Consider the following 144,179-nt stretch of genomic DNA (forward strand, 5'->3'; position numbering starts at 1 on the left):
AGAGTGAGAGAGAGAGGAGAGAGGGAGCGAGAGAGCGAGAGAGAGAGAGAGAGAGAGAGAGAGAAGAGAGAGAGAGAGAGAGAGAGAGAGAGAGAGAAAAAGAGAGAGAAGAAGGAGAGCTTAAGAGAGAGAGAGAAAAAGAGAGAGAGAGAGAGAGGGAACTTCTGGGAAAAGTGTAGAGGTTGGACCCTGTGCACCAGATGCACCTTGGCTGGCCATGTTCACATCACCAAGCCATGTGGAAGAGCAGTGTACAGCATGTGTGTGCCATGTGAGTTGAATCATCACCTACTGTAGTCCCTGTTAGCTGGTTCTTCTGTTTTAGTAAACTGACCATCATCAATTCACTGATACACTAGGCTACTATTATATAAGAGCTTTTCTTTAAAGACCAGAACCCATGAGTCCACTAGGCCTCTACCTTAAAGATGTTCACAGTTGAAGTCTTAAAGATAAATTGTGGGTGATATAACTGGTTTGGTGATGTCTACATGAAAACTATCTGCTCTTTTCAAAATGCATTTTTATAAATAAATAGTTGGTTTCCTGTGTGTTTGACTGCAGTAAAGAGAGCAGTAATGGTTCAGGTTGAGTTTGTGCTACACAATATTAGGCCAGGTCAGAATGTTCTGGTCAAACGAAGAGATATGTAAAAGCACAGGCTGCGTCAAATGGCACCCTATTCCATATGTAGTGCACTAGTTTTGAACAGAGCTCTATGGGTTTCCCAATAGGCCCTGGTCAAAAGTAGTGCACTAAATAGGGAAAAAGGGTGCCATTTGGGACACTAAACACAGTCTTTTACCCAGGTCTCTGTGACATGTGTAAAACATGGAAGTGAGATGGACTCCTACAGGAATAGTATATAGTATGGGAATGCCTCAAACCTTACATGACAAGAAGGGGTTGAGGGGTGACGTTTTCTTTTTCATAGAGAGACTATTAGTCCCAATACAAGAAAACACACATTGTTGAAGGATTTAATACTTTGTACTCATATCTAAATATACTGTAGCTTCATGCCATGTTTAATGGTATTTCACTGAAAATTGATACAGTCATTGATATACAGTTGAAGTCGGAAGTTTACATACACTTAGGTTGGAGTCATTAAAACTCGTTTTTCAACCACTCCACAAATTTCTTGTTAACAAACTATAGTTTTGGCAAGTCAGTTAGGACATCTACTTTGTGCATAACACAAGTAATTTTTCCAACAATTGTTTACAGACAGATTATTTCACTCATAATTGTGACGTGGTGAAATGAAAGGAGTCAAGCGCAGGAGGTAAAATACCGAAGTCTAGAGTTTAATGCGTTCACATATATCAAACGCCCCCAAGCGTCAAAAGGAACAAGCTCAAGGGAAAACATCCACCTTGGTATAAATACAATGTAGAGTAGCTCAACCGAGCTAACATGCTCTCACAATAAACAATCACTCACAAAGACAAGGGGAACAGAGGGAACACTTATACACATACTAATTAGGGGAATGAGCACCAGGTGTGTGTGATTGACAAGACATGACAAGTGGAGTGATGAGAATGAGATCGTCAGTAGCTAGTACTCCGGTGACGACGAACGCCGAAGCCTTCCCGAACAAGGAGGAGGGGCAGCCACGGGAGGACATCGTGACAATAATTCACTGTATCACAATTACAGTGGGTCAGAAGTTTACATACACTAAGTTGACTGTGCCTTTAAACAGCTTGGAAAATTCCAGAAAATGATGTCATGGCTTTAGACGCTTCTGATAGGCATCATTTGAGTCAATTGGAGGTGTACCTGTGGATGTATTTCAAGAACTACCTTCAAACTCAGTGCCTCTTTGCTTGACATCATGTGAAAATCAAAAGAAATCAGCCAAGACCTCAGAAAAAAATGGTAGACCTCCACAAGTCTGGTTCATCCTTGGGAGCAATTTCCAAACGCCTGAAGGTACCACGTTCATCTGTACAAACAATAGTACGCAAGTATAAACACCATGGGACCAGCAGCCGTCATACCACTCAGGAAGGAGATGCGTTCTGTCTCCTAGAGATGAACGATTGCTTTGGTGCGAAAAGTGCAAATCAATCCCAGAACAACAGCAAAGGACCTTGTGAAGATGCTGGAGGAAACAGGTACAAAAGTATCTATATCCACAGTAAAACGAGTCCTATATCGACATACCCTGAAAGGCCACTCAGCAAGGAAGAAGCCACTGCTCCAAAACTGCCATAAAAAAGCAGACTGCGGTTTGCAACTGCACATGGGGACAAAGATCGTACTTTTTGGAGAAATGTCCTCTGGTCTGATGAAACAAAAATAGAACTGTTTGGCCATAATGACCATCGTTATGTTTGGAGGAAAAGGGGGACGCTTGCAAGCCGAAGAACACCATCCCAACCGTGAAGCACAGGGGTGGCAGCATCATGCTGTGGGGGTGCTTTGCTGCAGGAGGGACTGGTGCACTTCACAAAATAGATGGCATCATGAGGAAGGAAAATGATGTGGATATATTGAAGCAACATCTCAAGACATCAGTCAGGAAGTTAAAGCTTGGTCTCAAATGGGTCTTCCAAATAGACAATGACCCCAAGCATACTTCAAAAGTTGTGGCAAATGGCTTAAGGACAACTAAGTCAAGGTATTGGAGTAGCCATCACAAAGCCCTGACCTCAATCCTATAGATAATGTGTTGGTAGAACTGAAAAATGTGTGAGCAAGGAGGCCTACAAACCAGACTCAGTTACACCAGCTTTGTCAGGAGGAATTCGCCAAAATTCACTCAACTTATTGTGTGAAGCTTGTGGAAGGCTACCCAAAACGTTTGACCCAAGTTAAACAATTTAAAGGCAATGCTACCAAATACTAATTGAGTGAATGTAAACTTCTGACCCACTGGGAATGTGATGAAAGAAATAAAAGCTGAAATAAATAATTCTCTCTACTATTATTCTGACACTTCAAATTCTTAAAATAAAGTGGTGATCCTAACTGACCTAAGACAGGGAAGTTTTACTAGGATTAAATGTCAGGAATTGTGAAAAACTGAGTTTAAATGTACAGTGGGGGAAAAAAAGTATTTAGTCAGCCACCAATTGTGCAAGTTCTTAAAAAGATGAGAGAGGCCTGTAATTTTCATCATAGGTACATGTCAACTATGACAGACAAAATTAGAAAAAATCCAGAAAATCACATTGTAGGATTTTTAATGAATTTATTTGCAAATTATGGAGGAAAATAAGTATTTGGTCAATAACAAAAGTTTCTCAATACTTTGTTATATACCCTTGTTGGCAATGACACAGGTCAAACGTTTTCTGTAAGTCTTCACAAGGTTTTCACACACTGTTGCTGGTATTTTGGCCCATTCCTCCATGCAGATCTCCTCTAGAGCAGTGATGTTTTGGGGCTGTTGCTGGGCAACACAGACTTTCAACTCCCTCCAAAGATTTTCTATGGGGTTGAGATCTGGAGACTGGCTAGGCCACTCCAGGACCTTGAAATGCTTCTTACGAAGCCACTCCTTCGTTGCCGGGCGGTGTGTTTGGGATCATTGTCATGCTGAAAGACCCAGCCACGTTTCATCTTCAATGCCCTTTGCTGATGGAAGGAGGTTTTCACTCAAAATCTCACGATACATGGCCCCATTCATTCTTTCCTTTACACGGATCAGTCGTCCTGGTCCCTTTGCAGAAAAAACAGCCCCAAAGCATGATGTTTCCACCCCCATGCTTCACAGTAGGTATGGTGTTATTTGGATGCAACTCAGCATTCTTTGTCCTCCAAACACGACGAGTTGAGTTTTTACCAAAAAGTTCTATTTTGGTTTCATCTGACCATATGACATTCTCCCAATCCTCTTCTGGATCATCCAAATGCACTCTAGCAAACTTCAGACGGGCCTGGACATGTACTGGCTTAAGCAGGGGACACGTCTGGCACTGCAGGATTTGAGTCCCTGGCGGCGTAGGTGTTACTGATGGTAGGCTTTGTTACTTTGGTCCCAGCTCTCTGCAGGTCATTCACTAGGTCCCCCCGTGTGGTTCTGGGATTTTTGCTCACCGTTCTTGTGATCATTTTGACCCCACGGGGTGAGATCTTGCGTGGAGCCCCAGATCGAGGGAGATTATCAGTGGTCTTGTATGTCTTCCATTTCCTAATAATTGCTCCCACAGTTGATTTCTTCAAACCAAGCTGCTTACCTATTGCAGATTCAGTCTTCCCAGCCTGGTGCAAGTCTACAATTTTGTTTCTGGTGTCCTTTGACAGCTCTTTGGTCTTGGCCATAGTCGAGTTTGGAGTGTGACTGTTTGAGGTTGTGGACAGGTGTCTTTTATACTGATAACAAGTTCAAACAGGTGCCATTAATACAGGTAACGAGTGGAGGACAGAGGAGCCTCTTAAAGAAGAAGTTACAGGTCTGTGAGAGCCAGAAATCTGGCTTGTTTGTAGGTGACCAAATACTTATTTTCCCACCATAATTTCGCAAATAAATTCATTAAAAATCCTACAATGTGATTTTCTGGATTATTTTTCTCAATTTATCTGTCATAGTTGACGTGTATCTATGATGAAAATTTCAGGCCTCTCTCATCTTTTTAAGTGGGAGAACTTGCACAATTGGTGGCTGACTAAATACTTTTTTCCCCACTGTATTTGGCTAAGGTGTATGTAAACGTCCGACTTCAACTGTAGTAGTAATTGTTTTACGTAATATCTGTCTTTCATAATAGGTAATGGGTTTCTCCTCAGTGAGTGGAATAGTGTTGCCATAACAGACAATTACTTCAGATGACAAATTGGAACCATGTATTTAACCGTGTTTTGTGCTCATACTGTATTTTGGTTTTTGCCTGGAACAAATACAAGGCCTGTAGATATGTGTTTTGGAAACCCTTCCCTGATCCACTTTCAGTGGGAAATTATTTTTATTCAAAAAATATGTCTCAGCTAAACTTGCCCAGATCGTCTTCCCTGGAGTCCTTTCTCTCTCGCCTCCTTTCTGTGACACTTCACGCTGTTCTGAGGAAGAGACATCAACACGAAGGCCGTTTTAAGAGTCATTAATACCGAACAAACCAGAAAATCTCAGCAACGGTAATAAACATGTACATAAGGCCTATTTAACTGTTAAATGCAATTAAAACCTTTAAAATCTGTATCGCATTTCTCTCATTTTTATTGATGTTCACAAATGTGAAATGAATGAATAAATGAATAAGTATAGCTGTTTTGCTACTTAATGACATCCCTAGATAGACACCAACAATAGGCTGCTTGAACAAATTAGCTTTCAGATTGCTCAAGGCAAATAAATACATAGCATATCATTGTTTTTCATGGCACTGGCAATCATGACATGTTTTGCATAAAGCCAAGGGTAAGTACATTAGCATTTCCATCAGCAGTGTGTGTGTGCCCAGGCCACAGCCATGTTTGTCCTGCTGCCTCAATGATCTGGACATCGATTCTACTGATCCAAACTAACACACTTAAAACAAACAAACTCTAGGGCCGGTTTGCCAGATACAAGTAAGCTTCTTGCTAGGCTTACTCTGGGTCTGAGAAACCGTTCCTAAAACAGTGAAAGGCAGGAACTCTGTGGATAAATGTTGCAAAGAAGCTGTCATCCACTGAGGGCCACTATGTAAGATCCAAAGCCTCTCAGTTTTGCCTTTTAGATCATAATGAATAAGAATATATTGACAGAGAAGAACTGATCCTAGATCAGCACACTGTTTTATGTATACAGGCTCAGGTGTTCTGCAAAGACTCCTCATGGAGGCGACAGAACCTGAGGCCTCCTGTGCATTCCACATTCCACACTCCACAGCCACCTGGGACAAGAGGTGATTTAGGGGCTTAGGTAAGAGCATTGCATGTTCTATTAGGTAATCACCAACTGAAGTGGAAGGCATAAAGGTATGGCACAAACATTACTTTTAGAGGCCGGTTTACACTTTAAACTACAGTAATGTTCGAAAAACGAAGTAGGAAACCATACAATATGAAACAAACCATCACAAATATGTAGATATGGGAGATAGATTGAGGGCTACCCTGTGACAACAGAAGTCATTGCTCCTAATGATTTTACAATGTATTCGGAGTCCAGTCAATCATCATAAACCCCATTTAGGAGGGGATTTTGAATCCACATGGTCAACAGTCCTCGTCATCTCATTCCCCTGATTAACAGAGTCCTTTATTGAGCATCCCAGGCCTTATTCCACAGTCCAACCATTGAAGGGGCCTCTCATTGACAAATTAGCTAGGCTAAAGACTTTCCTAATCACCCTCAGAATGGAGGAATTTCACACTCCTCCCCACTGTGTTATAGATCAGGATCAACATAATCTGACTGAAAGCCATTTTTACTGTAGACCAGACATGCAGAGAACTTCATTAATTCACCACACCAGATCCAGTATGTTACTGTAGTACTCCAGATTCAGTCAAATAGAGGGTGTGACTGGAGATGATTTGTGGTGATTATGGCCAAGTTGATCGGGCCTCCTGTAGCTCAGTTGAGCATGGGTAGAGCATGGCGCTTGCAACGCCAGGGTTGTGGGTTTGTTTCCCACGGGGGGCCAGTATGAAAAATGTATGCACTCACTAACTGTAAGTCGCTCTGGATAAGAGCGTCTGCTAAAATGACAAAAATCTAAATTGGGAAATGGTGAGTCAGTAGAGGTCATAGATGACCAGGATCCAACATGTACACTATAGTCAAGACATCATAGATGACCAGGATCCAACATGTACACTATAGTCAAGACATCATAGATGACCAGGATCCAACATGTACAACTATAGTCAAGACATCATAGATGACCAGGATCCAACATGTACACTATAGTCAAGACATCATAGATGACCAGGATCCAACATGTACACTATAGTCAAGACATCATAGATGAGGCTAAAGGGGGTCAGTGGTACAGTAAATGATGAGAGAGAATCCAGTAAGAAATACCTAACAGCGATAGTCAGAGGACTATTGACATTGACCTTTCTTCATGATTGTGATCGTGGTCTTTTGTTATGTTGGATCTCTACCAAACCTATTTCTATCTGAGTGTATCAATAAATGGTCTCTGTCTATCGTGCTCACTTGTGTGGCAGCTGCCATTTGTGATTTTGATCAAAGGTCTGGACTTTCCACTGATCAGTGGTGGGGCTGGGCAACCCCGATGGGCATAAAATCACTCCAAGTTCATGAGGCTCAGAGTTGTCTGGGCACCTCACTATCCTCATTCAAATACAACGATCACAGTAAGGTCAAGGAAGAGCCAAGGCCATAGTCAGGAGAAAAAATAACACAATTGAAAATCAAGCAATAGATTTGTCCTGTTGAGTAAACAGACCCCTGACATGCAGGGGTAGATACCAAACCGTTTCCAATGCCATTTAGCTCCTTACTGTATGTCTACCAGTGTGACCATTGACCTGTTGTGTTCCTGTTTATTTTAAAAGGAAAATTACATGAAAATTAATTATTACAGTAGCTTTAGCGACTTTCCTCCAGTAACTGTTTAAAAAAATGTATTTGCATAACATTATAATCCGAAAGAAACCTGTAACTGTTGAAGAATTTCTTGCTTTAAAGAATCCCCTTTAACTTATCTGGGCAGAGCGTAGTTAATAAATAATGATTTATTCATGAATTCATTCATATTTAACAGACACGTTAATATTCACATAGCAGCTCTGCATTTATATATTTATTAAGCCAAGTAGATACCCAAACTAAAGACTTAAGTAATTCCTGTTTCAATATAACTTAGACGGGTGTGCAGTAGGGTGTTCAATGCTCAACCCAAATGATACAGCTGTTGGAAGGTTTTCAAACATTATTGTGGAGATAGAATTGGGGTTCTATATTTTATGTAAATCATGCCTCCCACAAGTTGTTATAATTTCTGCACTATGCCGTTGGAAATGCTGCATTTCTTGGAGAAACTCAAACATCACAAATATTGTGAATCTATGTATGGTGGTAGATATAGTAGACACTGGTATGGTATACACTGGTACTGGTGACTGGTGGGAGGAGCTATAGGACGGGCTCATTGTAATGGCTGGAATGAAATCAGTGGAATGGAGTCAAACACACTGTTTTCTCCATTTCTTTGATGTGTTTTGGTACCATTCCATTGATTAACTGCAGGAAGGGGAAAAGTTTAATTGAGATAAGAATATTGCATACAAAAAAGTGAAGAGAGAGAATGGTTGTCATCTGCAGACTTCAGTTTCACAGCAGTTAATTGGCTGAAAAGATGATCAGAACACATTGAAATTAGTATATAAAAAAAAATTCAAATGTCATTGTTAACATGTGTTTAAATGAGTATGATTATGTTTATATTTCTGACTAGGCTGTTGGATGGTTCTGCATGACACTTACTTTACGTAGACTGTACAGGTGTGTGTGTGTGTGTGTGTGTGTGTGTGTGTGTGTGTGTGTGTGTGTGTGTGTGTGTGTGTGTGTGTGTGTGTGTGTGTGGCCCTAGATTAGAAGAATACATTTCAGTGATGTATTGTCACCTCTATGTTTTAAAATAATGTGTGCTTGGCAGTAGCTTTGGAGAATAAAGGGATAGTTAGGGATTTTGCCAATGAAGCCCTTTATCTACTTCTCAGAGTCAGATGAACTCGTGGATAACATTTTATGTCTCTGCGTCCAGTATGAAATAAGTTAGAGATAGTTTCACGAGCCATTGCCAATGTCCCGAACTATCCCTTAATGCTAGCTGTTCCCACAGACTTGGAGTAATTGCGCTAATGCTAGTTGGGAACTTCCTTTAAACTGCACACAGACACATAACAATGGTATCCACAAGTTCATCTGACTCTGGAGAAGTGATAAAGGGCTATGCTGCCAAAACTATCCCTTTAATGTTATATCACACTACCATTCAAAAGTTTGGGGTCACTTAGAAATGTCCTTGTTTTTGAAAAGAAAAGTACATTTTTTGTCCATTAAAATAACATCAAATTGATCAGAAATACAGTGTAGACATTATTAATGTTGTAAATGGCTATTGTAGCTGGAAACGGCTGATTTTTAATGGAATATCTACATAGGCATACAGAGGCCCATTATCAGCAACCATCAGTCCTGTGTTCCAGAATGGCACGTTGTGTTTGCTAATCAAAGTTTATCATTTTAAAAGGCTAATTGATCACTAGAAAACCCTTTTTGCAATTATGTTAGCACAGCTGAAAACTGTTGTGCTGATTAAAGAAGCAATAAAACTGGCATTCTTGAGACTAGTTGAGTATCTGGAGCATCAGCAATTGTGGGTTTGATTAAAGGCTCAAAATGGCCAGAAACAAATAACTTTCTTCTGAAACTTCGTCAGTCTATTCTTGTTCTGAAAATTAAGGCTATTCTATGCGAGAAAATACCAAGAAACTGAAGATCTCGTTACAACGCTGTGTACTACTCCCTTCACAGAACAGCGCAAACTAGCTCTAACCAGAATAGAAAGAGGAGTGGGAGGCCCAGGTGCACAACTGAGCAAGAGGACAAATACATTAGAGTGTCTAGTTTGAGAAACAGGCGCCTCTCACAGGTCCTCAACTGGCAGCTTCATTAAATAGTACTCGCAAAACACCTGTCTCAACGTCAACAGTGAAAAGGCGACTCCGGGATGCTGACCTTCTAGGCAGAGTTGCAAAGAAAAAGCCATATCGCAGACTGCCAATCTTAATCTTTTCTTTTTATTGGCCAGTCTGAGATATGGCTTTTTCTTTGCAACTCTGCCTAGAAGGTCAGCATCCCGGAGTCGCCACTTCACTGTTGACGTTGAGACTGGTGTTTTGTGGGTACTATTTAATGAAGCTGCCAAAGTAAGCTTGGCTATCCGAATTTACATTAGGCTGCCGGAGGTGACCACAATCATCCATGCTGGAAACAGAACTCAGAGGGAGACCTCCTGGTCCCTCTGATCATGTCTCATGTGGTCTGTCTATCTGCATGTGTGTGGTAATTCATACTTAACTTCTACATGTTTTCTATGCAATGCAGGATAAAATATGTAGCGTTGGGCCAGTAACTGTCGGAGTGCCCTTGAGCAAGGCACTTAACCCTAATTGCTCCTGTAAGTCGTTCGGATAAGAACATCTGCTAAATGACTAAAATGTAAATGTTTGTTTCCATATCATTGTTTCTTGCGTTTTGGCTCTGTTGGCTTCACTCTGCTTGTTGAAAATCCCAAAAACGTTTTCACTTTGTGTTATTATTCAGTTATTGATAGATATAGGGCACTGTGTCTCCGCCAGTTTAAGGGCAGATTACCTCCATTTAAGCTTCATTAAATATATATGAAAACACTAACAGTTCAAATGAGATATGTTAATGCTTGGCTGCTGGATCGACACTTTGCCTAAGCTGAATTCATGTTGCATATCAGTTGTAATGAATTGTCTCACTGTATAGCTGAATAGTTAGTTAATAGATATTTGATGCATGTTTCATTACAGGTACCACGTGGGTCGAACAGCCAGCCTGGTTGAATATGATCAGCAAAACAAAACTACAGTATGCCCTATTACACCTGCTACCCTCCTGTCCTTTCCTCTCGGATGCCAAAACTGGTCCATACTGGCAGCTGGTTAACAGTGATGGAGAGGATGCGGCAATCCATTGGCTACAGGCTTTGTACATTTCATTTAGTGTAGTCCAACAGCAACTGGAGCTAGAGAGAGAGAGAGAGAGAGAGAGAGAGAGAGAGAGAGAGAGAGAGAGAGAGAGAGAGAGAGAGAGAGAGAGAGAGAGAGAGAGAGAGAGAGAGAGAGAGGAGGGAGCGACTGAACAACCCTGTTCTTTCATCCTTAATCTCTCTAGTCTTTTGCTGTCTGCTCTCTCCGCGCTTTCTCTCTATTGACAGCTAATTAGATTCAGCACAATTTACCGTGCCGCTACATTGACTCACCGAAATTACCTTATAGGCTATGGGTTATTAACAACTGGAAAGCTCTATTTTTATTTTCCTCATAGGACCTGAAGCTGAGTTTGACTATCTTTATCTGGACCGCACTATCACGTTGGGATTTTCAGAGGAGCGCACACCGTGTGGAGTTTTTATATTTTCCTATGTGGTGGTGTATATTTTATTATCACATCCCTTGAAGTCAGGACTACGAGATAAATTCATACAGTGGGAATACCGCAAAAGGTAAGTCTTGTTATTATCCTATAAATAGTCAGTAAACACATTTCTCTTTTACAGAGTTTAGTTTTATTTAGACCACCTATAAATTGTTTGTTTTCTGGCTGTTTTCTGGGGGCTTTCCGTTTTCAGGGCTCGCGCTGCAGACATTTTGAGAAAAGCTTGACTACCACAGGGAATTCATTCTGTAATTTGCTTAAAGTGCGTGGCGCGCAACCTGTTTTTCAGAAATGTGTATGGTCATTATGCAATGTAATTATGAAAACAAACCAGGTGTTGAACGAAATCGCCTGGCATTGCAAAGACGATTGATCCATGCTCTACGCACTTTAAAGACGTGTTGAGGGGTTTCTTTGCCCAAAGCCAGAATGATCAAATTTGGGTTTATTCGCTTCGTATGTAAAGTGCCACAGCAACATGCGTTGGATTCGATAATGACAAATTGGCGTATGGAGAAAAAACGCAGAAGGGACATGCCATTCATAACCGCAAATGCCTGTTGGCCAAATTATTTCACACAAGCCCTAGGAAAAGGCTGTCTTTAAACAGAAAACACCACCCATGATGTCCAGTGCTATTTAATCCATGCAGATGACAAAGCGACTCTTGGCGCACTGCTATGGAGATGCCATAATTAATGCAATTTAAGGTATATGCTGGCTATGAGTGCACTCACCATCAGTGTTGAAGGTCCACTGTCTGTCTGTATGTACGGTATGTCTGTCTGTCATCTAGATTCCACGCAATAGCAGGCTTTTAGAAAGGAAGAGGAGCGTATAGCAGTGAATTTGTTTTTTGACCCACCATTCAGCATAATTTGAACACCTCCGTATACCTATTAAAAGGTGCGAGATGCGTAGATCTGCAGATTCCCCATCAAGGCTGAATCTGGTACCACATTACCAGAGTGAGTTCAGCGGAGAACCACAAGATGGTACCTGTGGATATCTGGTGGATATTTGGGGATGAGACGAATTGGATAAAATGCGTAGGCTACTGTCTTGAACATTCACCTTAACGAATCCTGCTATGTTCTGCTACCTTGCTTTTACGCACACTGGAAGACCTTTTTATCTTGGTTGCATTCTAGAGTGAGCCTTTAAGATTTTTAGTCGTTGCGAAAGCAAAGGGATCATATTCTCTTGTCTATGTCAATATAGGCAGTAACCTACAGTACGCAGGCGGGCAAGCATGAGAGAAGGCTGTCACTCTCCTATGAATGATTCTTCAAGCTGTCTTCAAGTCTATTCCACCAACCCCTTGCCTTCCTCCAGATTATAAATAGGCGTGGGCTATTCGAATTGACACTGGAGAATAATATTATAAACATTGTAAGAAATGTAACAGGTTTTAACAGTTTTATTTGTAATGAATGAATTGTCTAAATTCCAATATTACATCAATATAAAGACAATCACAACCAATACACTCAATAGGTTACATCTGGTCCCTAATAGGCCTACGTGCATTTTGATTAGATGTGATGGTAGGCCGAAAGCTTTGGAGAGGCATCAGGCCTCAGCTGGTAGAGCACGGCGCTTGTAACGCCAAGGTAGTGGGTTCGATCCCCGGGACCACCCATACACAAAAATGTATGACGCATGACTGTAAGTCGCTTTGGATAAAGCGTCTGCTAAATGGCATATTATTTATTATTATTTTATTGTAAATAATTGGTCTATATGGTCATAACACAATATAAGTGTATTAATGCATTACAAAATACGTTATAAAGCATAATAGGTATGTACTTTATAGAAAGTGTTACCAAATAGGCCTACTTTTGACATTATTTGAACATTAGGCATATTTCAAAGTACACTTTACATATTTGGAGTGACACACTGTTACCACTAGCTCTCCCAGTTGGTGTCATCATCTATAGGCCTATTTGAGTCAGTCAGTCAGGCTGCTCCCATCAGAAAATAAGACATTTAATTTCATAATGTGAGATATTTTACCTCACTAGTGCAATGTTCCTCAAGAATAGGTCTATGGGTGACAGGCCTATGGATGACATTCTGGGTATAATATGGCATACGTGTCAAAAACAGAACGTAGGCCTGCCTATCCAAATACTCTGTGCAGCATTTCAATTTGGAATCCAATAGTAGGCATAGCCATTCACTGTAAGACTGCTTCAAACCAACTGTACTATTAAATAGCCTATACAATTATATGTCATTTAGCAGAAAATATTTTTCTCAATGTGACTATTGTGACCGGCATACAATACCAGTCAAAAGTTTAGAACACCTACTCATTCAAGGGCCCCGTGTAGCTCAGTTGCGTAGAGTATGGCGCTGTTGAACGGAGGGTTGTGGGTTCGATTCCCCACATGGGGGGCCAGTATGAAAAAAAAAAATTATGCACTCACTAAACTGTAAGTTGCTCTGGATAAGAGCGTCTGCTAATATTAAAAGAGGTTTTCTTTTTTAAAAATTTTCTACATTTAGAATAATAGTGAAGACATCAAAACTATGAAATAACACATATAGAATCATGTAGTAACCAAAAAGTGTTAAACAAAGCAATATATATTTATATTTGAGATTCTTCAAATAGCCACCCCTTTGCCTTGATAACAGCTTTGCACACTCTTCGGCATTCTCTCAACCAGCTTCATGAGGTAGTCACCCGAATGCATTTCAATTAACAGGTGTGCCTTCTTAAAAAAAAGTTAATTTGTGAATTTCTTTCCTCCTGCAATGCGTATGAGCCAATCAGTTGTGTTGTGACAAGGTAGGTGGGGTATACAGAAGATAGGCCTATTTGGTAAAAAGACCAAGTCCATATTATGGCAAGAACAGCTCCGAAATAAAGAAAGATCAAAATCAGTCCATCATTACTTTAAGACACATGAAGGTCAGTCAATTATGGAAACATTTCAAGATCTTTGAAAAGTTTCTTTAAGTGCAGTCGCAAAAACCATCAAGTGCTATGATGAAACTTGGCTTCCGTGTGAGGACCGCCACAGGAATGGAATACCCACAGTTACCTCTGCTGCAGAGGATAAGTTCATTAGAGTTACCAGCCTCCAGAAATTGCAGCCCAAAAGTAAATTAGCTTCACAGAGTTCCAGTAACAGACACATCTCAACATCAATCTGTTGGGAGGAGACTGTGTGAATCAGGCCTTCATGGTCAAATTGCTGCAAAAGAAACCACTACTAAAGGACACCAATAAGAAGAAGAGACTTGCTTGGGTCAAGAAACTACCGAGCAATGGACATTAGACCGGTGGAAATCTGTCCTTTGATCTGGAGTCACGCCGTGTCTTTGTGAGACGAGGTGTGGGTGAAACGGATTATCTTCATATGGGGTATTTCCACCGTGTAAACGATGAGGGAGGAGGTGTTCCATGGTGTGGGGGTGCTTTTACTGGTGACACTGTCGTGTGATTTATTTAAATTCAAGGCACACTTAACCAGCATGGCTACACAGCATTCTGCAGACGATACGCCTCCCATCTGGTTTGGGCTTAGTGGGACTACATTTGTTTTTCAACAGGACAATGACCCAACTACACCTCCAGGCTATGTAAGGGCTATTTTACCAAGAAGGAGAGTGATGGAGTGCTGCATCAGATGATTATCACTGGCTCAATCCCCAACCTCAACCAAATTGAGATGGTTTGGGATGAGCTGTCGGACCGCGGAGTGAAGGAAAAGCAGCCAACAAATGCTCCAGCATATTGGGACCTCCCCCAAGACTTTTGGAAAAAGCATTCCAGGTGAAGCTGGTTGAGAGAATGCCAAGAGTGTGCAAAGCTGTCATCAAGGCAAAAGGAGGCTATTTTGACATCTCAAATTAGAAAATATATTTTGATTTGTTTAACACTTTTTGGTTTCTAATGATTCCATATGTGTTATTTTATAGTTCTGGAGGTCTTCACTATTATTCTATAATGCCAAAATTAGTAAAAAATAAAGAAAAACCCTTGAATGAGTAGTCTGTGTTCTAAAATGTTGACCCGGTGGTATATTTTCATACCGGTGGCCACAGTGGGAATCAAACCGACAACTCTGGCCTTGTAAGTGCCATGCTCTACCAACTGAGCCACACAGGACCTACAGTATTATTATTATTATTATTATTATTATTATTATTATTATTATTATTATTATTATTATTATTATTATATATTATTATTATTATTATTGAAGTTCAATGAAGTTCAACCACTTTGTTACATGTATCCGATATTATTTTGTAAATTCCAGATATTTGGATGTCCTGGAATACACATTTGACCCATGTCTGCTGGCATAGGTTATATAGAGAAGGTTATTACGGTATCACATCGCCATGAGCTATCTCTTATCAAATCGATCCTGTTAAAAAAAGAAAGTGTATCCAATACCGTCCAAGTTCAACAGGAATTGTCAACAGGAGTATCATTAACAAATGGCACACGCACACACACACACACACACACACACACACACACACACACACACACACACACACACACACACACACACACACACACACAACACACACACGCACACACACACTGTTTACTTTTTTCCAGTGTCTCAGTAGTTGACAATATCTTGTGTTCAGTAACTGTCAATTTTTGATAAATATCATTCCTTTATTGGTTGTCAAGGGACCTCTGTTGGTCTATCTCGTTTTTTAGTGAGGGAGGAAGTCGGCTTCCTTCCTATTGGTTTATCACCATCTTTAAGAGGATAAAGATGTCCTGATCTGTGCATCATGAGAAGGTCAAGTAAAGTTCATGTTGAATTTTGTTTGGTTCTGATGTTCTAAATGGCACCCTATTCCCAATGGGCCCTGGTTAAAAGTACTTTGCATATATACGGAACAGGGTGCCATTTTGGACGTTGTTTTATTTTTTGTCCGTTCAAGGACATTGGCACCTGAAGAGCGTTACAACATTTTCTATCTACGACCTTCTCCAGTGAAGAGATACAGCTAACTGAAACAGATGTTTTATAATATTCAAATTCAAATGATGGATTCAGCCTTTATTGAAATTCGTTAGACTTATCTCTTGTAATCATACAGACAGTGAGAATAGTATGCCCCATCTCTCCATCTCTTCATATTTGATTTTCTCACCTGTCTCCTTTTTCTCCTCAGTCCTCTCCTCTTTCTTGTGTGTTACTGGTAAGGAGGCAGACTGAATGTATTGCATTTATACAGGAACTTCTGAAATATATGAACATAGTCCATTCAACCTTATTATAGTCAATGCAAATCCATGCTGGTTAGGCTGTCCATGACAGCCAACAGAGCAGACAATTTAAGCAATTAGGCCTACATATTACTCCACAGACATAGCCATAAAATCTATTAAAAAAATTATACTTTTTGATTGATTTGACTGATTTCCTGAATCAACATTAAACTGGACCACATTATTGGATCACATTCCTTATCCTGTCTTTGTTTAGATCCTGCTTCTGTTTTCACATTAAACTTGTAATTATTTTTTGAATGATTCAATTTTTTTATCATACAGAATATATGAAGTCAACAATGGCAGTTAGGCATCATATGTAATCCCCCCGGCAGTGTGAGTATCATTGTCATAGTGTCGTTACAAGAGTGGGAAAGTAATTCATCAATGCCCTGATATGACTAGCAGACCAACATCGTCTCAGTCTCAACACCATCCGAGGGCATACTGCGGAATGAGGCGAGAGAGGAGAGTCTCTCTCCTCCAAAATTAAATTACCTGCTGCATTGCATAAGCCATCTGCTTCCGACACAAATGTCTGTGAGAGGCTTCTTAACAGGGCTAGCTCTCTATTCTTGCTTCATACATAAGCTCCTTGGTGGAGTAAAGTACCTAAGATAAATAATCTACTCTACGAGTATATTTCCCCCGCTTGGCTATGATACTACCAACATAATGTTGATAGGTTATATTGAAGTGTAGAAGTCTCAAAAACACTACAGTGAATACTGTAGTATTTACTGTAGTATTTACAGTTTACTATAGTATAAATATTGTAGTAAAAAAAGAGTAGCATGTACTATAGTAATTACTATAGTGTTTTTTGGAACCGTAATATTTACTGTAGGGTTTTGCGACATTACTGTAATATTTAGATTAGTGTTTTGTTTTATTATATTAACATAGTAGTGGGGGCTTTTTTCCTTGAGGAAACCTTCTGGAGAAAGGCTAAATGCTGTAAGAAAATGTTCCATAACCTGTAGGTAGGTAGAACTGGGTTCTGAACAGAGATTTCAGAGCTTCTTCTCTTTCTATAATCATCCGAGGGAACACAATATATGTAACCATATTTGGCATGTAGGTTTGTGTCACCTACAGGTGGCACAAATTGGGATATGGGGGAGGGGAATGGGTAGGTTAATACGTACAATTAAATACTATCGTATTTACTATAGTTTTTTTATAGTGTTTTTGCAGACTGTAGTGTTTTTAGACATTTCTGTAGTATTTACTACCATTTATTGTGTGTTTGGATAATGATCGTAAGTATTTCCTATAGTATTCGGAACAGTACACAAAAATACAAGTACTACACATGATCAAGAGATACTACAGTGTGTAGTATGGTATTCTACAGTATACTACAGCTTAACTACAGAATTCCTATAGCAAGTACGTAGTATTCCACAGTAAAACTGTGGATTTTAAAATTTGTGTTGGTCAAGTGTTAAGTGCCACCAACAACTGACTCTTGTAAAAAGTCATCCACAAAATTTTGGGCAGCATCCTTTTTCTCCCCCTTTTCCAGAAGTGTGTACTTGCACACTCCCTGTCTTGAATTTACAAGCATTGGATTGATGTAATCATTGGCTAGAGAGTTTCCCACCATTGTTAACGCCATAATGGCAAGAGTGCAAGGGTACACACTTTAGGGAAATGGTTGGAGAATGATCGGGATGCAGCCTTGGAGTTTTCATTTATTGAAACTGCTGCTATGAGCAAAATCATCCTGACCATAACAATGAAGTCACACAAGGAAATAAAGCAGTTTGCCAATGTAGTATCTCTGCTGTTGATTCCATTAGAAACCACACTTTTTACGTTGTTGTCTATTCCATGCTAATTGATTTGTTAGAGATATACAATTTCATGCCTTGCATCTCTCTGCACATTTTGATTATACATAACAAGTGGACAATATATTGGAAGGGGATTTGGACATCATACTGTATGTAGTCTTTGATGTGTCGAGGATTAATTTACATGTCCCATTCTGTCTTCCTTTCAGGGTAACCAAACCAAGCTGGAATTGGGTCAACAGGCAAAGACATCTGAGACAAATCACAGGCACTGCACCCGACCAACGATCTATACGTGAGACCCACTTCTCTTGGGATGGGGGGCACCGAGTTGCACAAAGCTGCTCTGATTGGCTGGAGCTCTGTCTGTCAGCTGTCAATCACAGCCTGAGGAGCAGGTTGGTCTGGGAGCTGTGGGGGGTGGGGAGAGGAGTTCCAGAACTTCCAGGACCACAATCTGCTTGGCTGACCTGCAGCAGGAGCATGTTGAGGGGAACCAGGCCAGGGGGAACCAGTACCTCTCCACGGAGCTCTCGAGGAGCCACTATAGATCCTGGAATGGGGATGGTCTACCTATCCAAGGTCTACCTTCTCTTATGGATGGGCTTCCTGTTAGTGTCTTGTGTCTGTCGGTCGTGGCTCAGACCCCGGTCCACCCTCTTGTCACCACGAATTACGGGAACTGAGGGGGTTAAAGACGACACTGCCCAATGAGATCCTAGGGCCCGTGGAGCAGTACTTGGGGATCCCGCACGCTGGCCCCTACAGGGGAGAGACGCTTCCAGCCCCGAGCCGCCCATGTCCTGGCCTGGGATCAGGAATGCTACCCAGTTCGCCCTGTGTGTCCACAGTACCTGGAGGAAAAGTTACTCAACGATATGCCTGTGTGGTTCACAGCCAACTTGGACTACAGTGGTAACCTATATGCAGGATCAAAACGAGGACGCTGTACCTAACGATTTACGTGCCAACTGAGGATGGTATGTCACACCCTGATTAACACAAATATCTTGTTATCCTCCCTCTGTTTGGCTTTGTGTTTGTATTGGCATTTCACTTTGCAGGTTCATTCGTCCTGAAGCAGTTCAGAGTGGCTGGAATAACTTCCTTGAACCAGAACGGTGGTGCACTTTTGATCCAAAGTGCGATACTTTCACCAAAGGGCACAACGCTTTTTGACTGAAGGTCAAGGCTTGGAAGTGAAAGTGGACAATGTGCTCCAATAATGACAGAATATAGAAATAGAAAATAGTATCATCCCACTGTCGAGGGCGCAGGATGTCCCACTCCTGCAGTAAAGTTATATTCTATTCACTGTAGCAGTTGAAGCCTTCTCTCCTGTCGATTAGGTGCAGGCAGAGGTCCCGTTTTGAGTGAGCACTTCTAATGCACTTACCCCCTTCAGGCCCCACCTATCAGACTCCTACAGCAAGATAAAAATAAAATAAAGAGTGTTTGATAAAAGCTTGGTCTCAGTGCAACTGGAACACAGATGTTCAAGGTCAAACTGAACTGTTGCTGGGCTGTCGCTGTCTCTTCTGAAGAGATAGACTCTTTCCGGTCTATGAAGGTCAATGGGAAGAGAATTCTCCAAGTATTCACACCCTGAACTCTACAGCTCTCAGCTGCATTTAGTCTGAGCTCTTGCCATATTAAATACCACAAGGAGGGGATAGATAATCCCGAAAATCCCAGTCCGGAAGCAAAAGCCTGTCGCTACGCTGACATACTTATTTCACAATCTCAGAGAGAACAAAGTTCTTATAATCACAGACATGAACTGAAATCTCTATACCCTGTGGGCTTTTTCATTTACATGTAGGCAATTGGAATCAAACATGTAGGATGTCCAAGTTAATCCATTATATTCAGTCATTCTCTGTTGTAGTGTGGCTTCGCCAACAATGTTGTAGAAGTGGAGTGGATGGATCAAGGGTTCGAATTCTTGTGGACAGACAGTGCTGCTGTCTATATATTGGTTAAGCAGAATCGTCTGAACTCCTTGGTCTGTGTATTGGCAATATAACTTGCCTCAGGTATCTTTCATTCTGATACATTATGCCCTTCTAACCTGAATTCATAGTATGTCAATTACCGAATGAAGGCAATTTCAGTATCAGAATATTAGGATATGTTTGTTGGCATTAAAATGTATGAATGCAGGTCATGGATGTTGATGTAATAAAAATCAACTGAACTAAAGCTACAGTTCTCCAGCTAAAGGTAATTGGCCTGAAGGAAAAACTCAACAGCAAAAAGAGCTGCAGGGATGGCTGGAGGAGTGTTCTGTCTCCTCTTTCAGGAGTCAAGAAGACAACTCTCTCCAGTCTGTTTGAGTGCATCCCAAATGGCACACTATTCCCTAATAGTGAACTACTTTTGACCAGGGGTCCTATTCACTACTACGTAGTGCACTACGTTGCATTTAGGGGACACAGACTGTCCTCCTCTTGAGGAGTCAGTCAGTGCTTCATGGAAGACAACACTCTCTCCCCGTTCTGTTCATCTTCTTCTTCTCCATACTGCCGGGGCTGCCCGCCATCCTTACAGATGCCTCAGAGTTGCCCTTTTCAAATCCTGTGTAATGTGGAGACATCCTGCCAGCCCAGGGATCACAAAAAGAGGATTCTAGATTTATAGTTCTCTCTTCAGAGTGGACTGACAGATTAAGAAAGGCCTTCCATTGTGTCGTCTGATTTAAGTACAAAAGACTACGCCATATATAGTTAAATATCCGATAACCTGCACAAGTTCTGTTCTTTGTATCCTTTTTGATTGTGCAGTGTGGGTGGTGAATGCCGTTTTGGCTAGCGGGGTTGGCTTGTGAGGTACATTTTGGGATTGTATTTTAATGCCAGAGCTCCTTTAATTTTAGGTGCTATGTTTGTCTGTGCTGAACAAAAAGCGCAGTGTGTGTTTGCTTGCTAGCTCCTGGAGCTGTTGCTAGAAGCTGGCTTTATCGTTCTGACAGTGGCTGCAGACTGGGTACTACAGCGGAGACCCGGGAGGTGATCCTGTTTTTATTGTGAATTAATCAGAGTGAATATGGAGCCTCTTGAGGGCTCTTCTGGGTGAGGAGACAAACCACAGCAGGGTTGTCCCAAATGGTACCCCTATTCTATGTAGCGACTACTTTTGACCAGGGCCCATAGGTAGTGCACTATGTAGAGAATATGGTGCAATTTGGGACACATCCCATCTCTCTCTCTCTCTCCATCTTTAATTGTGAACACCGTCCTACATTAGTTCTGTTTTGCTACTATTCAACACTGGAACAGAAATAGAAAGCAGCAATTACTATAAATCTACTGCTTGTTACCCTTCATGTGCGCTCCCAGAGATAATTGGCCTCTCTACATTTCAATGGTGAGCTGTAATTTATCAGATCTTTGTTGGTTATCATGGGCTGATGGCTGTGGCCCACACCTTGGTTACATCCAAAATGGCATCTGTTCCTGACATACGTACTTTTTGATTATGTCCATGAGGCTCTGGTCCAAAAGTAGTGCGCTCTGTAGGGACTAGGGTGACATTTCAGACTCACATCCATCAATGGGACAGTGCAGGCAGATAACCTGTATTATTGTATTTCATTATTAATCAAATTATCACTTCACATAGAAACACAGGAGGGAGAAAAGCTACATTACATTGAAGAAAGATAAAAAAGTACATTGACAGGGGCTTGAATGACAGCTCAATACAGTATTATAGTAGGTTTACCCCGACCTAACTGCTTCTTCTTCTGTGAGTGGCTTGTGTAAGAAAAAGCCGTGCTCTTTGGGTCCTTCTCAAGAGCATGTCTGGCAAAACCCAAATGGCACCCTATTCCCTAGTAGTGCTCTACTTTACCAGGGCCCATAGGGAATGTCCACTAAAAGGGAATGGGGGAGTCATTTGGGACGCAGCCCTTCTCTGAGCATAAGTAGCCTGCCAATGCCAGGTTCGGTTCACAGCGCTGGAGCTGAGTATTTAGCTGTCAGTCTGTCTGTGGTGAGTGTGTGATTCTGACAGTCAGTCATATGCATGGAGAGGCAGGCAAGGCCAGGCAGGGAGAGAGAGGACAATATCTCCAGGGTAGGTCATGTGGCAGCACAAATGGCACCCAGAGGGCTCTGGTCAAAGATAGTGCACTATAAGGAATAGGGTGCCTATTTAGGGAAGGGGGGACGAGGGCTCGGTCAAAGATAGTGCACTATAAGGAATAGGGTGCTATTTAGGGAAGGGGACGATGGCTCTGGTCAAAAAGTAGTGCACTATAAGGAATAGGGTGCCTATTCCAAGGGAAGAGGAAGAGGGGCTCTGGTCAAAGGTTAGTACACTATAGGGAATAGGGTGCCATTCGGATGCAGCCTTCAAAGACGTGCACCACGTTTAGACTTTTTCAAGGGCAACAAACAAACTGAAGACTCAGTCAAACACTGAGACTGGATTCTTCTTTCATCTGGTCTGACAGATGTTTGGGTGTCTGTCTGATGGTGCGTTACAGTGAGGTGTCTGCGAGTGATGCATTGTGTATGTGCGTGTACGTGCACGTGTGTGGGTGTGTGTATGGACATTCGTACTAGGACAGATGTGGGAGTTTATGCTTTTAGTGCGTTAAACTGACATGCCACTTGCCTTTGTTTGTACAGCTTGGAGATATTGTTAACTGTGAGATTACTTTTACAGGCCTGTTCAGCTGTGTGTGTGTGTGTGTGTGTGCTCAAGGCTTAGGCCTCATTATGTACCAACCACGCTAGAGATCTAGCGCCTCAGAGACACCAGACCAACAGAAGTGCAAAACAAACAGTTATCATAGCAATGTTTGTTGCTTTCTTTAAATTAGATTATACTTTAATTGGTACTAGGATGAATCCAAGGTAATCGATTCCTATATAGTTAACTACTTGTCACCACGGCTCATAGGGCTTTGGTCAAAAGTAGTGACTATAAGGGAATAGGAAAGATCACATGAATTTCACATGTGAACTCATGAAGTGTTCCAAAAACACATGTTTTCATGTGATCATGTGATCTTATGTGAAGTTAATGTGATAATGTGACAACATATAAAGCAACATGTGATATGTAAAACTACACAGATCATGTAAAACTACAGTGATCACATCCCACTGGGCACAGACGTCAATTTAACGTCTATTCCACATTGGTTGCACGTGGAAACAACATTGATTCAACCTGTGTGTGCCCAGTGGGATGGAAGTGTTCCAAAAAAAGTGATTTTCCACATGTGAAATCCAGCAAATTTCCACAGTGAAATCATGTGGTTTTTCTTGAAGGTTGGTGGGATGCAACCACTGTCTAAGTCCAGCTTACAGTGGCTTACAGAATGTGCTACAGAATGCCACTCTGATCCCATTATCGTCCACATTCTGTGTCCTGCCTCGTGTCTTAACCATAATGACCATTACTATTATTATACTAATGGGTCTGAGAATTAAGTCTATTTTATTAGCCAGGTATTACACCACAGCAGGCTAAAGGTCCAGTTGAAGATCAAGTTCTAGGCAATGGCTAATCATTTCCTCTAACAACACGCCCACTCTCAAATAGCATAAGACCCCCAATCCAACCCCAATGTAGAGAAGGGTTCAACACTACCCTGCTCAGTACAGTACAGAGACTATTACAACCTATACAACCTCTGTATTCATAAATCACACACTGTTCACCTCGGCTGGCAGGAAAATCACCTCAGTGTCTCCAGTTGCCTTGAGGTCATAACACTACTAATCAAATAGTATTCGGTCACATACGCGGAACAAACAGTGTAGTAGTACCTTACCAGTCTACCACTATATGAAGGAAGGGAAAACGATAGCTTAGGTGATTTACATATTTTAGTAGGGAATTTGACGGGTGTAGTATAGTGAGAGTTAGTGATAGAATGAATATATTTTACATTGATAATTTAGGATGAAGATTAGAGTGGACTTGTTGAGACTTGTTGTTTGTTTCTGCTGATTAGTGTTTGTGATTTATTTATGTTGGTGATTTTGCCCTAGTGGGAGGGGGGTAGCCTATACAGTGTCTAAGGGGGAATTATTTTAAAAGCTACTTGCATTAGGGGTTAATAGGAAGGAGTGTATTAGATAATTACCCGTATAAACATTGTGTTAGAACATTATCAGAATGCTGTGTTGGTGCTCCCTACATTGTGTGTCATGCTATCCAATTGGTTGAAGCACTTACTGTTAGAATGAATATGTTTTCCTACAAGATCTTTTTTTCTCTCAACACAAACCCCCCAAACTTTGAAAGTTTTCAATGTATTTTTATCATTCTTTTTTTGATAAGATTGTTTTTTATATATATATATATATTTTTTTAAAAATCTGTTCCTATCCCCTGTACCTCCCTCTGCTGTTGACTGTAGGAGCCAACTCAAACAGTAAGGGTGATTTCACCAATAATGATGGTGGATGAAGAGAAGGTATTTTTTGTTTTTTCTTTGACCCCCCAAAAATAAAAAGCGATATTGTGATGTACAAAACAATATAGATTATTTTTTGTGAAGTTATTTATTTTTCCCTTAACTTGAATATAATGACCTGATTTTTTAAACCTTTTGGAGATGAGATAAATAAGAATCAGAAGATCGGGTACTAAGGGTGAAAGGTCACCTCTAAATGGGAATGAGGGTAGAATAGTACCACAAACCTTCCTCACTCCCCTTTGCTGCAAAGTGAAAGATGTTAAATTGAAACTTGATGTATTGTCTTTGGCCTCCCTCGGAGGGGGAAGAATATGTTTCCTTTATTTTTTTTTTTTTCGTTGCTCGGTGAAGCATGAGCACTACACTAACCACATGGACAGTGGACACCTGTTATTTGTAACTGTAAAATTGTGAGTTTTGCGCTTTTGTGATGGTATATTAACCCAAAATGGTGGTTTGATTTTTGTCTGAGTTGCTAAAGATCTGGGGGATGGTAGGAGAGGAGTGGAAGCACTGGGGAAATGTAGTGATGATAAGGCACCGGGTTGTTTTTGGTTAAAATAAAGGGCAGAACAAGTCGGACAATTTTTAGATCACTGTGGTACGATCGGTTGGGCATTCTCTTGCTCAAAAAGCTGCAACACTAGAAAGTGGCATATATTCTCAGTAATACAGGTTTTATGATTTCACCCTCTGAATGACGACTGTAGAAAAATCAGATTGCCTTTATAGCGATTGATGATGTGAAAAGGTAATAGGCTTGGTAGGTAGGAGGAAAGCTGTGAATAAGGTTACCTTAAATCTTATTAGGAGATTACTAAAGCAATGTGTGTGTACCTATAACTACATAATCATTTTTTCTTAATTTTTTTAAATGGTGAAACGTTTTTCAGAAATATCTATTGTAACCTTTAGAATCAGTGATAATTGCCATGAATGCATTTATTACTATTTTTAAGTGTATTGGATCAGCGTGTAAGAATTATCTCTCTGGTGACTGTGTGAGATACAAATGTTAACTAAAAGTAGACGATTCGATTCTGACTCTTGAACAGTCGATTTTGAAATGCCTGGATAAACCCTTCATTTGAAGAACTACTGCCGTGTAGTCAAAACCCACGCCTGTGTTTTCAGGGAGCGCTATGGCGCAGTGCAGGCGGAGGATCGATGCACACTGACTGTTTGAACATCTGCACCGGCGAGAATTATCCCCAGTCCCTGAGGTTATAGCTCTGCTAATAGAGTAAGTGTGCTGTAGAGCAGAGACACCCAGCACACACATGCACGATATGCACTCACACAAACACACTGACGCACGGAAAGGACGAACACACATGCGCACAGAAAGACGAGGAAGGGAACACACACGCACCATAGACACACACCTCGCCCACACCACAGCAATGCAGCTCACTGAGTCCCCCCTTCCCCTAACTCCTACCTTCTCTGCCGGAGTTCCCCACTTAAAAGCCCTCACCTCAGGCTTAAATGACATAGAAGCGCATTCCTATTCTTTGGAATTTTTAAATGGCTGCATTTGAAAAACTTAGTTTTTCTTTTTTGCCCTCAAGGAATTTTTGAAATGTGCGATCAAATATATCCTTATTATTGAATTACTAGTTTGGAGTAAGAAAGAAAGGGTATTATTTGAAGTGTTCTGAATTGAGACCATGTCTAAGCGACATTAGGGGTGTGGAGTGTGTAGACGTACTTCAAAACTAATAGTGTGGTATAATATAATGCCTTTGAGACTTCTGACACTAAGCTCTGAGCACTTTTCTTAAAAAAATAATAATATGACATTTAGAGACGCTTTATCAAAGCGACTTACAGTCAAGTGGCATATATTTATTTACAAGGGGTGATCCGGGGATCGAACCCACTACTGGATCACAAGAGCCATGTGCTACCAATTGAGCTACAGAGGACCATCTTCTTGGAATTGTATTCTGTTTTTGACAGGCTTTGGCACACTAGAGACTGAGAGATGTGTTAAAGAAGATGTATCATTTGGCACCAAACTGGATATTTTTTTTATGAAACAGGGAGGGATTACCTTAACTGTCCAATAAGAAACACTAGTTTAGGTTGCGAAACATTTGCTACGATGTGCTCTAATGATTAGACCCAGGTCTATCAGAAAAGGAACAGGAAGTGTGACTAGCGAATTCTGTCTAACCGTGGGGTTGGAGAAGCTGATTGTTCCCCATGCATGGTCATTAACTGCCATCTTCCATCCCCTGCATCCCTCCCTCCATCATCCTTCATCCCTCTATCCCATTACTAACGCTTGGAAAATGCTGAAACCAATGGAAAATTTCTGATGACCCCCCCCCTATTACCCCTCTCCCCCCCCCCCCCCCCCCTCCCCCCCCCTTCTCCCCACCCCCCCCCCCCCCCCCCCGCTGGAGATAAGTGTGCGGCGCCGAAGCAGTGCCGGAGAGGAATATATTATCTCCCCCGGCACGGTGGGAGTGATGAATATCTAGGGTATGCTCGACTGCAGAGTACTCGAGCCAGGCAGCTGTTGATAGGCAGCTCATACAGCTCCTCACAGAGACAGAGCACAGAGAGAATAGAGAGAGAGAGAGGGGGGTAAGAGGAATGGGAGAGAGAAGAGAGATAGGTAGAGGGAAGAGAGAAGAAAAAGGATGGTCTTCCTCCTCTAGCCAATCCCTCTCTATTTCTTGTTTTAAGTGCTCTGGAGTGACCGGATGGGGACACGCTGGGACAAGGAGACGACCTACCCCCAAATTTTTTTAACATGTTCAAAAATTAAGGTCTTTAGAATGGATGAAAAGTTGCTATTGTTTAGTCTCTCAGTTCAACCTCCCAGAGCAGGTCAACATTAGAGATGTGAGAGTGACAGACAATTTGCTTCTATGTTTGATCAAAGGCCAGCCAAATATCACAGAAACATAGAACTCAGAGCCTAGCTTTTAAAGAAGAGCTGCATCAGATGAATATCTGTTTTTAGACAGGAGTCACTGACAACTTTATGTGGTGCCCCTCTTTTAATGTCATCTGGCATTTTCACTTGGTTTCAGCAGCTCCCATCCTACTAATAAATTAATGTAAGAACTTTTTAGCGGGGAATGGAGAAAGTGGTCATTAAATAAGACATGAGTTAGTTACCCTTCCTCCAACTTGTCCCATCGACCCAGTCTCTCGTGAAGTGCACTGTATTGGCTGCTGCCCAAGAGGAGCATGGCAGAGGTGAAGGAAGGTTCAAGACGCACAACAAGACTGCAGCTAAGACCGTATAGGCTAGGTTGGTGCTACCAGGTGAGGAGTTGTGAAAAGATACATTCACATTATGTAGCATAGGCGCCCACTCAGAACACAGAGGAAATTAATAACACTGTGGGTTGTTCCACCTCTTCTTTCTATATATTGGTGGTTTTTTTGGGAGGAGGGGAACGATATAACAACACGCACACACACACACAAGTGCACACACACACAGCTGAGCTCAATGCAAAGGAATCATCTGTGGCCATAGGGCCTGGAGATTACTAGGGTTAATGTGGAGGCAGAAGGAATGATTTAAACAGGACTGGCCCACCCCCTGCAGCAGCAGCCAACGGCGGATGAACAGAAACCAATAATCGGAGTGTACTGAAAGGTTGTGAATAAACACAAGTTTGGGAGGGGTAAACCGAGAAGACCGAGCCAGTTCCATGACCAACGCTTGCCGAGATAGACCAAGGGAATCTCATTTATTTGGAAATCATGATTTGAAATAGCATTGCAGAAACACACATTTACATTGCTGTACAGCTGACTAACATATCAGACATAAATGAGGCTACACATACAAAAATGCATTGGTGATAAACATAGCATACACACATTTTATCCAATCCTGTGGTGGGGCCGTGCATATGATTTTCCCTCGATGCTCTCATCCTGGTGAGATAGAGCCCTGATAATATGGTAAGATGATGTATGACCCCACTTGTTCAGCCAGTGTAGTAGATATTACGAGATACACTAATGACGAAAAATATGTGGAACCGAACATCATTCAAAATCATGGGCATTAATATGGAGTGGTCTCTATAACAGCCTCCACCGGAAGGTCACTAGATGTTTGGACATTGCAAAACACCCCAGACCAATTCCTCCCCCACCAAACTTAATAGACATGATTGGCAGGTAGCTGGCATCGACAAACTCAGATTTGTCGCTCGGACGTTGCCAGATGGTGACTGCCAGTCCAATGGCAGCGAAAGCTTTACACGACTCAAGCCAACGCCGGCATTGCACATGGTGATCTTAGGCTTGTGTGGGATGCTCGGATGGAAACCCATTTCATGAAGCTCCTGACAAACAGTTAGTGTGCTGGACGTTGCTTCCAGAGGCAGTTTGGAACTCGGTAGTGAGTGTTGCAACTGAGGACAGATGATTTTTACTCACTACGGCTCAGCACTCGCGGTCCTGTTCTGCTTGATCTTGGGTGGCTCACCACTTCACGGCTGAGCCATTGTTGCTTCTAGACGTATCCACTTCACAATAACAGCACTTACAGTTGACCAGGGCAGCTCTAGCAGGGCAGAAATTTGACAAACTGACTTGTTGGAAAGGTGGCATCCTATGACGGTGCCACGTTGAAAGTCACTGAGCTCTTCAGTAAGGCCATTCTGCTGCCAATGTTTGTTTATGGAGATTGCATGGCTGTGTGCTCGATTTTATATACCTGTCAACAAAAGGGTGTGGCTGATATAGCCGAATCCACTAATTTGAAGGGGTGTCCACATGCTTTTGTATATACATTTGCATTCGAAAAGTATTCAGACATCTTCCTTTTACACATTTTGTTACGTTACAGCCTTATTCTAAAATGGATTAAATAAATAAAAAATCCTCATCAATCTACACACAATACCCCGTAATGACAAAGCGAAAACAGGTTTTGCAAAATGTTGCAAATGTATTAAAAATTAAATTATACACTATACATTAGTATTCAGACCCTTTGCATGAGACCTCAAATTGAGCTCAGGTGCATCATGTTTCCATTGATCACCCTTGAGATGTTTCTACAACTTGATTGGAGTCCACCTGTGGTAAATTCAATTGATTTGACATGATTTGGAAAGGCACACACCTGTCTATATAAAGATCCCACAGTTGACAGTGCATGTCAGAGCAAAAACCAAGCCATGAGGTCGACGGAATTGTCCGTAGAGCTCCGAGACAGGGATTGTGTCTAGGCACAGATCTGGGGAACGGTACCAAAACATTTCTGCAGCATTGAAGGTCCCCAAGAACACAGTAGCCTCCATTATTCTTAAATGGAAGAAGTTTCAACCACCGAAGACTCTTCCCTAAGAGCTGGCCGCCTCGGCCAAACTGAGCAATCTTGGGGAGAAGGGGCCTTGGTCAGGGAGGTGACCAAGAACCTGATGGTCACTCTGACAGAGCTCCAGAGTTCCTCTGTGGATATGGGAGAACCTTCCAGAAGGACAACCATCTCTGCAGCACTCCACCAATCAGGCCTTTATGGTAGATTGGCCAGACGGAAGCCACTCCTCAGTAAAAGGCACATGACAGCCCGCTTGGAGCTTGCCAAAAGGCACCTTAAAAGTACTCTCAGACCATGAGAAACAAGATTCTCTGGTCTGATAAAACCAGATTGAACTCTTTGGCCTGAAAGCCAAACGTACGTCTGTAGGAAACCTGGCACCATACCTACGGTGAAGCATGGTGGTGGCAGCATCGTGCTGTGGGGACTAGTCAGGATCGAGGGAAAGATGAATGGAGCAAAGTACAGAGAGATCCTTGATGAAAACCTGCTCCGGAGGCTCAGGACCTCAGACTGGAGCGAAGGTTCAACTTCCAATAGGACAACGACCCTAAGCACACAGCCAAGACAAAGCAGGAGTGGCTTCGGGACAAGTCTCTGAATGTCCTTGAGTGGCCCAGCCATATTCGGACTTGAACCCGATGAAACATCTCTGGAGAGACCTGAAAATAGCAGTGCAGCGACGCTCCCCATCCAACCTGACAGAGCTTGAGAGGATCTGCAGAGAAGAATACGAGAAACTCCCCAAATACAGGTGTTCAAAGCTTGTAGCATGCACAAGAAGACTCGAGGCTGTAATCGCTGCCAAAGGTGCTTCAACAAAGTACTGAGTAAAGGGTCTGAATACTTATGTAAATGTGATATTTTGTTTTTTACTTTAAATAAATTTGCATAAATATCCTGAAAACCTGTTTTTTCTTTGTCAGTGTGGGGTATTGTGTGTAGATTGATGAGGAGAAAAAACAATTTAATCAATTTTAGAATAAGGCTGTAACGTCACAAAATGTGGAAAAAGTCAGGTGGTCTGAATACTTTCCGATTGCACTGTATAGTGTATCTACCCAGAGGCTAGAAGAACACCTTTCTATTTTTTTGGTTGAAGTAATGAAATCCTTGAAAAATGCCTCCTTCCCTAAATCATTTATTCTAAACTCACTGCTTCTCCACCATGTCCTAAGGAGGTAGAAGGGGGAATGCAGTGGTAGAATGCTGAGCTATGAATTCTGGAATGCTGGACCCATAGGAATCAACTATTAGGTAATGAACACCCTAATGAGGCTTGTGACTGCTGGTTGAACTCAGTGGTCATTTATCCTGCTAGCAGGCTGGGTGTTTGTGGAACATGATATCCCCTCTCCAATCTTCTCTCATACTAAGGCTCTACCCTCTTAATTTATAATCACCACCTACACATGTACTAATCACCAGCTTTAATCAGAACCAGATAAGGTATTCATCCTGCCTAATTGTACTGTAGCAGTCATGTTTGGATGCGTCTCAAATTACACCCTATTCCCTTTATACGGACTCTGGTCAAAAGTGATGCACTAAGTAGGAAATATGGTGCCATTTGGGAAACAGTCCTTGTGTGTTGGTGTAATTCCAAGAACATAATCCCTGTACAGATCTCTGCAGAATGATGCCGCTATCACATATCTAAGCATCCCCAATACTACAGTACTTACAGTGGCCCTATCTCATCCAATTGTGTTTGCATATGACACCCACTTTGAATGTCAGCTTGCCTTCTTTCCCCCATGGCTCACTTTACATGGATTTTCAAAGGCATATTATATGTAGTATCAGATTTCTACACAACAACATTACAGTACGATTCTCTAATCACTGAAAAAAGGGGACACAAATTATTACTAACAAATTGATTTCTCTTGAGGTGAGACAACCAAAAAGGTTAATTGGATTTCCCTGCAGTGTGCAGACTAGATATTGATCACTACGGATGTTATTAAAATGTCAAGAACATATGCATCCAAAGTAGAGGATGTGGCTGGCTCCTTCCTAACCACCCAAATGACGCACTGTTACCTATATAGTAGCCTTACACTACTTTTGACAAAGGTCCATAGGGCGATGGTCAAAAGTAGTGCACTATATAGGGAATAGGGTGCCATTTGGGACACACTACCAGACTCAGTGTTATCTACAGGTGCTCATGCTTGTTGCTCTTCTTTCCAGACATCCATGATGAGAACGGGCTGAAGCCAGTCATGGTGTACATCCATGGTGGATCCTACATGGAGGGAACGGGGAACATGATTGATGGGAGTATTCTGGCGAGGCTAGGAAACGTCATGTAATCACCATAAACTACAGACTCGGAGTGTTAGGTAAGTCACAGCATAACATTTGGGTCTTATCACTTTGTGTTGTGTTTTCTATGGATTGATGGATTCATCCATGTTGTTTGTTTGACGGTGTTTCGGTTGGCTGTGGTACTGCAAATCTGGCGATTAAAATTGTGAGGTTTATGTGGTATAATTTGTATTTTTCTAGATTTGGATTCTTTTGTAAAATGATATTGGATTGTAATTCAGTATGGCACAGCAGGGAATAAACCCATACTAATTGAATAGGAAGTAAATGAGTTGAGAATATTTTAAGGCAGTGAATACTTTACCTGATTTGGCAGAAGTTTACATCTCAAATAAGATTGCTCTAATAGTACAAGAGAGGAGAATGTGATGATATGAGAGGATATTTATAATAGGAGAGGTTTCTGGTAAAACAACGTTAAATGTTCCGACATGGAATTAAGCAATCTTTTCCCAGCATATCCAGTCCTGTAACTCCAGTATGAACTTTGGGAATAATGGTGTCGGAGAGGTTATCAACCTGATATGCTTTGTCATCCAAGTCCATAGTGATACTGTGTATGTTTTAGCAAATTATACTAGACCTACGAATTGGAAGATATACAGTACAAACACTCAAGCTATACTGTTTTGCTTCTACTATGTGGGCCCACATTATGCTTTCTCCCTATATATATTGTTACCAACAGCTATATTAGTCAGAAGAAGCTGGAAGATTTATCCAGGTCTATTTTCTAAATCCACTGTACAGCACATTTCGCTGTTCTTTCTGCAGTGTTCAGATAGACTCCTAATCTCGTCCACCAGCCGGCTCTGTCTCTGTCACACCTCTCTGTCTCTGTCACACCTCTCTGTCTCTGTCACACCTCTCTGTCTCTGTCACACCTCTCTGTCCTGTCACACCTCTCTGTCTAGAAGTACAACACCTCACTTTCTATACACGGTAATAATTGAGCCTGGGGACGAGCTGAGACTATACCTGGTAGTTTCATGGAGACCAAGATGCGGAATTGTTGTTAAGCCCATAAGAAAACCAAAGCTACATCCAGGGTGTTCAATTCATATTCACACTCCGGTATCCACTGCTGCTCTGCTTTCCATTTGTTATAAAGCTGAGCTGTCTGCACCACTCGCTATATTTAGTTTAGCGATTGAGAGCCAGGGGGAAAAGGTGTTCTGGAAAAGTGTGCACTGCGGAAGAAAGAAAAAAACGTAGACAGGAGAAAGGAGGCCCTCGTTAAGTCTGTCTCTCTGCCTCTTTGACAGACTGGGTGAGGAGGGAGACACCATGAGAGAGATGAGGTGTGTGTGTGTGTGTGTGTGTGTGCATGTATGCGTGGGTGTGCGTACCTATACGTGCATGCGCGTGCGTGTCTCTCAGAGTAGAGGTTCAGGCTAGAGCATCCCTCAGCTACATGGTCACTATTCTCCCATTGAAAAAGAAATGTATTCATCCCAGATAAAGACAAGGACCAGGATGTTAATTCTCCTCAGACACTCAGCACCTTCCGCTCCCAGAACATTGGACACGCTCTATAAAATAGGCTAGTGTCTGTGTATAGTGTGTTCAGATAGTCTAATGTCTGAATAGTGTGTTCAGATAGTCTAATGTCTGAATAGTGTGTTCAGATAGTCTCATGTCTGAATAGTGTGTTCAGATAGTCTCATGTCTGAATAGTGTGTTCAGCCTCTTAATCTCACAAACGCACAGAAGGTTGGCATGGTGTCCGTGCAGCAGAGTGTGTGTGAGTTGGAATCAAGAGCAGTCAGTGGGTCATCTGTGCAGTGTGTGTGTGTGAGTGTGTGTGTGTGTGTGTGTGTGTGTGTGTGTGTGTGTGTGTGTGTGTAGCATCTCCTGCTCTGTATCCAGTGGCTGGCCCTGGCTGTGGCCGCGTTGGTACCATGCCATGCTGCCACGCTGCTTTCGTAACACTGCACCATCTGTGTCCAAGCGCCACATGGGCCGATCTGTGTGACGAGCTCTCCCTGAGCTCTATTACTCTGAACTAGGATGTGTCAGAGCCACATGGCACTCTGCTCCTCTTCTCCTCCTCTCTCTCCATCCTATTATGGCGAGACATGAGGGGGCCTGCTGATGGCTCCCTGATACAGACGCATGTGTCTTGTCTGCCTTCACTTAACCTTCCCTATCCTTACCTTCCCCCCACACCTCTCTCTATCTCTCTCTCTCTCTCTTCTCTATTTCTCTCTCTCTCGCTCTCTCTCACTCTCTCGCTCTCTCTCGCTCTCTCTCTCTCTCTCTCTCTCTCTCTCTCTCTCATCTCTCTGTCTCTATTTCTGTCTCTCGTTCTCTCTATATATATCTGTCTCTCTCTCTCTCTCTCTCTCTCTCTCTCTCTCTCTCTCTCTCTCTCTCTCTCTCACTCTATCTACTGCTTCTCTCTCTGTCTGGTAAACACAGGTTCTGAGTGTTTGGCATCTAGGTCTTAAAATACAATTAAATACCAACTTAATCCAGTCCAGATATAGGTCCAGATGAGGGCTTTTACACCCCACAGGGTCTGGAAATATAACAGGGATTACCAATAGTTTGTTCTACTGGTGAATCTGCAACGGAATGGAAATATTGTTTTGGAACACGATATGTCCCAGATTCTAGGCCTATTCAGTCGGATGAGGAGAACAGTTTTAGCACAATATTATTTTAGCTGATTGATCTAGATACAGTGTCCATATTAGGATAGCGTCTGTCGCAGCAGGACTTGTCAGTGTCAGTCTCCGAGATCTAAAACTGCTTGAAGCCTCTGTTTCCCTTCCCTGCCCCCTGCTGATTGTGTCAGCTGACACATATTGAACTGCAGTTTCCTGCACTGTGAAGAGTGTTACGAGAGAGAGCATTCCATTTATTCAGTACTATTATATCAAAGAAAATCTCATGTAAAATTGTGTGTCTTTCATTGTAGTTTATTTTATGTAAGTCTGTAATGTCTATGTTAATGTTTTAAATGTGTGTACTTTGTAGTCTTTTTATCTGTGATGTATTTTTCATTATTTGTTGGACACCAGGAAGACTAGCTGTCACCATTGGCGTCGACTAATGGGGTTCCTATTAAAAATCCTAAAAAAATACAAATAAATGTACAGTATAGCATTCTTCACATTTCTTGTATGTCCTCGGTAACCCTTTAGAATGAGTTCAGTTGTCTAATGTGAGATACATATGGAATAAGACGTTCCATCCAATTAGAACCATAATTGATTTATGTGAAGCATAGATTAAGTACATCTGTTCATAATGATGATTTAGATACAGACCACCAGTATTGACAGCTTCTATTCATCAATTAATCACAACAGGATTAAGCAATAATGAAGGGATTAAGTTATAGATTTCAATACTCTATAGGCTTCTGTATTAGTGTAGTCATAGCATCAGCGATATTGAGACAGAGATACATGATACAATTCTGGTCAATTCCTGGTTTCTTAATATTGACAAAGCAGAATATCAATGTCCTGAGATTCTGTCATTTAATCCCTGTTTGTCTGTGAACGTAAAGAAGCATTTGCATACATACACTAGACACCACTGGCCACATCAACAACTGAGAGAGACAGTGAATGATGTGTCTCACAACAACATATCATAGTATTTATGTTTCCACTGTCTACATATATACTGCTGTGTTTTTTGTGCTGTTGTGTTTTCTCTAGTGGTGGCCCTAGGGACCCAGAAGGGGGCCTAAAGGGGACCCTACACTACTCCACTCACACTGGGCCAAGGACAGCTAGTGCCAGGAGGAGATCAGATCTGAACCGCCTGTCGATTTCCCCCAGCTAGTGAGGGATGGAGACATGTCACACGTATCACTCTTGTTTGGGAAGAGAATATGTGTGTAGACTGGAGGGGGCCTGGGAAGCTGGATGGCTGGGAGGCTGTTCATGACATATTCAATAAACACACTAATTCTGAGTCACAGAAAGGAGAGAAGAGAGGCTGTTCTGACGTGACAGAGAAGAGAAGATAAGATAAGACAGAGACAACCCAATGCCCCCAGTGTTGATGCCTGGTCAGCTCCCTCAGCAGCCCCAGTGTTGATGTCATCCTCAGCAGCCCCAGTGTTGATGCCTGGTCAGCTCCCTCAGCAGCCCCAGTGTTGATGCCTGGTCAGCTCCCCTCAGCAGCCCCAGTGTTGATGCCTGGTCAGCTCCCTCAGCAGAGCTGTCAGTCCAGCAGCCCCAGTGTTGATGCCTGGTCAGCTCCCTCAGCAGCCCCAGTGTTGATGCCTGGTCAGTTCCCTCAGCAGCCCCAGTGTTGATGCCTGGTCAGCTCCCTCAGCAGCCTCAGTGTTGATGCCTGGTCAGCTCCCTCAGCAGCCACAGTGTTGATGCCTGGTCAGCTCCCTCAGCAGCCCCAGTGTTGATGCCTGGTCAGCTCCCTCAGCAGCCCCAGTGTTGATGCCTGGTCAGCTCCCTCAGCAGCCCCAGTGTTGATGCCTGGTCATCTCCCTCAGCAGCCCCAGTGTTGATGCCTGGTCAGCTCCCTCAGCAGCCCCAGCTCATTTCAAAAAGGAGGAAACGAACAAACATGCATTTCTTTTGGCCTCGCAAACGCAAGAACGGGCCGGGACAGGAAAACGAGGCTGAAAAGTAGTCGTTTTGCCACTTTGGCAAAGCATTCATTAGCATGACAAATGGTTCTCTGACTATGCTCCTTTTGACAATGTGTGCCAGTCTCATGCCTACTTACAAATGAACCGCAGCCACTCCTGACTGCTATTAGTTACCCTTTATTCCACAAAAGCCTTTATATCAGATTCTGGCTCTGATGTGTCTCAGGAAGATGGCGGTGTGTTATAGATAGAAAGAGAAATTGACGTGCTCAGCTCAAACGTTTGTAGTAACATAAAGTATTGGGTGGCGGGTTTTAAAATGCATATCTGGAAGAAAAGTAAAAACCTGCACTCAAGCGAAATGTTCTTTACGTTTTAATGCTTAGTTTTTTTTGCAGCATAGGTCAGAACATTCTTAAGACATTAAAACGTAATATTTCCGTGAGTGAGAGTTTTCCTTTCTTACAGTGTGTTATAGATCGTACATTGAACCGCTGATTGTTTGATTCCAGTGTTCCACTAGCTAGTTCTTTCTTTTTTTTTCACAATGGTTGATTTGGACTTAAACGGTGGTAAATCATTGTAAAAAAGAGAAAACATTCTCAGTCAATTTACCTGGTAAAATAAGTGAAATAAAAATGTAATTGACGTCATGTTGAATGTTTGTTCTTAACCTTTAATGGTTAATTCAGATCCATGTATAACAATTAATTATCACTATTTTTTGGAACAGTTACATTTTAGATAAGAGTGAATAAAGCTTACAACAAAGGAGTTGTTAAAAATGACTTTGCAAATCAGAAATGAAATAAATTAATAGTTAATTCTGTTGAGTAATTGTCAGATCAATATGGATTACAGTTGAATATGAATAGCTTTTTTTGTTTGGAAGACCTTTAGAGGAGGGATGTGATTGAGCTTTTTTAAGCCTGGGTAACATTATTTAGCTACAGTGCCTTGCAAAAAGTATTATCCCCCTTGACGTTTTTTATTTTGTTGCATTACAACCTGTAATTTAAATTGATTTTTATTTGGATTACATGTATGACATACACAAAATAGTCAAATTTTGGTGAAGTGAAATTAAAACATTTCAAAAAAGATAAAATAAATAACGGAAAAGTGGTGGGATATGTATTACCTTTGCTATGAAGCCACTAAATAAGGCTGGGAAAATAAATAATAATTAGTTAAATAAAGTCACCTGTGTGCAATCTAAGTGCACATGATCTCAGATATAACCTCTGAAAGGCCCAGAGTCTGCAACACCACTAAGCAAACCACCAAGCAAGGCACCCAGAAGACCAAGGACTCTCCAAACAGGTCAGGGACAACGTTTTGGGAGAAGTACAGATCAGGGTTGGGCTATAAAACAATGTCGTAAACTTTGAACATCCACGGAGCACCATTAAATAGTCATGATTAAAAAATGGAAAGAATATGGCACCACAACAAAACTGCTAAGAGAGGCCACCCACCAAAAATCAAATGACCAGGCAAGGAGGGCATTAATCAGGAGAGGCAACAAAGAGACCCTGAAGTAGCGGCAAAGTCCACAGCGGAGATTGGAGTATCTGTCCATAGGATACTCTTAAGCCGGACGCTCCACAGAGCTGGGCTTACAGAAGAGTGGCAAGAAAAAAGCCATTGCCAAAAGGAGGGGAGACTCCCAACATAGAAGAAGGTACCTGGTCAGATGAGACTAAAAATTTAGCTTTTGGCCATCAAGGAAAACGCTATGTCTGGCGCAAACCCAACACCTCTCATCACCCCGAGAACACCAATCCACCAAAGATTTTTCATAGCAGGGACTAGGAAACTGGTAGTGAATTGAAGGAATGATGGATGGCGCTAAATACAGGGAAATTCTTGAGGGGAACCTGTTTCAGTCTTCCAGAGGATTTGAGATGGGACGGAGGTTCACCTTCCAGCATGACAAGACCTAAGCATACTGCTAAAGCAACACTGAGGGTGGTAGCTCAGTTGGTAGAGCATGGCGTTTGGGTAACGCCAGGGTTGTGGGTTTGATTTAATGGGGCCAGTAGGAAAATGTATGCACTCACTAATTGAAAATTGGATAAGAGCATCTGCTAAATGACTAAAAATGTAAAAAAATTTAAATGTTTAAAGGGGAAACATTTAAATGTGTTGGAAAAGGCTAGTCAAAGCCCAGACTCAATCCAATTGGAGAATCTGGGTATGACTTAAAGATTTCTGGTACACCAGCGGAACCCATCTCAACTTGAAAGTAGCAGTTTTGCCTTTGAAGAATGGGTGAAATCCCAGTGGCTAGATGCTAATTATAGAGACATACCATAAGATGTGAACTGTAATAGCTGCAAAAGGTTTCGTTACAAAGTATTGACTTCGGGGTGAATAGTTATGACGAATATTTTGTGTTCACAAAAATATATTGATTTCAAAGTGGTAGTATGTTGTGTAAATTAAATGATAAAACTCCCCCAAAAATCTATTTTTTATTCCAGGTTGTAAGGCAACAAAATAGGAAAATGCTAAGGGGGGTGAATACTGTAAATATAAGGCTGATTGCAGACAGGTAATTTTTAAAGTATTGTTGTCTTAATGGTTAGCAGAAGAGCACTCCATTGTAGTTGTAAACAAAACACTGAAATATATTTATATTGAAATATTGTCCTTGGTGTAAGTTTTTCAGGTAAATAGATTTTTGGGAAAATAGATATTTTATGTTATAAGGCACATAAATATGAAAATGGGCAGTAAGCTAAACACACAAGCCAGCTATGTTTTTTGGGAAGTAGGCATGTAGTTTCTCTCCAAAACCACCACACAGAGATAATTTTATACATTCACATTCATTCACCTTTAAGTGTTTTATTAGCTTTTGAGCTGTTTGAGCTAATACAGAGCTGACAAGGTTGTGAGCCAAGCAGAGCTAGGGATGGAGAGGAGAGGGGAATGGAGGACACGACTCGGTGTGTGGATCAACACACACACGCACATACGCACGCACAAAACAAAGAAACACACATCACACATCACACACGATACACATAAGGACAACAGCACACACATAGGAGATAAAAGAGTGTATGGTAAAACAGCAAAACACAGAATTCAGAACAGTAGAAAGATCGAGGGATGCTAAAAATGAAGAAAGTTATTTAAAGATTGGTAGTGGCTCAATAAGTTCACGCCTGAAAGATCTTAGGAGATGATGACTGCAAATGGCAGATGATGACTGCATGGCGATGCCCCTCTCTCACCCTCCATTTTCCCCCAATGATTGTATAAGTTTAAGTAAGTGTGGTAACAGAGATAGTGAATGTAATTGACGCTGATTGAATTTTGGAATTACAATCGGTTGAGATGAGAGCATTGCCTGCCCCCCCTCCATGGTTTAAAAGAGCCTCAGCCTCTGCTACCCAGTCTGGTGGATAATGAGACAGGATGGGAAATGCCACAGTAAATATTTTTTAATGGGACCTCGGACTGCCAGAAAATGCTTGATTTGCAAATGGCTAAGTGGAATGGGTGGGGCGAAATATGTTAAGGCACGCACTGGTGGAGGATTTGGTTTGCAGGAGGCTAGTAAACGGTAAGAGTGGTGGTAATGTTTTACCCAGTAACATTATGGACGATGGTGGAACAACACAGGTATAGTATTTTCCGGACTCCCCTCCGTGTTGGAGATCGTGGCATGTAGACCCACACCTTTTCAGGTTCAATTGCTATTATACCAGCTGGAACGTGAAGCAGTAGAGGCCTAGAGAGAGTGTGGTGTGTGGGTGTGCCTGCATGTTTTTGTGGATACTGTTTGCTATAGGTGCTAAAAAATTATATATGATTTATACTCTTACAGTTTTATACATTAACATATTGTCAGATAGTAACAAAAATAGGCTAAAACCATAAGAGGGATTTTTAACATAGAGAGTGTATTGAATAGTTGATGATCACTATTATTTGAGATTACAGTTGTTGAGTAGAAGACATAAGAGACAGATTTTAATCAAAACCCACCCAACCTAGCAACAATAAACTTAATTCAATGTTATATTTCACAGTATAGGACTTTACTGTAGAGCCAGGCTTTTGGACTTGAAGGCTAACTTTCTTTATTGGAGTTGCTTGAATTGAATACGATAAATTAAAATATTGTGAATAGTTTATGTGACGTAGAGTATATTAAGAATGAGTTGAACCCAGATATGATTTCGTTGAATGAAATATGGCATACACTTATATATAGAGGAATAGCAAAGAAAAGTTGTTATTATTGTTATTTATATTATTATGATGATGATGATGATTATAATATGTATATATAATCATCAATATTTTTTCTTCTCTTCTTCTTCTTCTTCTTCTTCTTCTTATTCTTCTTCTTCTTCTTCTTCTTTCTTCTTCTTCTTCTTCTGTAGCTCAATTGGTAGAGCATGGCGCTTGTAACCAGGGTAGTGGGTTGATCCCGGGACCACCCATACGTAAAATGTATGCACACATGACTGTAAGTCGCGGATAAAAGTGTTTTAAATGGCAATTCTTCTTCTTTTTTTTTCTTCTTCTTCTTTCTTCTTCTTCTATTATTATTATTATTATTATTATTATGTGATCTCCCAGTGTATTACCAGTACTGATGCTGTCAATTTCTGCTCAGCCGTGCTGTAGCTCTATTGTAAAAGATAGGAAAGAAGAGAAAATGTTTTGTGTTTGACCTTCTCTTACACAGTATTCCAGTTTTTAAAGGTTTTGGGAGCCCTAAGCAATTAGAGATAAAATGTTTTTGATAAATTAGAGTGTTTATTTGCAAAGCTCAAGGTGTTAAAATGCTTATTTCCTGAGGTGGGGATGAAGACTCACTTTAACAGTAACAGACTGGCAATGAATGAGGAAAGGAATTGAGCAAGACTAGATAGCGTCATTTTACACAATTACACTGCATACTTTTATTGGAGGATGATTTCAATTATTCTAGATTTTCTTGCTACATTTAGCAATTGACACAACCAACATCTACATTTTTAAATGTTAGATTGCTTTTTTATTATCCTCTCTCTCCCCTACATGATTGAAGACATGCAGTGTGAAACATCCTATATCTCACTTGGTTGGATAATTCTTCAAATAGTTCCTTCAGAGACATCAGAGAGACAGCACTTATCAGTGTAGATTTAATTATTTTAGAGGATATTACGAAAATGTTTATGTTACTCTTATTCCTACACTCAGGCGAAAGTGGTATGGAAATGAGAGATAGATAGCGTGAGAGAGAGAGAGAGAGAGAGAGAGAGAGAGAGAGAGAGAGAGAGAGAGAGAGAGAGAGAGAGAGAGAGAGAGAGAGAGAGAGAGAGAGAGAGAGAGAGAGAGAGAGAGAGAGAGAGAGAGAGAGAGAGAGAGAGAGAGAGAAAGAGAAAGAGAAAGAGAAAGAGAAAGAGAAAGAGAGAGAGAGGAAACGAAAGAAGGGATTTTTTGCATAGCATATAACCAGGGATTATTTGACTCAGGTTGTGAACTGTACATGTACCTATGGGGACAGCCGAAGATCCCTTGCTAAGGTTCTAGATAGCAACTTTGAAGAGTGTTGTAACGCTGCTGTGGTGTTTAATAGGCAACGGATGAAGACATTTTGAATTATGACAGTACAACACCACCTAGATGAGCACTTTAATGACGGCAAAGCAAAAGCTGGGAATAACCTGGAAATAGGAGATAATTGATTATTCTTGATATTCTGAAACATTATGGCACTTAAATACCGGGAGATGAAAACAGGTACTTCAGCTGGTGTCGGAAATTACTTTGGTAGATCATGGATTTTGAGATCGCGGCTTGGTTAAAGATGTGATTGTTGATGAGCATGGTATTCCATGTCAGGGGATTATAGCTTATGTGTTTTTATGTGTTCTTATAACACATATCGACTACAGGACATGAATGGTACTTGATTAAAATGAAGTAATAGTGTATAGAGTAGTGATGATGTTATGATTAAAGTAAAGTAATGTTTAAGTATTAGTTAACAGACATATAAAAGAAAGTTAATAGCTTGACACTAATTACAGCCTGATCCCTGCTGAGTCATTTTTAATTTCATGAGCTTGAATCCGATTTAGCACTTTTGATGCATGCTGAAAAATATGATCGCAGGCTTTTTAAGTATTGTTCAAAGAAGCTATTTGTTGAGAAGGAGGGAGAAAATTTATATTAGGTCCAAGATTTTTAGGGGGGTTAATATTCAAAGCAATTTTTGAGAGGTTATTGATGAAGAACTTAATGATGAAGAACATAATGAAAATATGATTTAAGATAAAGTTAAGGATGTGGATTGATGTTGGTTGTTAAAGGATTGGTTGCTAACGGTTACATTGCTAATTAAGAACACTTCTCTGTGCACGCTAAAAAATCTCCTAACTGCTATGTTGTGACTTCAGGTGACAGAGGATATATGGATTTGGTTATTGATGAAATACTGCAGGCATTTTAGATATGCCTACTGTTTTTAGTTTATTCTTTTAACTTCTTATCATGGAAAAATATTGTACTGAACATAACATTTACCAGTTAGCTCCCTTGGAAATACAAAGCAACAACATTAACCCAGTAAGGAACAAACCATATTTTTCTGAAGTAAATACAATGCTATTTATGCAATAAATCAACATGAATCAACTGTTTGTTTATAGCTTTCAGTTTTCCTTTTAAATGTTATCTCTGCTAGTTGTTCTTCTTTATATGTATTCAATGAGTAAAATGTGATCATGAACTGGGCACATACAGTACAAGTGGTGTATAATCTGAAAGAAAGGTCTTAAAAGCTTTTAATATAGCCCCCTCAAATAAACCTTTGAATGCATTGTAAGATAATAATCCTCGTCTCTACAGTTAAAGAAAATAGTACACAATTCTTTTGCCTCATCCTGCTCTGAAATATCAGGGCCATTTTGTTTATATCTTCAGAAAGGATATGATATTGTATTTCTTCAGGCTCTTCCCAGTAAGGATAGGAACGGCTAGGAGGTCATGGCTTTATTCTGTCTGGAGCATTAGCCAGTACATTCTGCTGGGGCTGGCTATTATGGATAGACACACCACTAAGACTGAGAAAAGAGAAGGAGGAGGTACAACAAGCAATGTGAGGTGCTCACTGACCCAGGTGGCCACCCACACTGTGTGTGTGTGTGCGTGTGTGGGTACCCGCCAGACACCTCCTGGAGAGGAGGGCGGATCACTTTCGCCCCATCCAGCTGGAAGCTCACACAGGCCACCACACGGCCCAGAGGAATTGGGGAAGGGGACAAACGTTTTAAGGTGGGGAATAACAGAGGAACGTTTATTGGTAAACTAACCTGTGCAACCAACCTATGAATATGTTCACACAGCAGGATAAGATATAAGTAGTACATTTAAGAGTATTTATGACAAAGATAAAATAAAATGAAACTTTAAGTACCAATCCACTACAGTCTTTGCCACAGTGATTTCCTCAGATTAAGAAATTAATGAAGCAAAGAGTTTTGGGTAGGGTTATTCAGATTTTTTGGTAGAATTCTCCTCCCCAGATGAAAGAGTTATTAAAGTGTAATGTGTTACAACAACTGAGGGAAGATAGAGAGGGAGGAGAGAGAGAGAGATAGAGAGGACGAGGGGAGAGAGTGTGGGGGCAGGAGAGAGCGAAGGAGAGAGATGAGAGAGAGAGAAAAAAGAGGGAGAGAAGGCAACCACCAAACGAGTGAGTTTTGATGTAGAGACTTGTATTTTCTCTAATTAAAGACTGAATCCAAATGAATGTGCATAGATACATACAGTACATTGTCACCAGATTGCTTTTCCTCTCTGATAGATACTAATTTGGCTATGAACGATGTAAATCTGCTCTTTAAAACAATGCATATTTCTAAAATTTATATCCTTTATGAGGGGTAAATAGGTATAGAGTGATTCTTGGTAGTCTTAAACAAATCTACTTTGAAACAAAAAGTTTAATCACACACATGGTATGGGATTTAAAAAAAAGAAGACACTTGTACCATGTAAGATATAGAGTTGAATTGTATTCATTTTGAATTTGTATCCCAACATACACTTTATATACATCACAGAAGACTGAAATATAACAAAACCTTTGACATAGAAACACCAGATTTTAGGAAAAAAAAAGAGATTGTTTATTAATTATGAAATTATGAAAATATTAAAAAATACTACACATGAGGCCACTAGAGGGCGATTTGGTCATTTGACTGCAGGAAAGGCCTATGCTACTCAAACAGATTTGATCAGTTGATCTAGCTAAGTGTAGTATATTTATTTAAAATTGCTATTTGTTTATTTCGTGAACAAGGGCTTTGAGATTTGTGTAAAGAAAAAGCCTATAAAAGTTTAAAAATTATTATTATTACTCAACATAATAAATGTTCTTATTCACAGACAGCGAGTTGGTCATAGCAACAAGTGAAGATCAGTGCATATACAAGGCAAAGGTGTAAAAGCGACAGTTTGTAATCACATCAAAACAGTGAAAGGTTGAATGGAGGAGAGAATGAGGATGTTCCAAGAAAATGATCAATGAGTCACCATGACAACATCTAACTAACAGCAAGAGAAGACAGGGTGTTTTTTCTGGCAAATTACGGTTGATTATTGAAGGGCTATTATTATTTTTTAAACATGTGTAAGGGGAAACCAAGGAAAACAACAAAATAAACAAATAACCAACATGCAATTACTGTATGACAGGCTTTTTTTTATCACCAATTAGAGCACTGTGGCACATTGATTTTCAGGAGAACGTTTTGGAAGCCTCCTCTTCACTTATTTAACACAGGTGGTTGCTCAAATGGCACAGTCTCCTAGTGCACTACTTCTAAGGGTAATAGGGCTCTGGTTAAAAGTAATGCATTTTGTAGGGAGTAGGGTGCATTTGGGATGCAGAGCAGTAGAAGTGGCTGTTGGATTGAGTACTGTAAGAGCTTGCCTTGTAGACAAAAAAGGATTATCACTTCTTGACATGGTTATGTATTTGCTTAGTATCGATTCCCTGTGGAAGTGTCTCTGCCCTCGATCCGAGGCACCTACTTCTGCTGACTAAACATCGGTGGAGAGGAGTGTGGATTAGAACCCTATGTGCTGCCAGGCAAGCCAATAAACAACACTGCAACAACAATGACACGGGCACTCTTCGATTAGTGCCACTTTGGGGTCCTTTGATGATTATCCTCAACGATTCCCATTTTAGATAAACAGTATTTCTTTATCTTTTCAGCCAATTAGTTATACAGGGGTGTTTGATGGTTTTTTATTGGTTACACTATTTGGGGTAAATATGCCAGGTGGGTGTGGAGAACCACTCAGAAGGTGCTATAATGGTGCTATAACACATTATTTGACAGCATGTTGCTTGGGGCTACGATCTACAGTACATGGGCCAATGCCTGGTTGAGGAAAAGCAGATGTATTTCTGTGTTAAGGGTTTGGATGGATGGACAGTCATAGCTAACTGGCAGTACACCATTGTCAAACAGCATTTATGTACGTAAAAGTATAATTTGTTGCAGACAATACTGTGTGTTTATAGTCTTGTCTGTATAGAAAAGATAGTGATGTGTGATTATGCTTCCGAAAACATCGTCATCCTGACTCAAACAAAAGATGTTTAACAAAATTAAAGAAGGAGATTGGGAGTCTTCTCTTGAGAGGAGGAAAACAGAGCTCCTCCGACGCTTTATGTGGCTAAAATTAAGCATCTCACTCTGCTGACTGGATGGCAAACCTGTTCGCTTGGAAGGGTGACAGAGACACTGAACTCCCCCATGCTGTGGGATTGAAGATAATGAGGCTGAGTGGGTAGATGAGAAATAAACATTAACAAATGTAAATTAAGTTAGCATTTTGCAATGCTGAGTGTGGACATGTTTATTTCTGGATTAAATGGTTTAATAAAACTAAGAGACTCCTACGTACAAGACTGGGAGAGTGTGACGGTTCACTATGTAGTTATGGATATGTAGGATCCGATATAAATGGAAAGAGAGCATTGTAACAGAGCTGGGACTTCTACTTATGATGCCCTTTAATTTGTTTTTTAACACTCAATGGGTGTATAACATATATGGAATTGAAATTATTGTACCACTATAAATATTGCAGATTGGGAAAGTGGACTGTTTTGGGCTTGTATATTGTAGCATGGCTAACAGAGAGGTCAGGGTAGTTTTAGATGTGCACGGTTAGAGGTAGGGTAGTTAGTGAGACGGTTAACAGAGAGGTTAGGGTAGTTTTAACTGTAGCATGGCTAACAGAGTGGCCAGGATAGTTTTAACTGGAGCATGGCTAACAGAGTGGACAGGATAGTTTTAATTAGCACGCTAACAGAGAGGTCAGGGTAGTTTAAGTAGATGGTAACAGAGTGGCAGGATAGTTTTAACTGTAGCACGCTAAAGAGGGTAGGGTAGTTTTAGCTGTAGCACGCTAACAGGTAGGGTAGTTTTAGTGTAGCACAGCTAACCAGTGGGAGTGGAGGGTATACGCAGGTATATGCCGCATACCCACTTTTTGTGTGGGCATTGCGATAATCACCTCTTAATCTCCCCGATGCGTGTAAAAGTAGTGTAGTGGAGGTGTATGATATCAATTAATAAGGTTGATGGAGCAGATAAAGTTTTTAGCAAAATGTTATAAACTATTATTTCTTCACATTTTAAGCGCAGGATGTGACATGGCAGTAGGCTAGAGAATGTTCAAAATGCAATTAGCGGGAAAACACTTCTAAAAATGGAACACACAATAGGTTTATGGACAGAGATAGAAATATGATAGAAATTTAGAAAGAGGGGAGATCTAAAGATGCAACAACTATCATGAGTTGCTAATATGACTAGGATAATGCCTTTGGCTGCTAGACAACGAAATAAAGTTGATTTGAAAACCCGCTTCTAAAGGATACTTTGAAGCAAGGTAAGACATGGCAGAATGATATCATGATTATTTGCATCCATCAGTGTCCATTTGTTTTGCAAACTCCATTTTTTATGTAGCTACAGAAACACCACTAACCAAACAACTGTACTAACAAACCAGAGTAAATCTGGGCAGTTGAATTAAAGGTAAAACCCCCCAAAAAACCTGGATTTTTCAGAGACCCCAAAAGTGGTCCCTGATGTGGTTTAAGCATTGGTTTGTACTTAAAACATCCAATGTTGTTGTTTTCTATTAAAGAGTGTGACTTTGAGAGCGAACCCCCCCCAATATTTTTTAATAATAATTGAAACTTGTGGATTTCTGACTCAGTTGACAGCATTTATCTTTTTTTCGATAGTAGGCCTTTATTAACCTACTTGCAAAGTACAGCTTGGGTTGGCCTGACTGTGAAAGACAAAATGAGATTGATAATTCCTAAGGTCATTCAGAGTGTCTGTGCTGTTTGTCAGTAGAATGTTTACACAGGGCACCTTTCTCACCGTTTGGATAATTTTTTTCCAAATTAGAGTTTACCCACTTCTCCAGTAGAGTAGTTTTAGCTGTAGCATGGCCACAGAGAGCTCAGGGTGTCTGTCAGATGGCTGTTTCATGTGGTAGTATTCCTGGAGAGGGAGAGAGACCTCCCTGTGATGCTGCGACGATGGAAAAAAGGAAAATAAGTAAGTAATTGAGAGCTATTGGTTGATTTGAATTCTTAAGTGGGAAACGCGACTCATTTTTTCAACAAAATAAGCAATTCGGAAATAAGTGACATGGCGTGAACGTGAGGCCCAATGGATTGATACAGCTTTGGAGGACAGATGGGTGGGTTGAGGTGATGGGGTGGTTGTGGTGTGTGTGTGCGTGGAGGAAGAGGGTACTTGATGAACAAGGGGATTAATATGACAGATCCGCACTGAGCAGGATGTTTCCCCAGTGGGTGTGTGTGTATTTGTGTGTGTGTGTGGAGGAGGCTCAAAGTAAAGGAAAGAATAGACATTGTGTGTGTGCATGAAATGGTGAAGCTGAAGGGAGGAGTGACCGGGACAGCTGTGTGTGTGTGTGTTTGTGTGCGCATTTGTGCAGTGTGGGTGTGTGACATCTGGGACGTGTGGCAGAGCGTGTGTGCTTGAGTGTTCTGTATCCCTCCTCCTCCATCACTGTCACACAGCTGTCCCCTACCTGGACGACCTGTCATTCCACAGAGTCTGTATCCTTCCCCCCTTCTCTTCCCCCTCCCCCCCCCTCTCCCCTTCTCCACCCCTCTCCGCCCCCTCCCCGCCGCCCCTCTTGTACTACTTTCATGCTTTACTATGTACTCCTACCAACACACACCAGAGGCTTGATACCTTTGACACCTCTGTCATACTACAGTACTGGTTTGTCATAAGCACATGCCATCTGTAGCTACAGCCTCAGATAACATGTACTGAACATGTGGAGAAGTGGTCAGTCACAGAGTGTGTTCATGGAGCGAAGGGTTGATGACTTGTTTTATCATGTCAAATGACAAGCACAATAAACAAACTAAACAGATGCAACTGGAGATTTATTTTGTAAACGCTTTAATTTTTTGCATATATTATCATAATATCTAATCATCATGTATACTGGATAAAAAATTGACACTTAGTATTAAGATCTGTTTGGGAATTTTTTTACTGAGGGATTAATAACAGCTAGATAGGGATATCATTTTATTAGACTTTAGGTCCATTACCCATGCAAAACTCATAGCACAGATTTGCATGATACGTCCAAATATCATAATCATCCTGTGTTGGAAGGTCAAAAGGTATTCTGTCTATATGACTAACGAGCTAGCATCATACCCCGATGTTATGGAAAAGAGTGGGTGGGGTGGAAGGAGACCGTCTCTCTCTTAGTGGTGGTTTGGATGCATGGAGGTTTGTCAGAGATATCGCGCATTCATGTCGGGGTCCCTGAATATCATCAGTACGGGAGTGGTGACTGGATGATTCAGAATGTTGTACATGGAGTGTTGAGACTGATGATTCCACAAGCCTGAAGATAGGATGTGGGAGTAGAGGAACACTGCAGCTGAGGGGAAGGTGGTATAGATGCATGCAGGCACAGAATGACAAGAAAATAGGAATGGATTGATCAGCAGTGGGATATCAATAATATGATTTTTAGAGTGGGCAACACTTGAGAAGCTGATATGCCTTGGAAACAGACAGAGGTATCAAATGTCAGGGGTGGGCATTTTCAGTATACTGTTATTTTTTAAAATATTGATTTGGTTTGGGTTATTATTTTATAAATTTCCCAGTAGGATAAGAAATTAGGTTACATACTTAAGCTGTGGAACACACTATACTTGTATGTACCATACTGCAGCATTTCCGTAAAACAGTTGCTACTGTAATGCAGTTCAGAGCTGTGGGGCCTAGGGAATGTTTGTGCAGTTCTGAACTCTGCAAGCAGTGAAAATGTTCTGGTTGTGTCGATAGATTCTAATTACTCTGAAATTTAATGAAATATGGGTGGATCACGGGTGTAATAATCATGGATGTAACCAATTGCACTCACGTTGGGAGAAATGTATTCCCTTCTCTTCTCTCTCCCTCCCTCTCTCTCTTTCTCTCTTCGCTTCTCTCTTTTTCTCTCTCCTTTCTTCTCCCCCCCTCTCTCCCCCTCTCTCAATGTATTACGGAACTTAATTGATTGTTAGAGGGAGGAAAGGTGCTCAAATCTCATGGACATTCGGAGTATTTGAAATGAGGTTTAATGGTACAGATGTAGGATTTCATTTGAGAGTGCTACAGCAGGAATATAATCCCGCAGCAACAGGAAATGTGAAAGGGATTATGATTAAGGAAATTTTTTGTAGGGGTTTGATACGTTTTCATTAGGGCAAATCAAGGTCTGACATTTTAAAGGGAAATTACAGACTTTAGAAGCCTTTTTAAACCTTGAATACACTACAATTCGCATGTGTAGGAAAATTGTAAGAAACAAAAAGAGTGATAAATTAAGATCCTACATCTGTAACTTTTAATAAGGCAGAAAGAGAAAGAGAGAGAGAGAGAGAGAGAGAGAGAGAGAGAGAGAGAGAGAGAGAGAGAGAGAGAGAGAGAGAGAGAGAGAGAGAGAGAGAGAGAGAGAGAGAGAGATATTGTAGCTGCAAGAGTTATTGTCACATTATTTGAATGAATGTTATTATTAAAAAGCACAAATGAATGAATATATTCATATCAAAAAAAGAAATAAAATGTAATTCCTCTGAACCCAAGCAGTACATTCTTTGATGTTGCAAAATATTTTCATGAAGGTAACAGAAATGCTGCTGTTTTGAACAGTGAGACATTTGGATTATACTGAGAGAGAAGTCAGCTTTCATCAAAATATGTCTTTAAAAAACCCATATCAGGTCTGCATGTTCATCAACATCAAATTGCTTCCAGGAAATAAACACACTCTACATCTAAGAGTTTTCAGGTTAATGAATCAATCATCAATCCCAACTTTCCATCAAAGCAGAACACGATGACAGGATGGTTTTTTATTTATTGTTATAATATGAATTGTTTACTTAGCTCCTGATTTGCCAACCCCCAGAGTGACCTGTAATCTTTCCCCTTATCACAAACCTCGAATATGGCGGGCTTTAATCAAATTATTCTGTATAGCCCCCTGGCCTGCCTGCGCAAACAGAACACACACACGCACTCAGCAACCACATTAAGGCACAGCCTGCTGAATGTGTAAACGATGACGGCCGGGGAGGAGAAGAGAAAAAAGAACTGGGAGGAAAATGTACATTTGTTTTTTTCACTCATAATTATAATGCCATTGAGTGTGAATAATCGCTCTCTGTCATTTTAAATCCGCCACATAATATGGCAATACCAGCGCCAGTGAATGCACTTTGACAGTGTATGTTTGCCCGGGTGCTGTCTGTCAATCACAGGGGATTATGGGTAAATACGACTCAGCCCACCTGCCTCTGATGTACTCTAACTCTGTACATGATTATAGACTCAACTGAGTGGCGCAGTGGTTTAAGGCAGTGCTAGCTGTGCCACTAGAGAGCTTGGTTGAATCCAGGTTGTTGTAGGGCGGCAGCGACCGGGAGACCCAGTGGGGAGCGCACAATTGGGCAGGGTAGGGGAGGGAATGGCCGGCAGGGATGTAGTCAGTTGGTAGAGCATGGTGTTTGCAACGCCAGGGTTGGGGTTCGATTCCCACGGGGGCCAGATGAAAAAAATAAAAATAAATATGTGGATAAGAGGTAAAATGAGAAAAAAAAACTAATGAGATAGATAGCAGGAAATCCTTTTTGCATGTTTTAGTCCCCATTTTGCACATTTTCACATTTTCACACACATTATTCTGTTGCTATATCAAACAAATAGATACAGGTCTATTTCTACATACCCACTTGACAAGATAGACTACATTTGTGTATGCTGGATGTAATTCTTTCATTGTGATGGGGTTATTTGGTGGCATGCAGACATACATCTATAAAGGATTTAAACCACAAAACAGACATTTGCATAGTGAGTGTTGATATGAAGACTGGCAGTGATGACAATGTTGTGAGAGTTCCCAGCTCCGGGACCGCCAGAGAGATTAATTTTTTGACAGATACAGACAGAGGTTGGTTTGGAGATATTACTGATTGCGTCCTTTAAGGACCCATTCCCTATATAGTGCACTACTTTTCACCAGAGTCCTATGGGATAAAGGAATAGGGTGCCATTTGGGATGCTAGCCAATATTGGATTCGAGTAGTGAGGGGATGACCTGAGCAGCTAATTAAACATTCCCCCTCACATCCTCCTTGATAATTAATTTCATCTGGGAGCATGGGGTGGATTATTGAAGAGAGCACAATTAGAACTAGTACAATGAAAGCTGGATGGATAGAGCCGGTAAGAGCTCTCCAGTTTGTTGATACAAAAAAGAGTTGTAATTCAATACCAACATGGTTTGTTGGTTTGGTGAAAGACAAGGTTGAAAAATGAAAAGAGTGTCTCTTATTAAGAGAGGGATAATAGGAAAGGCGTGCAATTAATTGGTAGATCAAGATGTAGATACGGTATGAGGCGAGTACCAGCTGGTGGCAAGAAGCTTGAAAAATATGTAATGTTTGGTGTAAATAAAAGATATCTGCAGAAATATAGCAGCTATATTTCTGATTGACTTCATTTGTTTACGACACGTATACAGCAGGATTATACACTGAGTGTAAAAACATTAAGAACACCTTCCTAATATTGAGTTGCACCCCCTTTTGGCCTCAGAACAGCCTCAAGTCTGGGCATGGACTCCACAAGGTGTGAAAAGCACTCTCCACATGGATGCTGGCCATATTGTCTCGAACGCTTCCCACAGCTGTGTCAAGTTGGTTGAGATGTCTTTGGGTAGTGGACCATTCTTGATACACAGCTTGAAGAGCTTGAAAAACCCACACTTAGCAGTTAAATTTTTGTCTTGCCCATTCACCTCTGGAATGGCAGACATACACAATCCATGTCTCAATTGTCTCAAGGCTTAAAATCGTTTTTAACTGTCTCCTCCCTTTATCTACACTGATTGAAAGGGATTTAACAAGTGACATAATAAGGGATCATAGCTTTAACTGATTCACCTGGTCAGTCTAAGCCATGGAAAGAGTAGGGGTCCTTAATGTTTTGTAGCACTCAGTGTATGTGTGTCACGCCGGACTCAGGATATATTTGAGTAGGGTGTGTATATTTTTGTTGTGTATGTTATGTGAATAGTATTGGGGATTATGTTGGGTGTGGTTCCCAATCAGAGGCAGCTGTGCGTTGTTCTGATTGGGTACATATAGGATCTATTGGCACTGTCGTTGTGGGATTGTTCTGGTTAATTTGTTGTATCTGCCTTTAGGGACTTGTTGATAATTAAAAAAGAAATAGCTATTGGTGACCTTCAACGAACGTGACAGAAGATCCACCAAACAAGGACCAAGCAGCGACGAGGAGGAGCAGAGAGGATGGACTTAGGAGATAAGAGAGGTTGGAAGGAGATGGAGGCCCTGAAAGGGATAGACGAGAGGCAACCCCAAGAACACTTTTTGGGGGCACACGGTGTGGGACGACGAGGCAGCAGGAGGCGTGAAGGGGGATTGCAGGTTAGGGGAGAGGAGGCCACCATGTTACGGTTGGTTCAGAGGGAGCAGGAGTTATTAGTCAGAGGGAGGCGCTACAGGAGGCTAAAAAGGGAGAAGGAAAAAGTAGAGGCACGGCGAGAGGAGCTGGTTAGGCAGCAGAAGGAGCTGGGTTTAATAAAGTGAACCCAGTCCTCGCACCAAGAAAGTGGTGCGTGTGCCAGTCCGGTCGGCCGCTGCTCCCCGCACGTGCCAGGGATGCGTGTCGCCAGTCCGGCCCGGCCTGGTCCTGCCCCTCGCACCCAAGCCAGTGGTGGGCGTCGGGCCGGCCTGGCTGCTCCTCGCACGCAGTGGTGCGCGGGAGACAGTGCCCGGGCCTGTTCCTGCCGACCAAGCCAGTGGTGCGCGCCGCCAGCCGGAAGCGCTTGCCCTCGCACCCAAGCCAGTGGTGGACGCCGCCAGCCCGGCCCGGCCGTCTGCTCCCGCACTGCGCCAGTGGTGCGGCCGCCAGTCCGGCCCGGCCTGTTCCTGCGCCCGCACAAGCCAGTGGTGGGCCGCCAGGGCCCGGCCGTTCTGCTCCTCACCAAAGGGGCAGCCCGCGGCCCTCGCACCCAAGCCAGTGGTGCGTGTTCTAGTCAGGTCGGCCCGGCCGCCGGCTCCTCGCACTGCGAGACCAGTGGTGCGCTTTGCAGTCCGGCATCGGCCTTCCACCGGTGCCTGGTCCGCACCAGTAGCTGCTCCACTCGACCAGAGCAGTCGCTCCACAGGATCAGCTCCGGGATGCGCACCGAAGAAGTCACCGGGGAGCCAGCGGCAGGGCTCCACTCCGGAGCCAGAGCAGTCCGGTCCACCAGTGCCTGATCCAGCTCCGGTCAGCGGCTCACCCGAGCCAGAGTAGTCGCTCCAAGGTGCCTAGTCCAGCTCCGGCAGGCGGCTCCAGATACGACGCCAGCCCCTCTCCAGGTTTGGGGTCTCCCACAAGGGAGACAGGGGGGAGGGAGGAAGGAGAGGGGGAAGAGGCGCCGAGGTCAGACCAGACCAGGGGGGCAACAGAGGGGAGAGTGAGAGGTGCACGGCCCGAGCCGGATGCTGAGGCGGAATACCACCCGGCCCCACCCGTTATGTTGGTGCGGTGGGAGTCCGCGACCCTTTGGTCTGTACGCCCTGACTAGGGGACTCCTATATGCTGAGTCAGGGTGTGTATATTTTTGTTGTGTATGTTTATGTTGCATATTCTAGTAGGTGTGGGATCTATGTTGGTCGGTATGGTTCCCAATCAGAGGCAGCGTTGCTCGTTGTCTCTGATTGGGGACCATACTTAGGCAGCTTATTGGCACCGTCGTTGTGGGATTTGTTCCGGTTAAGGGTTTGTTGTATTACCTTAGGACTTCAGCTCCTGGTTGGTGTTGTTTTGTATGTGTTGATAAGTAATAAACATGACGCATATCACGCGCGCTTGGTCTGACCCCCAACGAACGGAAAGGTGGTTGTGTTAGCTACCTGGCATCTGGCCAATAGGCTAGACAGTATGTGGAAAATCTTTGAGACCCATGGGGTGTAATCGGTGAAGTCGTCCTGTAATGCACAGGATAGTTCACAGGATAATGCCATTTAGGTAAAGTGTCGAAGACAGGAGGTTGGTGGCACCTTAATTGGGGAGGAGGGTGATGGGGAGAATAAGTGAAATGGTATAAATACATCAAGTGATTACAGTATTTGGACATTTCAATGAGAATACATGCATTTGGATAATACTGTATCATAGGCACACAGTATCAAAGAAAAACAACTGCATGAAGATTGTAGCTTAGTACTTCCTTTTAATGCTTACTCACCCTTCATACTCACAGGATTTCTATGTATGACACAAAACACAGGTAATGCATTCTGGAATAAATACCCCACCAAAAAATTCTTAGGCAATGCATGACTCTGCTATACCCAGCATCATGCAGGGGAGAATGAATGAATACTTTATATCATAGAGAAATTTGTTGGTAGCATCAAATTTTAGGACACCTATCCAGAGCAACTAGGGTTAAGGGCCTTGCTAAGAGCACGCCGACAGATTTTTTTCAACTAGTTGGCCGGGAATTCGAAACGATTTTCGGTTTCTTGCCCAACAACGCTACTACTGCACATGCTGGTAAAGGATGGAGCCCAGCTCAAAGTGGATTAAATGACAGTGTGGTAAGCAGACCTTCAAACCCCAGATCTGTCCAGTATGTTGTGAGGTGAATGATGGGTCGACTTACATTGAGCCTGTGGCAGCATTAGCATTAGTACAAGGTGGCTGAGAGAGAGAGAGAGAGAGAGTGTTGAGAGAGAGAGAGAGAGAGAGAGAGAGAGAGAGAGAGAGAGAGAGAGAGAGAGAGAGAGAGAGAGAGAGAGACAGAGAGAGAGAGAGAGAGAGAGAGAGAGAGAGATTAGTTGATGGTGAATGGGACTGATCTGGGTCTTGCGAAGGTCTAAACGCCAGTGGCAGGGAACCGAACGAGAGAGTCGCATACCCTTAAAAGACCTTCGCTTGAAAAACAAGCCATTTTGAGGACCATAATAGTAGAATTAATTGAAGAAATGAAGAAATTGTATTAATTTTTACGTTTTTGTCGAGGAGATCTTAATCGCCCAATCTAACTAATATGTTTGGTGAGATTAAAAAAAATGTGCATGAAAATGAGTGCCTCGAATGACAACATAGACTTTATTGAAGAATCCCTACACTTGACCAATACGGACAAAGGGGAGATTCGGCTCCCGAACTTCGCAGGCCAAAGTCCAAAAGGGAAAGAAAATGTATAATGTGCATAATATATGCATAAACTGCTCCGAATGCGGACGCTATAAGCAGAGAATAAAATAATCAGAAGGACATGTAATTTTGAACGTGATATTGTTGTAATAATATTAACATTCTATATTGAGGGACCTGCAATATTTTGTTGTGATATTAACATTTTATGCATTCCGAGTAAGATCAATATAAAATACTTTGGAAATATATTGCTGAAGGAATATTTTATTTTGAAGAATATGTTTGATTGGCTAAATATTTATGAAGTTTAAGGTTTGTTGTGACAGTGAATTTAATCAGGATGTGTGACCTTGATACAGATGAAGATAGGTTTTATATGAATAGGTCATGCAAAGCATTGATATTGATATTAAAGATATAGAATAGGTGTTTTAGAAGCTTGTAAATCAGTTATAACAATAAATCAGTTAAAATAGTAGAAAGAGTTTAAAAGCTATGTTATAATAATTTAATGCAATGCTCGTACTATCCAATCAACTTCTTTGAAATGGAAGCTTTACGTAATCTTTTCACACACCCTGAGGAGTTACTGGTGGGCTATCCTCTCTGCACCGCTCCCGCAGCTCCTCTCCCCCAGACAGACATGGTGAGTGGAGACTGAGGAGAGAGAGTTAGAGAGAGAGGGAGGTGGAGAGAGAGGGGAGAGAGGAGAGAGAGAGAGGGGGAGCAAGCTGAGGCCTGGAGGTCATTCACCCAGGAGTGTGAGTTCTGCCAGGGGCCTTGTAATCCAACAATCCCCTCTGCTGCTATCCCCTCCACCACCCATCTATCCTCTCCCTCCATCCCCCCCATCCCCTCCACCCCCCTCCATCCCCCCCATCCCCTCCAACCCCCTCCATCCCTCTATCCCCCCCTCTATCCCTCCATCCCTCTATCCCTTCCACCCTCCTCATCCTCCACCTCTCCTCCATCCCCTCCACCCCTCCTCCATCCCTCCATCCCTCTATCCCCTCCACCCCCTCCACCTCTCCTCCATCCCTCCATCCCTAAACCATCCCCGCCCTATCCCTCACCCCCATCCCTCCACGGCCCCCTCCACTCCCTCCACTCCCCCTCCATCCCCCCACACCCTCCATCCCTCCACACCTCATCATTCACCTCACAGCCAGACCATGGCTAACTGGGATCTGCTCCCTATCACAGGGCCAGAGGACACCTTTCTTCTTCTCCCCCCCCCCATTTCCTCCTCTCTATATTTTTATGGATTTGTCATGTAGCTGTAGACTGCTTCTGTCTGGGTCTCTCCCTGGGATGGAGGTGAGAGTGAGTTGTATCAAATGGCACCCTATTCCCTACCTAGTGCACTACTTTTTGACCAGAGCCCTGGCTGGCCTGGGGGCTGCCAGTGCCAGGGACCGCCTAGAGATCCAAGGCCTGGCGCTTGGGGACCAGACACCCCGGTGGCCGGCGCTCGCAGACCCTAAAGGCCCACCACCTAATGGGTTTAGACAAATCTGCTAATTTGTAACAAGTTTCTGATTTCGACAGCATATCAACAAGCTTGTCTGTCTGGCCTGACACTGGCGTATAGAGTCGAATCCAAGTCAAAGCCATGTGGTTGAATTCAGACTATGAAAAAGGAACTTGGCTCTCTCTCTGTCGTCTCTCTATCTGCACATTCGACTGTATAGTCGAAGAAACCAAGTGAATGTGACATGAAAAGGAGTTTGTTCTGTCGTTTCTCTTCACTACTCTCAATAATGGTGGTGCTAGAAGCACTCCAGTAGCTCAGGTGAATGACTGAGGGAGTACAATCCTACATTATCAACATTATCCTCTTGGTTAAACACAAGGGATGATTCAGGTCATAGGAACCACTGTGACTTATGAAGAGTGTTGCTATTTGACTGGATAAGAAGACTAGAAGCATGCAGGTGTCGCTGACTTGCTGAGTGCTTAAATTTATGAATTGAACAGTAACAATTGTATAATGAGCGGGTGCGAGAATGCTAGTAACCCCCCCGTCCCTGTTGTGTTGTGCGGCAGGCATTTATACTGGGTGGGGTATCATTATTTCACTGATCGTTGGAACTTACGCCAATGTGTTAATAATTTACCCATCATGTGTGATAAATATAGTGTAAGATGGGCCATTACTATATGTTTTGAGAGCACACCCCTAGGGATGTAAGTAAGTATTTGTGTGTGTGTGACTGTAACTGTACTGTGTTTCCTGTACAGGTCCCAAAGACAACAAATCAATAATGAAAAGTAGAGGTGAAAATGATTAATTAAATTCAATTTCCTTGTATTTACACTTCATCCTTTATTTATGATTCATTTGCTTTATGATGCATTTCTAAATCACCACAGGGCACACCTCTGTTCAATGACAATGTTTTTAGAGGGAAATCAAGAAGCAGGTGAATGAGTTTGTTCTGTCTTTGTTGTTCACACAGGCTTCCTAAGCACAGGGGAAGGCAGCAAGGGGAAATGGACTGCTGGACCAGATCCAAGCCCTGAGGTGGATCAAAGAGAACATTCAGGCCTAAAGAGATCAAAGAGAGGAAACCCTGGTGCAGGGGATGTGTGTAGCTGCTACTTTCTCTCACTACTCAGAAGGTATGTATCGGGTATTTTTAGCCCCCCAAAATATTCCCTTACCTCCTGGAAATCATTGAGATTATATTATATTGTTTGAATCTTAAAGTTAGTGAGTACAAGTCCTTAAAAAATTTTATGAATCATAAAATGAATCATTTAGGTTAGTGAGATTACACTGCAGATTAAAGATTATTAATTAAATTATAGGGTGTGAGTGAACTTCAGCTATCATTTTAGAATGTAGGAATTAAATAAAGACCTGTGGGGAAATGTTTTATTATATTTATTGCTTTATCGATAGATATAATTTTTTTAAATAGGAATATCTCTACTGAGAGGGGGTGGTAGTGCATTCCCTTAGATAGTGCACTACTTTTGACAGAGTCTATGGTGCCTGATCAAAAGTAGTGATTAAATAGGAATAGAGTTAATTTGAGTATGAATGATTTAAAAGTCAGGATAAACTATGATTTAGAGAACATGGGGATCACATTTATGCAATGACAGAGATAATAACAGAGTGTGTCTAAGGTTCACCCAAGTGTAAAATATTGCCATCAGTCACTAGAGATTTGTGTGACCAGCCAGAGAAAAGTGGTAGGTGGATATAAGAATATTAGAATGGTTAACCGCGTCACATTATAGTAATTAATCTCTCGTTATTATATTAGAAAAATAATCCTAGAAATGTGAGTGTAGTTAACTGTCATAGTCGCGCTTCCCAGCCCAGTGACAGCACAGTGTAGAGAGGCAGACAAAGTCTATCCCAAATGGAATATAATAGTGAATTTTGGAAAAGTAGAAATAAGGAATAAGATTATTTGGGGACGCAAACAGAGATAGACAAATGAATAGCTAGCTGTGCGTTTCTCTCTCGCTCTCACCTCTGGTTTCTGCAGCTGAATCTCATCAGGAGCTATTTGAGTAAATGACTGTGAAAACAGCATTAAATATCCATAGGGCAAAACCCCAGATAGATTTAAGACACTCGCAACCTCAGACTTATTTCCATCAATATAAATCAATATCAGTTACGGCAGGAAATGGACATGTCTTGCACTCGCCAATGGACTTTAATTTCCTCCATGTCGCTGCTGGTATGGAGTGACAATAGTGAGAGTAACCTCAGGGGAAAACATTAGTTTGAATTATGTAATAAAAAACTGAAAGCAAGACTGAAAGCAGAGAATTCTTCTTATTCGTCAGAAGTCAAAAACATTTGATTAGGTACTTCCTGTAAATGTGTGCTACTGTAGGTATGTGAGATGATTAGAGGACTGTGTCTGCATGATGCCTCATTTACTAGGTTTTAGACTGGGGCGAACTTTTTTGAACTCAGCTTTCACTGGAATAATCAATAATAGTTTTTATTTTATTTATATAATTCATTCAAAAGTTTGGGGTCACTTAGAAATGTTTGTTTTAAAAGAAAAGCTTTTTGTTGTAAAATAGCAACAAATTGATCAAAATAAGGTAGAATGTTAATGTTGTAAATGGTATTGTAGCTGGAAATGGCTGATTTTTAATGGAATATCTACATAGAGACAGAGGCCCATTATCAGCAAATCAGTTTGTGTTCGAATGGCACGTTGTGTTTGCTAATCCAAGTTTATCATTTTAAAAGGCTAATTGATATTAGAAAACCCTTTTACAATATGTTAGCACAGCTGAAAACTTTGTGGACTAAAGAAGCAACAAAACTGGCCCTTGAGACTAGTTGAGTATTGGAGCATCAGCACAAACCAGATGGGATGGCATATCGCTGCAGAATGCCGTGGTAGCCAGTGCTTGTTAAGTGTGCTGAATTCTAAATAATTCACTGTCAGTGTCACCAGCAAAGCAACCCCCACACCACCACACCTCCCCTCATGCTTCGATGATGGGAACCACACACGGGAGATATCCGCTCACCTACTCCGCACAAACAGGAACCAAAAATTCAAATTTGGACTATCAGACCAAAGGAAAATTTCCACCGTCCAATGTCATTGCTTGTGCTTTTTGGCCAAAGCAAGTCTCTTCTTCTATTGGTGTTTTGTGTGGACGCAGAGGAAGGAAAAGCAGCGGTGAGAGAATGCCAGGAGTGTGCAAAGCTGTCATCAAGGCAAAGGGTGGCTATTTGAAGAATATAAAATATATTTTGATTTCTACACGTAACATGATTCCAAATTTTAAGTTTTGATGTTACTATTATTTTACAATGTAGAAAATAGTACAAATAAATAAAAACCCTTGAATGAGTAGGTGTGACCAAACTTTTGAGTTATGATAGACAGGAGGGAAAAAAGTATGATCCCCCTGCTGATTTTGTACGCTTGCCCACTGACAAAAAACATGATCAGTCTATAATTTTAATGGTAGGTTTATTTGAACAGTGAGAGACAGAATAACAAAAAAGAAATCAGAAAAAATGAAAAATGATAAATTGATTTTGGATTTTAATGAGGGAAATAAGTATTTGACCCTCTGCAAAACATGACTTAGTACTTGGTGGCAAAACCCTTGTTGGAATACAGAGGTCAGACGTTTTGTAGTTGGCCACCAGGTTTGACAATCGGAGGATTTTGTACCTGCAGATCTCCAAGATTAAGGTTTGAGGCTGACGCTTGGCAACCGAACCTCAGCTCCCTCCACAGATTTTCGATGGGATTAAAGGTTGGAGACTGGCTAGGCCACTCCAGGACCTTTAATGTACTTCTTCTTGAGCCACTCCTTTGCTGGCTTGGCCATGTGTTCTGGGTCATTGTCATTGCTGGAATACCCATCCACGACTCCATTTTCAATGCCCTGGCTGAGGGAAGGAGGTTTACCCAAGATTTGATGGTACATGGACCGGCTCCATCGTCCCCTGATGCGGTGAAGTTGTCCTGTCCCTTTAGCAGAAAAACACCCCCAAAGATAATGTTTCCACCTCCATGTTTGACGGGGGGGATGGTGTTTTAGGGTATAGGCAGCATTCCTCCCCCTCCAAACACGGGAGTTGAGTTGATGACAAAGAACTCGATTTTGGTCTCATCTGACCACAACACTTTCACCCAGTTCTCCCTGAATCATTCAGATGTTCATTGGCAAACCTCAGACGGCCCTGTATATGTGCTTTCTTGAGCAGGGGGGACTTGCGGGCGCTGCAGGATTTCAGTCCTTCACGGCATAGTGTGTAAATGTTTTCTTGGTGACTATGGTCAGCTGCCTTGAGATCATTGACAAGTCCCGGACCTGGGCTGATTCAACGCTCATGATATTGCAACCCACGAGGTGAGATTTGTAGTGGAGCCCCAGGCCGAGGGAGATTGAGATTTATTTTGTGTTTCTTCCATTTTGCGAATAATAATTGTTGTCACCTTTTCACCAAGCTGTTGGTGATGGTTTGTAGCCCATTCAGCTTGTGTAGGTCTACAATCTTGTCCCTTATATCTTGGAGAGCTTTTTTGGTCTTGGCCATGGTAGAGAGTTTGGAATCTGATTGATTGATTGCTCGTGGATAGGTGATATAGGTAAAAGCTGAGATTAGGAGCACGCCAAAGTGTGAATCTCAACGTTACCGTATAAAAGACACCTGGGAGCCGAGAAATCTTTCTGATTGAGAGGGGGTCAAATATTTATTTAAAAATGCAAATAATTTAAAAATTACATGGTTTTGGATTTTGTGTTGTTATTTGTCTCTCACTGTTCAAATAAACCTAAAAAATTATAGACTGATTTGGTTCTGGGTTACAAGGTTGGCCCAGTAGCCTATCACCTGAATTGGTGTTGTGAATCGGATTTGTTGTTAGCCAGGCAGTATGTTCCTATCACCCCGTAGCCATACCCAGGTGCAGGGAAGCATAGCCCCTCATCGCTGCTCCCTATGTAGGACATGATTGTCTCTGTTCATGGCTCCACAGGCACGCCTCAGTAAGCAGACTGAGGTAAACACAGGAAGCATATGCAACATATTTAAATTCACTTTGGTGATAGGTTTAACTGATTTCTTCATCAAATAGCAGAGGAAATGGGGGAAATAAAGCTAAATAAACCTCTGTTGTAATAGGCCTTGCGGGAGATGTCGGCTTCTTGGGCTTGGAAACATACACAATGATATAAATAGAACTTAGAAAATATGGGAAAAAAATGTAACATACAAGAAGTGTTTAGAGCGCTGTGGCCTATTTGAGAGTGGAGTGGCAGGCAGATCGTGAAGTGCATGGAGCCAACATAATTCAGGATGAAAATGGCCCGAGGCCTCATTGCAGAATAAACAAATGTGTTTTATTTTCAGTTTGATTAATTTATTATGACCAGCGTTGACAGGATGTGGTGTCCCTGTCCGAGTCCTTAATATTTTTTATTTGTAGTATAGGATAATATGAAGATGGATGTGTTGATTTGTATGGATCTGTGTGGATGTTAGGAGTAATGGATGTATTGGGCTCCGAGTGGGAGGATTGCACTGCATTAGTGCTTGAGGCGTCACTACAGACCCCCGGTTCGACCCCCCAGGCTGTATCACAACCGGCCGGATTGGGAGTCCATAGGGCGCGCACAATTGGCCCAGCGTCGCTTGGGTTGGCGGGGAAGGCAGTCATTGAAATAAGAATTTGTTTAACTGATTTGAGTAAATAAAATAAGCAAGAAGATGTTAATCAGAATTATTTAAAGTAATACAGAAAATACCAATTATTTTATACTGAGAAATACCAAGTGTGGCTGTTCCGGGGTATGTATTATTTAGCACTTTATTGGTAAAAGATTTTTAATTTGTGAAAAACAAAACACAGTCTGAGATTTGTCGGTAAATCAGTTTTTCCCCTGGGATCTCTTCCAGAAAGCCATCATCCAGGAGTGGTACAGCGCCTCCAGCTGGGAGGTCAACTACCAGCCTGCCAAGTACACACGGATGCTGGCTGAGAAGGTGGGCTGCAACATGCTGGACACCATCGACCTGGTGGAGTGCGCCAGAGTAAGAACTACAAGGAGCTGATCGAACAGAACATCTTTACTCCGCAAAGTACCACATCGCCTTCCGCCCCGCCATCGACGGCGAGTCATCCCGGATGACCCTCAGATCCTCATGGAGCAGGGCGAAGTTCCTCAACTAGAATCATGCTGGGGGGTAAAAGGGAAGGGTTAAGTTTGTGGAGGGCAGCGTGGACAGAGGATGGATTCGGCCAACGAGTTTGACTTTGACCGGGTCGGACTTTTGTGGATCACCTTTACGGCTACCCGGAGGGAAGGACACGCTAAGGGAGACCATTAAGTTCATGGTACACTGACTGGGAAGCCGACAAGGAGAACCCCGAGACACGGAGGAAGACGTAGTGGACCCTTACCGACCACCAGTGGGTGGCTCCGGCCGGAGCCACAGCGGACCTCCATGCCCAGTATGGTTACCAACATATTTTTTAGCCCTACATCACTGCCAGAGGACATGAAGCCTAGCTGGGTGACCTCGGCACATGGGGACGAGGTGCCCTATGTGTTCGGGATATGATCGGACCCACGGACCTGTTCAACTGCAACTTCTCCAAGAACGACGGCCATGCTCAGCGGCAGTGAGTTATGACCTACTGGACTAACTTAAGAAATGTAATCATTTTTTAGTATGTAGATGTTATTTGAAGTGGATAAAATAAGGATCGAGAAGAAGAATATGGAATAGTTAAACACACTGAACAAATATGGTATAAGATTGTAAATGCTTTGGTTTTATTAAGGCTTTGTAGTTTGAAATATACTTGATATTTGGAACTGCTGAACCCTGGGATTAACAGGTAGCAGGATGTTTGGAAGTAAGAAAATTATTTGAAGGTGAATAAATACATTATTGAACAGCTTCATAGGCTGTAGCATTCCCTCCCCCAGCTCTCCGGCCTTGGCTAGGCCCACCTGATGCCAGTTCAGCAGGGGATAGATTGGCAAGTGTTGGATGGGGAGGCTTTAGTCTGAGTGGTTTTTGTTTTCCGTAGTGCTGCTCAAACAAAGCAGGAACCCAAAGAAATTCATCGCAGAGTGTCGTTTTTCACAAGAGTCTCTCAAGAGGAAAAACAGATAATTCCTTGCTAGATTGAGGGTTATCCAGAAAAAAAGCTCCAACAACAGACAGATGAGGGATGAGAGGATATATAAATATCTCAGTGTTTAATGTGTGGTAATATAAAAATAGAAAAGTACAATGCACAGGGAAGTTATTGTAGTGGATACAGGACTGAACAATGAGTGAGGGTGAGTGAATGTGTGGTGCATGCCTGGGTGTGTGCTGATTATGCGTGTGTGCTGAATGCGGTGTGTGTTGTCTAGTATACACTGCACATGCAGGTAAGACTCGAAACTAAAAATGAAGAAAGATGGGAACAATGGCAGACTGGAAAAGCAGATTTTTCAACAGTATCTGCAAAGAGAGGTTTGTGTAAACAGAGGGAGATAGGATTGAATACATTTGTGAGCATCTGAGTAGATACATGCAAGTATAATGCGCAAGCCCCCCCCTAAGAGCAGAAGGGGTTTATTTAAATCTGTGACTTTGCTATTTCTATAAACCGAGAAAGCTCTTAGGAGGTGTAGACTAGCCCTCCATCTGAATGTACTTCTGTTATCACACAAAACAGATTGACAGCATGGTGGAAGCATATGTTTTATGGACCAACGCTTTCTACCTCTGTGTTATCTTCCTTTATGAGATACAGGAAGAGTTGATAGGTATTTATAGTCGAAAGCACGGAGCCTGGGAGTGTTGTCTTTATTGCAAGTTTTGTGGTGAAAAATTGTATATTGTTAAGCAGGGTTCCATATGCTTCTATCAGGGCTACAGTCCTTAAGTGATATTGTATGGGTTCACATGTTTGAAGGAACATATGCACATAACTAGTGTATGGAACTATTACTAGACAGTCACCTGAATCCATTTCAGGGAGATTAGTTAATTTACCAAGAGGTGACATTTTGACATGTAAAAATGAAAATGGGAAGATGTTACTTAACAAATACTGTAGTGTTTGAAAATATCAGCAAAGCACTAGGGTTTGACATAAATATAGGTTAAAAGTACTGGGAGCAATAGTACCCATTTTGGTAACATCTTTGCAATTGTATTATGGGTGAATGTGGCCCATGATGTTCAAAGAGTGATACAACCAAATGTACAGTTCTAAATAGAATGAAATAGCAAAATGATACAAGGTTAGTTTGATGAATAATAGAATTGAATCAGATTAATTGAATCTCTCCAGGGATGCACAGACATACACCAATTTTTTCTCTCTCTGTCCCCCCCCCCTTCCATTACAAATGAATGACATATTAGATCCTGCTGTAATGGGAATGACAGGATTAAACAGTGTCATCAGCCGGAGATATGTCATGCTGGGATTGCAGTGAAAATATCTCCGATCTGAGACCACGTTATTAGTAGGCACCTGATGGACGGAGGAGTTAATAAAAGCAGCCTTCTCACAGTCTCACAGTCTCTTGTACTGTAAGAGCTGTTTTGGAAGCAGAGCAGATCCCTGGGTACATACTCTATTTTGAGCTATCAAATACATTTTTAGCATTGGACTAGTCTGCCTGGAGTGCCAGGTGGGGGGGTGCTGCTTTTCTGCCTATTCAATCGGTATTGGGTAGGCATGCGAAATAAAACAGCTAAAGTATTTGAAATGATTTCAAATACTATTTGAACCCAGGTTGCATCCGAGCTCATCTTGAAAGGTCTGATGGGTCCCGGGAGTGTCCCTGGTGCCTGAGTGCAGTGCATGACTCAAGATGAGGCCTTTCTTTCTGTTCAGCATTCAGCGGACATTCCCCCCCCCCTTTCCATTCCTCTTACTCCACTCACTCGACAGTGTAGGCTCCAAGGTGTGGCCCGACTGAGGCCTCGCCGTCTCCCCCTCGAAAGTTAATGAAATCACAGTCACAATGTCACAGGAGAGTTGCTTGATTCCAACACTGAGGTGTCACTATAACATCTATTCACAATGTAATGGGAGAATAAAAAGCTGCGTTAAGAAAAATGTTAACATGATCTAGGACATTGGGACATTCATACTATTAACATTTTTATGAATCACAGAGGGTGATGAATAAAAATGGGGGAAGATATGTTTGATTAATAATTATATGAGTTTGTAACTGTAAGTAGGATGATCAGCTCTAAAGGAATCAATGGACAGTTTTAGTGGCCATTTTGTGACTTCATCTTCTTTTATTTAATGAAGATTCCCTTGAGTAGTTAAAGAAACACAAAAAAATTATTACAGAGTTAATAATGACCACATTGACTCACTTGGGAGGAATATAACATAAACCTTTCTAGTATATTTTAAATATTTTGGTCAATCATTTTCAATTTCACGGAGCATTGACTAAAGCCTAGAGATAAAATAGTGCTTTGGTGGCAATTAATCAGAATATGCCCTTTTCGTTTTTTTAAACCTTTTGTAGAATACGGTCCTGAAAAGAACAATGTATAATACATTCGTAATTACAAATGTTTTTTATTTCTCTATTTCAGAGATCCAAACCAGCCCGCTCCTCAGACACCAAGTTATCCATACAAAACCCAACCGCTTTGAAGAGGTTGCTGGTCGAAAGTACAACCCCAAGGACCAGCTCTACCTGCACATGGGAAACCAGGGTCAGGGGACCACTATCGGGCCACCAAGGAGGGGGAACAGTACACCTCCACAACATAAAAGTAGTAGTATCACAACGACCAAGATAGCCGCAGGACACCACCCCCGCTCCCCTTACACCAAGCGTCCGGCAACCGCCATCTACCACCCGCCACCCTGGGGCCTCCGCCAACACCAAGCAGACCACCGACCACGGAAAGGTGAGGACCTCACAGACGAATCAGCAGTGGTATCGAGACTAAACGGGACTATCTCCACAGAGCTGAGAGTACCATCGCCGTGGGAGCGGCTTCCTCAACATCGGCGTCGGGGACTCTATACAAGAAGACAAGCGGCGGCACGATAAACGGGGGCCGAGCACAGCAACTCCGCCCGGGCCAGCCAACGCGTGGCAACGCCAAGACATCGCCCACTTGCAGAACGAGGAGCTGATGTCCTGCAGATGAAGAGCAGCAGCAGATGGATCACGAGCACCACCACGAGTGTGAGTCGCTCCAGGCCCACGACACGCCGCGCTCACTGGCCCGCCCGACTACACCCTCACACCGCGAAGGTCGCCAGACGACATCCCCCTCATGACGCCAGACATAAATGATCCCGAACCGCGGCCGCCATGCAGACTTCATAACTTAACATTGAGCAGTCAGAACAGTACCAACCTGCCCCATGGACACTCCACCACCAGGGTATAACCCTATGGGGAGAAGACAGAGTCAAACGCTATGTGGCCTGGCCTATGTTGGACAAACACTAAGAAAAGCGAGAAGAGTGATGACTGTGTTTCAAAGAAATCTCAGTGGATGAGATGTTATTTCGCTACCATGCCTTCTTGAACAGTATATCAAAGTCAAATATGAACTTCTAATGACATGTTTGAAAAGTGAATGTTAATATAGTAATATGTTTTTGGAGAGAAGTTCAAGAATAAGAGAGTTTACAAAAAAAACAAAAACAAGTGGAATATCTGCTTTAGAATGCTTGAATAGACAATACAAAACATGAAGGGTTACAGTGATGACAAGGATTACTCAAAAAGCTTTTTGTGCCATATGTAATCATAGACAAAAACACACAAGTACAGTGAAATACCACTCTACTGCATTGGTAAAGTATGACAGACTAATCATGGGCACTGAATTTAAAACTCCCCCCAGCCTGAAATGTATTTATGAAAACTTTGTAAAAAACTAAAAACAGTATATAGTTGTGAGTAAAAAATAAACAAAAAAGAGTACTTTAAAGAGCTTATATTGTTGTTTGAGTTTAACTATGGCTTTTCCAAGCGTGTTCTTTCTGTTGAGGTGTGTGTAAATAAACAGTATCAATCATTATCCATTTTTTTGTATTAAAATCTGTTGAATTGTTTTCACAGCAGCAGAAAAAAAGTGCAAACACTATCCATTTTGGGAGCATACTGTGCATCGTCTAGACAACCATTATAACGTCCGTGTATCTTTTGTATCCATTTTCTGACACAATGCATGTCTGAGGAACTGCTTTATAATCTACATTTTCAGACAGCATTCTGATTCTGTCTCAAAATGAGGTTTGATAGTGAGTCCCTTTTTTTTCACCTGATTCATCTCGTTCTGCTTTTAATCATTTTGTTTGTAGGGTTTTTATGTCTAGCAACAATCTCACCACTGCCTGAGCTTCAAATGTGACCAGCAATGTATTACTTAGAAAAAAGGCAGTGGATTTTGGTATCAATATTAGTTGGATATGTTTGTAAAGAAGTATATGTTAGATATTTCAAATTGTCATATGCTAGCAATATGTAAAGTATTGTGCCAGGCTTTTGATATGTTGGGTTACTACTACATAAGTGAATGAGTGTAAATAATAAAAATGATAAATGATATTGATATTATTAATAATAACAATTATAAGTACAATAAAAAGTCAACATTAACCCAAATTCTTTCAGTTCTGCATCCTATTACAGAAAAAAACTAAAGCAAGTACATATAAAAAGGTTTATAATAATGCTACATTTATAAATTTAATGAAAGATATATCCTTACCATTGGTCCATCAACTGTCAAGATACCAAGGGTTTTGATGTAGGATTTGAAATGATTTAGTTTGTCTGATATTGTTTGCGGTTTTGCCTTAAGTGATAGATGATATTTCTGGCTGGACACCTGTATAAAGATTTTCTGCAACATTTTTAATAAAATATCACAGTATTTTCTAAAGAAAAGCTTCATGGATTTTTTTTTTTATGTGTGTGTGCCAGTCTGTGTAACAAATGTTAGATGATATGCAGGATTTGGAACATGTGCTATTGAATAAGACTCCTTGTTCATTTGCTATCAAACACAATGAAGACATGCATTTCCATATAAATGGATATACTGTATCTTGTTGAAATTCCGTCCTTTACTCCTGTTCACTTTGTGCAGATGCACTCTTCAAGAACCACATGACGTTATCAATTAAGAGTTGGCAATGGCAATTTAACAACCGAAACTTTTAAAATGTTAAATTGGAATTTGCAAATAGTTTAGTAAGCCAAATCCACTGACTTGCAGACTTGATAAATTGCCACTCTGCTCAGTAAGGGGAAAGAAAAAACAGGCACACTTATGAGCTGAATTGCCAAGTGTGTAGCTGCATTGGGTTTGCAGGGTCTCTAGTGGTATTTGCATACAAGGGTTTGCATCCTGTATGGTGTAAAATTGCTTTGCAATGCTGTCCCTCCCTCCTTCCCACGGTCAATGTATTGATCTCTCTTCAAACAACCCAAGCAAATTAGCTTTTCACTTAAAAACTAACTTGACAGCAGGAAAATCTTTAATAGTTGTTTTACAGTTACTGGGGCGAAGTAGATGTCTCTATACAACATTTGATGACCTACAGTGTATAAGGCCCAGATGCAAGAGGCTGGGGAGAAGAACATCGTTGTCATTATGAGGCAGAAGAAAAAGTGCCAAGATCATTTCAATATGTTGTCTTCATTATCTTCACCCCCTGTCTGGTCTGGTTATGTCTCAAACTACATGTTAAAATATTTATCTTAAGACAACCAATGAAAACACAGGACCATGCATGGAGTGTGTCTGTAGAGTAGACCAGGGCTCCGTTCCAAATTACACCCTATTCCCTTTACAGTGCACTACATTTGACAAGAGCCCTATGGCCCTATAAAGTGAATAGGGTGTCATTTTGGACGCTCAAACAGCTCTTCTTCTTAATTGGCATGTTGTTTATGCTAGGGGTAATGGTGTGGGGTTCACTGAGCATGAATACTCCAGACTCGACTGGAAGTTAATTAAGCCGGCTACAGAGTTCCATCACTCAGCTCAGAGGCAGCTCAGCCTGGGACATGCTCAACTCGGTCCTACCACTGTCTGTCATTCAAGTCCCTCGGCTCTCCAAGCAGCCATTACCGAGCGGTATCGATCGCCGCGGTGACAAGGTAGCGAACCAAATAAAGAGTGGGCAGGAATGAGGGAGGGGTTGGACTCTGACCCTGACCAGCCTATAGCTCGCTAGTACACAGCTACTGATACTACTACACCCTCCCTTCACATTACTGCTGTGTGTGTTTTTTTTTATTCTAACCATGAATTAAGATGCAGGTAAATACCCCTTGCATCGAAGTCAGTTGATTGCATTCCCTCCCTAGGTTGCAGGACCCTAATAGATGAATATGAAATCTTCTGAGCCAATATATATGCTGAACAGTTAAGTGGATAGGAACTCTCATCTGTGTGTGGTGCAGACCTGACTGGCTGCCAAGGTAATGATAATGGCCTAGAGAAAATTCCCTTTTACTTTTTCACGCTTTCACTTTGAGAAAAATTGTGTCCTTTTCACCTTCTCAGTACTTGCCAATAGTTTTCAAATCAGTTGTGCAGAGAGAGAGAGAGAGATATGGAGCTATTTCAGTGCCAACATAAATTTTATTTGGATTCCATAATGTCGATTTTATATTAGGATATTGAATTAGAATTCCATAATTTAGAATATGTATTAAGATATTGAATTAGAATTCCATAATTTTGAATTTGTATTAGGATATTGTAGTTGAATTTAAGACTTTGAATTTGTAATGCACAAATGTAATCATTGAATTCATAAATTGAACTTGTATTTCAAGATTTAAAACTGAATGGAATGAATAACAGAAAAAGACAGGAAACTTCCAGCTAGCCATGATTGGCTGAGATAATGGATGGGCTGGACATGCCAAGAGATGAGTTCAGATTTGTCTGCCATGTAGCACGCTTCTTTCTATAACGTGAGCTGCTCAGTATGTGTAGATAATCTTTTCTACCACATCTTTTTTTTAAAATATATAACGTTTGCCATGGAGAACTGTGTTGCTACTGCTCAAAACAACATTGCTGCCCAGAATTTAGCAGGCGCTATTGACAAAGATCAGTGGGAAACAAAAACATATGGAAATGTCTGCTCTACCCAAAATTATAACCAAATAATTGCAGCCTTACCGCAAAAATGGAAGAGGAAAGTGGAAGGGGGAGAAAGTAAGGAACTTGTCTGTTGGCCTTGCATTAAATAACATAATTGGTTAAAGAAAACTGTGATAAATAAAAAAGTATACCAGTTTCATTTAAGGACCAAAGGATTGACAGCCGTCCCATATAGATTACAAAATAGTTGGGAAGAAATTTTTGACGACGATCCCATGGCATAGTGTTTATGAGCTGATATGCAAAACGACACCGGATTCAAAACTTAGAATCTTTCAATTTAAATTATTATATAAAATTTTGCTACCAATAGAATGTTATTTATATGGGGGATACAATCTTCCCAGCTCTGCAGATTTTGCTGCGAAGAGACAGAATCATTAGATCATTTGTTTTGGTACTGTCCATTTGTAGCTTGTTTTTGGACACAGGTTCAGGAATGGCTAAAGGATTGCAATATTTACCTGGAGCTAACCTTGCAGATAGCATTACTGGGTGATCTGAAAAGTCATTGTCAATCGATCAATAATATAATAATACTTTGGAATATTTACAATCTGTAGAAACAATGAGAATAGAAAGGTTCAGAACTTTTTGTAAAACATCACAGTACAGTTGAAAAATATATGGCAAATAGAAATCCTATATGGATGGTGTTAAGAGATAGATGGGTGGTGTTGAATGGAGTTGAAGGATGGGACTAATAACAACTAACAACAAGATAACTAATAATGTAAGCATACTGTGTCCATAATAAGTATATAGGTTGTAGGTTGGGAGCTTTTGTGAAAGAGCACAGTTAGAAAGATATGGCATATAGTGGCGCAGTGGTCTAAGGCACTGCATCAAAGTGCTAGCTGTGCCACTAAGAGATCCTGGTTCGTATCCAGGCTCTGTCGTAGCCGGCCGCGACCGGGAGACCCATGGGGCGGCGCGCAATTGGCCCAGCATCTTCCAGGGTAGGGGAGGGACTGGCGGCAGGGATGTAGCTCAGTTGATAGAGCATGGCGTTTGCAATGCCAGGGTTGTGGGTCTCGATTCCCACAGGGGGGTATGAAAAAAAAATGAATGCACTAACTGTAAGTCGCTCTGGATAAGAACGTCTGCTAAATGACTAAAATGTAAATGCATATACAGTGGGGAAAAAAAAGTATTTAGTCAGCCACCAATTGTGCAAGTTCTCCCACTTAAAAAGATGAGAGAGGCCTGCAATTTTCATCATAGGTACACGTCAACTATGACAGACAAAATGAGATTTTTTTCCAGAAAATCACATTGTAGGATTTTATGAATTTATTTGCAAATTATGGTGGAAAATAAGTATTTGGTCAATAACAAAAGTTTCTCAATACTTTGTTATATACCCTTTGTTGGCAATGACACAGGTCAAATGTTTTCTGTAAGTCTTCACAAGGTATTCACACACTGTTGCTGGTATTTTGTCCCATTCCTCCATGCAGATCTCCTCTGAGCAGTGATGTTTTGGGGCTGTCGCTGGGCAACACGGACTTTCAACTCCCCTCCAAAGATTTTCTATGGGGTTGAGATCTGGAGACTGGCTAGGCCACCCAGGACCTTGAAATGCTTCTTACGAAGCCAGGATTATTGTCATGCTGAAAGACCCAGCCACGTTTCATCTTCAATGCCCTTGCTGATGGAAGGAGGTTTTCACTCAAAATCTCACGATACATGGCCCCATTCATTCTTTCCTTTACACGGATCAGTCGTCCTGGTCCCTTTGCAGAAAAACAGCCCCAAAGCATGATGTTTCCACCCCCATGCTTCACAGTAGGTATGGTGTTCTTTGGATGCAACTCAGCATTCTTTGTCCTCCAAACACGACGAAGGTTGAGTTTTTACCAAAAAGTTATATTTTGGTTTCATCTGACCATTTGACATTCTCCCAATCCTCTTCTGGATCATCCAAATGCACTCTAGCAAACTTCAGACGGGCCTGGACATGTACTGGCTTAAGCAGGGGGACACGTCTGGCACTGCAGGATTTGAGTCCCTGGCGGCGTAGTGTGTTACTGATGGTAGGCTTTGTTACTTTGGTCCCAGCTCTCTGCAGGTCATTCACTAGGGGTCCCCCCCCGTGTGGTTCTGGGATTTTTGCTCACCGTTCTTGTGATCATTTTGATTCCACGGGGGTGAGATCTTGCGTGGAGCCCCCAGATCGAGGGAGATTATCAGTGGTCTTGTATGTCTTCCATTTCCTATTAATTGCTCCCACAGTTGATTTCTTCAAACCAACCTGCTTACCTATTGCAGATTCAGTCTTCCCAGCCTGGTGCAGGTCTACAATTTTGTTTCTGGTGTCCTTTGACAGCTCTTTGGTCTTGGCCATAGTGGAGTTTGGAGTGTGACTGTTTGAGGTTGTGGACAGGTGTCTTTATACTGATAACAAGTTCAAACAGGTGCCATTAATACAGGTAACGAGTGGAGGACAGAGGAGCCTCTTAAAGAAGAAGTTACAGGTCTGTGAGAGCCAGAAATCTTGCTTGTTTGTAGGTGACCAAATACTTATTTTCCACCATAATTTGCAAATAAATTCATTAAAAATCCTACAATGTGATTTTCTGGATTTCTTTTTCTCAATTTGTCTGTCATAGTTGACGTGTACCTATGATGAATATTACAGGCCTCTCTCATCTTTTTAAGTGGGAGAACTTGCACAATTGGTGGCTGACTAAATACTTTTTTTCCCCACTGTAGAAGCAAACCGGATGGACATTATGAAAATGATCGGAGAGGTTGAGAGTAGAAGAAGTTCAGGAGAAAAAACAAACAAAATATAATTATTGTAAAATTGAGTGTGTCCATAAAATGTATATAGTAAGTATAAGCTGGAAGTAGAGGCCTAAGCATTGTTGTTCACTAGTTTACTCCAATTAGGGAAAGGGTGTTGGGGTTGGAAAGTAATAAAGGGGAATATATTTAAAAAATATATATATGTATGTGTATGTACAGTATGTATGTTTGTATAGTGCAACCAACATCTCTTCAGGTTGAATTAACAGTAGGTTTACCTGCTACTTCTGCTTTTGTTTTTCAACATAAAAATATTACAATATTAATATCAAAAATAAAGTGCAACCAACATCTCTTCAGGTTGAATTAACAGTAGGTTTACCTGCTACTTCTGCTTTTGTTTTTCAACATGAAAATATTCAATATTAATATAAAAAAATAAAGTGCAACCAACATCTCTTCAGGTTGAATTAACAGTAGGTTTACCTGCTACTTCTGCTTTTGTTTTTCAACATAAAAATATTACAATATTAATATCAAAAATAAAGTGCAACCAACATCTCTTCAGGTTGAATAAAGAGTAGGTTTACCTGCTACTTCTGCTTTGTTTTTCAACATGAAAATATTCAATATTAATATCAAAAAATAAAGTGCAACCAACATCTCTTCAGGTTGAATTAACGGTAGGTTTACCTGCTACTTCTGCTTTTGTTTTTCAACATTACAATACAAATACAGTATTAATATCAAAAATAAAGTGCAACCAACATTTCTTCAGGTTGAATGAGCAGTGGATGAACCTGCTACTACTCTCATTTTAATAAACAAACAATATTCAACAAAAGATCAAGTGTAACCTACTAGGCTACTCTTCAATGACTACAGATTTTATTTTTTAAATATCAACTGATCAACATGATCTGGCCGCAGAACACTTCTCTGTGCGTTCACTATGTCGCCAGCAGTACTAAAAACTCGCTCTGCTGGCACACTGGTGCCTGGAATGCACAGGTACCGTTAGCAAGGGTGGAAAGTACAGGTAGCTCTTTCTCCTGAGATCTCCACCACTTCATAGCATTTTCAGTCAAAGGCAACGCATCTTTTGCTCGGTACCTTAACACCTCTGCTCTGGCTGTCTCGCTTGTGGATTTTCTTTCTCTTTGGGTGAAGGAATCGCCAAACAGCGCATCTAAGGCTTTCTTCTTACAAGGAGGTGACTCATTTGGAGCTACAATATAAGAAATATATTTCAAAATATAGTCATGTTTCTCATTAATACAAAACAACAACAATCTTTTATTGGTATCACATGAAACACACCTGTGGTCTCTTCATTGAATCCTGACAGCTTTGTGCTTGAGCTTCCCTCGTCTTCCTCCTGATTTCCCATTGCTTGCATCTATTGATGTAAGAATGTGTGAACTGTTCAAATTTCTGCTCTGAAATACTGACACATAAATTTAGAGGAAGATAAAGAACAGATGAGATTTGAGAGAGGACAAATGAAAGGGGAGAAGAGAAAAGAGCAGAGGAAAGAGGAGAGAAGAGTTACCTGGTGGGACACTTCTGCCTCAAAACCAGTTTTGTGTAGACCTGTTCTCTGTCCTCTTTTTTCCAGGTAGGGCAGTTCTTTAAATCGCGGGTCCAACGCTGATGCTGTTTAAAGAACAAGAATATTGCATTCATTGCATTATTAAATTAAGTTGACCTGAAATTGCAAGTGATGACCTCCTCCTCATACACAAAATAATCAGAAGATTAAACTTTAGTATGTTTAAAAGAAATGTGGCACAGTGATGATGTAAAGCCACCATGAACTAAGAATTGTATTGCAGATATCTTGTTTACTTTTCCATATGAAAAAACAACTCAAATTCAAACTTGAAAACGCAAAGGTGTGGCATTTTACAAATTAATACAGTCTAATAACCTAAAATATTAACCAAGTTGATTTTAATTAAGACTCCAAATTAATTACCTATGTTGAGAGCATCTTGGGTGCCTCTGTAGCGTGTGGAGAGGTCACTGGCCATCACCCTCTTAATCTCTGCAACCAGGGTTGAGTCAGTCTCGCATGGCTGTAGGTGTTTCAGCAGTTTTGCTTGAAGAGGAGCAATTACAGAGAGAGTTGGCTGGTCTTCTTCACACATCACTGTGGTTGCCATTTTGACAGGACCCATCAACTGAACAATGTCATCCATGTTGGAAATATCACCTCACTCAGCGTGCCTACATCTGTGACCCCCTTTCGTAGATCCTTGGACATCAGAGTTGCCATTATAGCTGGCTGTTGTTCCAAAAACGTTCAAGCATTTCGAATGAACTGTTCCATCTGGTGATTATGTCTTGGATCAGTTTATGTTTTGGTAAATCCATCAGAGTTTGTTTTTCCTGTAGGGCGTGACATGCAATCGGGCTGCGGTGAAAATATCCAACAATTTTTCGCACTTTCCCCAACAACCTGGAAGCACGGTCCACCCCCAAACCCTTCTGCGAGGCAAGGTTGAGTGTATGTGCGAAGCAGGTAATGTGTGGACTGAACTGGGCTTCTGCACCGGCCACAATCATATTCCTGGCGTTATCTGTGACGATGGCAGGATTCTTGTCGTAGATTTTCCACTCCATGCAGGCTTCACGCAGTAAAGCGCCAATATTTTTACCAGTATGGGCTTCATTTAAAACTCTGGTTAGCAATGTGATGTGATGAGAGGTAATTGTCACACACCCTTGATTTGAGCATGACGTCCAGCCATCTGTCGTTATCGCTACTCGTTCAGCTTGAGAAAGTGACAGCTTCACATCATTCTTAGTACTTTCGTACAATGCAGGAATAACCTTTTCTGAGAAGTGTGGTCGGCTTGGTATTGTGTACCTTGGCTCCAATGTTTGAATCATTTAACGGAATCCCGGATTTTCAACCACACTGTAGGGTCGCATGTCTTTGCAGATAAACTTGGCAATTGTTGCCGTGATGTTTTTGGCCCGAGCTGAGTTTTGGCCTAGTCTCTGACTAAACATGCAGGCGAGACCTGAGGCTTCTGCAGAGTTGACTTTACCTTTTCGCTGCTGTAGCAGCGGGAACGCTGCAAGAGGTGCCTGGACGGTCGGTGTTGTGTGAAATCCCATGGCGCCTTAGTAGGTGGTTGGAGAGATTTGTCGTGTTGCCGTTGTACTTTACTTGACCTTACATATCCTACAAACAGCGAGCGACTCTATTTAGAACATCTCCGTCTTTGCAAAAGCCAAAGTGTTTCCACACACTGGACCGCAATGGTGGCTTGATAATTCTCGCTCGTCGGCTTCTCCTCTGTCAGTCCGCCATGCTATGTTTTGTTGTCTTTGCGCCTTTGCGCCTGCTGCTGGCGCGGGGCGATGACGTCACGGATAGGCAGACTGAATCGAGCAATGTTTAAAGCCTTTATCATTAAAAGTGCTAAGAAAAAACATCCATATAAAGTATGACGTGCTTAAATCCAATGGGTTATTTCTAGTATCGATACAATCGATTTATTACATTTTAAAACGATGTTAGATTGATATATGTTGTCCAAAAGGCCAACTTCGCGGAGCACAGATCGATGTAGTTGGATCATAGGAATATAAATCGATACATCGATGTAGTAGATGGATCGTTACACCCCTAATATATATATATATATATATATAAACATGGGGGATTGGAAGTGATGCAGACAATTACATTGATGGAAGTTACAATCTATCTGCAATATTAAACTGATCTACCAACCACCCCCCCCCAAAAAAAAAAGATCAGTCGGAAAAAGTTGTGATGTACTAGTTTTTGCACATGGTCAGTGTGAACCGTGGTGTCTTGACACAACAACTGGCCAAATAAGCTGTAGCTAGCTACAAAGCAAACGGAAAAGACACGCTGCCGTGAAGTGCTCATCCATGTATACCGGTAAGAGTCTAGCTACATTTTCAGATATTATACGTTTCTAATTTGTCAGAAAGTCATTTTCATTGCAAGTTAAAACGTACTGTTAGCTAGCTAGCGAACGTACGCTGCTGGCTGCTAGCTAGTTAGCGTTACGGTATGATCTGTGTAGTAATATTATTTGTATCTCAGAAATTTGCATTACTAATTATAGCTTAATGTTAGCTAGTTAGCTAATGTTGAACCTAGTTGGTTAGCTTTAGCTACCTGCAGATTCATACTCCAAGCATTTCATGCCTGGTGGCTAGCTATGACAATCCGTTGTACTGTAGCTATGGGTTGGGATTATGGTTCATTGTTTAGCTAGCTAGCTACATGTCTAAACAAAATACTCTACTTTACCAGATGATCACATGACTCATCAAGTTAGCCAGGTGTGTCAGGGGGTGATTACGGCCATCTGTTGTATTTCATGAACATGTGTACATGTCTAGACACTTATGACCCATGCACTTAGCTAGATGAGGCTGGGGGGTGGTTATAGCATTTCTTTCATATGACCCATCAATTTAGACATGTGTCTAGGTAAGCATCATCTAATAATTATATCATATTTATACAATATTATTAGAGAAAGTGTATTTTTACCTGGAGTTTTTCCTTATTTTAGGCTACTTATTTTCACCATTTTAGTTTGAAATATTGGTTTTTTACTACACTATTATACTCTGTTTAGCACATGGCCTCCGCTATGATGATACAGGCCGGGCAAGATACGTGTGAAGGAAATGTCCCAAAACCCCCCATTTGGCCTCCATAAGAATATAATTGAATAGCCCTGTCATAGCATTCTAAGGATAGCCTTTCCACTCCATATTTCATCTTGCTCTTGTGACTGACTGGGTCGAACCAGGTCTCCTGCATGTTACAAGACTGAGCAAGCCCACTCTAGCACCCCCCTTGACCTCTTCTGAAAATACCCATCCAAGTCATAGGACAATGCCAAGGCTTTAGCTAGGGTAAAAGTTAACCAGTAATCACGTTACTTATAAGACTACCCGCCGGAGACTTGAAATGATGTCTTCCCTTCTCATCACATAAGCATGGATCACAAACAATGCTCTTTTGATGAGTAACCTTGAAGACTTTTATTAATGTAGCAAATGGGATCTGTGAAACTCACTCATCAGCCGAAGCGCACCCCTGCTTTTTTCAACAGCGGGGGGTTGGAACTCTTCAGGAGGGTGGTAGCCATGTGTTTGCGAGCAGAGAGAAGCGGTACTGATAATCAGAGGATTTAATAACTTTTCTTTATAGGCTTTAGTAAGTGGGTAACACAATTTGTGGTATACAAGAGACCTGGTTTTGAACCCAGTGAGTCACACGCTTAAATAGGAGTGGAAATATCTAATTTTTTTGTGAACCCTTCCAACCCGTCTGGTGGCTGGATCATCATAGTGGGGAACAGAAGGGATGTATTTCAGAAAGTTTAGTTTAGGAATGGGGGTATAAAATCTTAAGCCAAAATGGTGAAAACACTAGAACCAAATTCATCTAAATTTTTTAGGATCATGCCACATTGGCTTCAGAAACCACAGAATTTACCTTTCCTGGCTGGCAATGTAAGGATGTTGTTCTGGTTTGAATCTGAATTTAGAGAACTGAACTTGAAAACTGAATCTGAGTGCATCTGAGAAGTTGAATATATAAGGGGGGAAAAAATATTTAATCAGCCACAATTGTGAAGTTCTCCACTTAAAAAGATGAGAGAGGCTGTAATATATCATAGTACACGCAACTATGACAGACAAATGAGAAAAATAAATCCAGAAAATCACATTGTAGGATTTTAATGAATTTATTTGCAAATTATGGTGGAAAATAAGTATTTGGTCGCCTACAAACAAGCAAGATTTCTGGCTCTCACAGAGAACTCTCTTTAAGAGGCCCTGTCCCCACTGTTATGTATTAATGGCACCTGTTTGAACTTGTTATCAGTATAAAAGACACCTGTCCACAACCTCAAACAGTCACACTCCAAACTCCACTATGGCCAAGACCAAAGAGTGTAAAGGACACCAGAAAAAAATGTAGACCTGCACAGGTGGGAAGACTGAATCTGCAATAGTAAGCAGGTTGGTTTGAAGAAATCAACTGTGGGAGCAATTAATAGGAAATGGAAGACATACAAGACCACTGATAATCTCCCTCGATCTGGGGCTCCACGCAAGACTCTCACCCCGGGGGGTCAAAATGATCACAAGAACGGTGAGCAAAAATCCCAGAACCAAACGGGGGGGACCTAGTGAATGACCTGCAGTAGAGCTGGGACCAAAGTAAAAGCCAATCAGTAACACACTACGCCGCCAGGGACTCAAATCCTGCAGTGCAGACGGTCCCCCGCTTAAGCCAGGACATGTCCAGGCACGTCTGAAGTTTGCTAGAGTGATTTGGATGATCCAGAAGAGGATTGGGAGAATGTAAATGGTCAGATGAAACCAAAATATAACTTTTTGGTAAAAAAACTGTGGTTTGGAGGACAAAGAATGTGAGTTGCATCCACAGAACACCATACCACTGTGAAGCATGGGGGGGGAAACATCATGCTTTGGGGCTGTTTTTTCTGCAAAGGGACCAGGACGAACTGATCCGTTAAAGGAAAGAAATGAATGGGGCCAATTGTGAGATTTTGAGTGAAAACCCCTCATCAGCAAGGGCATTGAAGATGAAAGGAGCTGGGTTTTCAGCATGACAATAATCCTGGCTTCGTAAGAAGCATTTCAAGGTCTGGAGGGCCTCAGCCAGTCTCCAGATCTAACCCCATAGAAAATCTTTTTGGAGGGAGTTGAAAGTGGTTGCCCAGCGACAGCCCCAAAACATCACTGCTCTAGAGGAGATCTGCATGGAGGAATGGGAAAAATACAGCAACAGTGTGTGAATACCTTGTGAAGACTTACAGAAAACATTTGACCTGTGTCATTGCCAACAAAGGGTATATAACAAAGTATTGAGAAACTTTTGTTATTGACCAAATACTTATTTTCCACCATAATTTGGAAATAAATTATAAAAAATCCTACAATGTGATTTTTGGATTTTTTGTTCTCATTTTGTTGTATAGTTGAGGTAAATATGATGAAAATGAAGGCTCTCATCTTTTTAAGTGGGAGAACTTGGACAATTGGTGGGACTAAATACTTTTTTTCCCCACTGTATATGGTGATAAATGAAATTATGTGTAAACTTGATACACACTGAATATATAAATATTAATTTAAATATTTAATTAAATTGAATAAAACTGAATGCAATATTCAAACCATGAAATAAAGTTCAATTTATTATTTCAATGATTCAATTTGTGCATTACAAATTCAAACATATTACTATTCAAATCCTAATAAAAATGTATAATATGTAATTGAAATAAATTTCTATTAGAGAGAGAGGGCGCGGAGAGAGAGAGAGAGAGAGAGAGAGAGAGAGAGAGAGAGAGAGAGAGGGGACGCGAGAGGGGGCATGAGAGAGAAAGAGAGAGAGAGAGAAAGGAATTTGCAGAATTGATTTCTGGGTAAACTTTATTGACACAGTGTATAAAAACATTAAAACTGAGATAACTTGTATAACCTGTCATAATATGGTATAAAGGTCAGTGACATATATTTACACCTGTGACATACAGGGAAGTGGAAGTTTACAAACACCTTAGCCAAATACATTTAAACTCGAGATTTTCAAATTGACAAATCCTAGTAAAAATATTGTTAGTAGTTAAGATCACCATTATTTTAAGAATGGAAATGTAGAATAATAGTAGAGAAAATGATTTATTTCAGCTTTTTATTTTTATCACATTCCCAGTGGGTAGAAGTTTAATAAGCTCAATTAGTATTTGGTAGCATTGCTATTAAATTGTTTAACTTGGGTAAACATTTTGGGTAGCCTTCCACAAGTCACAAATTGGCACATTCCTCCTGACAGAGCTGGTGTAACTGAGTCAGGTTTGTAGGCCTCCTTGCACGCACACCCTTCAGTTCTGCCCACAAATGTTTATAGGATTGAGGTAGGGTTTGTAATGGCCACTCCAATACCTTGACTTTGTTGTCGAGCCATTTTGCCACAACTTTGGAAGTGTGATTGGGGTCATTGTCCATTTGGAAGACCCATTCGCGACCAAGCTTTAACTTCCTGACTGATGTCTGAGATGTTGCTTCAATATATCCACATAATTTTCCTTCCTCATGATGCCATCTATTTTGTGAAGTGCACCAGTCCCCCCTGCAGCAAAGCACCCCACAGCATGATGCTGCCACCCCCGTGCTTAACGGTTGGGATGGGGCTTGCAAGAACCCCCCTTTACCAAACATAAGATGATTATGGCCAAACATTATTTTTTGTTTCATCAGACCAGAGGACATTTCTCCAAAAAAGTAGATTTTGTCCCCCATGGGAGTGAAAAATAGTCGAGATTATTATGGGGTTTTGGAGGGTTATTCTTGCTGAGCGGCCTTTCAGGTTAGTGTCGAGAGTAGGACTCGCTTTACTGTGGATATACAGTGGGGAAAAAAGTATTTAATCAGCCACCAATTGTGATATTAAAAAGATAAGAGGCTAATTCATCATAGGTACATGCCAACTATGACAGAAAAATAGAAAAATAAATCTGAAAATCACATTGTAGGATTTTTAATGAATTTATTTGCAAATTATGGTGGAAAATAAGTATTTGGTATACAAACAAGCAAGATTTTGGCTTCAGCAGACCTTAACTTCTTCTTTAAGAGGCTCCACCCCGACACGACTGTACTAATGGCACTGTTTTAACTTGTTGTCAGTATAAAAGACACCTGTCCACAACCTCAAACAGTACACTCCAAATACATGGCCAAGGCCAAAGAGTGTCAAAGGACACCAGAAACAAAAATTGTAGACCTGCACCAGGCTGGGAAGACTGAATCTGCAATAGGTAAGAGTTGGTTTGAAGAAATAACTGTGGGAGAATTATTAGGAAATGGAAGAATACAAGACCACTGATAATCCCCATCGGGGCTCACGCAAGATCTACCCCATAAAAATCACAAGAACGGTGAGCAAAAATCAGAACCACACGGGGGATAGTGAATGACCTGCAGAGAGCTGGGACCAAAGCAACAAAGCCTACATCAGTAACACACTACGCCGCCAGGGACTCAAATCCTGCAGTGCCAGACGTGTCCCCCTGCTTAAGCCAGTACATGTCCAGGCCCGTCTGAAGTTTGCTAGAGTGCATTTGGATGATCCAGAAGAGGATTGGGAGAATGTCATATGGTCAGATGAAACCAAAATATAACTTTTTGGTAAAAACTCAACTCAGTCGTGTTTGGAGGACAAAGAATACTGAGTTGCATCCAAAGAACACCATACCTACTGTGAAGCATGGGGGTGGAAACATCATGCTTTGGGGCTGTTTTTCTGCAAAGGGACCAGGACAACTGTTCCGTAAAAGGAAAGAATGAATGGGGCCATGTATCGTGGAGATTTTGAGTGAAAACCTCCTTCCATCAGCAAGGGCATTGAAGATGAAACGTGGCTAGGTCTTTCAGCATGACAATGATCCCAAACACACCGCCCGGGGCAACGAAGGAGTGGCTTCGGAAGAAGTATTTCAATGTCCTGGAGTGGCCTAGCCAGTCTCCAGATCTCAACCCCATAGAAAATCTTTGGAGGGAGTTGAAAGTCCGTGTTGCCCAGCGACAGCCCCAAAACATCACTGCTCTAGAGGAGATCTGCATGGAGGAATGGGCCAAAATACCAGCAACAGTGTGTGAAAACCTTGTGAAGACTTACAGAAAACTTTTGACCTGTGTCATTGCCAACAAAGGGTATATAACAAAGTATTGAGAAATGTTTGTTATTGACCAAATACTTGTTTTCCACCATAATTTGCAAATAAATTCATTAAAAATCCTACAATGTGATTTTCTGGATTTTTTGTTCTCATTTTGTCTGTCATAGTTGACGTGTACCTATGATGAAAATTACAGGCCTCTCTCATCTTTTTAAGTGGGAGAACTTGCACAATTGTGGCTGACTAAATACTTTTTTTCCCCACTGTAGATACTTTTGTACCTGTTTCCTCCAGCATCTTCACAAGGTCCTTTGCTGTTGTTCTGGGATTGATTTGCACTTTTCGCACCAAAGTACGTTCATCTCTAGGAGACAGAACGCGTCTCCATCCTGAGCGGTAGGACGGCTGCTGTCACGATCGTTGATGAACGGGAGGTCAAGGCGAAGCGTGATATGCGTACATGTTTAATAAATATCAAACACAACGACAAAATAACAAACAAAAACGAAACGTGAAGTCCAAGGCAGCACAACACAACATACCTTAAGACAGAACAAGATCCCACAACCCACTAGTGCCAATAGGCTGCCTAAGTATGGTCCCCAATCAGAGACAACGAGCTACAGCTGCTCTGATTGGGAACCACACACGCCAACATAGATCTAAACGATCTAGATAAAAACATAGAAAATGCAACATAGAACATACCACACAGAAAATACACACCCTGACTCAACAAATACGAAGTCCCCAGAGTCAGGGCGTGACAGCCCCACCCCCCCAAAGCTGCGGACTCCGACCGCACAACATAAACATAACAGGGTAGGGGCCGGGTGGGCATCTCCGGAGGCGGATCCGGCTCAGGTGTGACGACCACTTACTCTCCGCCTCCCTGTTGCACCCCTGGTCTGGTCTGGACCTCGGGCGCGCTGCTTCCCCTCTCCTTCCTCCCACGAAGTACCAAGCCCTGTCTGGACCCTGGTGTGGGAGACCCCGGAACCTGGAGAGGGGCTGACGTCTGGGTCTGGACTGGAGCCGCTGACCCGGAGCTGGATCGGGCACCGGTGGAGTGGACTACTCTGGCATCCGGAGTGGAGCCGCTGACCGGAGCTGGACTGGACCCTGGTGAAGTGGATTGCTCTGGCTCGAGTGGAGTAGCTGACCGGAGCTGAACTGGGCACCGGTGGAGCGGACTGCTCTGGCTCAGGAGTGGAGCAGCTGACCGGTGCGGACCAGGCACCGGTGGAACAGGCACGGGCCGTGGCGACTGAACACACGCACCACTGGCTTGGTGCGAAGGGGCAGGAACGGGCCGGGCCGTACTGGGAACACGCACCACTGGCGTAGTGCGGGAAGCAGGAACGGGCCGGACTGGACTGGCAACACGCACCACTTGCTTGCGTGCAGGAGCGGGATTGGGTTCCTTTATTAATCCCGCTCCTTCTGCTGCCTAACCAGCTCCTCTCAACGTGCCTCTACACTTTCCTTCTCCCTTATATCCTCCTGTAGCGCCTCCCCTCTGACCGAATAACTCCTGCTCCCTCTGAACCAATAGCCCCCGTAACATGGTGGCCTCCTCTCTAACCTGCAGATCCACCCTGTCGCAGCCTCCTGCTGCCTCGTCGTCCACACCGTGTGCCCCCAAATTTTTTTTCTTGTTGTTGCCTCTCGGGTCTCTTCCGTCGGCACTGTTGGCAACGTTTCTCCTCTCCTACCTGGGCATCCTCCTTCATCGCCTTCCGGTAAAGGACGGCTCCTCCTCCGTAATTTCCCCCAACCGAGGAGGACATCTACTAATGTAACCTCCTGTTGAATTCCCGGCGTTTGCTCCTGAACACGCTGCTTGGTCCTCGTTTGGTGGGATCTTCTGTCACGATCGTTGATGAACGGGACGGACCAAGGCGCAGCGTGATATGCCTACATGTTTATTAAATATCAAACACAACGACAAAATAACAAACAAAACGAAACGTGAAGTCCAAGGCAGCACAACATAACGTACCTTAAGACGGAACAAGATCCCACAACCCACTAGTGCCAATAGGCTGCCTAAGTATGGTCCCCAATCAGGGAGACAACGAGCTACAGCTGCCTCTGATTGGGAACCACACCGGCCAACATAGATCTACACGATCTAGATTAAAAACATAGAAAATGCAACATAGAACATACCACACAGAAAATACACACCCTGACTCAACAAATACGAGTTCCCAGAGTCAGGCGTGAGCAGCTTTGCGTGGTCCCATGGTGTTTATACTTGCGTACTATTGTTTGTACAGATGAACGTGGTACCTTCAGGCATTTGGAAATTGCTCCCAAGGATGAACCAGACTTATGGAGTGGGTCTACAATTATTTTTACATTTACATTTACATTTACGTCATTTAGCAGACGCTCTTATCCAGAGCGATTTACAAATAGGTGCATTCACCCTAGTAGCCAGTGGGATAACCACTTTACAATATCTTTTTTTTTTTTTTTTTTTTAGGGGGTGGGTAGAAGGATTACTTTATCCTATCCCAGATATTCCTTAAAGAGGTGGGGTTTCAAATGTCTCCGGAAGGTGGTGAGTGACTCGCTGTCCTGGCGTTGTGAGGGAGCTTGTTCCACCATTTTTCTGAGGTCTTGGCTGATTTCTTTTGATTTTCCCATGATGTCAAGCAAAGAGGCACTGAGTTTGAAGGTAGGCCTTGAAATACATCAAATTAACTCAAATTATGTCAATTAGCCTATCAGAAGCTTCTAAAGCCGTGACATCATTTTCTGGAATTTTTCAAGCCGTTTAAAGACACAGTCAACTTAGTGTATGTAAACTTCTGACCCACTGGAATTGTGATACAGTGAATTATAAGTAAAATAATCTGTTTGTAAACAATTGTTGGAAAAATTACTTGTGTCATTCACAAAGTAGATGTCCTAACCGACTTGCCAAAACTATAGTTTGTTAACAATACATTTATTTGGAGTGGTAGAAAAAACGAGTTTTAATGACTCCAACCTAAGTGTATGTAAACTTCCGATTCAACTGTATATTGCGTTATTTTATGGCTGGTTATGACACCTACATAAGAGTTTCAAAACCCACATCAGTCAAAAAGAGGGTGTCTTGTCCTGCTCCTGAAATCTGCTCCTGCATTCATCCCAGTCATCAGCAATAGAGGTAGGTGAATGTCTGACATCAATGTGTGCGCAATTACAATTAACATGGTCAATCAAAAAGAATATATAACATAAACATACTAAGTTGACATGTAGGTTATTGTGTAATGTAATGTTTTGCCTTGTGTGGTATGTTATGTGGGTTTTGACACTCTTTTTGTAGGTGTCATAACCAGCCATAAAATAACGCAATATATGTAACAACAGGTCTAAATATATGTGTCATGACAGTGTTAGTTGACCATATTATAACAGGTTATGACAAGTTATGTCAGCTGTTTTGACATATTATGACATGGTTATGACCGTGTCATAACGTGTTATGACGCTTGGGTGTCAAATAAAGTGTTACCAATTTCTTTCCTTATGTAAATTGATTTTTCTATATTCTATCACTGCAGCTTCTGTCATAACAAACACACTCATACCCCCACAGAATAACCATTTGCTGACTGCTGCTGTTTGATGACTCAGATAGTAATACATCAGGTGCCTGCATGTGTGTGTGTGTGTGTGTGTGAGGGTGCGTGTGCGTGTGTGCAGTGTGTGTGTATGTATGTGTGTACGTGTATGCGAATGCATGTGAATGGTGTGTGGGTGTGCAACATTTTTAATTGGCATTTGCATGTGTTTCTGACTAGTATGTTGTCTTAATTTTTAAATCTGGAGCATTGTAAACGAATGACACACCCTGATAGCTTTGGCTGTCTCATTGGTGCCTTCCAGCTTGTCTGTTGTTATCTTCCTATTTGACAGGCCTCTGAGGACACAGAATGCACTACATTGATGTAGACCTTGATGTAACTGGATGTGGTGTCATTCCAAGTAATATCGAAAGACACATAGGCCTTTATGTTCTTTCTTTAGTTTGCCGTCATTCACCATTATATATGTCTGTACGTTTCCATACAGTAGTGTGACTGTGCACTCACAGGTGAATGAAACAAGTCCTGTTTGTGTCCAGTACAGTTTTCCTTTATAAACAATATGTGTGAGCCTTGGCTCAAGGATGTCTCTTGTGATTCGCAGCTTTGTTACTGAAAGGATACAGTCATGTCTACACAGTAGCTTCTGATTTCCAGTTGTATTGATTTGCTTGGTAGGAAATAGTGAGGTTGAGCAAATACTTTTTGCAGGACATTTTGCAGAACAATTACCACACAGCTGGACTAGTGAGAGATTGAGCATGCATCCCAAATGGCATCCTATTCCCTATACAGTGCACTACTTTTGATGAGAGCGTTGTGGGTCCTGTGCAAAAGCAGTGGGAATATGGTGCCATTTGGGACGTAAAGCTCTCGGCATCTGGACAGACAGCCTCCTTAATGTAGCTCGTTCCTCTCCAATGGTTTACTTTCCCACCGTCTCTCAGAGCAACGTTGACTAATACCAGTCAGATTAAATAATGTACGTACATAGCAAATTAGAGAGAGAGAGAGAGAGAGAGAGAGAGAGAGAGAGACAACAAAATATAATATACAACAAAAATATACGCCTTCAAAATGGGGAAACACTGAAACAATACAAACGCACCCTAAGAACAAAAAAGGAACAGACATTAGAAATCAGCTGGGTGTAATTGAGGAATCCATAGAATCAAACCACTTCTGGGAGAATTTGAATAAATTTAACAAACCTCATAATGAGGAATTGGCTATCCAAAATGGGGATATGTGGAGAAATCACTTTGCAAACCTCTACAGCAGGGTTCTTCAATTCCTGTCTGAGGGCCGAAACACTTCTGTTTTGTATTCCTACCTGGTAGTTAATTGCACTCACCTGGTGTCCCAGGTCTGAATTAGCCCCCTGATTAGAAGGAGGAGGATGAAAAACAGGAGGTGTTTCGTCCCTCCAGGACCGGAATTGAAGAAACCTGCTCTACAGTTATAACAAAAAGATATACAAGAAAAAGAAAAATTACAAATCCTTGAATCAGCAGTCAAAGACTATCAGAATCCTGTGGATACTCAATTACAGAACAATAATTAGTTGGAAAACTTTGCACTCTCAACCCAAAAAGGCCTGTGGTGCTGATGGTACTTTAAATGAAATGATCAAATATACAGACCACAAATTCCAAATTGGCTATACTCAACCTCTTCAACATTATCCTAACTGCGGGTATTTTCCCAGATATTTGGAACCAAGGATTGATCACACCAATATATAAAAAAATGAAGACAAATTTGACCCAAATAATTACAGAGGAATTTGCGTTAACAGCAACTTGGGGAAAATCCTTGATGAACACAACGCTCCTAAGCAGAAGCCAGATTGGATTTGTAAAAATTATCGATACAACAGACCACATTTACACCCTCCACACACCAAATTGACAAACAAGTAAACCAAAACAAAGGCAAAATCTACTCGTGTTTTGTAGACTTCAAGAAAGCATTTGATTCAATTTGGCACAAAGGTCTTTTTACAAACTAATAGAAAGTGGTATTGGAGGGAAAACATATGATGTTATTAAATCAATGTAGACTAAAAACAAATGTGCGGTTAAAATCGGCAACAAGCAAACAGACTTCTTTTCTCAAGGACGTGGAGTGAAACAGGGCTGCCCAATAAGTCCAACACTATTTAACATCTACGATTAATGAATTGGCAAAAACATTAGAAGAATCAGCAGCACCTGGTCTCAGCCTACACAACACTGAAATCAAGTGTCTGCTGTACGGAGATGACCTGGTGCTACTGTCTCCCACTAAGGAGGGGTTACAGCACCATCTAGATCATCTGCACAGGTTCTGCCAGACCAGGGTCCTGACCGTTCATCTAAAAAAACGAATATAAAGATATTCCAAAAGGTCGCGGAAATCAGGATGACAAATATAAATTCTATTTGGAAACAGTTCTATTAGAACACACCAAAAATTACACGTATCTAGGACTAAATATCAGCAACACAGATAGCTTTCAGATGGCTGTGAATGAGCTGAGAGACAAAGCAAGAAGAGCATTCGTATGCCATTAAAAGGAATATTAAAATCGAAATTCCAATTAGAATCTGGCTCAAAATTGTCCAATCAGTTATAGAAAGTCGTAGGCAGGCAAAGGGGTTCAACTGAATTTACCAAATGGGACAAACATCCAATCGAAATACTGCATGCAGAGTTTTGACAAGACTGTATTGCAAGTGCAAAGAAAAACTCCAAATAACGCATGTAGAGCAGGAATTGGGCCAATACCCCCTCCTTATTCGAATAGAAAAAAGAGCCATCAAATTTTACAACCATCTAAAAACAAGTGACCCCAAAACATTCCATCACACAGCTCTACTATGTCAAGAGATGAAACAAGAGAAGAGTCCCCTCAGCCAGCTGGTTGTGAGGCTCAGTTCACTAACCAAAACAACCTCCATAGAGCCTCAGGACAGCACTGAAAATCTGGCCCAACCAAATCATCACAAAGCAAAAAGAAAAATATATCACCTATTGGAAAGATACCACAAAAAATCAAAGTAAACTTCAATGCTATTTGCGCTAAACAGACAGTACATGGTGGCAGACTAGGTACAGACTCAGTGAGGCACAGTCTATAGAGACCCGGTCGTCACAGGCAAACCTGGCTGCCCAGAGAGGACAGGCTGTGCTCACTCTGCCCCCAGGGGAGAGGTAGAGGACAGAGCTGCATTTCCTATTACACTGACAAATACTCAGACCTAAGAGAATATTTATTTCCCAAAATTATCATTCAGTACAAAGAATTTGAAACTATAAAAGAGGAAGAAAAATCTAATATTTATTGGGTGAAAAAGCCAAAATGTGCAATTTTGGCAGCCAACCTGCCACAACCTGAGGGACAGCCAGTGAAAAGTGTAATGTAATGTCAATAATATTTCCTGTTTTGTTTTGGCTTTCATGTACATGTTATGGTTCCTCTCAGTCATGTTGAGACTGGTACGACTATTATTGCTTTAATGTATTGTTATTCTCATTAATATTGTTGTTATAGAGAGAGAGAGAGAGAGAGAGAGAGAGAGAGAGAGAGAGAGAGAGAGAGAGAGAGAGAGAGAAGAGAGAGAGAGAGAGAGAGAGGAGAGAGAGAGACAAGAGAGAGAGAGAGAATAGATATGGAGGAGAGAGAGAGAGAGAGAGAGAGACAGAGACAGAGACAGGACAGACAGAGACAGAGACAGAGACAGAGACAGGACAGAGACAGAGAGAGAGAGGAGAGAGAGAATAGACAGAGAGACAGAGACAGAGAGAGGCGAGAGAGAGAGAGAGAGAGAGACAGAGAGAGGGGAGAAAATGAATGAGAAACACTTTTTAGGATGAAAGATAATTATGTAATTGGAAGTGTGTGACTACACAGCACAGATGCAGTGCATCTTGTGTGCTAAGCTGTTCTGTCATGGACCTGATCCAACTTTACGCTTAGCGGATGGCAGACATGTGTGAGGCTTTACAGAGAGATGAGACTGCATTATTAAGTGATTAGCTCTTCCATTTCTATAGTTGTCGGAATAATTGCATCTGCTCTTGAAGATATCTTTCTGAGCAGCCTGGTGTCATAGACTAGACGTAACATAGTTAACGTAAATTACACTAAACTTAAATTGGACTGAACAAAACTCATAAATGCAACATGGTCAAGTTGTCGGTTCCATGTTTCATGAGCTGAAATAAAATATCTCAGAAATGTTCCATACGCACAAAAGCTAATTTGACAGTATCTCAAATTGGTTGCACAATTTTGTTTACATCCCGTTAGTGAGCATTTTTCCTTTGCCAAGATAATCCATTCACCTGACAGGTGTGGAATATCAAAAAGCTAATTAAACAAGTTTTGAGGGAGCGTGCAATTGGCATGCTGACTGCAGGAATATCCACCAGAGCTGTTTGCCCGAGAGAATTTTATGTTCATTTCTCTACCATAATCCGGCAATGACGTTGTTTTTAGAAAGCCGGACTCACAAACTTGCTAGACCACGTTAACCACGCAAGCCCAGGACTCCATATTCGGCTTCTTCACCTGCAGGATTGTCTGAGACCAGCCACCCGGACAGCTGATGAGGAACTGTGGGGTTTGCACAACCAAATAATTTCTGCACAAACTGTCAAAAATCGTCTCAGGGAAGCTCATCTGCGTGCTCGTCTACCTCACCAGGGTCACCAGGGTCTTGACCTGACTGCAGTTTGGCATTGTAAACCGACTTCATTGGAAATGCTCACCTTGATGGCCACTGGGACACTGGAGAAGTGTGTTCTTCACGGATGAATCCTGGTTTCAACTGCACCGGCAGATGGCGTCGTGTGGGCGAGCGCTATGCTGATGTCCAACGTTGTGAACAGAGTGCCCCATGGTGGCGGTGGGTATATGGTAGTGGGCAGGCATAAACTACGGACAACGAACATGATTGCATTTTATCAATGGCAATTTGAATGCACAGAGATACCAAGTGACGAGATCCTGAGGCCCATTGTCGGTGCCATTCATCCACCACCATCACTTCAGGTTTCAACATGATAATGCATAGCCCCTGTCGCAAGGATCTGTACACAACAAGCTGAACATTTCCCCAGTTTTCCATGGCCTGCATCCTCACTAGACATGTCACCCATTGAGCATAAGCGATTTAGGACGCTCTGGATCGACAGATTTACGACAGCGTATTCCAGTTCCCGCCAATGTCCAGCAACTTCCTGCACAGCCATTGAAGAGGAGTGGACATCATTCCACAGGCCACAATCAACAGCCTGATCAACTCTATGCGAAGGAGAGTGTTGCGCTGCATGAGGCAAAAATGGTGGTCACACCACATACTGACTGGTTTTTCTATCCCACGCCTACCTTTTTAAAGGTATCTGTGACTAACAGATGCATATCTATATTCCCAGTCATGTGAAATCCATAGATTAGGGCCTAACAAATGTATTTCAATTGACTGATTTCCTTATATGAACTGTAACTCAGAACAATCTTAGAAATGTTGCATGTCGTGTTTATATTTATGTTCAGTGTAGTATAATATGTTTGATATGGTTACATAAGACATAATGTTGGTCGGGGTGGATGGGTGGCAGTATAATGCCAACAGTGTTCGAATCTCATCAAGCAGACAACTTTAGCATTTGAGCTAATTAGCAACTTTTCAACAACTTACTACTTGTTAGCTACTTTGCAACATACATGGCATGTTAGCTAACCCTTCCCTAACCATAATCTTACCCTTTTAGCTAACTCCTAACATTAACCCTAACCTTAACACTAACCCTAACCTAACCAGCTAGCTAACATTAGCATTAGCCACCTAGCTAACGTTAGCCACAACAAATTGGAAGTTGTAACATTATCATACATTTTGCTAATTTGTAAGACATTCGCACGTTTTGCAAATTAGCCACAACATATTGTACAAATTGGAAATTCATAACATACTGTACAAAATTGCAAGAATGTGAGTTTCTCATTAGATGAACCTCTTGTTGTTGTTTTGTGTGTGTGTGTGTGTGTGTGTGTTTTGTGGTATTCCTTTGTGTCCCTTTTGATTCTTAGATACAGCATTTAGAAAAAATTTAGATTATGCTTAGCCATTCAAACAAAACCATTGAACTTTACACATCAGTCAAACGTGTCTTAATATAGGTTTAATTGTGACAGAAACATTTAAATCACTAATGATGTGATCAAAATCAACTACATGTATAAGTGCACATAAAATGACACTGAAGTGACAAACTTGGTCGCCAGCGATTATTTTTGCTTCTACCACTTTCCCCGGTGACAAAGCAGGCTATGATTTATGTTGTATCTCAGGATGACAAGAGCACAGCAAACAACTTTTCAGTGGCTAGCAGATGCAACAGAAAATTGGTTACTCACAAAAGAAAGGGGTTCTGTCTCAGGCTAACAAATTCAATCAGTCATTCCTTCCGTGGAGGTCATTTTAATAATGCGGGATGACAGGTGCTCTCTGGATTACCAAATCTTGTCATCTTTCCTCAGCCTCTTTCGGGAATTCAAAAGCGTTTTCTTTTTTTTTTCCTAACTGGTGTGTAATCTGTGGATGATGCATGTTGCTGGATATTAGTGAAAATCGAGGCGTTTTTTTCACATATTGAAAAACATATTACTGTCAATGACGAGCATATTAATTCAAACCTTCACTATAGTATCATTTCCATACAAATTATGGGTATTTATTGTATTATTATCTCCATTAAAATGTCAATATCGTTCATTTTTCTCAAATGTAAAATGGATATGGAATTGAGCAAATGCAGGGCAGTCAGTGATGATCTGTCTAGGGCTTACCTCACAGATCAAACATGATTTAACAGCTACAGGGATTCAAAGCCGCCCTATGCTACTGGTCTCGTTGAGCAATCTAATTAACACATTTTGAGCTACTTTGGCAACTACTTAGCATGTTAGCTAACCCTTCCCCTAACATGAATCTTAACCCTTTTAGCTAACCCTTCCTCTAACACTAACCTTAACCCTTTAACCTAACTCCTAACCTTAACCCTAACCTTAACCCTAACCCCGAATCCTAACCCTAGCCTAGCCAACCATGAACTACTGTATTTTGGCCCTCGAGAGGTATTTAAATTAGTCTTGTGTACTTTAGAATTCTGGACACTTCAACATTTGCTTAATGTAGGCTTCCGTGCACCAAGGACAGCTCCTTCACAGAAACTCAGTTACTGTGGTACTCAAATGCCTGTAGTGGATTAGCTTCCATAATGGTGTATGGAAACTGGAATACCTCATTGTTCCGATGAAGGGGTAATGCCACAATTGCAGGTATTACAATGGTATTTGTCATGGTCTTACAGGCTAACATATCTCTCCTCTCTGTGTGGAGGCTTGGGTGTGAATGAATGATATTGCACTTATTTTCACATCGTATTTGCTATGTTTTTTATAAAATCTGATAGACCATGCTCTCAGTGACTGACTTCAATTTGCAGGATCAGAAATCTGTAATTACCTGGCTTCGATCCTCTTAGGGGGATCCTTAAGATTATTGCACGCAGCCTATACTACACACAGCAGTCTCTCTCTCTCTCTCTCTCTCTCTCTCTCTCTCTCTCTTCTCTCTCTCTCTCTTCTCTCTCTCTCTCTCTCTCTCTCTCTCTCTCTCTCTCTCTCTCTCTCTCTCTCTCTCTCTCTCTCTCTCTCTCTCTCTCTCTCCATAGAGGAGTAGTGTGTTGTGAGATTAGAATAGCTTTCTTTCATTTCAAAGGGCCAAATCTATTGCTGTAAAATTGGCTTTTGTAAATAAGAGGCTGTATCACGCAAGTTACATTCGCTACAGTTGTTCCATTCTACTCTATTACATTTAGGGGATTAGATTATTTTCTAGGGACGGGGTGTCAAACTCATTCCATGGAGGGCCTAGTGTCTGCAGGTTTTTATTTTTTCCTTTCAGTTAATAAGCCCTAGACAACCAGGTGTGGGGAGTTCCTTACTAATTAGTCACCTTAATTCATCAATCAAGGGAGAAGTGGAAACCCGCAGACACTCAGCCCACCATGGAATGAGTTTGACACCTGTGTTCAAGGGCTTCCGTTCAACAGTAGCTTTAGTTGAATGTTCTAAGTTCTAAATTCTATCACAGTAATTGAAAGCTACATGTCAACATGGTTACAGCTATTACTTGGTTTATGGATAGTCTATTTAAAATACAATTGGCATTCTAGTCGCAGAGTGCTGAGTAAGGCCTCTGACCCTGTCAATAGACCGATGGTATGGTCACATGTAACAAGTAATAAGGAGAACAACTTCCTAAAAAGAAAGGAAACACACATGACCAAAACAGATGTTATGCTTTTTTTTCTCCTTTAAAAAAAAAAAATATATATTTGGCAGACATACTGTATATTCCACTGAATCTCATTCAAATTGATATGTTGTATACCCAAATGATATTTCAGCGTTCGATTGCAGCAGTACATGCAGACCGATATATTTATTAGACACTAAGTTGGTTTTTATTCATACTGAACAAAGATTAGGATTGAGGGAAACATTTTGCATTGCTATGTCAAAGGTGGAGGAATACATGCATTATTAAATCCCCCAAAATGAAATGTTAATCTCCTCTACTTTTCTTTACGATTGAGCGTTTAGGAGTTTTAGGATGGGTTAATGAGCGCATTGAAAACCCTAGCAAGGACATTATCATCTAGAGCTCTTCTTCTCACCCACAGAACTATCCTGTGGTTAATGGGGTCATCCGTAATTATTATGCCAAGAATGTAACGCCGTGCCCCTTCCTGTGACTCCAGATAAAGAGAGAAGAGCGAAGCAAGCAGCAATCCAACAAAATTATTTGAAAGTTCTTAACAGAGGACAAAGTTGTTGTATCTCTCTTTCTCTCTTCTCTCTCGCTCTCTCTTCACCTGAGGCCCATGTTCTCTATTCTAAATGGACAACATTATCATGCAAGCGAAAGCATCCCCCTTAGGATGCCAAGGGGATCCTAATCAGGGCCAGGTAAAGACCTGTCAAAGTGAGAGGAAGACGGGGAGGTAGTGACGAGCCGGGAGGAGATTGTATTGATTTTCAGTTCACCACCTCCGGTACGTGTTTAATGTACACAAAGCTCCTGTATTATGCAGTAGGAAACAAATGGCAGTAACGAGGCGACGGAGGCAATAAACAACACTGTCTCACAGGTATACCCAATAAATGAAAAGTGCTAACCCAACATGAATTGAAAGTAGGTGGATGTATGAATGTACAGTACCAGTCAAAGGTTTGGACACAGCTACTCATTCCAGGGTTTTTCTTTATTTTTACTATTTTCTACATTGTAGAATAATAGTGAAGACATCAAAACTATGAAATAACACATGGAATCATGTAGTAACCAAACAAGTGTTAAACAAATCAATATATATTTTATATTTGAGATTCTTCAAATAGCCAACCTTTGCCTTGATGACAGCTTTGCACACTCTTGGCATTCTCTAAACCTGCTCCACCTGGAATGCTTTTCCAACAGTCTTGAAGGATTTCCCACATACGCTGAGCACTTGTTGGCTGCTTTTCCTTCACTCTGCGGTCCGACTCATCCCAAACCATCTCAATTGGGTTGAGGTCTAATGTCCATTGCTCGTGTTTCTTGGCCCAGGCAGGTCTCTTCTTCTTATTGGTGTGCTTTAGTAGTGGTTTCTTTGCAGCAATTCGACCATGAAGGCCTGATTCACACAGTCCCCTCTGAACAGTTGCTGTTGAGATGTGTCTGTGACTTGAACTCTGTGAAGCATTTATTTGGTCTGCAAAGTTCTTGAAATGTCCGTATTGACTGACCTTTATGTCTTAATGCAATGATGGACTGTAATTTCTCTTTGCTCATTTGAGCTTGTTCTTGCCATAATATGGACCAAATAGGTGTCACGCCAGGCTGCCCATCATTACGCACACCTGTCACCATCGTTACGCGCATCTGTGCTTCATTGGACTCACCAGGACTTCATCACTGCTTAATTACCTCCCCTATATCTGTCTGTTCCTCAGTTTGATCCCCGTGTCTGCATTGATGTTGTTTTGCTTCTCTCGTCCAGGCACTGTTCTTGCTTTGTGTCATGTCTATTTATTATTACATCCTCACCTTGTACTTGCTTCCTGTCTCCCAACGTCTGTCGTTACAATAGGGTTATCTTCTGTATACCCCCCTACCTTGTCACAACACAACTGATTGGCTCAAACGCATTAAGAAGGAAAGAAATTCCACAAATTAATTTTTAACAAGGCACACCTGTAGCAGTGAAATAGATTCCAGGTGACTACCTCATGAAGCTGGTTGGAGAGAATGACAAGAGTCTACAAAGCTTTCATCAAGGCAAAGGGTGGCTATTTGAAGAATCTCAAATATAAAACATATTTTGATTTATTTAACACTTTTTTGGTTACTACATGATTCCGTATGTGTTATTTCATAGTTTTGATGTCTTCACTATTATTCTACAATGTAAAAAATAGTAGAAATAAAGAAAAACCCTTGAATGAGTAGGTGTGTCCAAACTTTTGACTGGTAGTGTATGTCACAAATCAACCCCCAGCACCATCTTCACCATCACCATCAAATGTAACTAAATGCAAAGTTTAATTTTCACACCCGTGCGAGATACACCTTTTGTATATCTGGTGAAAGAGAATCACAACACCAGGACAATCATGTGGTTTCCCTCCATGGGTAAGGTGTAAATAGGTACGACCTGGTTTGAATATAACCGACCCAGTTGTTTAAACAAATAGGAGATGCTCCATTGATATGATCACTTTTATCTCATTATCTAAATTTTTTTGATTAATTTGTTATTGTCTTCTACAGTTAATCTCCATTATTCCTAAATGTATTTGTCAAACACTCTCTTTTATGGCACGGGAAGGAGAATAATAGGTTGTATACGCTAAATACTGTATAATTATGCAAGATTGTACTGTACTGTATTAATATATATGATTTACAACTGATTGACAAACATTAATGTCTCTGACACTGTAGTAGTATTATGTTTAACAAATCAACATACAATTCCCAGGAAGGATTTCTCTTTAGCACAGCGCCTGTTTCTCGCCAGCGAACCCATTGAGGAGCAGTGTATTAGAATAAACCGGCTGTAACTCCATCTAATGTCCTTGAGCTGCTCAGAGAGAGACCTCGGGTCTTTAAACATGGGATCCACTGCAGCTCACAAGCAAAGCAAGCTGCAGTGAGGAAACCTGTCAACTAAAATCAAGACATTGCATTCCCAGCTCCTGTTCCAGCTGTATAGCTCCACAGAATGGAATGCCCTGTAAGGTTCCACTGAGATTCTGTTGATTGGGAAAGTAGGAAGGGAATATTACAGGCTATGATGTCAGGCCATATTGGTGAAAATGATTTATTGTTAAATTTCAGATATATTTTTTTGCCAATTTTATGTTAGTAGTCCCGTGTGGCTCACTTGGTAGAGCATGGCACTTGCAATGCCAGGATTGTGGGTTTGATTCCTACACGGGACCAGTATGAAAATGTATGCACTCACTTCTGTAAGTCGCTCTGGATAAGAGCGTCTGCTAAATGATGTAAAAGTAGTACATTAATGTTACTCTTAGGCCTACAATTGATTGAGAGATAGGTGTGTGAGTAACTTCACCAAGGACTTACATATACCCATTGAAAATGGCCGTGAGTTCAGCACACAAGGTAAGGATACGGTTGGGAGCTTTGTTGACATTGTCACACTACAGTATGTGACAGAAATTACATGACCTACAATTCACATAGAGAAGGCTGGTGGGAGGAGCTATAGGAGGACAGGCTCATTGTAATGGCTGGAATGGAATCAGTGTTTCCATATGTTTGAATTGTTTGGTGCCATTAAAATGAGCCAGTCCTCCTATAGCTCCTCCCACCAGCCTCCTCTGAATTCACAGCATTCATTGAAAAATATATGTCCATATTTCCCCCAGCAAATGTGTTATCTTAAATGTTCTACAATCATAACCATACAAAGCCTATATGTAATAACTATAATCACTGACATCCTTTCCCACAATACATCTTCTTTCAGGGCCTTTTACGGTTCAGCATAAATACCACTCACTGATAAAGAGGCGTGACCCCACTCTCTGGGGGTGTCTCAGGGGGAGTGGGATATGCTAGAAACACAATACCATTTCACACCACACACTTGTACAGGTTACATACTTATACATGTACGAAACAGGACAAATATAAGCACCCCCTATTTGACCTTTGATGAAAAGAGAGCTGCATGTCATGTAAGGCCATATAAGTTAATTATATTTCCTTGTATTGTAGGTAAATGCTCTGTGCTTTCTCGATAATTCAAAGCCGAGGAGAATGCTTCATTTTCTGACTTAGATGACCGCCATCTCGTTATCACTAGGGATATTAATCAAAAACCATAGCAACAGTGGCAGAAAACATACAGGGTAGAGAGGCAACTAACAGTATGGGATTCTTGAAACAGTCTTCAGTACCCGAGAATTCATGAATGTTCCTTTCTTAAAAATACACTACCTATGAGTCATGACATGACAAATAAAATTCAACCAAAGATTTCAGGAATTATATCTTCTTTTTTTTGTGGCCAATTTATTTTGCCTTGCGCTCTTGGATGACCTTGCCAGGCTTTTCAAGAACACAACAAGCTATCGCCTCCCATATTGCCCAGTAAACACATTACTTTGGACAAAAAACTGACCGAATGAGAGCAAGAGCGAGAGAGAGAGAGAGAGAGAGAGAGAGAGAGAGAGAGAGAGAGAGAGAGAGAGAGAGTAAAACAGACTAATTAGCAATTTTGAGTATGTGTTAATTGCTACAGAGACACACAGTGTGAGGTTGGTCCTAATCAACACTTTACTTGCATGAGCTACTAGCAACACGTACAGACAAACACACACACACACTCTCACTCACTTGCATGCACACACACCACCGGACGCTTACACACTCACACACACACATAACGCACAAAGCACACACACACACAGACAGGCACAAATACACACATGCACTCAAAAAACACAAACAAAGTAGGACACAGAGCATTGTACCCCACCCTCATCACAGGGGTAGCTTTTGTCCAATTAAGGCTTAGATTTTGAGGCTGGGTTCTAAAACACACACACACACACACACAAGCAAGCATGCACACTCCCACCTACACACACACCAAATCAATTACAACAACACTGTGTGTGAGAGTTTGTTGACAATCTGCCAATATTACCACAGATGTGGATGTTGAGGGGGCCACATAATACGTGACTCAGGGCTGCTAGAAAGATATTACTCTGTTGTTGTAACATTATGCATATGTTTTGTGTTGCTTGTAGTTAATATGCATGAAACCCAGAAATATGTGCTTTTACTGCCCCTGCGCAAATATCCAGCCAGCTCCAGAATGAGTTAATTTGATGAGTGTCAGACCCTGCTGTCCACTGGCTGAGGAAGGCTAGCAAGGGGCGCACATAATCTATGATAGGTTGAATTGAGGTCACTCAGGTCAATCTCTAGCTTGACAGCTGAGGGTATTAGTCTGGGTATGGCAAGTAGGCCTAGATTATGTACAGTGCATTATTGAAGTGTTCAGACCCCTTGACATTTTCCACATTTTATTACGTTACAGCCTTATTCGAAAATTGATAATACCTCATAATGACAAAGCAAAAACAGTTTTTAGACATTTTTTATAAATGTTTAAAAAATTAAAAAATAAACTCGAAATATTACATTTACATAAGTATTCAGACCCTTTACTCAGTACTTTGTTGAAGCACCTTTGGCAGCAATTACAGCCTCAAGTCTTCTGTGGTCCTCCTTAGCTCAGCTGGTAGAGCACGGCGCTTGTGCGCCAAGGTAGTGGGTTCGATCCCCGGGACCACCCATTCACAAAAAAAATGTATGCCATGCATGACTGTAAGTCGCTTTGGGATAAAAGCGTCTCTAAATGGATTTTATTTTTTTTATTTTATTTTTTATGATGCTACAAGCTTGGCACACCTGTATTTTGGGAGTTTCTCGCATTCTTCTCTGCAGATCCTCTCCAAGCTCTGTGAGTTGGATGGTAGAGCATTGCTGCACAGCTATTTTCAGGTCTCTCCCAGAGATGTTTCGATCAGGTTCAAGTCCAGGCTCTGGCTGGGCCTCTCAGGGACATTCAGAGGCTTTGTCCCAAAGCCACTCCTGCATTGTCTTGGCTGTGTGTGCTTTAGAGTCGTTGTCCCGTTGGAAGGTGAATCTTCACCTCAGTCTGGGGTCTCTGGAGCAGTTTTTCATCAGGATCTCTCTGTACTTTGCTCCTTTCATCTTTCCTGACTAGTCTCCCAGTCCCTGCTACTGAAAAACATCCCCACAGACATGATGCTGCCACCACCATGCTTCACCGTGGGGATGGTGCCAAGATTCTTCCAGATCGTGATGCTTGGCATTCAGGCCAAAAGTTCAATCTTGGTTTCATCAGTCCCAAGAATCTTGTTTATCATGGTCTGAAGTCCTTTTGGTGCCTTTTGGCAAACTCCAAGTGGGCTGTCAAGTGCCTTTTACTGAGGAAGGGCTTCCATCTGGCCACTCTACCATAAACCTGATTGGTGGAGTGCTGCAGAGATGGTTTTGTCCTTCTGGAAGGTTCTCCCATCTCCACCGAGGAATGATGGATGCCACTGTGTGCTAGGGGACCTTCATTGCCGCAGACATTTTTTGGTACCCTTCCCCAGCTCTGTGCCTCGACACAATCCTGCTCTCGGAGCTCTATGGACAATTCCTTCGACCTCCTCGCTTGTTTTTTTGCTCTGACATGCACTGCAAACAGCTTTGGGACCTTATATAGACAGGTGTGTGCCTTTCCAAATCATGTCAATCAATTGAATTTTACCACAGGTGGACTTCAATCAAGTTGTAAAACATCTCAAGGATGATCAATGGAAACAGAATGCACCTGAGGTCAGGTTCTAGTCTCCATAGTAAAGGGTGCTAATACGTTAAAAAATAAAAAAAATAATAATCTGTTTTCGCTTTGTCAATTATGGGGTATTGTGCCGTGTAGATTGCTGATTTGTATTTTTTTATTTAATCTATTTTAGAATAAGGCTGTTAAGTAACAAAATTTGGAAAAAAGGAAGGGGTCTGAATACATTCCGAATGCACTGTATGTATGGTTAGGCAGGCAGCCTTAGAGATGACCAAACTGAAGTTGTACTCAATTCCTCCGGGATCTGGTCCAGTATGTCCCACTGGTGCTTTTTGTTACTTGTTTCAGGCGGTTTGAGAACAACAGAACAGACTGAAGGGTGACCAAACATACTGGTTACTCTTGAGTAACCTCGGTTCTCTGAGGGAGAGAGCGATATGTCAGCACTGACATCCTGACATCAATTCAATTAAAAACATCTCAGGGCTATGCTACCACCCTCACGGGTCGGCAAGAACCGGATGCATCTAGTTTTCAGGGGAAATGTTAAAGAGAGCCTGTGATGTGACTTCCCAGTTTTTGACAGGTAACCAGGCGACACTCCATCTTAACTCTTAATCCATATTTACTGAATTGGTTGAACAGTGCAGAAGAGACATCCCCCAACATTTTTCTCATCAGGAAAATAAATAAAAAACGCAGCTATGTTAGGTTACATATACACTTGAAATAAGCCTTCTTCATCAAAGGTCCAAGACACTCTTGAGTGTAATCCTGAATGGTAAAAGTCTAGGGTTTTTTTCTTGCTCAAGGACTTGGCGAATAATGATTGTCCACCTTTGATTTTAGCTAACACAACATGGTTTTAGCTTTGCAGACAGAGGAAAGGTCCAGTGTCTTGCAGCTCCCTCTTGAATGATAAGGAGCAGCTTCTTTGCTCTCATGTTCTTATTTCGTTCCCGATTCTTGTTATCCCAAATGGCACCCCTATTCCCTTGACAGTTTCGACTACTTTTGACCAGGGCCGATAGGGTTAAGGTTAGGGAGTGGGTGCCATTTGGGGCGCAAGCTCCTGTCTCATGAATAATCCGTCTCACCGATTGCCTTCTAGGCTAGAGATCCTAGAGTTCACAATGATTCTGAAGTTCTCCCTAATTGATTCAATATTTAATGTCGTTATGTCAACTACCTGTGAGTAGTGTAATATAATATTATACACAATACCAGTCAAAAGTTTGGACACACCTTGCGGAGATCATCCGTTTACCTGCTCCGTCTCACAAAGACACGGCGGTTGGAACCAAAAATCGGACATTTGGACTCATCAGACCAAAACAGATTTCCACCAGTCTAATGTCCATTGCTCGTGTTTCTTGGCTACTAGCAAGTCTCTTATTCTTATTGGTGTCCTTTGCTGTAGTGGTTTCTTTGCAGCAATTCGACCATGAAGGCCCAATTCACGCAGTCTCCTCCTGAACAGTTGATGTGTCTGTTGCTTGAACTGTAAAGCATTTATTTGGGCTGCAATCTGAGGTGCAGTTAACTCTAATAAACTTATCCTCTGCAGCAGAGTAACTCCTGGAGTCTTCCTTTCCTGTGGCGGTCTCATTGGAGCCAGTTTCCTCATAAGCGCTTGATGGTTTTTGCGACTGCACTTCAAAAAAAACTTTCAAAGTTCTTGATATTTTCCATATTGACTGATCTTCATGTCTTAAAGTAATGATGGACTGTTGTTTCTCTTTGCTTATTTGAGCTGTTCTTTTTACCTAAATAGGGTATCTTCTGTGTACCACCCCTACCTTGTCACAACACAACTGATTGGCTCAAGCGCATTAAGAAGGAAAGAAATTCCACAAATACATTTTTTAACAAGTCACACCTGTTAATTGAATTGCATTCCAGGTGACTACCTCATGAAGCTGGTTGAGAGAATGCCAAGAGTGTGCAAAAAAGCTGTCATCAAGGCAAAGGGTGGCTCGAAGAATCTCAAATATAAAAGTGTTTTGATTTGTTTAACACTTTTTTGGTTACTACATGATTCCATATGTGTTGTTTCATTGTTTTGATGTCTTCACTATTATTCTACAATGTAGAAAATAGTCAAAATAAAATAAACCCTGGAATGAGTAGGTGTGTCCAAAGCGTTTGACTGGTACTGTATATATATTTGAAGAAAATAAACTAAAATCATGTATTGGCATGGATATGTTCATGATTTTATATTTTTATTTTTGTCATTTGGTTTTCTACAGAGCAGCTGCAATATGTCTAGTCCTAGTGCAGGTTATCATACTATGTGATTTTACTAGGACATGGATATTGACCTCTCAAAAGAACTCAATCCTTCTCACATTCTCTGACATGATCGTCTTTCAGTCAGTGGCAGTGCAGCCGGTGATATCTCACCATGGTCACAGTATCACACATCCCAGTGGGCTTAAAAAGTGAGTAAAAAGGCCCTTGGGAGCAGCATTGCACTCTAATGGTGCAGAAGGAACAGACAGACAGGCAACCTGTGGCTGCCCTCTGCTTGCAGCTTCCGTCACTTCTGTGTGGAAGCCGGCGGCCATGTTGGCTTTGCCTGGGGATCTGCGGAGCCAGAATGCTCTGGTCATGGAGTCGATACGTCTCTAGGATCTTCCTTAGAATGTAAATGCTCCCTGACTGATCCGTTGGTGCGGACAACACAATTCATCCTTAACACAAAGTAAACCCGCTCCAGGCTCAATGGTAGTTGTAGTAGCTGTGGCACGCTGAAAGAAACTGATATAAGATCAGAGGAGGCATTTGGGGAATACTGTATTTCCAGCAAACTGGGAACATTCTGGAAATTTTTCTAAGACTCAGAATAAGTTCAAGTTAGCGTTTTATCTAACATTAGGATGATAACATCCCAAAAACATTCCAAATAATGTTTTTGATGAAAAATAATAATATCTAGATTTTTAAAAAAAATATATCGCTTGGAATAATGTTGTGACAACATCTGTAACAATCACCACGGAACATTCTCCAAGCGTTCTCATTGGTATCCAGGTAATGAACAGATTGAATGTGTTCTGAGAATATTCTTGCAACATCAGGCAAATGTTTTGTACAAACATTGTATAATCATCACCACAACTGGATAGTTGTTTGTAATGCAGAATATTTGCGCAACCTAACGAACCAATTTTGGTTTGCTGGGTTACCTCTGACATACAGGTAACTGCCAAAATAAAGGAAACACCAGCATAAAAGTGTCTTCTTAGGGCGTTGGGCCACCATGAGCCAGAACAGTTACAATGCACCCTGGCATTAGATTCTACAAATTGAGAACTCTATTGGAGGGATGCGACACTATTCTTCCACAATAAATTCCATAATTTTGTGTTTTGTTGATGGTGATGGAAAATGCCGTCTGAGGCGCCTCTCCAGAATCTCCCATAAGTGTTCAATTAGGTTGAGAGCTGATGACTGAGGGCGGCCATGGCATATGGTTTACATAGTTTTCATGCTCATCAAACCATTCAGTGACCACTCGTGCCCTGTGGCTGAGGCATTGTCATCCTATGGGCGTAGCATTGTAGAAAAACAATGGACTGCCCAGAATTTTTATAGATTATTGCTTAATAACTCATGAACCACACCTGTGTGGAAGCACCTGCTTTCAATATACTTTGTATCCCTCATTTACTCAAGAGTTTCCATTATTTTGGCAGTTACCTGTAAACCTCCAGTGATCATTACACAACTACAGTGTTCTACAAGGGAGACATGCCCAAAGAAGACAGCACTATTTACTATAGTCAGTGAGATTTTAACAAACATCACAAATATTTCAGGTGTGAAAGCTGTATTTTTCAAAAATAGACAGACCATTGTAGCAAATGTTGTCGAAAGATGTAGACTAGCTAATACAAATATTCCTATTCATTGTAAAATTGCTATATTGTCCATCTGGAGATGCACTAAATATGGTCATACTATCAACAAACTCTCTGTTAATAAGCAACTGGTTTCTAAAGTTACGGTTAGGGTTAGGTATAGAATAAGGGTTAGGGTAAGGTTACAGTTTTTTTCCAATTGCTAAAACACAATTTTGCAAACTAGGCTGGTTTTATCAAAATACTTAACACAATTCACAAAACCACACACCCAAACTGCAAAATACCTCATATATCCTGAAAAAATCAAGCACTCCAACCAAAAACTACTATAGCATTATCAAAATTAAGCGTTTGCCGAAATGGCACACACTTCATTCCTACTACCAGATTTTTGTCTAACCAACTACACACTGTTGGGCATAATGAAAAAGCACTCTCATCTTTTAGTATGCTTTGCCCCTAATACTAAAAATAGTTCATATTGTAGAAAATTATTCAGATTGTTCACATGACAGAAATATTTGCAGATACACACACATGCTACTGTTGAAACATTTTTTTTAATTTTTATTTTTACCAAACAAAATATGCCATTCGTGAGCAGACGCTTTTATCCAAAGCGACTTACAGTCATGCGTGCATACATTTTTTTTGTGTATGGATGGTCCCGGGGATCGAACCCACTAACCTGGGCGGTACAAGCGCCGTGCTCTACCAGCCGGGCTAGAGAGGACCACAAGTCAGTGCAACATATGCGCGATATATTTACATTGGACTGAACAAAAATATCTCACAAAAAACAGTAAACTGAAAAGAAAATTGCAAAAAAAATTTGCAGAAAAAAAAAAGCCAAGAAAAATAATCAGCAGCATCTTGCCTTTGCCGGGTCTGGTCACAGCGCCTCGTCCATATCACAGGCAATATCTTCCCTTGCCTTGAGTGCCTTATCCATCCCTGAATCTTACCCACATCAATCTCATCGCATGTCTCTTCCATAGCCTGCACAAGAGGCATGCGCACAAAAGCTGCCGGTCGTATATCCACCGCCATGCCGAAAAGAACTCTTCTATGGGGTTCAGAAATGGTGGGTATGGTGGCAGGTATTGCACAGGAAAATGGTGGGTGGTCAGCAAATCAGTTTTGGACTGGGGCTGCACTGGTAAGCTCATGTTGTCCCCATACTACAGCGTGCCGGGTTCTTTGATGGTCTGCATCATTCATACGCTCTGGTGGTATGGGAATGTTGTGGAGTCTGTCCCGGAATGTGAGAATATGGGCTGTGTTGCTTGTATGGTCAAGGTTGGCATGACAGTGGGAGGACACCATGCGTATTGGAGATGGCAGCTACATTGTGATGTTCCCACCACGTTGGCCAGGAACATCTATAATGGCTCTGTGTCCAATGACGTTTCTCCCCCCTTCTTCTGGTCTTTTCTAGTTGAACCCAGCCTCATCTATAAAGATGAACTCATGTAGGATTGCATGAGCATTCATTTCCAGTACTCCTGAAAAGAAAGAACAAAAGCAGTCAATATGATGTTATCCAGTACACTGCGGAAACAATGTTGCGTGTAGTGTATTGCATTCAATATTGTACTTACAGTGGGGGAAAAAAAGTATTTAGTCAGCCACCAATTGTGCAAGTTCTCCCACTTAAAAAAGATGAGAGAGGCCTGTAATTTTCATCATAGGTAACGTCAACTATGACAGACAAAATAAGAAAAAAAATCCAGAAATTCACATTGTGGAGTTTTTTATGAATTTATTTCCCAATTATGGTGGAAATAAGTATTTGGTCAATAACAAAAGTTTCTCAATATTTTATATACCCTTTGTTAGCAATGACACAGGTCAAACGTTTTCTGTAGTCTTCTGAGGGTTTTCACACACTGTTGGTGGTATTTTGGCCCATTCACTCCATGCAGATCTCCTCTAGAGCAGTGATGTTTTGGGGCTGTCGCTGGGCAACACGGACTTCAACTCCATCCAAAAGATTTTCTATGGCTTGAGATCTGGAGACTGGCTAAGCCACTCCAGGACCTTGAAATGCTTCTTCCGAAAGCTCCACTCCTTCGTTGCCCGGGCGGTGTGTTTGGGATCATTGTCATGCTGAAAGACCCAGCCACGTTTCATCTTCAATGCCACTTGCCCTGATGGAGGGAGGTTTTCACTCAAAATCTCACGATACATGGCCCCATTCATTCTTTCCTTTACGCGGATCAGTCGTCCTGGTCCCTTTGCAGAAAAAACAGCCCCAAAGCATGATGTTTCCACCCCCATGCTTCACAGTAGGTATGGTGTTCTTTGGATGCAACTAGGCATTCTTTGTCCTCCAAACACGGCCGAGTTGAGTTTTTACCAAAAAAGTTATCTTTTGGTTTCATCTGACCATATGACATTCTCCCAATCTCTTCTGGATCATCCAAATGCACTCTAGCAAACTTCACAGGGGCCTGGACATGTACTGGCTTAAGCAGGGGACACGTCTTGCACTGCAGGATTTGAGTCCCTAAGCGGCGTAGTGTGTTACTGATGGTCGGCTTTGTTACTTTTGCAGGTCATTCACTAGGTCCCCCGTGTGGTTCTGGGATTTTTGCTCACTGTTCTTGTGATCATTTTGACCCCCACGGGGGTGAGATCTTGCGTGTGGAGCCCCAGATCGGGGAGATTATCAGTGGTCTTGTATGTCTTCCATTTCCTAATAATTGCTCCCACAGTTGATTTCTTCAAACCAAGCTGCTTACCTATTGCGATTCAGTCTTCCCAGCCTGGTGCAGGTCTACAATTTTGTTTCTGGTGTCCTTTGACAGCTCTTTGGTCTTGGCCATAGTGGAGTTTGGAGTGTGACTGTTTGGGGTTGTGGACAGGTGTCTTTTATACTGATAACAAGTTCAAACAGGTGCCATTAATACAGGTAACGAGTGAAGGACAGAGGAGCCTCTTAAAGAAGAAGTTACAGGTCTGTGGAAGCCAGAAATCTTGCTTGTTTGTAGGTGACCAAATACTTATTTTCCACCATAATTTGCAAATAAATTCATAAAAATCCTACAATGTGATTTTCTGGAAAAAAAAATTCTCAATTTGTCTGTCATAGTTGACGTGCACCTATGATGAAAATTACAGGCCTCTCTCATCTTTTTAAGTGGGAGAACTTGCACAATTGGTGGCTGACTAAATACTTTTTTTCCCCACTGTACATCCACATATGCTCGTCTGACCTCTTTGTTTCTTCGGGAGTTTCTCTCAAAGGGACCTTATAAAAGTTGTTTCATTCTGATTTGGTTTAGCTTGAAATGCGAGCCAATGTGACAGACTACTCGTTGAATGTTGTTGTATATGGTGTTGTCTTGGATGATGTGGCTTTGAATTTCTCGTAATCTGATTTCATTATTTTCCAAAACCAAGTTTACAATGGCAACCATGGTTGCTCTCTCAGTCCTTTAGAAAAACAAAAAAACAAAAATATAGGGCTTGGACAATGCAGTCTAAAGATACTTCCCCCACAGTGAGTAAATTGTACAGGAAACTTGTTACAGTTGTGTATGACATCAGCCATTCATGAATAAACAGTGTCACCCAACTGATACACTATGACATGGTGTGAAATACATTTTGTTACCTACAGTGAGGGAAAAAAAGTATTTGATCCCCTGCTGATTTTGTACGTTTGCCCACTGACAAAGGCATGATCAGTCTATAATTTTAATGGTAGGTTTTATTTGAACAGTGAAAGACAGAATAACAACAACAAAATCCAGAAAAACGCATGTCAAAAAATGTTATAAATTGATTTGCATTTTAATGGGGAAATAAGTATTTGACCCCCCTCTCAATCAGAAAGATGTCTGGCTCCCAGGTGTCTTTTATACAGGTAATGAGCTGAGATTGGGAGCACACTCTTAAGGGAGTGCTCCTAATCTCAGTTTGTCCTGTATAAAAGAACACCTGTCCAAAAGCAATAAATCAATCAGATTCCAAACTCTCCACCATGGCCATGACCAAAGAGCTCTCCGAGGATGTCAGGGACAAGATTGTGAACCTACACAAGCTGGAATGGGCCTACAAGACTATCGCCCAAGCAGCTCGGTGAGAAGGTGACAACAGTTGGTGCGATTTCGCAAATGGAAGAAACACAAAAGAGCTCCAATCTCCCTCGGCCTGGGGCTCCATGCAAGATCTCACTCGTGAGTTGTAGTGATCATGAGAACGGTGAGAATCAGCCCAGAACTACACGGGAGGATCTTGTCAATGATCTCAAGGCAAAAAACAATTGGTACACACTACGCCGGAAGGACTGAAATCCTGCAGCGCCCGCAAGTCCCCCCTGCTCAAAAAGCACATATACAGGCCCGTCTGAAGTTTGCCAATGGACATCCGAATGATTCAGAGGAGAACTGGGTGAAAGTGTTGTGGTCAGATGAGACCAAAATCGAGCTCTTTGGCATCAACTCAACTACGCCATGTTTGGGAGGAGGAATGCTGCCTATGACCCCAAGAACACCCATCCCCACCGTCAAACATGGAGGTGGGAGCGTTGTGTTTTTGGGGTTGTTTTTTCTGCCCTAAGGGGACAGGACAACTTCATCGCATCAAAGGGACGATGGGGCGGGGCCATGTACCGTCAAATCTTGGGTGAGAACCTCCTTCCCTCCAGCCAGGGCATTGAAAATGGGGTCGTGGATGGGTATTCCAGCATGACAATGACCCAAAACACACCGGGCAAGCTGACAAAGGAGTGGCTCAAGGAGAAACACATTGGTCCTGGGTGGGCCTGGCCAGTCTCCAGACCTTAATCCCATAGAAAATCTGTGGAGGGGCTGAAGGTTTGAGTTGCCAAGCGTCAGCCTCGAAACCTTAATGACTTGGAGAAGATCTGCAAAGGTGGGACAAAATCCCTCCTGAGATGTGTACAAACCTGGTGGACAACTACAAGAAACGTCCGACCTCTGTGATTGCCAACAAGGGTTTTGCCACGAAGTGCTAAGTCATGTTTTGCAGAGGGTCAAATACTTATTTCCCTCGTTAAAATGAAAATCAATTTATAACATTTTTTACATGTGTTTTTCTGGATTTTTTTGTTGTTTTTCTGTCTCTCACTGTTCAAATAAACCTACCATTAAAATCATAGACTGATCATGTCTTTCTCAGTGGGCAAACGTACAAAATCAGCAGGGGATCAAATACTTTTTTCCCTCACTGTACCTGTACTCCAGTCTAAATGTCCAGATGACACAGGCGACAGTAAAACGGCTCAAATTGGGCTGCACTCTCTGTCCAGCCTCTTGCATTGTCAGCCCATGGTTGATGACATGATCATCTAAGGTTGCTCTGATTTCATTTGAAAGTTGTTGTCTTCTTTGGCCATGAACTCCTCTACCAGCTCTACCCCTACCTCTCACTCTTCCTCCCCCTCTCATTTCACCCTCCCTCTTCCTCTTCCTCTTCCTCTCTCTGCAGCATCTTCCATTGTTGTTGTAAAACAAAAAGTGCTCACCTGTGAGTCTTTTCATAGTGCTTACTTCTGATTGAAGTGGTAACAATTAACCATTGAGGTGTTTGGCCAGGTGGCACATGTATTGGCCAATTGGCTCATGTAGTGTCATTTTGAATGGCAGTGTTTTGAAATGGCAAACATGTGACTTTATGTCAGATTGTTGTGTCTTATGCAGAGAACCATGTGCAGTGCATTTAAAAAGTGTCATTTTGAATTGCAAAATGTGTGTAAAAGCAGAAAATGTGTTTACACTTTTTGGAACTTGAGAACAGGTTTCACTCTCTGTGTGTAAGTTTAAATAATTGTGCTGTGCATGTCATTTTTAGTGTGTTAGCAATTGGAAAAAAACTGTAAGGTTAGGGTTAGGATAAGGGTTAAGGTTAGGGTTAGGGTTAGTAGATAGTCTGTAGAGCATCCCAACAGATGTACAATCCAAATAAAGTCATACCTTATTTTGTATTTAGACTGGTTATAATGTTAACATGCTGTAGTAGGGAAGAATGCAGTGCCTTCTGATGCATTCTGGTTCTATATCCTAGATTGTAAGGTTCATTACTGTAGGCTTCCTGCATCTAACGATGACCTTGATTCTCCATTTACTGGCTGACATGCTTGGCGCATACATAATGTCCAGGGTTGGGAAAAAAACACAAACAGGGATTCACGAGAGAGACCAGAGACAAGAGGATGAAGCGGATGCGCTAAAATAAATCAAAACTGCATCTTACGTGCCGTGCTTAGCGCGAAATAAATGTCTGCAGGCTTTACATAAGGAAGCTCAACAGGGAAACGGTAAAGTCAAACAAAATGGGATTTTGACCGACAGCAGACTTTGTATACAGTCTGTCCCTCCAGGTGAAACGGCACAGGAGCGTGTGTGTGTGTGTGTGTGTGTGTGTGTGTGTGTGTGTGTGTGTGTGTGTGTGTGCATGTGTGTGCGTGCGTGTGTGTGTTAGGGGTTTGTCCTTAGTGTTGAAGAGGTGAACACATGTACTACTACCAAGATGAATTACTACACATTGGTATAATAATCATATCTTAATGAAGTTGACCAACAACTCTATCAACTCTACTATGACTGACACGTTACACTCACTTCCATTCAATCAACTCAGTCAATTTCAGGACAGGATTGAAATTCTAATAATTACAGAGAAATCGATCGAACACTTTCACTCTCAGACAGTTTTTCAGTTACTGAAAAAATAAACCATAAAAATCTCTAGGGTTACCGGTGCCATCTGAAGAATAATAAATATCAATATACATCACCGCCAGAGAAAAGGGATGGTTGGAGCACTGAGGTATAATAGTGAATCTATTTCAGATAAGGATTCACTCCTGACAATTAAAATGGGTAGATTACAATAAAGGTCAGATATCAGGAGTACAGCAGTCTGGGGAGGCACCGAGCTCTCTAACAAACGTCTGTCTGACATTATCAACACGTACTCTCTGACTGATCATATCCACCTTTAATGTTCAATACTACTGCTGGACAGTCAGATAAACAGGGGCATATTTTGGTTTTTCCCGAGACCAGGCACCCGAAACTTTTGTCCTGTATTTGATGGTTGATTGTTGATGGCTTTCACTGACATCACAGCATCTTAAATATTTGCATGGTTTACATGTGTATTGGAAAAAAGTGTGGACACAAGCATTCATCCATGTCGAGGACGTTTGTTATTGACAATGTATTAATGATTGGACATTTAGATACCAGGATCCATGTCACGATCGTTACGCGAGGACTCGGACCAAGGCGCGGCGGATGACATTTTATTGAGCGGACTTAACACGAACAAAACAACAAACCAAGCGATCCGCGAAGTCCTAGGTTATACACACCAAACTAAACGAACAAGATCCCCAATAAACTAGTGAAAACAGGCTGCCTAAGTTTGTCCCCAAACAGAACATCTGGCTACAGCTGTCTCTGATTGGGAACCACCCTGGCCAACATAGATATAAGCGATCTAGAACAAAAGCATAGAAAATGTAACAGCCTCCACACCCTGGCTCAACATTTAAGAGTCCCCCGAGCCAGAGCGTGACAATCCATGACATTTTTATCTGACTAGTCCAGAAAGATGGGTGCTGTGATGAAGCGACTGAAGACTGATGCTCAAAGGCCTTAAAACACAAAGCTACTTTACCCTGACGTCCCTCTAATATAAACAAATGAGCTGCCAGCTTCGGGAGAGACACTCCGGGTGAACGTTGCCGACAGACGAATGAATCATAATCAATCAACCCGCTGATCAATCATCGATTCCAACCAACGCGTCTCCACTCCCGGCTGGCGGAACAGAACACAGGCAGCTGTGCGTCTCTGCGCTTTGCTGTTTAGGTTGGGTGGATTGGTGTGTATAATCTGGGAGTCGTGTCTGTACGGCGCAGTGGTAAATTAGTCCCCACTATGGAAAGCCATCAGAGCACACCGTGCGTTTACGCAACAGGCATAACAAGCCTACAGTCAGAAACCTAATTCAGCCGTCCTTCAGCACGCCAAGGGAGGAAGAGATAGAGCGAGGGAGCACTAGTTTGTGTTCTAAAGCACAGAAACAGAAGGGGAAGAGTGCATCTCTTTCCTCTCTCCAACCATTAATCTTGCTGTCATCCTGCGTGACAGACTTGTATCTAGCGGGGATGTGGATAGCATTTTTAATATTCTTGTTTGGAAATCTCTGCGGGATGATGGTATTTCTGCATGTATCATATGAAATGTGTTTTTATTATATGGTTAAATAAAAATAACCTCGGTTCTCCTTGTTAGTTGTAGAGCCACATAGCTTTTGGTTCCACAACATATTTATTTGAGTTTTTATGATGATTAGCACAGCATGTTACAGCATGATACTGTAAAGGACCATAAGTTACCACATAACTCCCCCCAAAAATGAACAAACCCTCTGGTGCACTTAGCCATCTGTAAAGTAAAAAAACAAATCAAAGATCACTTTAAATAGGTTGCTAGAAAAACTGAAGCAGAGTGCATGATTAATGTTTAGAAATAATTTATCCAGCTGGGGCCAGACTGACAGTCTGACATGTGCACCTGACTGGGGCTTTTTTATGAGAACCAGTTTCACTGTCTGTGCCTGTCAAAATGCCAGACACCAACAGGTGGTCTATTACAGTGAGGGAAAAAAAGTATTTGATCCTACTGATTTTGTGCGTTTGCCCACTGACAAAGACATGATCAGTCTATAATTTTAATGGTAGTTTATTTGAACAGTGAGAGACAGAATAACAACAAAATAATCCAAAAAAGCGCATGTCAAAAAATGTTATAAATTGATTTGCATTTTAATGAGGGAAATAAGTTTGACCCCCTCTGCAAAACATGACTTAGTATTGTGGCAAAACCCTTGTTGGCAATCACAGATCAGACATTTCTTGTAGTTGGCCACCAGGTTTGCACACATCTCAGAAGGAATTTTGTCCCACTCCTCTTTGCAGATCTTCTCCAAGTCATTAAGGTTTCAGGCTGGCGTTTGGCAACTCTAACCTTCAGCTCCCCTCCACAGATTTTCTATGGGATTAAGGTCTGGAGACTGGCTAGGCCACTCCACGACCTTAATGTGCTTCTTCTTGAACCACTCCTTTGGGGCGCACTTGGCCGTGTGTTTTGGGTCATTGTCATGCTGGAATACCCATCCCGACCCATTTTCAATGCCCTGACTGAGGAAGAGGTTCTCTCCCAAGATTGTGAGGTTACATGGCCCCGTCCATCGTCCCGTTGATGCGGTGAAGTTGTCCTGTCCCCTTAGCAGAAAAACACCCCCCAAAGCATAATGTTTCCACCTCCATGTTTGACGGTGGGGATGGTGTTCTTAGGGTCATAGACAGCATTCATCCTCCCTCCAAACACGGCGAGTTGAGTTGATGCCAAAAGCTCGATTTTTGGCATCTGACCACAACACTTTCCACCCAGTTCTCCTCTGAATCATTCAGATGTTCATTGGCAAACTTCAGATGGGCTTGTATATGTGCTTTCTTGAGCAGGGGGACCTTGCGGGACGCTGCAGGATTTCAGTCCTTCACGGCGTAGTGTGTTACCAATTGTTTTCTTGGTGGCTATGGTCCCAGCTGCCTTGCAGATCCTTGACAAGATCCTCCCTTGTAGTTCTGGACTGATTCCTCACCGTTCTCATGATCATTGCAACTCCCACCGGGTGAGATCTTTTGCATGGAGCCCCAGCCAGAGGGGGTTGACAGTTCTTTTGTGTTTCTTCCATTTTGCGAATAATCGCACCAGCTGTTGTCACCTTCTCACCAAGCCGCTTGGCAATGGTCTTGTAGCCATTCCAGCCTTGGGGTCTTCTTGTCCCTGACATCCTTGGAGAGCTCTTTGGTCTTGTCACATGGTGGAGTGTTTGGAATCTGATTGATTGATTGCTTCTGTGGACAGTTGTCTTTTATACAGGTAACAAGCTGAATTGAGCACTCCCTTTAAGAGTGTGTTCCTAATCTCAGCTCGTTACCTGTATAAAAGACTACCTGAAGCCAGAATCTTTCCTGATTGAGAGGGGGTCAAATACTTACTTCCCTCATTAAAATGCAAATCAATTTTTTGACATGCGTTATTCCGGATTTTTATGTTGTTATTCTGTCTCTACGCTGTTCAAATAAACCTACCATTAAAATTATATACTGAAAATGTTTTTGTCAGTGGGCAAACGTATCAAAATCAGCAGGGGATCAAATACTTTTTTCCCTCACTGTATAATCTACTCATGAATAAGTCGCAACATATTTGTGTGTGTGTGTGTGTGTGTTTTTCATGCATGTGAATGGTTTTGTCTTTTTTGTTTTGTACACGCAAATATTAAGGCAATTAAAACTGAATTACGCTGACTACGTTCAAAAATGGACTAGGGCCAAAATCCAGAGTTTTATGAAAGAGCATTTTGACAGTTCCAAATGTACAACATGTTTGCACTCCTTATTTTCTTAGCCTGATAAAAGCCTAACAATAACCTTGTCTTTCTTTCCTTTAGTTTGAGATGGGCTCATTCTCTTACCTTCATTTATTATATCTACCTTCTATAATCTATTCCCTAGGAGAAAGCAAGAAAGGATTCTTCAATCTGGCCCCTGTAACTACTTATCTTTCTTCTGATGCTCATCCCACTCTTGTGTGCAAATTCTTCTTGTGTTGCCCTTGGCTTGACAGTGAGGTGTTTTCAGGCTGCGCTCCCACTGCCAGATCATAATGTAGATGTGACATTCTCTCTCTCTATCCCTTTAAAGGTGTTCTTGCTTTATCTCAGGACCCATTCCCTTTAAGTGTGTTTTTCTCACAGGATGTATAGCTAACGCAAAAAGGAGAAAAACAACGAAGATAAACAGTACAGATATTTGTTTTAGCCTGGTAGTTCATTCTGTTGGCTACTAATGGTAACAGAACAGTAGCCTAAGCTAATGAGAGAAGTATTGAGATACTTTGGTTTATTTCATTTGGTTATATTTGGTTATATTTTTATTCTGGTCACAGTGGTACTAAATACATTTTTAGTTCTGTAGAAATGTATGTTTGTTACTTACGATAGGCGCGTTCAGCAAGACACAATGTTTTGGAGCGTTCAGATATAAATATGTTATATGGAACAAACAGGCCTCTACGACATGTAGACCAAGGAATCATGTTGGCTCTAATCATGGCATTTCTCTCTACAACGTTCGACAACTGAGCGCGACCCTACATTCTACCCTGCACTAAATGGATCAGAAAAGCCTTAGCATAGCATCTCTCTCTCTCTCTCTCCTCTCCTCTACTGCAGGGTGAAGTGTAGTGGTGGTTGGAGTGGGCTAGTGTGATTGACAGGTATTGGTGAAGGCCTAGTCAGCATATCTGATAATTGCCCATTGATGAAAGGGAGCAAAGGAGGTTGTTTTCAGTGACAGGAGAGAACCCTCTTGATTCCATAGCCCCTATCGTCATCTACCATGACCTTTCTTTGGGACATGTTGCTTCCCCAGCCCAGACACACTCTGTCGGTGTGGTGTGGGGTGTGTGTGTGTGCCGGCGCGCAGTTGTGTGTGTGTGTGTGTGTGTAATGTACACAGCTGCCGTGAGCGACTCACACCCTCATTAGTTTGAATGAAGTCGGCTGGGTAACAGGGTGACTGGGGTATCTTGCCCTTGAATTCACAACTGCCATAACCTCGCAACAACAGTACTGACAAAGTCTACCATACTTCAGCAATTAATACAACGTAAAACCCTTTTTTTACCCAATAACATAAACAAAAGGATTATTGGGATATATATATATGAAATGAGTGTGATTGCCCGGCTAACAGTGGCTGTCCGCTTATGTAAGTGTTTAACTGTGTCTGTCTGTCATTGAAACAGCGAATAGGAATGACTCCATCTCCATCTCTCTCTGTCTGTCTGTTCACCCTCTAATTATGTTGGCATTAGCGCTGTGGACCTTGCCCTACCTTGAGGTGGGTGTCACAGCCCGCGCCCGTGTCCCGCTACCGACCCTTCTCTCTCTCTCTCTCTCTCTCTCTCTCTCTCTCTCTCTCTCTCTCTCTCTCTCTCTCTCTCTCTCTCTCTCTCTCTCTCTCTCTCCTCTCTCTCTCTCTCTCTCTCTCTCTCTCTCTCTCTCTCTCTCTCTCTCTCTCTCTCTCTCTCTCTCTCCTCTCTCTCTCTCTCTCTCTCTCTCTCTCTCTCTCTCTCTCTCTCTCTCCTCTCCTCCCTCTCTCTCTCTCTCTCTCTCTCTCTCTCTCCTCTCTCTCTCTCTCTCTCTCTCTCTCTCTCTCTCTCTCTCTCTCTCTCTCTCTCTCTCTCTCTCTCTCTCTCTCTCTCTCTCTCTCTCTCTCTCTCTCTCTCTCCTCTCTCTCTCTCTCTCTCTCTCTCTCTCTCTCTCTCTCTCTCTCTCTCTCTCTCTCTCTCTCTCTCTCTCTCTCTCTCTCTCTCTCTCTCTCTCTCTCTCTCTCTCTCTCTCTCTCTCTCTCTCTCTCTCTCTCTCTCTCTCTCTCTCTCTCTCTCTCTCTCTCTCTCTCTCTCTCTCTCTCTCTCTCTCTCTCTCTCTCTCTCCTCTCCTTTTCTCTGAGCTGGGTGAGATGCCATGCACTAATGACAGGGCCCTTGTTTCCTACTCAAATTACCATGCAAAGGAGGCTGCTGCTTGCAGCCCGCGCCCTTGGCTCCCCTCTCCTCCACTCTCCTCTCCTCTCGGCGAGGATGGGATGCCCATTTCTGTCTCAGAGGTGCAGCCCCGAAGATCGCCTCTTCAGTGTGTCAAACTCAAACACCAGGGTCGAGTGACACGGTGAAGAGGAACCCTCTCTCTCCCTCTCTCTCTTCCTCTTTTACCCTCTTTCTCTCCCTGTCTCTCTCCCTTGTCTTTATTTATTTATCTCTCTCCCTTTCTCCCCCTTTCCTTCTCTCCTTCTCTCTCTTTCCCCCCTCTCCTTCTCTCTCCCTCTCTCTTTCTGCTCTCTTCCCCCTCTCTCTCCCACTAGTCGTCAGGAGGCTCATTTCAAAAATTATTCATGAACCACCGATGTACATAATCACTTGCTCAGTCCCTCAAAATATCAATTTGTTGTAAGTGGCTTGTAAATGAATTTCTTAGATGGGTGCTATGAAGTAGCAATACTTGCAACGAAATTCGTATGCAGAATAATCCCTGGCTACGTTGCCTCTTTGCTCACAGTGTAGCCGTGGTCTGAGGGGGAGCATGATCCTCGTCTTGTTCCATTGAGGGCATTTGATTTGGTACTTGTTCTCTGGCATTGAAAGTAATCCCTAGCGCACTGTTTGATTATAAAATATGAGGCTTAGGAGCCCATTTGTGTCTTGACATTTTAATTCCAGTGATGGGCACTTTGCATCAAAGGGAACTGAAAGTCTATATTCATAAGATCCAAAGGACACCTCAGATTTATTTGAACATTTCCAAATTAGCATGGGGCACTTTTTTGTAGTGCAAAAGAATAGTGTGATCTGTGATGCTTGATGTTTCAAAGGGTTGTGAATGCATACACGAAGCACACACATACACAAATACACACATACACACATACACACACACTACGAAAAATACTTCATAGATTGATTGAAAATGATTTAATAGATTAGAACAACTGTTGACTCAAGCAGCTGACTCACTGAGCTTCTTATCCTACTCCCAAAAGCAGTAGCCTCTTATTCATCTCATCTTAAACTCTATCCAGAGTGTGTGGGATGCTGCTGCTTCTTTTGGATAAACTCATAAAGCCATCTTTGAAAAAAGGAGAGAGAGAGAGAGAGAGAGAGAGAGAGAGAGAGATAGAGAGAGAGAGAGAGAAGAGAGAGAGAGAGAGAGAGAGAGAGAAAGAAAGAGAGAGAGAAAGAGAGAAGAAAGAAAAAAAGCATTTATCACACAGAGAGAGGAAATCTGTAGAGTGAGAACTATTGACCTTTAAATGAACAAGAGCAGAAATAGCAGCAAGGAATTTGAAAATAAGAATGTCTCTGATGGAGAACAAGGTAAAACAGAGATGAACGTTGAGTCTATTCCCCAAAGGAAACACAAAAAGAAGGCCTTACTCCAGGTCCCAATGGTGGCATGTGTTTCAGGCATATCAGTAAAACTATAGTGGCAGAAAAGCACTTTGAGTTCAAACGCGCTTTTTTAATGTTACATACATACAGAAATTGCTTTTTTTGAAGATGTGTCTGATAGGGTTGCACTTGAGGTTGACACACAACCATGTATGAACTCAGCTAGCCAACATGTTAATCTAAACTGACTAGTGGGTACACTAAAATACGATTGTAATAAGTACACCTTTTTTTTGTGGTGGATGAATCATAATGATTTGTAAAGCTTGTTGTGTCATTTTAATGATTCACATCCCCTTGAGGTTCATTTATTAAGAGAGAGTCACTTGCGCTAGTCTCCCCATTCAATCCATAAAAATATACCCCCCTGCCATACTATCTAGGGTCTTCAGGAGAAATATACTGTATGACCACGTGTACAATTAACTGACTGATTGGAACTATAAATAAGCAGAATATGCCATGCCGGTGTGGGTCATGTGCCGTAGAGATGTGGAGGGTATAACATTTTAGTCCTAGGCTCTTTGACCTTTGCAGTGGCTCATCAATTCAAAGGAACTGAGTAGCGCAAAGTCCAAAATCTGTATTTTTGTAGCATTTTTGCTTCACTCCCCCTTAGCCTATTTGATCTATAGTGTATTCATACTGTATTCCACAGCTGTTTTCAGATGTATTGTTTTTTTATTGTTACCCTCTCATTCCCTCCTCCTCTTTCATCTTCCCCCCACTTCCCCCTCCTCCTCCTCTTCCGCCTCCTCCTCCTCCTCCCCCTCCTCCCCCTCCTCTTCCACCTCCCCCTCCTCCCCCTCCCCTGGGATTCACTGAGTAAGAGATGATAGACCAAAATGACACCAGTGGGAGAGAAGAAAGATAAACGGCCATAATGGATTAGGAGGTAGGAGGTGTTTAACGTGAATTGCGTTCATGTCCCTCACTCCTATCAACAGTACCGATAAAACGGGCATATCGAGCTGCTATTTATGCCCACATTCAATTCATCACAACAGAGACAACAACACTCAAGATTGGAACACTGTCCAAATCACATTAGGCTAGTTATCAAAACGGCTGTATGTCTTGGAGCCAACTACGCAAACAGACTACATAAATCACAATTTTAATGATAGGATTGCTTTTAAAATGATTGTCCTTTTCAGTGTGAACAGTGTTGCTTACGTATGATACGTTATTCAAACTATAAAGCTATAGGTTTAAAACTATAATCTATATGACATTAAAGTATATCTCTGTAACAGTCAGTACATGTTGCAGTAGTTGAAACCCCCTCCGCACTCTTCAAACAGACTTGTTCTGTGAGCAAATTAGTTTAATCTCCGATTCCCAGGTCGCAAAATGTCTAAGGGCTCAGTAGGATTTGTCTCCAGCAATAACCATTCCTGAATCCTCTGTCTTGTGCAGCCTGTAGGATTACCATGTTTTGGATAACCCAGGTTCTGGAGCAGCTAGCAGATCAATATCCCTTCACCTGGGAGCCCAGAAACACATGGGTCAGAAGGCATTGCATCACTTGGCCCCTTCTCTCTTCTCCTCCATCCTCCTTCTGTTGTTCATTACAACACACCCTACAAACGAAAACCCATCAGCGCACAAGGTCAGCAGCCGCAACCTCTGATGTTCACAGTAGTGCCCCTCTGTGTGAGTGTCCGGGATCACCTAGTATCCCTGACACCGCTCTCTCTTGTTTTTGCGCTTCTACTCGCTTGCCCCCGCCCCTCAGCCCAGCGCCCAATTAAAAAAAAACCGCCGCTTTGTCACCGTGGAGACAGCCGAAGGCTTGTTAGTGCAGCCCAGCCCCCGAAGTGACTCTTATCAGCTGGTATGCAAGGATCCCTCTGATGTTGTCTTGGGAACGCTACATTATCTCTCCCAACCCCCATTCTGTCACACCTCTGGGTAGCAGAGGTCCTGTTGTCTTTACATACTGGAGGTCTGATATCTGACTGGAGTGTTAACGTTACAGTAATGGCTATTGGTCAACAACTCAGATTTTGAATCCAAACAACTCAGATATTATAAAAAGGTCTTAGATTCCTCTGTTCTCGATTCTCTTTTTTGTTTCTGAACTGCGCTGGAGGCATTATTCCTCCCCATGATTCCTCTCCATTATTCCTCCCATTATTTCCTCCCCATTATTCTCCCCATTATTCCTCCCCATTATTCCTCCCTGTGGATTTTGGGGCAGCCTTCAGGCTATGACTTCTCTCTCTCTCCCTCTCTGATCACGGCTAGAATAATGCCTTGTATGTGAATCCGTTCATTTTACAATGATATTAAATCTATTTGCATTTAGAATTCCATTCTCCAAACCATTTTTGGAGTTCCAATTCCTGTAACCAACTATAGTTCTCTTGGATATTGCTCTTTATGGAGTCAGATAATTGCATAGTCTTTTATTGGTTGCATGTGAGGTGTATATAATATGCATACATACTCAAATATCACTCCAGGCTTTTCTCCAATAAAACATACACAACAAACTTTCTCTCTCTCAGCACAGCCGAGGCTCCCCACGGGCCCCCCGCGGGAAGAAACAAGGATGCCGCCATCAATTATTTAGGACAGGTGAATATTTCACATACTGTACATGTATAGGGGGAATAAGGGTAGGCCTTGTGGGCGTCTATGAGATAAATATTTAAGATCGATGATTTCATGTGCTTTTGCAGGTGGATAAACGGGGGAAGAGGGACCCCTGGGGAAATAACGCCAGGGTTGTGGGTTGATTCCCACGGGGGCCAGCATGAAAATGTATGCACTCACTAACTGTAAGTCGGCACTCTGGATAAGAGCATCTGCTAAATGACTAAAATGTAAATGTAAAAAAGTATGCATGGAAGGAAAATACTCTGATTTGAAGGGCAGGTGGGCTCATTTTCCACCAAATTGGTAAATCTGTTCAGTGAGGTGCTCCAGGAAAATATATTGAAAATCAATAACTTTTAATGACTTATCGAAGAAGGTGTTGATGTTTTCTTTCTCTCCAGACACTCTCTGTAGCAGGTCAGTAGGAAGGGGAACAGCCAGGAAGGATAAGCTACCAGTACAAACCTAAAGAAGGTATGCATCCCAAATGGCACTCTATTCCCTATTTAGTGAATTACATTTGACCAGGGCTCTGGTCAAAAGCAGTGCACTAAAAAGGGAATAGGGTGCCATTTTGAACTAAGCCGGGGATTTTTCAGTGCACTTACAGATAATGCCACATACTAGACGTTTGAGTATCTGTTGTAGTCTATTTTCATGGACAAACATAAGATCAGAATTCTATGAACAAACTGAGTGGAGGGTCCAGCAATGCCCAAATGGTCCATTCATTTCAGGTACCTGGCCTATTACATTATTACAGAGACAATAGAGTGTTCCAAGATGCATCACTCGCTGAAGAAATACAGATTATTCGTGTTTCACCTAATTATGAATCTACTGTAGAGATAGCTCTGCAGAGCTCTATCCCATACTATCCAGGTCTGTGCCCAAACAGTTTGAGCTTCCACTTCTTAAAAATCCACCTTTCCAGAAATAAGTCTCTCACTGTTGCCGCTTGCTACACCCACCTCCAGCCCCGAGCTGTGCCCTGGACACCATATGTGAACTGATTGCCCTCCATCTATCCTCAGAGTTCGTACTGGTGACCTAAACTGGGATATGCTTAACACCCCGGCCAACCTACAATCTAAACTAGATGCCCTCCAATCTCACTCAAATTATCAGCGAACCTACCAGGTCCACCCCAAAATCTGTAAACATGGGCACCCTCATAGATATCATCCTGACAAATTTACCCTCTAAATCCACCTCGGTCTGTCTTCAACCAGGATCTCAGCGATCACTGCCTTATTGCCTGCGTCCGTAATGGGTCCGCGGTCAAAGCGACCACCCTTCATCACTGTCAAACGCTCCCTAAAACACTTTAGCGAGCAGGCCTTCTAATTGACCTGGCCCGGGTGTCCTGGATTGGATATTGAACTCATTCTGTCAGTAGAGGATGCCTGGTTGTTTCTTTACAAGTGCTTTCCTCTCAATCTTAAATAAGCATGCCCCATTCAAAAATTCAGAACTAAGAACAGATATAGCGCTGGTTCTCCTTAGCTTGACTGCCCTTGAGCCATCACAAAAACATCCTGTGGCGTACTGCATTAACATCGAACAGCCCCCCGCGTTATGCACACTTTTCAGGGAAAGCAGGAACCAATATACACAATCAGTTAGGAAAGCAAAGGCTAGCTTTTTCAAACAGAAATTTGCATCCTGTAGCACTAAATCCCAAAAGTTTTGGGACACTGTAAAGTCCATGGAGAATAAGAGCACCTCCTCCCAACTGCCCACTGCACTGAGGCTAGGAAACACTGTCACCACCGATAAAACTACAACAATCGAGAATTTCAACAAGCATTTTGCTACGGCTGGCCATGCTTTCCACCTGGCTACCACTACCCCCCAGGACCCCTGCAAATCAGGTGGGCTAGAAAATCTGGACCCTTTCTTTCTAAAATTAGCTGCCGAAGTTGTCGCCCAACTCCTAGTACTAGCCTGTTTCAACCTCTCTTTCGTAATGTCTGAGATCCCCAGAGGTTGGAAAGCTGCCGCGGTCATCCCCCCTCTTCAAAGGGGTGACACTCTAGATTCAAGCTGTTACAACCTATCTATCCTGCCCTGCCTTTTGAGCGTTTTGAAGCCAAGTTAACAAACAGATCACCGACCATTTCGAATCCCACCGTGCCTTTCTCCGCTATACAATCCGGTTTCCGAGCTGGTCATGCCGGTGCACCTCAGCCACGCTCAAGGTCCTAAAGCGATATTATAACCGCGATCGATAAAAGGCAGTACTGCTCCAGCCATCTTCATCGGCCCGGCCAAGGCTTTCGACTCTGTCAACCACCGCATTCTTATTGGCAGACTAAATAACCTTGGTCTCTCAAATGACTGCCTCTCCTGGTTCAACAACTACTTCTCGAATGGGTTCAATGTGTCAAATTGGAGGGCCTGTTGTCTGGACCTCTGGCAGTCTCTCGGGGTGCCAAAGGTTCAATTCTCGGGCCGACTCTATTCTCTGTGTATATCAATGATGTTGCTCTTGCTGCTGGCTGACGGCTCAGATCCACACTCTATGCGGGCCGACACCATTTTGTATACATCTGGCCCTTCATTGGACACTGAATTAACAAACCTCCAAACGAGCTTCATCGCCATACAACACTCCTTCCGTAGCCTCCAACTGCTCTTAAACACTAGTAAAACTAAATGCATGCTCTTCAATCGGCAGCGCTGCTTGCACCCGCCCACCCGACTAGAATCCACTATAGCGGGTCTGACCTAGAGTATGTGGACTACAAATACCTAGGTGTCTGGTTGGACTGTAAACTCTCCTTCCAGACTCACATTAAGCATCTCCAATCAATAGTTAGATCTAGAATCGGCTTCCTATTTCGCAACAAAAGCCTCCTTCACTCATGCTGCCAAACATGCCCTCGTAAAACTGACTATCCTAGCGATCCTTGACTTCGCGATGTCATTTACAAAATAGCCTCCAACACTCTACTCAGCAAATTGGATGTAGTTCTATCACAGTGCCATCCGTTTTGTCACCCAAAGCCCCATATACTGCCCACCATTTTGTGACCTGCTGCGCTCTTGTTGGCTGGCCCTCACTACATATTCGTCGCCAAACCCACTGACTCCAGAGTAATCACTGCTAAGCAAATCCCCGTCTTATCTTAGCTCACTGGTCACCATAGCAACACCACACTCGTAGTCTGCGCTCCAGAGAGGTATATCTCACTGGTCATCCCCAAAGCCCAACACCTCCTTTGGCCGCCTTTCCTTCCAGTTCTCTGCTGCCAATGACTGGAACAGACTGCAAAAATCTCTGAAGCTGGAGACTCTTATCTCCTTCACTAACTTTAGGCTTCAGTTGTCAGACAGCTCACCGATCACTGCAACTGTACATAGCCCATCTGTAATTAGGCCATCCAACTACCTCATCCCCCATATTGTTATTTATTTTGCTAATTTGCACCCCAGTATCTCTATTTGCATATCATCTTTTGCACATCTATCATTCCCAGTGTTAATACGAAGTGTAACTATTTTGCACTATGGCCCCTATTTATTGCCTTACCTCCATAATTTACTATATTCGCACACACTGTATATATATTTTCTGTTGTATTTTTGACTTTATGTTTTGTTTGCCCCATATGTACAGTAACTCTGTGTTGTTGTTTTTATCCTTTTTCTTTGCTTTATTTTGGCCAGGTCGCAGTTGTAAGCGATAACTTGTTCTCAACTGGCACCTGGTTAAATAAAGGTGAAATAAAAAATACAAATAAAAAATAAACAGGAATTAGTTAGAGATGTGCCGTCTTGCAACCCGCAAATCTTTGCTTTCCACAAATTCAATCTTAATCTATGTTGGATTACAAACAGATGTAGTTCCTTGGTTTCGTTGATTTGGGAATGTGTGCCATTGTCTGGTTGGATCTTTATTTGTTAAGTATTTCCCCCTTTCTCTCCAGGATCCCTGATCAAGTTATCTTTCGCATGAATGTGTTGCTTTTGTAACAATCTCTCAAGGAGCAGTGTGCGCGGGGGATGGCTCGAGGCTAGTTTGTTGTGCTGTGTGTTTATTATTTGGATTATTGCTTTGAGAATAAAGGCCTAGCGCTTTGCTGCTGGAGCAGATTTAATCGCAGCACCTTGCTGACATAGAACCGCTGTTCAAAGTATTGATCCAGGAGCATAGGCCACAATTAATAAGGCATTCTCCTTCTCCTCCTGCTTAGCGTACCAACCTCTTAATCCAGAACAGCTAAGAGCCTAGTGAGTACAGTGTCAGCATTCCAAATGGCACCCTATTCCCTCTGCAGTGCACTGCTTTTTACCAGGGTTCACAGGGTGCCATTTGGGGCGCTTAAGCGAAGTGCTGTTGTCACCTCATCATATCTGTGCTTGCCTCGCAGATCCTAGTTATACATAGCAGTTCCACTTCGGGTTATCCTTCCATCGCGTCACATAGTCCATTGGACATACAGTTCGGAGTCGGAAGTTTACATACACCTTAGCCAAATACATTTAAACTCAGTTCCTGACATTTAATCCTAGTAAAGATTGCCTGTCTTAGGTCAGTTAGGATCACCACTTTATTTTAAGGCTGTGAAATGTCCAGAATAATAGTAGATAGAATGATTTCTTTCAGCTTTTATTTATTTCTCCACATTCCCCAGTGGGTCTGAAGTTTACATACACTCCAATTAGTATTTGGTAGCATTGCCTTTAAATTGTTTCTCGGGTCAAGCGTTTGGGTAGCCTTCCTGAAGCTTCCCACAATAAGTTGGGTGAATTCATCCTGACAGAGCTAGTATAACTGGAGTCGGGTTTGTAGGCTCTTCTTGCACACACTTTTCAGTTCTGCCTACATTTTTGCCACAACTTTGGAAGTATGCTTGGGGTCATTGTCCATTTGGAAGACCCATTTGTGACCAAGCTTTAACTTCCTGACTGATGTCTTGAGATGTTGCTTCCAATATATCGACATCATTTTCCTTCCTCATGATGCCATCTATTTTGTGAAGTGCACCAGTCCCTCCTGCCGAAAATCACCCCCCACAGCATGATGCTGCCACCCCCCGTGCTTCACGGTTGGGATTTTGTTCTTCGGCTTACAAGCCTTCCCCTTTTCCTCCAAATATAACTATGGTCATTATGGCCAAACAGTTCTATTTTTTGTTTAATCAGACCAGAGTACATTTCTCCCGAAAGTACGATCTTTGTCCCCCATGTGCAGTTGCAAACCGTAGTCTGGCTTTTTTTATGGCAGTTTTGGAGCAGTGGCTTCTTCCTTGCTGAGTGGCCTTTCAGGTTATGTGCGATATAGGACTCATTTTTACTGTGGATATAGATACTTTTGTACCTGTTTCCTCCAGCATCTTCTGAAGTCCTTTGCTGTTGTTCTGGGATTGATTTGCGCGCTTTTCGCACCAAAATGCGTTCATCTCTGGGAGACAGAACGCGTCTCCCCTTCCCTGAGCGGGGTATGCGGTTGCGTGGTCCCATGGTGTTCACGCTTGCGTACTATTGTTTGTACAGATGAACTCGGTACCTTCAGGCATTTGGAAATTGCTCCCAAGGATTAGCCAGACTTGCGGAGTCTACATATTTTTTTCTGAGGTCTTGGCTGATTTCTTTTGATTTTCCAATGATGTCACAGCAAAGAGGCACTGAGTTTGAAGGTGGACTTGAAATACATCCACAGGTACACCTCCAATTGACTCAAGTGATGTCAATTAGCCTATCAGAAGCTTCTAAAGCCATGACATCATTTTTCTGGAATTTTCCAAGCCGTTTAAAGGCACAGTCAATTTAGTGTATGTAAACTTCTGACCCACTGGAATTGTGATACAGTGAATCCTATAATTGAAATAATCTGTCTGTAAACAATTGTTGGAAAAATTACTTGTGTCACGCTCAAAGTAGATGTCTAACCGACTTGCCAAAACTATAGTTTGTTAACAAGAAATTTGTGGAGTGGTTGAAAACTAGTTTTAATGACTCCCAACCTAAGTGTATGTAAACTTCCGAACTTCAACAGTAGTTGTCCTTTTTTAGAATGTGCTTTACAACATGGTGCAATAACATACCCTTCAATAAGGCCTGTACACACTCCAGGTTGTACAACTGATGTACAATGCATTTGTCACAGCGGTTGTGATACACGGAGAGTTTATCTGCTCAAAATGTATTACACAACCACTGTGCAGCGTCTCGTCACCATGTAATTGTTATTTTTTTAAGAGCTCTGTTGTATCATAACAGTTTGTAAAATGCATTGTATATCATTTAGACAATTTGAGTGTGTCCGGGGCCTGAGGGATCCACTCTGTCTCGGAAATGAACAAGAGTTTGATTATTATCAAACAGATAGCAGGATTTATTCATTAGTCTACGATATGATTATTGTATTATTTTCATTTTTCGTCTACTCCATCTCCAACACTGGCAAATGTCAGATGCGCTATATATCTGCATTGATTTGATGTATTAGCCATTTCAGAGCTTCCAGAGTGCTACAAAATCAACTCTCTCTTCCTGTAATTCTCGTGAGAGCGTTTCACTGCCTGATCGGTCACTTAGTGAGTGCTGTCTGTCCAGCTTCTAAAACATTCAAAGTGACGTTTCTCTCTGCTTGTGATTCTTCAGATTCAAATGGAGAAATCTGTGGTACTCCAAAATCTGTGGTGTTCAAGAATAATAGAACAAACAAACAATCCTATTATATTTCCTTAGAAACATGCAGTATTACACAAACTAGTGTATTCTGTTGTAGAAATGTAATTTCAACATGTAACATTGCTCCCACATGGCAGCCAAAAATATGGTCTTTAAAATATTCTGTATTTTCTCATTTTTCCCAAATGGACCACAGGGTGGCATGTCCCAAAGCATTAGTGTCTGCTTCCATTTGACTTTTCATTATTTACTACACGTTGCAAGGTAACCCCATGCTGGTAGGAGCAATCCAAAAGATCACGCAATGGTACATTTCAATTGCTAATCATATTGGGAAATGATACAGCCTGCACAGAATGCAAGATGGACAAAATAGCACAGTGATTATTCTCTGCAACTGCCTATAGATAAATCATGGGGCATGCTGGATTGACTGACAGATAGACAGGTAGGTAGGTGTGTGGGCAGACAGACAGACAAAGCAGGCAGGCAGGTATTCCCACCAGCTACCTAGCCAGCAAAGCCTTCGTCGGGGGTTAGAACATCGCAAATGAGTTCTCAAAGTGCCAACCGATTATTTGTTTCTATGGGAGGATGAGGTGGTGGTGGAGAATAAAATATATTGATATAACCCATCCAGGCCCGCTGCCTGCCTTTTTGGAGCAAGGAGAGAAAAAGAGGGTCATTTGCATGTCACAAGGTGATCCAATGCTTTCTATTGACCTACTCGGGCAACAAAACTGAATGTGTATAAATTGGATCTGTAACAGCCATGGACATTTGGTTTCAGGCTTGGTTACGGGAGTGAATTTGTAGAGCGCTAATGTGGTGCCCGGTCGATCGCAGATTCATTTAGCCATTTTGCTTCAGGTCTCTTCCTATTATATTGTTTAAATGAGAGCGCCTTTTCATTCTGCTCAGGGGTTTTAAAGTTAGCTAAATATGGGCGAAAGTGAAATCTTAAAAACTGATTGCTTTCGGTAGAATACAAATAAAGACAGATTACAAGGAAGGTGAGTATGGGCTGAGGTAATGCCATATTTTCTGTTGGAATAGCCTTTTACTGATATCACAGTACGAAATAGTATGAAAAATGTATGCACTCACTACTGTAAGTTGCTCTGGATAAGACTGTCTGCTAAGTGACAAAATTGTAAAATATAAATAAAATTACACTTTCAAACAGACCTCAAGCTTTTGTTCTTTATATGACTGCCAAATCCATTGGAATTGTTTTCAGTGTTATATTCAGTAGCTTAATTTGATGTTGAATATGACACAGCTAAATTACATCCTCGGTTGTTAGAATTACAACCTCTTAATCACATTTATTTGAGTTTATTAAGCCAAAAGTTATTTCCAGTGCAAATATTTTCCTTCTAAGCACAACATCAACATAGCATTCTGATTACATGTGACTCTCTCTGGTCTCTGTGCTAGCTACCTCCTTCACTGCAGACTGCCAAAACAAGAAAAGAAACCGAACGCGAGCGAGAGAGAGAGAGAGAGAGAAAAAGAGCAGAGAGAGAGAGGCAGAGAGAGAGAGAGAGAGAGAGAGAGAGAGAGAGAGAAGAAAGAGGCGAGAGTGTGTGTGTGCAAAGAAAGTGAGCAAATTCCTTCACTTCTTTTGCGGCATCAGTCAGGCCCCTCTCTCTCTCTGCCACCACAGGCGACCCCTGGTGTATTGGTCCTGGCAGCCTGCTACAGTATCATTCAGCAGGAGTGAAGTGCTACTGTTTGATATCTGCCAAGTAATTTAGATTGAACAGCGTTTTTTTTAGCCATGATTGCACTGACCCTTCTGCATATGGAGTAAGGATGCTTCCAAAGACCAGATGGTGCCGATAAGAGGTTGCACCCTGTTTCTAGCTTCTAGGGCTTCTAGTCAAAGAAATACCTTTGTAAGAATGCTGTTCATCGGCTACAGCTCAGCCTTCAACACCATAGTGCCCTTCAAGCTCATCCCACTAACCTCTGGGCCCTGGGTCTGAACCCCTCCCTGTGCAGCTGGTTCCTAGACTTCCTGGCGGGCCGACCCCAAGTGGTGAAGGTAGGCAACAAAAACTGAAAGAATATGGCACCACAACAAACCTGCCAAGAGAGGGCTGCTCACCAAAACTCACGGACCAGGCAAGGAGGAAATTAATCAGAAGCAACAAAACACCAAAGATAAACCTGAAGGAGCTGTGAAGCTCCAGAGCGAAGATTGGAGTATCTGTCCATGGAACCCACTTTAACGTACACTCCACGGAGCTGGGCTTTATGGAAGGTGGCCAGAAAAAAGCCATTGCTTAAAAAGAAAAAATAAACAAACACGTTTGGTGTTCGCCAAAAAGCATGTGGGAGACTTCCCAAACATATGGAAGAAGGTACTCTGGTCCAGATGAGACTAAAAATTAAGCTTTTTTGGCCATCAAGAAAAACCCTATGTTTAGCGCGCAAACCCAATGTTTTTCATCGGTAGGGACTGATAAACTGGTCAGAATTGAAGGACGATGGATGGTGCTACATACAGGGACATTTTTTTGGACACCACTTTCCCGTCTTCCTGAGATTTGAGACTGGGACAGAGGTTCACCTTCCAGCAGGACAATGACCCCTAAGCATACTGCTAAAGCAACGCTTGAGTGGTTTAAGGGAAACATTTAAATGTCTTGGAATGGCCTAGTCAAAGCCCATACCTCAATCCAACTGGATCTGTGGTATGACTTAAAGATTGACTGTACACCAGCGGAACCCATTCCAACTTGAAGGAGCTGGAGCAGTTTTCCCCGCTTGAAGAATGGGCAAAAATCCCAGTGGCTAGATGTGCCAAGCTATAGAGACATATACATATAAGATGCCATTTAGCAGAAGCTTTTATCCAAAGCGACTTACGGTCATGCGTGCATACATTTTTGTGTATGGGTGGTCCCAGGGATCGAACCCACTACCTTGGCGTTACAAAGCGCCGTGCTCTACCAGCAGAGCTACAGAGGACCACATGCAGCTGTAATTGCTGCAAAAGGTGGCTCTACAAAGAATATTGACTTTGGGGGGGTGAAAAGTTATGCGCGCTCAAGTTTTTCCAGATTCTCTGTCTTATTTCTTGTTTATTTCACAATAAAAAATATTTTTGCATCTTCAAAGTGGTAGGCATGTTGGATAAATCAAATGATACAAACCCCCCAAAAATCTATTTTAATTCCAGATTGTAAGGAAAAATTGAAACAATACCAAGGGGGTGAATACTTTCTTAAACCACTGTAAAGTCATTGAACAATGGTCACTTTAATAATGTTTAAATACTGTTTTGCCAACTTTATATGTACTGTATGCAGTGAAGGAAAAAAAGTATTTGATCCCTTGCTGATTTTTGTATGTTTGCCCAATGACAAAGAAATGATCAGTCTATAATTTTAATGGTAGGTTTATTTGAACAGTGAGAGACAGAATAACAACACAAAAATCCACAAAAACGCATATCAAAAAATGTTATAAATTGATTTGCATTTTAATGAGAAATAACTAGCTGACCCCCTCTCCAATCAGAAAGATTTCTGGCTCCCAGGTGTCTTTTTATACAGGTATCAAGCTGAGATTAGGAGCACACACTCTTAAAGGGACATGCTCTTCGACTACACTGATTGAGGTGGATTTAACAAGTGACATCAATAACGGATCACAGCTTTCCACCTGCATTCACCTGGTCTATGTCATTGAAAGACAGGTGTTCCTAATATTTTTACACTCAGTATATACGGTTGAAGTCGGAAGTTTACATACACCTTAGACAAATACATTTAAACTCAGTTTTTCACAATTCCTGACATTTAAATCCTAGTAAAAATTCCCTGTCTTAGGTCAGTTAGGATCACCCACTTTATTTTCAGAATGTAAAATGTCAGAATAATACTAGAGAGAATGATTTATTTCAGCTTTTTATTTCTTTCATCACATTCCCAGTGGGTCAGAAGTTTAAATACACTCAATTAGTATTTGGTAGCATTGCCTTTACATTGTTTAACTTCGGGTCAAGCGTTTTGGGTAGCCTTCCAGAAGCTTCCCACAATACAGTTGGAGTGAATTTTTGGCCCATTTCCACTCCTGACAGAGCTAGTGTAACTGGGTCAGGTGTGTAGGCCTCCTTGCTCCCTTTGCACGCTTTTTCAGTTCTGCCCACAAATGTTCTATAGGATTGAGGTCAGGGCTGCTGTGTTAGCCACTCCAATACCTCGGCTTTTGTTGTCCCTTAAGCTATTTTTGCCACAACTTTGGAGTATGCTTGGGGTCATTGTCCATTTGGAAGACTCATTTTGTTGACCAAGCTACTTCTGACCGATGTCTTGAGATGTTGCTTCAATATATCCACACATAATTTCCCTTCTCCTCATGATGCCATTTATTTTGTGAAGTGCACCAATCTCTCCTGCAGCAAAGCACCCCCACAGCATGATGCTGCCACCCCCGTGCTTCACAGTTGGGTTGGTGTTCTTCGGCTTGCAAGCATCCCCCTTTTTCCTCTAAAACATAACGATGGTCATTATGGTCAAACAGTTCTATTTTTGTTTCATTGGACCAGAGTACATTTCTCCAAAAAGTGTGATCTTTGTCCCCATGTGCAGTTGCAAACCGTAGTCTGGCTTTTTTATGGCGGTTTTGGAGCAGTGGCTTCTTCCTTACTGAACGACCTTTCAGGTTATGTTGATATGGACTCGTTTTACTGTGGATATAGATACTTTTGTACCTGTTTCCTCCAGCATCTTCACAAGGTCCTTTGCTGTTGTTCTGGGATTGATTAGCACTTTTCACCGCCAAAGTACGTTTCATCTCTAGGAGACAGAATCGTCTCCTTCCTTTACGGTATGACGGCTGTGTGGTCCCATGGTGTTTATACTTGCATACTATTGTTTGTACAGATGAACGTGGTACCTTCAGGCGTTTGGAAATTGCTCTCAAGGATGAACCAGACTTGTGGAGGTCTACAATTTTATTCTGAGGTCTTGGCTGATTTCTTTCGATTTTCCCATGATGTCAAGCAAAGAGGCACTGAGTTTGAAGGTAGCTTGAAATACATCCACAGGTACACCTCCAATTGACTCAAGTGATGTCAATTAACCTATCAGAAGCTTCTAAAGCCATGACATCATTTTCTGGAATTTTCCAACCAGTTTAAAGGCAGAGTCATCTTAGTGTATGTTAACTTCTGACCACTGGAATTGTGATACAGTGAATTATAAGTGAATTAATCTGTCTGTAAACAATGAGTTGGAAAAATTCTTGTGTCATGCACAAAGTAGATGTCCTAACCAACTTGCCAAAACTATAGTTTGTTAACAAGAGATTTGTGGAGTGGTTGAAAAAATCCAGTTTTAATGACTCCAACCTAAGTGAATGTAAACTTCCGACTTCAACTGTATATACAGTACAAGTCAAAAGTGTGGACACACCTACTCATTCCAGGGTTTTGCTTAATTTTTTACTATTTTCCACATTTGTTATGATGAGTTTCTCGGGTATCAAAGAATCAAGGATGCAAGGATATACTTAAACACTTTGTAGAAAATTAATGCAAATGTTTAATGATCGGTACCGGGTTCATTACAACAATGACCAGAGCTTTGCCCTTGGTGTTATGAACTGATTTGATCAAAGGAGCCACTTTCCCTTATATACCCTCTGTTACCATCTTCTTGGCATACATCTGGTAGGTCTCCATTGGCACTCCCTGTCCTTGATGTTCATCACCCTTATCCCAAGTCATATATCCTGTCCCATCAATCATTCTAATATCAACCTCAGTAATCTCCTTTGACATAAAGAATTGCAGACTCAGTGGAACCAAGTCAATTATCCCCCTAACTCTTCCCTGGTCCACACAATACTATGAAATGACATCATTACAATCCACTTTTTTTCTTTTGCGGTAAGTGTTATTACTTAACCCCCAAGGAGTCACATAACTTCATGTAAAATACAATATTCTCCAATCAGTAGTATATGTGACTAGATCCTAAACTATGCGTTAGATAACTGAGAATGTACCCCTTCATACCCTCTATACCCGAATCCAAACCTGATTCTCAATGTATTTAATCAACAAAGGTATACATTCTCAGTCATCTATCTTATGCGGTTTCAAACCTCTCAAACTGCTATATACCTCAGTCTGAGTAAAAGATAAACACATAATTAACTACCATATATTAATTCTAATAATCTATGTAGTCAAAACCTTACTTACATATATATATATAAGGAGAAATCCACATTGACATCCCCCCTTTTAAAATGACCCCTTTTTCTGATACATGCGACCAAAAACATACATAGAAATACATTTGTAACATAATAACATCGTCCTACAAAAACAATTATACACCCTTACTGGGTTACATGGATATTATAATCTGGTCAAATGAATATAACAATAACAATAACGTCCGTCCTCAATATCCATCTTCATCGGTGGATCCCCAAGCTTATCACTGGTCACTTGGGGTGCTATCTGACTCGACGGAGGCATGCTTTCATCCACCTATTCAATCCTGTAAATCTGAAGTTCCACATTATACAACTCCAACTTAACATTCCCCATTCCTCAGTCAACATTATTAATGGACTCTAAACTGGAATAGGATGACACAGAAGAAGAAGTAGTCCTCTCCCTCCTTGCATTAACATTAACTGAGACATCCCTAGCAGTAATCACAGGCATGTTAGTAATCGTTTGTACAGATCTCAAAATCAATCCCCGAAAAATCGGAAAACAACACCCCATGACTATGGCTAAAATAAGTACTATGGCCACTAGGGGACCTACAATGCTGGTCATCCATGTTCCTGTTGAATTACCACTAAAAAAACCTTGAAAAGATTTCAACAGCATTCAAATTACCATATCCTCCCACAATCTTGGCATCCCTATTAGTACGCCTTAATGCCATCCTGTATGTCTCTAATATTGCCCATAGCTGTAGTTACATTTCCAAGACCCTCTGATTCTGATGGTAGGTATGTACAACATGTAACCCTCCAACAATTGCACACACACCCCCTTGAGCAGCCGTAATAGCATCCAATGCTATGCGATTATCAATTGCATATTGTCTAATGAGTGCCAACTTAGAACCAATAGCTTGAAACCTCATGACAGTTGCATTAGCCACTCTAGCAACATCATGACGTGTCAAAGCTATGAGATAATGATTGGAATATTGCAATTCTGTATTACCAACAATAGTCTTAAAAACTAACTGAGTACGTGTAAAATATTCTACAATCTTGAGGTATTGCTTTGTATCCAGTAGCCAAATCAATCGGATTCGTATTCTTTAAATGTACATACCCCATAAATTCTGAAGTATCCCTTCTAAAATGCCCAGTAATGTTCGTATTGACAAATTCAACAGGCTGAACCACATAGATAAGGTCATTTAAAGTACATACTCCACAAATTCCCCTGAATAGTGGAGGAAGAGTAGTCCATATATTATTTCCACAACACCAAAAAAATCCTGGAATCGGTAATGTCCCCACTTTTGAAATGTAATATTTTCCCCCCATATCCTTAAACATCATAAGACATTGAGAAGCTCTCAGAAATCAAATATATATTACTGATAACTCTTCTCTCTGTCTTCCCTGCACACATACATCAAATACAGAAGATGCATTTACCGTTGCGAGACTTTAGTGGGTACAATTGATAAATCACTAGGTACTTCAATTATATGTTTGTCATTGAAGATCGGACATCTAGTAATGGATGACAAATGTTCGGAATCGCAAAAATGGTTGACTGAACCTTATGCAAATCAATACCATTCTCCTGTCTTACCGATATATTAGTGTAAATAACATATTGAGACATCTTATGAAGAATCCCATCACTCTTGATGATCATGTTATTGGTTTTGCCAATGTAACCGTTATTCGGCAAAATAATCGGTCTGACTGATTGTGACCCCATCTCAGGATGAGTGTTCAATACATACTGATAAGCAAGAATGCATAGTGTTGGTAATCCTTCTGACCCCTGCAGAGGAACCGACCAATAAGGAAATAAATCCTCAGTCGATTTGGGAATTAATGAACACACATAACATGAATTTTGAATCAATTTTCTAACTTTCTGCTTAAGTGTTTTGTACCGAAAATTAGATGCTATGGGGTGAATAGAATTCACTTGTGAATCCATATTCTCATAAATAATAATTTCCTCCTTCTCCACCAACTCAGCATTCTTATTCTCAGGTAAAGTCGCTGGCCATGTGATTGGAGCGTTTATACACCCAAATACCACTTTCCTTGGTATCCAATAAGGGGCACAAACACCTTGCCAATATTGTGGAAGGTATGTATATAAGTGATCACCACAATACCATACCATGTAATCAGTTGCTGGCCAGGGTAAATTAGTATCCAAAAAAATCTTCTTATCTCGACATTCCTGTGTAATCCCCATTTTATATAGAATTGTATGACTAGCTATAGAAATAACGCAGGTTAGAGGTACAACTTTCTGCTTAGTCCTAATTGCCACTGGTTGCATACTTGCATAAGCTTTCAAATCTCTCTGAACCAAACAGTTTGGAGTCAACACTTTCCATAACCCATTACAGTATTCTACGGTTGGTATATTAGCACCTATTGCCGCTAATGACATGATAAGTATTAAAACATACTCACCTTCAACAGATTCATATTCAACATTAACCCTAGTCAATTCCTCACTTAAAACTTCAAAATGAACATTATTGACATAAAAAGGCTTACTCCCTGTAGCTCTGAGAGGATAATATAAACAACATCCTCAGAGACAGGAACGTGTTCCATCACTTCCATATCCATGTACACGTCAGGTGGGCTGTATGCTGTATCTTGTTCGTGAAGACGCCAATCTGTTATGAAGCTGGTTGAGAGAATGTCAAGAGTGTGGAAAGCTGTCATCAAGGCAAAGGGTGGCTACTTTGATGAATCTAAAATCTAAAATATATTTTGTCTTCACTATTATTTTACAATGTAGAAATTAACAAAAATAAAGAAAAACCCTTGAATGAGTTGGTGTGTCCAAACTTTTGACAGGTACTATATACAGTGCCTTTAGAAAGTATTTATACCCCTTAACTTATTGCACATTTTGTTGTGTTACAGCCTGAATTCAAAATTGATTAAAAATATGTTTTTTTCGATCCATCCACACACAATACCCCATAACAACAAAGTTACATTTTTGAAATGCAGAAATGTCTCATTTACATAAATATTCACATCCCTGAGTCAATACTTGTTAGAATCACCTATGGCAGCGATTACAGCTGTGAGTCTCTAAGAGCATTACACACCCATATTGTACAATATTTGCCCATTATTATTTTCAAAAGTCTTCAGGCTCTGTCAAATTGGTTGTTGATCATTGCTAGACAACAATTTTCAAGTCTTGCCATACATTTTCAAGCAGATTTAAGTCAAAACTGTTACTCAGCCACGTAGGAACATTCATTGTCTTCTTGGTAAGCAACTCCAGTGTAGATTTGGCCTTGTGTTTTAGGGTATTGTCCTGCTGAAAGGTGAATTCATCTCCCAGTGTATGGTGGAAAGCAGACTGAACCAGGTTTTCCTCTAGGATTTTGCCTGTGCTTAGCTCCATTCCGTTTATTTTTATCCTGAAAAAACTCCCCAGCCCTTAACGATTACAAGAATAGCCATAACATTGTGCAGCCACCACTATGCTTGAAAATATGTAGAGTGGTACTCAGCAATGTGTTGTATTGTATTTGCCCCAAATGTAACACTTTGTATTCAGGACAGTTAATCTCAGGATAAATTAATCTCAGTATAATCTATTAAATCAGGCTGTAACACAACAAAATGTGGAAAAAGTCAAGGGGTGTGAATACTCTTTGAAGGCAGTGTATATATATCCGGAATATATCCGGACTCTGACATTGCTTGTTCTGATCTTTCTTGTCACGAGGCTGCCCCCCCTCCTGGTTCGGGCAGGCTTCAGCGTTTGTCGTCACCAGAGTACTAGCTACTGCCGATCCCATTCTCATCACTCCACTTGTCATGTCTTGTCAATCACACACACCTGGTGCTCATTCCACTTATTAGTATGTGTATAAGTGTTCCCTCTGTTCCCCTTGTCTTTGTGAGTGATTGTTTTGTTGTGAGAGCATGTAGCTTGGTTGAGCTACATTTCACTCCGTTATTGCCAAGGTGGATGTTTTCCCTTGTACAGTTTCATTTGACGCATGGGCCGTTTGATTTATGCAAATGTTTTCAACTCTGGACTTCTGTATTTTACCTCCTGCGCCTGATTCTTTCTTTCACACCTCGTCACATTTCTCAATTTCTTTCATTTTGATTATTTGCATATTGTTTTGTATTGTTTGCTAGATATTATTACTGCACTGTTGGAGCTAGAAACACAAGCATTTCGCTACACCTGCGATAATATCAGCATATCTGTGTAGGTGACCAATAAACTTGATTTTATTTAGTTGGATGGTGTGATAACTGGATAACTAGAATGAAGCAACACCTAGGCCTATGTAGTGAATTGATTTTACCCATGAAGCCAAAGGCCTTGTTGTATGCATTCTGACTAGCTGAGCTCTTTAGGTTGAGCTCATAGGAAGAGATACTTGATGAAAGCACCTTTTGAAATATGAAATAGACTTCTAAATAATGCAATAGGCTAAGACACACACACAAAAACACAGATAGTTTCTATAAAGTGTTAGTTATTTTATACCTACATTATACCTACCAACATTAAACCTCTCTGCTTTTTTGAAAGTTAATAGCACATCAAAGTCTGTCATTTCGAAATTGACTAATGTGGTTGAATCCATTTTGAGATGTACAGATGTACAGATGTACAGAGTTGCTCTCTTCTGATATACCATTTTAACAGCCATGCATACAGTGAAGGAAAAAAGTATTTGATTCCCTGCTGATTTTGTACGTTTGCCCACTGACAAAGAAATGATCAGTCTCTAATTTTAATGGTAGGTTTATTTGAACAGTGAGAGACAGAACAACAAAACAAAAATCCAGAAAACGCATGTCAAAAATGTTATAAATTGATTTGCATTTTAATGAGGGAAATAAGTATTTGACACCCTCTCAATCAGAAAGATTTCTGGCTCCCAGATGTCTTTTTATACAGGTAACGAGCTGAGATTAGGAGCACACTCTTAAAAGGGAGTGCTCCTAATCTCAGTTTGTTACCTGTATAAAAGACACCTGTCCACAGAAGCAATCAATAAATCAGATTACAAATTCTCCACCATGGCCAAGACCAAAGAGCTCTCCAAGGATGTCAGGGACAAGATTGTAGACCTACACAAGGCTGGAATGGGCTACAAGACCATCGCCAAGCAGCTTGGTGAGAAGGTGACAACAGTTGGTGTGATTATTCGCAAATGGAAGAAACACAAAAGAACTGTCAATCTCCCTCGGCCTGGGGCTCCATGCAATATCTCACCTTGTGGAGTTGCAATGATCATGAGAATGGTGAGGAATCATTCCAGAACTACAAGGGAGGATCTTGTCAATGATCTCAAGGCAGCTGGTACCATAGTCACCAAGAAAACAATTGGTAACACACTACGCCGTGAAGGACTGAAATCCTGCAGCGCCCGCAAGGTCCCCCTGCTCAAGAAAGCACATATACAGGCCCGTCTGAAGTTTGCCAATGAACATCTGAATGATTCAGAGGAGAACTGGGTGAAAGTGTTGTGGTCAGATGAGACCAAAATTGAGCTCTTTGGCATCAACTCAACTTCGCCGTGTTTGGAGGAGGAGGAATGCTGCCTATGACCCCAAGAACACCATCCCCACCGTCAAACATGGAGGTGGGAACATTATGCTTTGGGGGGTGTTTTTCTGCTAAGGGGACAGGACTGCTTCACCGCATCAAAGGGGACGATGGACGGGGCCATGTACCGTCAAATCTTGGGTGAGAACCTCCTTCCCTCAGCCAGGGCATTGAAAATGGGTCGTGGATGGGTATTCCAGCATGACAATGACCCAAAACACACAGCCAAGGCAACAAAGGAGTGGCTCAAGAAGAAGCACATTAAGGTCCTGGAGTGGCCTAGCCAGTTTCAGACCTGAATCCCATAGAAAATCTGTGGAGGGAGCTGAAGGTTAGAGTTGCCAAACGTCACGCTCGAAACCTTAATGACTTGGAGAAGATCTGCAAAGAGGAGTGGGACAAAATTCCCTCCTGAGATGTGTGCAAACCTGGTGGCCAACTACAAGAAAACGTCTGACCTCTGTGATTGCCAACAAGGGTTTTGCCACCAAGTACTAAGTCATGTTTTGCAGAGGGGTCAAATACTCATTTCCCTCATTAAAATGCAAATCAATTTATAACATTTTTGACATGCGTTTTCTGGATTTTTTTGTTGTTGTTATTCTGTCTCTCACTGTTCAAATAAACCTACCATTAAAATTATAGACTGATCATGTCTTTGTCAGTGGGAAAACGTACAAAATCAGCAGGGGATCAAATACTTTTTTTCCTCACTGTATGTCCTCGTTTGAGCCTAAATGATCAGATATCAATTTCACCGTAGGCTCAATGCGCTGGCTAGATGAAAGCTTTGCAAAAATGATCTAATAATAGCCACTTCAAATGTAAACTCTTAAGCACATTTGAACAATAGACCAATAAAGAAAAGCTTTCAGATCAAACATAACAAACAGATAACCAGTAATATAAATTAATCCATCACAGTCTGGCAATTATAGAATCATCACACTTCATAAGGTTCTAATCATATTGTAAGGCCATCTTAAGAACCAAAACTCTCCATGGTCCTTTATTACATCTCTTTAGAATAAAAATCCATAAGATCTTGCCATGTTTAAAAGATGTGCATTTAATTGCCACAGATGAGAAAAATTCATGCCCCCAGGCTTATTTTTGATGAATTTCTCCAGTGAAGTTTGCAAGAAATCTTTGTTGATTCGTTTATTTTTCTGTTTTTTTCACTGCTTATCCAGCTCACATTTTATTTCCTCTCCGCTTGAGTCCTTGAGCTGTGCCTCAAAGCTCAACAAACATACTGTTACTTTGAAGGTAAAGGAAGGAGAGAGAGAGAGAATGAACAGAATAAAACAAACTAAAGAAAGAAAATAAATAAGAAATACCAATAACTATTTTCACATTCATCTTGTATGTGCTGATTATTGGCTGTGACTTGTGGCCTCTTTAGGGAGATGTGGATGGATTACAGTGGGTGGAAAGTGCTGACCAGGAGAAGGAGCTCGGTCTCACTGGGTCTCACAGCGTCTCGTTGGGCTCTGCTCAGAGGCAGATCCTAACAAGGTCAATCATGCCAGGGGCCAATCCACTAACTGTAAAATCAAGTCGCTGGATGCTGGATTCATTCTGTGGGTGCGTCCCAAATGGCACCCTATTCCCTGTATGGTGCACTACTTTTGACCAGAGACCTATGTAAGGTATAGGGTGCCATTTGGGATGCCCCCTGTGTCTGAGGCACTCAATAGAGCTAAACATACTGTATCAATGGAAGGACAACCATTTTGGTGGTGGTGGCGCTCATGCATGCCTTTCCTTTCCATCGAGGTCAGCATTTGCTGTACAGTATGGTACATTTAAAGCTGTTAAACAACTGAATAGACTGAGCCTGAAGTGAAAGTCCCCCACACTCTTGTAACACAAACTTGTGTATGTAAGTGCGTATTAGGTGTTTATA

General features: G+C 41.7%; 1 long non-coding RNA gene and 1 pseudogene across 1 annotated transcript; one reads left to right on the plus strand and one right to left on the minus strand.

Moving 5' to 3' along the window:
- Positions 1-17,995: 17,995 nt before the first annotated feature.
- LOC123482563 lies at positions 17,996-68,521 on the plus strand (annotated as a pseudogene).
- Positions 68,522-76,099: 7,578 nt separating this feature from the next.
- LOC121566422 lies at positions 76,100-76,622 on the minus strand. The gene is made up of 3 exons (XR_006657780.1): positions 76,572-76,622; positions 76,340-76,418; positions 76,100-76,247 (listed from the first exon to the last, which is right to left on the minus strand). It is a non-coding gene; the product is annotated as an uncharacterized LOC121566422 (long non-coding RNA).
- Positions 76,623-144,179: the final 67,557 nt, after the last annotated feature.

The sequence above is a fragment of the Coregonus clupeaformis genome, chromosome 35 (genome assembly GCF_020615455.1).
Source record: "Coregonus clupeaformis isolate EN_2021a chromosome 35, ASM2061545v1, whole genome shotgun sequence".
Lineage (NCBI taxonomy): Eukaryota > Metazoa > Chordata > Actinopteri > Salmoniformes > Salmonidae > Coregonus > Coregonus clupeaformis.